This window comes from Ictidomys tridecemlineatus, chromosome 9 (genome assembly GCF_052094955.1).
Source record: "Ictidomys tridecemlineatus isolate mIctTri1 chromosome 9, mIctTri1.hap1, whole genome shotgun sequence".
In the NCBI taxonomy this organism is placed as follows: domain Eukaryota; kingdom Metazoa; phylum Chordata; class Mammalia; order Rodentia; family Sciuridae; genus Ictidomys; species Ictidomys tridecemlineatus.
The window spans coordinates 86348999-86470894 of record NC_135485.1 but is presented as its reverse complement, the minus strand read 5'-3'; the positions used below and the strand labels follow the sequence as shown (position 1 = coordinate 86470894).

The window sequence follows — 121896 nt, the reverse complement described above, 5'->3', positions numbered from 1 at the left end:
TCTGTGAGTAGTCAATGAGCACACCCCACATTCAATTTTTCTATTGACTGTGTCTTCAATTATATCCCAAACATTTCTGACCAACTCTACTCCTGCCATGCCATTATAAGATGCCATCATCTTTATCCTGGATATCCTCCCTGCTTGTATACTTATCTACACAATCTATTGTCAACTCATGACCCAGAGTAACCTTTTACAAACTAAGTTGGAACACTGTCAAAAATTCTGCAGTAGCTCTCCTTTGAATTCAGAGCACAAATCCTTAAGTGGCCTGTGAGGACTTACCTGATCTGGCATCTGTTGCTTTTTTGATTGCAGCTCCTCTTTCCCTCTCTTATTCTGCAACAACCATGCTGGCTTCCTTGTTGAGAACTATACAGAGTCTTTGTGCTGATGTACTTTCAAATGGCCATGTGCTAACTCCAAACTCTATTTGTTCAAATATTTTCTTCTCAATAAGGCCTACACTGACAGTCTTATATAAAATTTCACCCTTTTCTCCCTATTCTGAAACTCCTGATTCCTGTTATCTTGGTGTAATCTTTTTTGTTTGTTTGTTTTTTTTAACCATAGCACCTATAATCTTATACTTAAGTAAATATTTTACTATTTTATTACATCTGTTGTCTTCTCTTACTCAAATATGCTTCGTGAAGGCAGATATATTTGTCTGTTTTATTTCCATCAGTGTATCCCTACACATCTATATCTAATCTCTGACCCAACAATAGTTGTTGATAAACATGTATTGAGTAAACTAATAAAGCTAGTAATTAAATAGCTGAAGAAGGAAGATGAAACTACAAGAAGGATTATAATTTCAACACAGCATATCTTTTCTACATTTTAATGTTAGAAAAATATAAGCTTTTATTGAGTAACATATTTGATTAATAAAGAAATGCATCTCCTCAATCATATAAAGATTACCACTCCTTCATTTTTCTAAATAACAAGAAAAACATTTAAATTTTAATAAAAAATAATTAAAATTATCAAAACATTTTAATGTAAAGTTAAAACTCTGTAACCTTCAAGTAATGCTTTATTTATCAAACATTTCTTATGAATTATCCTAACTACACTACCAAAAAGAAGATATTGCCTATTTCCTTCTACGAATGAGTAAACAGGTTTAGAATGGATAGATAACTTTTCCAAGTTCACACAAATAGCCAACTTAAGGATTTGAGCTCTGATTTACATTATATCTAATATGCTTTTTCTTCCTTTATACACGATACCAAGGAAGTGTGGGTTCTGATCCAGTAAGCCTACGTTGAGATCCCAGTTATGTCCTTAGGTTAATTACATTATTCTCAGCACCTCAACCTGTTTGCCTGTAAGATAATAATGAGTGATAATGATCATACATCCCTCTCATTACTGTTGTGAGGAATCACATGAGTTTGATGGAAACATAAGGGCTCAATTAACACTAGCTATAATCATTGTTATTGTTTCCCTGAGGTACAATAGATAGTTGGTATTTTCAAGATTCCTTTATGCGTATGCTGATTTTATGTAATTTTCCTTTTTTTAATCCTTCTCAGTCTGTCCAGTAACCTTTAAAAAAAACAATGAATATTCAAAACTTTTTTTTTGCTTTTGAAAAATTTAAGTCCTTCAAGTCCAGGGAATTCTTTCAGAATGCTTGATATTTCTAAGACATACTGTCCATTTTACATAAATTATTATACAGATAATAGCATTTTAAAGTATATAAGTACTAAAGTCGTTTTTTTGGTTCTAATTTGACTTGGTTTTCTGTAAATTTACATAGAATTAAGGAATAATTACTAAAACTTCTTATATATTAAGTTGGATTATTCTGATGTACCATCTGAAGTCTTTTATTTTACCTAAAAAATAAATATTAAGATTTTTCTAGTTTCAACTCAAGCTATTTTTTTTTCAGAGAGCATTATGTATGTCCTGCCAATTCTTTGAAGCATTAAACAGAAATCAATCAATGTATTACTTAGTGTCTCATAAAAAATCTTAATCATTAATACTGAAACTCAAGACAGTGATAATCTATTCCAATTGTAAATAGTGGATAGTAGAGAATCTGTTCCAAATTTAATCATAAAATTTTCTCTTTGAGATGATTTCTCTTATCATTTTAAAAATACATAAAGTGTGAGAGGGGATACTCAATTTAAAACTTTTGGCAAAGATAATACTTAAGGTCAAAAATTGACATGTATTAATTTTGTTTTAAAACACTGTTATAGTTGTGATAGGAGGCATCCCCTCAAAAGCTCATGTGGGAGACAATTCAAGAAAGTTTAGCGGCAAAATGATTGGGTTATGCAAACATTAACCTAATCAATGTGTTAATCCTCTGATAGGGAATAACTGAATGGTGACTGTAGGCAAGTAGGGGCATGCCTTTGCAGTTTATATTTTGTGAGCTGATCTTAGTCTCTCTACTTCCTGGTATGATATTTCCAGCAGCTTTTTTCTGCCAAATTTTTGCCAGCCATGATGTCCTGCCTTACCTCAAGCCCTGAGGAATGGAGTTGGCCATATATCAACTGAGACCTCTGAAACTGTGACCCCCCCAAATAAATTTTTCCTCCTCTAATTTGCTTTTGTATTGTCTTTTAGTCATAACAGCAAAAAAGCTGACTAAACATACTACAATTCACTTTTCCTTTAAATTATTATATATAATGTCCCATTTTTTATTTTTATTATTCCAGCTTTCATGAAATAAAAATTTAATTGAGCATGTATGAAATGAAAAGCATCACCATAGGTCAGATACATATGATATATCATTGATATATGATATATCATTATTCCCTAGTAGAATTGGTGGAAATATTTCACTTTTTGAACAGAATCATCATCTACTTTGATATACTCCATATTAATAATGTAGTTACTTAAATTTTATATGTTAGGAAATTAATTAAATCTCTACTTGATTAATGTTGTAAAATCTATACATAAAGTTTATATGTAGAAAATATATGGTATTTTTCAAATGTTTTCTTATAATGTGTATTTGGGCAAATATGTTCCTCTCTAGTAGAATCTAAAATATTAAAAATTCACCATAAATATTTAGTATATAAAATCAAAGTTTACAGAGTAGGTTAGTAGAGCTATTATGCATGCTGACATTCTTATGTAATTATTCAAATATACATCAATACTTTCATGCATGATAATGAATGAATATAGCTATTCCAAAACCTTCTAGGGATTTAAACACATTCCTTAATAATAGGATAATACCTCCATCTAGTGGCACATTTATGTAATTTTTTTCCAAATCTTATACAAATGTAAGCTTACATTTTATTATTAAAGATATTTATAATTCTAATCATGGTGGCTCAAACATATTTTGAGATTCGATACTAGAATAAATATCTCACATCATAAAATATACAATATATGAGGAGAAAAGTGTTGGGAAAAACTAGTGAGGTGAGCAAATGATCATTACATTTTCAAATTATTTTATCTGGGATGAAAGCATTAAATGTTTTACAAGTAATATTTTATAACTATTCCAAATCATGAGTAAAATTTTCCATTTTAATATGATATATTAAGTGCTAAATAAACAACAACCCTTTTTTGCATATGCAAACCATAAAAAGAAAGGCAAATAGATTAGACTAAGTAACCTGGGAAGGGCAGAGGAAAAAAAATCAAGCTTTTCAGATGCTAAGCATTCAATGAGATATAAATTCAGTATCCCATAGGACCTGGGAATTTCTACAAGAAAGTTAGGAATTCACTTTTAAAGTGATGAAGGTCGGTTTGAAATGACAACATATTATTTTGTTAAAATTCCCAATAAATATGTATATTATAAATGTTTCACGATGTCAAACATTTATTCAAGTATCTCATTTATTCAAGTATCTCAGTATTTACCTTTCATGCACCATAATCTGAAATTTAATTGATTTTATGTGGTACATTTTCAAGGTCCCCTACACTTATTTCTTTTTACCTTAAATTCCATGAAAAATCAATATATCCATTTCCTTGCATGTGTTCCCATTCTCCCCTCCTCTCTTTGCTTACTCTTCTGGCAATATTTAATTTCAAATTGTCCAGATCCATAGTTGCATTTATACATTTGAGCTTGATATGGAGTACACCCCATGCTAAATATCTGAATTTAAATTTACTACAAGAACTGAAGTGAACTCTTATTGTGACCCAGGGATCCCACTACATTTCTAAGACTATAGATGTATCTCCTAATTAAACCTTTTCCTCTTTCCTGAGATTTCTAATACTCTGTCCTTGGTCCTCACTCTTGGTGGTTTTGTTTTGAATTACCCTGAATAACAAAAACAAAGATCAATGTAGTAGTAGAATACATTCAAAAGTTTGCACTATCACATTAGCTCATCTACCACCCATATATAGTACCTCTGATTTATAGATGAACTTACTAAACTACTATCTTGGACTAAATTCTTTTGTCGAGTAGTTATCCATTTTCTCTTCCAAGCAACTTGTCAAATCTCTTCTGCATTATCAATTTTACCTTTCTTTTTTTAAGAGAGAGATAGAGAACTTTTTAATATTTATTTTTTAGTTTTCAGTGGACTCAATATCTTTATTTTAATTTTATGTGATGCTGAGGATCTAACCAAGCACCCCACACATGCCAGGTGAGCATGTTACCGCTTGAGCCACATCCCAGCCCATCAATTTTACCTTTCTACTGAAACTTCCCCATCAGAAAGCTTTAGTTTCTCTTATGCTTAAAAAAAGAATTCTCTGATGAACTCACATGCATTTCCACATATTGCCCCATTAATCTTCCACTTTACAGCATATCTTCCCAAAAGAGCTTTCCAAATCCATGGCTTCCAATTCTTCTATCATTTTTCCCTAAAAGGATTATTATCAGAGTCACAAATGATTTCTAAATTCCCAACATCTTACCTGTACCATAAACAGTTGATTACTTCTGCTATTCAACAAACTTTCTTGATTTTCAGAATTCCATATTCCACCAGCATTTATTCTTATCTTACATATCAATCTCTTTTTCAGGTCCCATCCATGTTTCCTAGTACATTAATGCTGACAGCCTCAGAGCTCAGTGATCTATCTTTTTTTTCTTCTATTTACACTTCCTCACTTGTTATTAGCATTTATCTAATAGTTTTATATCCAACTATATTTTGACAAATTCCATATTTGGCTTTTTTCTCAGACTTCTTGAACTTTACACTTACATATTCAACAATTTATATTCAACAATTTATCTCAATCCAGCAATTTTATGTGTATATCTAAAAGACATCTGAAACAAAACATGTACAAAACTTCCACTGAGTACCCTGTTACTCCTTCAGGCCCTATCTCAGCAAATCACCAAAACATTTTAGAGTAATTTTTTTCATCCCTTATGTTTCCTGTTCTTATATCCTATGTCTAATTTGTCAAAAAAATTAACTATACAAAAAATATATATCCAGAATTGAATTATTTCTTTCTATTACTGCTACCAGGCAATACCATCTCATCTCATCACTAATCTAACTAGTTTACCTGCTTCAAACCTTTCCCTATGAATATTCTAAAGTCTTTTTTAAGAAACAGAGCTTCAACAGAGAACAAGTTTTAAGTTAGATCATGTCACTCCTCTATTCACAACTCTCCAGTGGAAAAGAAGAAATCAAACTAATTCTATTTGCCCACGACATGATTCTATATTAAGAAGACCAATAAACTCCATCAGAAAACTTCTAAAACTCATAAATGAATTCAGCAAGTAGCAGGATATAAATTAGCACTCATAAATCGAATGCATTTCTATACTTCAGCAATGCATATGTCAAAATACATTTTGTAGTGATGTGTAACTACAAAGAACAAATAAAAAAATAAAGTAAAAAAAACATCTCTAATGGGTAACTAATTTACTCAAAAGATTAAAAATTGTACAATGATCGATAAGGTCATAGAAAACTTGCAATTACCTAACTTTGTATTCTACTTGCCTAACCTACATTATACAAACTGGTCTCAAATTTTTTCCTTGTGAATCCCATGTTATGAGATAAATTGATGCATAACAAATTTTGTAAAATATAATGCTTTAAAATAATATTTGTGTTTTTAAAAAGTTATAATTGTAGATGGATAGCATGCTTTTATGTTATTTATTTTTGTATGCAATGCTAAAGATCAAACCCAGTCGTCACACATGCTAGGCAAGAGTCCCAGCCCCAATATTTGTTTTTAAACACATTTTCATTTGGTTGTATTGTTTTCACTATTTATATTAATTGATACACAATAATTGTACATATTTATGAGATATAGTGTGATCTTTCAATATATGAATATATGTGATAATCAAATCGGGGTAAAATCCATTGCTTCAAAATTTTGTGTTGCAAAAATTCAAAATCCTCTTTTCTAATTTTCAATAGCAAATTATTATCAACTATGGTCACTGGAGTATGCTATAAAACAGGGGAACTAATTTGTCCTACTGAAGTTTTGTTCCCATTAACCAACTTCTCTCTGTCTTGTTCACCTTTCTACTGTTCCTGCTCTCTAGTAACCACAATTTTACACTTTATTTCTATTTGGTCAGTGCTTTTAGCTTCTAATTGACTGAAAATGTGTAGTATTTATATTTCTTCATTTGGCTTCTTTAATCTAACATAATGTCCCCGGGTTTATTCATGTTGCTGCAAATGACAGGATTTCATATTTTAATGGTATATATATATATATATATATATATATATATATATATATATATATAAACACACACACACACACACACACACACATGGACAGATATATATATATATATATATATGCATGTATATATACACATATACATATATATATGTTATTTTAATGGCTAACATGTTATATATTTTATATATATATATATATATATATATATATATATATATATATAACCTATTATTAATCCATTTCTCCACTGATGAACACTTTAATTGATTCCTTGGATATTTTAATATTTTAAATAGTGTCAAAGTAAACAAAGGAATGTAAACATCTCTGATGTACTGAATTTTGTTTTCCTTTTGGATATATACGTACTAATGGAATTCTTGAATTAAAGGGTATTTCTATTTCTAAGATTCTAAGGAAACTCCATGCTATTTTCTATTTTTGTAATAGTTCATATTTCCACAGCAGTGCATAAGTGCTCTCCTTTCTCCACATTATCACCAATATTTATTATTTTATAGCTTTTTATAGTATTAGACCTTCATTTTTATTATTATTTTTTGTTTTCATTAGTTACACATGACAGTAAGATGACTTTGACATAACATACATTTGAATCAGATGGGATATAATTTCTCATTTTTCTGAGTGTACAGGTTGCAGAATCATATTGGTCATGCAGTCATATATATATATACACACAGTAATAATAATGTCTGTTTCATTCTACTATCCTTCCTATCCCCTCAACCCCTCTCCTCCCCTCCCATCACTTCTCTCACCTAATCTAACACTATTCTTTTTTTTCCTTTTTTTCTCACATCTTCATACATGTGTTTTGTATAACAATGAGGGTCTCCTTCCAGCATCCATGCAATTCCCCTTCTCCCTCCCTTTCTTTCCTACCCCTCTTCCCTATGTAGAGGTAATCTTCTTCCCCTGCTCTTTCTCCCTACCGCACTGTGAGTCACTCCCATTATATCAGAAAAGATATTCAGCTTTTGTTTTTTGGGGGGATTGGCTAATGTCATTTAGCATAATCTGCTCTAATGCCATCCATTTCCCTGCAAATGCCATAATCTTATTATTTTTTAGTGCTGAGTAATATTCCATTGTGTATATATGCCACATTTTTTTTATCCATTCATCCATTGAAGGGCATCTAGGTTGGCTCCACAGTCTAGCTATTGTGAATTGTGCTACTATAAACATTAATGTGGCTGTGACCCTGTAGTATGCTGTTTTTAGGTCCTTTGGGTATAGTCCAAGAAGAGGAATAGCAGGTTCAAATGGTGGTTTCATTCCCAGCTTTCCAAGGCGTCTCCATACTGCTTTCCAAATTGGCTGCATCAATTTGCAGTCCCACTAGCAATGTATGTATGAGTGTACATTTTTTCCTGAATCCTTGCCAGCATTTGTTGTTTGTCTTCATCATGGCTGCCATTCTTACTGGAGTGAGATGGTATCTTAGAGTAGTTTTAATTTGAATTTCTCTAATTGCTAGAGATAATGAGCATTTTTTCATATATTTGTTGATTGATTGTATATCCTCTTCTGAGAAGTGTCTGTTCAGGTTCTTGGCCCATTTGTTGATTAGGTTTTTTTGTTTTGGCGTTTAGCTTTTTGAGTTCTTTGTATACCCTAGAGATTAGAGCTCTATCTGATGTGTGAGGGGTAAAAACTTGTTCCCAGGATGTAGGCTCCCTATTCACTTCACATGTTATTTCTCTTGCTGAGAAAAAAAAATTAGTTTGAATCCATCCCATTTGTTGATTCTTGGTTTTAATTCTTGTGTTATAGGCATCTTATTAAGGAAGTTGCAGCCTAGCCCCACTAGATGGAGATTAGGACCTACTTATTCTTCTATTAGATGCAGAGTCTCTGGTTTAATTTCTAGGTCCTTGATCCATTTTCATTGGACAGATTGCTCAATCCTTAGGTTTGGACCTCCATACCTTCCCATATTCCAACAACTCTTAAATTTTGTTTCGTTATGCTATCCCATATTTCTTATATATTCTGCTCGTGGTTTCTTGTTAGTCTGTCTGTGCTGTCTACACTCTTTTCGAGATGATATATTTTGTCTTCGTTGTCTGATGATCTATCTTCTAAGTGTTCTACTCTGCTGGTGATTTGAGTTTTTAATTTGGTTTATTATTTCCTTTATTTTCAGGATTACTGTTTTTTTTTGTTTGTTTGTTTTTGTATAACCTCTATCTCCTTGTAGAGTTGATCTTTTGCTTCTTGGATTTGTTCATGTAATTCATTTTGAAAGTGACTTTCATTGTCTGCATTTGCTGTATTATGTCTTCCTTAAGACTCTAGATCATCTGAACCATGTATATCCTGAAAACTTTATCTGACATTATTTCTGCTACAGATGTTACCTCTTCTAATGTTGACTTGTCCTGCATTGTTTGTGGTCCTTTCTTTCCTAGTCTTTTCATACTGCTCACGTTTCTTTCCAGCTCTGTGTGACTGTTGTGTTAATATTTTCCCTTATAAATCTATATTGCTCTTGTATAGTTCCAAAATCTTTTTTTGTGGATATAAACAATGTTAACAGTTCCCAATATCAATAATACATCATCTCTGAGCAAGTTTTCATTATTAATACATTTATACTTAGACTCTATGTCTACAGATTTTGGCTTCAATTATTATTTAGAATATAGTCATTATTTTCATAAAAGGCATACCATTTCTGGTGGTGTATAGAGAACTGAGGGTCAGGGGTAAGATGCTATGTTAAGGGAGAAAGGCGTGAGGGTATGGGATTAATCTAACTTAGCAACTTTGGAGGAGAATTCTAATGAATAGACAGGGGTCATTTATGGAAGAATGTATAATTCAAACTCCGTATCTGTATTTATAAAATTACTCTACCTATAAATAGTAAAAGTTAGAAGGTTGAAAGTGGGATAGAGGGAGGAAATAAAAAAGATGGAAAAAATAACAAGAAAAAAAAGGAGAGGGAGAAAGAAAATAAGAGAAAAAAAGGTGTGTGTGTGTGGGTGAGGAGGGGCCAATGCAATTTCTTCATATAATACTATTCTGGTGATTCAGTTCTTAAAGTTCAATTTAATGCAAAGTTCTTGGCTTCACATATGTTGAGGTTGTGAGGACCAGAGGGGGAAGAGTACAGGAGAATGTATGAGAAGAGCGAGAAAAGAAAAGTAAGAAAGAAAGGAAATAAAAAGTCTCTCAGAACTCTTGTTTTTTTTTTTTTCTTTCAGTAGGTAGAGTTGTCTATTCCTAGTTTGAGTCTCTGTGCTCAGGGTGGTGGAGGTAGCCAGTGTGAGAGGGCTTGAGCTTCTACCTGGAGCCTCTCTACTCTTAGTCTCTGAGTTGGAAACCAGGTGCCTGTACAGTTGTCATTTCACTTTGATAGCTACGCCCCCAAAAGCTTGTGAGATAAATTTTGAGTTTTCACACCTGGAAGTGGGGGAGTTGGAAACTGGGTACCTGATCAGCTGCAGAACCAGGCTGGTAGCCACACCCACTGATAGATGGTGAGTAAGGTTTTCCAAGATGGATTCCATCTGTTACCTGTGTAGGGTGTTTGATGAGGTGGGTAGTGCTGGGGTGATCTTGTGCTGTGTCCAGAGCTCGGTCTGGTGACCCGGAAGCAAAGCCTCTGTGTTCTGTGCTGCCTCTGTCTGCACTGAGTGTGCCCTAGCGGCCGAGCCTTCCATCTGCCCTATTAGACTTTCTAATAGGAGTGAAATATTTTCTTTTTTTCTTGATTTTATTTATTTATTTATTTATTTATTCATTTATTTATTTATTTATTTATGTGGTGCTGAAGATGGAACCCAGAGCCTCAACATGCTACATGAGCACTCTACCACTGAGCCAGAAACCAGCCCATTGTGGTTTTAATTTGTATTTCTCTCATGATTATTTTTTTTTAAAAGAGAGAGTGAGAGAGTGAGAGAGAGAGAGAATTTTAATATTTATTTTTTAGTTATCTGTGGACACAACATCTTTGTTTTGTATGTGGTGCTGAGGATTGAACCTGGGTTGCATGCATGCCAGGAGAGCGCGCTACCACTTGAGCCACATCCCCAGCCCTCATGATTGTTTTTGTTGGACAATTTTTTTCATATACTTGTTGTTTGATTTTCAAAGAGTTTGACTTATTTTACTTAACATGATGATCTCTAATTCCATTCATTTTTATGAAAGTTCCCCAGACCAATATTATTGTCCAGACCAATATCAAATCCTTATGTTTTCTTAGTTTTTTATTATTTAAGTTGTTGTACTTAAGTCTAATCCACTTTAAGTTTATTTTGTATATGGTGACAAGTAGGGCTCTATTCTATTCTTCAGTGTTCTTATATCTAGTTTTCCCAGCATCACTTGTTGAAAAAAATGTACATTTTCCTATTTATGTTCTTGGTATTTCTGTAAACAATCATTTGTCTGTATACATAGATTTATTTTTGAATTTTATATTCTACTTTATTGGTCTGATTTTGGTTTTTAATACCAGTACCAGAATGCTTCAATTACTATAGCTTTGTAGTATATTTTGAGATCTCTGTGTATGCATGTGTGCACATCTTTTTCTGTGTATATGTGTGTGCGTATCTATGAATGTGAACGTATGTGTGTGTGTGTGTGTGTGTGTGTTCATGCCTCTGTGCTTGCATGTGGGCTTGTCTCTTTCTCTGTGTATCTGTATGTACATATTGGTGAGTGTTTTTGAGTTAAAGATCATGTCTTTATGAATATATGTGTGAAAATTTCTATAGGGAGTGTCTATATGAGTGCAAGTCTGTATATGCTCATATTTTCATGTTTGTATGTATATAAATGCTTGCATATTAATATGTATGCCTATGTGTGTGCATGTCAGTGTCTTTGTGTCTCCATGTATACTATCTCTGAGCATCTCTGTAACTATTCATGTCTGTGAGTGTTTCTGTGTTGCTGTGAGTGCATGACTCTGTAAATACATGTCAGTGTGTATTCATGTATGCATATATGTGTTCCATGTATCATTGAATGTGTCTTTCTGTGCATATCTGTGACTTTGAGCACTTTCAAATCTATGTATGACTGTGTTTGCATGTCTATAGGTATGTATATGTCTGAATGTATGGCTGTGTTTCTGACTGTGGTTGTATGATTATATATATATATGTACATGTCTGTCTGTGGGTATGTGTTTGCATGTCTCTGTATGCCAATGAGAGTGTTCTGATCTCTGTTTTTCCATTTGCGTAGAATTATATATCTATCACTTGTTTGTACATGCATCTAACAAAATATCATTATGTGCAAGCATCTTTATGTGTTTTTTTTTTGTGTGTGTGTGGGCATGCATGTCTCAGTGTTTGCATGTATGCTTATCTGTCTGATATTCTCTGCATGTGCCTCTGTGTGTGTGAAACCTGTCGACATGTGTATGTGGATGCGTCTGAATATTTGTGTGGTGTACATGTATGTGGGAGTCTGTGTGCTTGAAGTAACAATCAAACAATTTTTTCTTACATGGACAGATTCAGTTTCTGTTTCAAGCATCTGTGCCATTGTTAAACAGAAGTTCACAGGAAGCAGACAAATGCAATTGAAGTGAGTATTGTGAAAAAGGGAGACCAACAAATTTTTTTAAAAAATGTGGAATGATTCACTTCGGTGAATCATTCCACATTACACACTCTACTCCCCCCAAAGTTTGGTGAGTCTAATCCCAAGGTTTTTCTTGCTACCACCATTTAAACAATGTGACTGCAATGTGATGTTGAAGGTTTGAACAAAAGGGACAAATGATTCAAGGCACAGAAGATAGCAGGAAACAGTTTTATTTGGCTGCAGCCAGGTAATCATTAATCCCCTTAACCATGAGTTCAGGTAGTTTCAGAATTTTATATTCAGTACGTAAAGGGACTCAGAAGTTCACAATCTTCAGAAGTTCACATAAAAGCAGCTTTTTCTCTCACTGTTTTGGGCAAGTTAACCCTTCAACAACACCTGAGAAGAGGAGAGCTTCTTCTCCCCTTTCTTTCCTCCACCTGCCAGCTGTCCATGGAGCCCAATTGGTAACTTCTCTTATCTTAAAAATGTGAAGATAAGAGAAGTTACCAATTCTCTTATCTTCTGTGAAGCCCATCTCAAGGACAGAGGCCTTGTTTGCACATTTCTACAAACTACTATACTGGATATGTTTGTGAAAAACTAGTAAGGGGGTATCCAGCACCTGGAGTGCTGGTATCTTCCTGGCCATTGGCCAAGTAAACAGGGCGACACAAAAATAGGGTTTATCTACAGTGAACTCTTTTGCAGAGACTCTTTTGCTGACAGTCCTAAAATTAGCCATGGTGAAGATTTCTGGAGAAGCCCAGTTAAAACTGTTATGTGAAAAAAGGGGGTGCCACTTCAGAACCATGCTTTGAATATGCTGGCTTAGAAGAGCTTCCCAGAGCAGAACAGAATCAGTGTTTTAGCAGATTTGACTTGCATTAATTCACTAAGTTCTAAAGTAGAACCCTCTGCTTTTTGTGTGTTTGAAATAGCATTCAATAGAAATCTTCCCAGCATGGGCAGATTGTTTCAGTTTAAAGCCTCTGTGGCATTGTTGAATATCAACTCATAGGAAGCAGGCAAATTCATTGGATAGGAAATTTGTGAGAAAGTTGTCGGAAAGAATTCCAATGAAACTTTAATCGATGCATCTCATTCTCATTTTTCCCATTTACTCTCAATGTTTAGTAATCCTACATACAAATTTTACATCATAGACCAATTTGAATATTTTGCCATCACTGTGATGGGGAAAGGCTGATGTCTTCTTTGAAAGTTCTGGCTCAGTACAGCTTGCAAAAACAGAACAGAGCAGTTTGTGCTAGAGTTCAACTTTTGAGAACTTGCTCTGTTTTAAAGGAGAACCATCTTCTTTGTTTGTGCTTGAAGTAGCATTCAACACACTTCTTCCCTGAATGAGCAGATTGGTTTCATTTTCAAATGTCTGTGCCATTGTTAAATGTAATTTTGTAGGGAGTGGGTGAATGCATTGAAAAGGAACATTGGGAGAAAGTTATAGGAAAGAATTCAAATGATATTTTATTTAATAAATCCAGTTTGCATTCTTCCCTCTATCTCTTCAATGTTTGGTTATCCTACAAATAACTTTTTCCTCCCAGACCAACTTGAATATTTTGCCATCACTGTGATGGGAAAAAGATGATGTCTGCTTTGAATGTGCTAGCTGAGTAGAGCTTGCAAGAATGGAACAGAGCAGTTTGTGCTGGCAACTTTAACTTGCTAGATTCACTCTGTTTTAATTGAGAACCCTCTGCTTTGTTTGTGCTTGAAGTAGCATTCAACAGAATTCTTCCCTGCATGGACAGATTCAGTTTCATTTTCAAGAGCCTGTGCTGTTGTTAAACATCAGTTTGTAGGAAGTGGGAAAATGAAATTAAAGTGAGAATTATGAAAAAACTGCACCAACATATTTCAAGAAAAGTTTGGTGATATATCCTTATAACATTCCCTCATTCCCCACAAAATTTGGTGAGCCTAGTCCAAAGATTTATCTTACTACCACCATTGGAACAATGTGCCTGCAATATGATGTTGAAGGACTGAAACCCGCTTTGAATATGCTGGCTCAGAAGATCTTCTCAGTACAGAAAAGAATCCCTTTTTTTGCAATGTCTACTTGCATGAATTCACTCTATTCTAAACAAGAACCATGTTCTTTGTATTAGAAGTAGCAGTCAACATAACTCTTCTATGCATTGGGAGATACAGTTTCAGTTTCAAGCATCTTTGCCATTGTTAAATGTCAGTTCAAAGAAAGCTGGCAAATGCATTTGAAAAAAAAATGTGAGAAAGTTCTAGAAAAGAATTTCAATGAACGTTTACCAGATTCATCTTTTCACATTCTTTCCTCTTTCCAATGTTAGGTGATTCTGCATACAATATTTTATTCCTAGACCAATTTGAATATTTTGCCATTCCTGTGATGGGGAAAAGCTGAACTCTGCTTTCAATGTGCTGGCTCAGTAAAGCTTGTAAGAACAGAACAGTAGCAGTTTGTGCTAGCAACTTTATTTTGCTAGAATTCACTCTCTTTTAAAGGAGAATCCTTTGCTTGGTGTGTGCTTAAAGTAGCATTTAAAACAGTTCTTTATTCATGGACATTTTCAGTTTCAGTTACATTGTTAAACATCACATTTTAGAAAGTGGGAAAATACAAATGAAGTGAGTATTGTGAAAAAGGTGGACCATCAAATTTTAAGGAAACTTTGGTGAATGTATCGTCATAATATTTCCTCTTTTCCCCAAATTTTGGTGAGCCTAGTCCCAAGGTTTTTCTTGCTAGTACCATTTAAATAATATGCTTGAAATGTGATGTTGAAGGGCTGAATTGCTCTTTGAATATGCTGTCTTAGAAGAGATTCTCAGTGCAGAAGAGAATCCATGTGTTTAACAGATTTTACTTGCATGAATTTGATCTGTTCTAAAGGAGAACTCTCTGCTTTGTTTGTGGTTGAAAAAGAATTCAAGAGAACTCTTCCCAGATCTGGTGTATTCAGTTTCAGTTTGAAGTTTCTGTGCTATTGGTGAATATCTGTTCAGAATTGGGGAAATGGATTGGAAAGGAATACTGTTAGAAAGTTTTAGGAAAGACTTTTACTGAAACATCACTAAATGCACTCTGCTCACATTCTTCCATCTTTCCCCTCAATGTTTGGTGATCCTACATACAACTTTTTCTTCTTAGACCAATTTAAGTATATTGCTAATGTTACCGCTATTTACTGGTGACAAGTCCTTGCTTCCAAATGCTGAAGTAACACCAGAGAAGCACGCCAAGGCAAGTGTAGAGTGAAAAGTAGAAGCTTTATTAAAGGACAGCAGAAAAAACTTCTCCTGGAGGAAGAAGGGGACACAAAAGGCAGAATCCATGGAAAGGGGAAATATTCCCTCTTTTATAGCTAATGTCTTCTTTTAGCTTTCCCACACTCCTGTCCTTTGTTTCCCTTTATCTTGCAGTGACAGAATGCAGGTGGGAAGGCCCAAAAGGTGGAGATAGGTGGGCTGAAGGAATAATCTGGGAATGAAGGGCCTGTGGTGGCTTTTGATTAGCACTTCCCTGTTTGCTGGGAGCTGTTTCATTAATAGTTCCTTAGGATGGGTTCTGGGCCTTGGGGACATTAACATTTCAATTTCCCCAAGTGCTGCTCTTCTTTCCTAGACTCCACTCTCTAAAATGGCCTCCATTTTATTCATCTTACTCAATATTAGACCCAATTTACCTAACTACACTTACTACCTCTCTGTAAATCTGGCTTCTTTCCCCCCTCTAATTTTAGGAACTCCTTAATGTTATAAGAAAAGGGGGGCAATGACCATTCTGGCTTCTTTGAACTGAAAGTGGGTGGTGTTGAGCAAGCAGTTATGGAGTCCCCTTTTTAAAAAATCGGGTCTATTGAGTGGTCCATAATAGAAGTTCAATTGAGAAGTAACAAGCTGAAGGCTCATTTGAGTGATGGGTGGTCTATAAGAGAAACAAGAAGTTATTAGTACTGGAATGAGATTAATGCAACAATAGATGCCAAAATTTAGTAATATGCCAATGAGTATGATGACAATGACAGAAACTAACAATGTTTTCCCCAGGAAGTACCAGAGGACCAAGACCTAAAATTGTTCCCATTGAAAAGGTTGGCGAGGACATGGCTTCTATCTGAGCATCTAAATCTTTAAGGATATTAGTCACATTGCCAGAATTGTCAGGGATGTAAACACAACATTCAATTTTAATAATGGCACAATTACCTCCTTGAGCGGCCTTGAGGACATCTAAAACCATCCGGTTTTGTAAGATGGCCTTCTTCATAAGTGTTACTTCAGTGTTAAGGAGAGAAATACTTTCCTCAACCTCATGGAGAGCAGTTTTAGTATAATTGTTTAAAGTCTCTACATGCCACATTACATCTTATAAACCAATTTGTGGGATAAACAGTGAAGCTAGATGATCATATCAATGAAACACAGATTGTCCCCATCTATGTTTGAGATTGGAGAGGTTTGCTGGCTGTTTTATATTTGAGGTCTATCTGCCCTGCATCCAAGGATACCCAACAGTACATCTCTCTATCCAGCCTGAGGGAAGCCAGGGTCATAAGTTAGTTCCACATATCCATTGAGTCCCATTGGGTGCTGGCCAAATAATTTTAGGTCTAGAGAGCCAATCTGTTCCAAACCAATCATTGGCTTGTAAAATTATAACTTGTTGGTATAGTGTCTCTGGAGTCCATCCTAACTCTCGAGTAGCATTAGGCCATTTGTCATAGGTATGGTTTCACCGTTCCCAATGGCTTGGGGCTTCTTAGTTTAAATTCCCAATAGTGGGAGTGAGCCATAAATCTCCATCCCAAATTTGATAGTAACCATCTTTATACCTGTGACATGTTGATGGTGTGGGTGGTGGAAGGAGAGAATTAGATATTAAATCGTGGAATTATTTCGTGTAATAATGCCTTGACTACCTCTCCTGTCTGTTCAGTTTGGGAGGGGTAGGCTTCAGTTCACCCATCAAAAGAATCTATCATGACTAATAAATATTGGAATCCATTACTCTTGGGCATGTCAGTAAAATCAAGTTGCCAGTCCTCCCTAGGGAACTGTCCCATCTTTTGTAATCCTGGGGACTTCTTGACATAATTGAACAGATTATTTCTTTGGAATGTTTCATAGGCTTTGACTGTTTGGTGGGTGGTCTTTGAAATATTTTTTCCTTCAAATATCTCTCGGGTTAATTTGAGAGTTTTTTATTCTCCTAGGTGGAAAGATTGGTGTAGGGTATGTAAAATTTTCCACTGGGAATTAGCAGGTAAATAAAATTAGTCATCTTCCATTTGAATCCATCCAGAGGGTAAAATACCTCCTGTGTGTTTCCTCCTGGGTATATTGAAGTCTTATCTCTGGGAGAGGGCCTGTCCATATCAAAGGGACTAAGGTTGTTATCTATAAATTTCCCTTAGCAGCCTCTGGCTTGTTGGTCTGCTAGCCTATTTCCTTCTATTTTATCTATCCCTTTTTGGTGTCCTTGACAATGAATTACTGCTACCTCTTTGGGTAAATGAACAGCTTCTAGCAGTTTTAAGATTTGCTCATAGTTCTTTATGGATGTTCCCCCAGTTGTTTGAAATTCTCTTTCCTTCCAAATTGCTGCACGTGCATGCAGGATTAGGTAGGCGAATTTAAAGTCAATGTAAATATTAATTCTCTGTTGTTTCTCTATTTCAAGTGCTTTTGTTAGGGCTATCAATTCAACTAGTTGTGAGCTTGTGCCTGGGGGCAAAGATTGTGCCTCTATGGTGTCATGTAAAGTCACCATAATATATCCAGCTTTGTGTTTTCCTGGTTTCATAAAGGAACTCCCATCTGTGAACATGGTGAGGTCTGAATTGGACAGGGGAAGGTTTTGAAGGTCCTCCCGGGCTGAGTAATTTATAGCTAGGACTTGTTGGCAGTCATGTTCAGGATTTCCCTCTAATTTCTCTGGGAGTAAGGTGGCTGAGTTTAAATTAGAGCAAGTCTTTATTTGAGTTACAGGTCCATCTAAAAGTAAGATTTGATATTTTAGAAGGTGATTGTCTGAGAGCCATAGTTATCATTTTTATTTAAAATCCCTGAGAGATCATGGGAAGTATAGACAATAAGGTCTCTTCCCAGGTGATTTTTATTGCCTCAGGGACTAGTAAACAGCGAGGCCATCCTGGAGACACTAGGTCAAGCTCCTTACTGAGATAAGCTACTGGCTGTTGAGCTTATCCCTTCTTTTATGTGACCACTCCCAGGCTGTTCCTCCTCTCTCAGTGACAAATAGGTTGAATTTTTGTTCAGTAGGTAAGCTGAGGGCAAGGGCTTGGAGTAAGGCTCCTCTCAATGCCTTAAAGGCTTTAATATGTTCTTGTTTCCATATCAAGGAAGTTGTTCCTTGGCATAGTGTTTCTTTGAGGAGACTATAAACAGGCTTAACTAATTTCCCATATCCAGGGACCCAAAGTCTCCAGTATCAAGTTATTCCTAGGAAGCCTCTAAGTTGCCTTATGGCTTGAGGTAGAGGATTGTCCTATAGGGGTTATTCTTTCTGGTCCTAGTTTGTGGGTTCCCTGAGACAGTTGTAATCCTAAATATTGAACTTGTTTTTGTCACAATTGAGCTTTTTTTCTATGAAACTTTATAGCTCTTTTCAACTAAGAATTTTAAAAGTTCTTTAGTGGCTTCCTGACATTCCTTTTGAGTGGTGGCACATAAAAGTATCTTATCTACATATTGTAGAACAGTCAGAGATGTTTTATCTTTGAATTCTGTTAAGTCCTTAGCTAGGGTTTGGCCAAAAAAAATGAGGGCTCTCTCCGAACCCTTGGGGCAATACTGTCCAATTTAATTGAGATCCACTATCTCTCCTCAAAGGCAAACAGTTATTGTGATTGGGAGTCTAAGGGTATACAGAAAAAGGAATCCTTTAAATATAACACAGTAAACCAAGGAGTGGCTGCTGGAATCTCAGATAACAGAATGGAGAGGAATAACTACTTCATTAATTATTCTCAGGTCCTGAACTAGTTGCCATTCCCCATTGGGTTTTTGTATTCCTAAAATGGGTGTGTCACATGGGCTGTTGCAGGGCACTAAAATTTTCTGTCTTTTGAGATTCTGAATGATCTTCGATAAGCCCTTTTTTTGCCTTTGGGTTTAGGGGATATTGACTCTGATGTGGAAAGACAGAAGGATCTTTTAAGACTATTTTGATTGGAACATCACTTTTTTCCAGTCCAATTTTGTCTTCAGTAGCCCAAACTTTAGGGTTTATATTACATTCTAATAAAGTCAAACATAATGGTCCTCGTGGTTCCAAATTCATTGTAATGGACTTCTGAAATATTGAAAGTAAGTCTCTTCCAAATAAAAGGGTAGGACATTCTGGGACAATCAGAAATGCATGAGAAAACGTCACCCCATCCCACTCAAAATTCAGTGGGGAAGTAAACTTTATGGTAATAGGCCTTCCAGACACTTCTTGTACCATTATAGTATTAGAGAAAAGAGGTCCAGGGTAAGAAGTGAGTACAGAATAACTGGCACCAGTATCTAAGAGGAAGTTGACCTCTTGGCTCCCTATGGAGAAGCATACCCAGGGCTCACGTGAGGTGATACAAGTTATGGGAGCCAGAATTGAGCCTGGGCCCTGTCAGGCCTGTGTGGAGGAGTCTGGCTTCAAGGACGTACATCCCTGAGGACAGTCACTCTTCCAGGGATTGCCTTGACATTTAGGGCAGGGCTTTCGTGGTGGTTGCTTGGCTATCGGGCAATCCTGTTTGAAATGTCCTTCCTCTCCACAATGGAAACAAGTCCTTTTTGTGGATTGAGAAGCATTTCATTTTCCTCCTTTTTCACCCTGGGAGGTTACTCCTCTAAGAGCTAATACCAGCGCTTCATTTCTTTTTCTGTTTCTGTGCTCTTTCTCCTTCTTTTCTTCTTGATCTCTATTATAAAGAAATGGAAATAGCAAGTAGGAGAATGTTTGATTGAACAGGGCCATATGCCAATTTTTGTAACTTCCTCCAAATATCTGGGGCTGACTGAGTAATAAATTTGTCCTTTAAAAGTATGTGGCCCTCTGTGGACTCAGGATCCATGGTGGTGTATTTTCTCATTGCCACCCTGAGTTTCTCCATGAAAATAGCAGGGCTTTCCTGGAGGCCCTGAATAATTTCTGAAACCTTATAATAGTTAATGGGCTTTTGATTGATTCTCCTGAGGGCCTCAAGGACCAACATTTGAAAATGTATAATTTTCCAAGCCTCCTTGGGTCCCAGTCAAGATCATTTCTGGGAACTGCCTGTGCTCCAGATGGATAATTGGGTTTGCTCCTAGTCTGTGCTGCTGGGGCATGAGCAAGGTTATCCCAAAACTGTTCATCTGCTTTTAGGGCTGCTTCCTTCTCATTGGAAGTCAAAGTCTGGTTGAGTAATAGCATAATATCTTTCCAGGTGAGGTCAAACACCTGGCATACGTTTTGAAATACTTCAATAAATTTATCTGGGTCCTCCAAAATCTCCCCAAGTCTGTTTTTATCTGTCTTATGTCTTGAAGGGAGAAGGGGGTATGTACTTTGAATGGTCAAAATTCTCCTCCTGGCATCTCCTCGAGAGGTAATATATTTGATCTGTCTATTGGGCAGATGCAGAAAGGCCAGGTATGGAGGACAGGAGGGCCGCTGCTGCACATCAACAAGAGATGGAGATTTTCTGGGTCCTCCTGATTCTTTCTCCCCAGTAGGTGATTCCTTAAGATTTTCTCTCTTCATGGCAGATATCATAGCTAAGTCTACTTTACATTGTTGGCATAATTTGGGGTTTTCCCTTAGGGCAAAGAAAACCTGGACATATGGCACCTCACACCATTTCTTTTCCCTTTTTCAAAATTTATCAAGCTGTAAAATTGTATTAAACTTGTTCCTTCCCTCTGATGGTCAGGATTCTCCAACAGGGAGTTTGATTGTGGCCAGGCCTGGTGGCAGAAGAAAATCAGGTGCATTTTTTCTTGAGCGTCGTGGGTCAAACTTATCCCAATTTTTCAATATGCAGGTAAATGGTGTACCAAGCCTCTTGGAGAGAGAAGCTACCATCTAAGTGAGAAGAGAGAGAGAAAAAAAAGTACTCAGGTTCCCACACCAGTGAAAATTGTTCTAATTAGGGACGTCTCCCTAAGCTTGAGCTTCCTTACAGTCCAGAAAACCTATCTCTCACCTTGCTTTGCCAAAGTTGTTCCTGGTCCCCTTTGGCAAAGTGCTGGGGTCCCAGTTTGCCCTGTGCCAGAGACCCTGGGATGATTTAGACTTAATGGCATTACTGCTTTCCTCCCTGCCACTACTATAAAACCCACAGCAAAAAAGAATCACCCACTCTTCTTGTTTGCCTTTTTCCCTGTAGACTAAATGAATCTCCTGAGGGTGAGGGATGTCTACCAGGTAAAGCATATAGCACTTTCTATCAGAGGGACTCCTGGAAATGTTGATTCTAAGAATGCCCCTCTAGCAGCTTAAAGAGAACACAGTACATTTTAAACATCAGAGCGGTAATGGGAAATTTTGAACCAGACTAGTGAAAATTACCTATGCACATGAAGGGAACCCAGGCACCATTTTATTAATTATCCCATGTCGTTCTCAGTCCTACAACCTGAATTGCTAGTGTTTCTGATGAGCGAAGGAAGGGAAGCATCCAGGAAAGAATGGATGCAGAGTTGGGAGTGTTGTGTAGTCTACATGGAGGCAAATGTAATTGAGGCTTTCTCTCACTGCCATTCATCTACCAATCACCCTAGATACCCCTTAGGGCTGTTAGGAGGGGGTTCAAGAGAAAGGAACCTTAGAAATACATCTGAGTGTAACCCAGACTGGAATTCCACAGTTGTCCCAAACTCCTTCCTCCATCTCCATGCATCCAAGGCAGATCAGGATTAGGGAAATTGTGTACTCATGACAATTGCTCTCTGGGCCCAGTCAGAAAAGTGGGAAGCAGCTTTGGAAGAATCCAACATGCCTGCTCTGTATTGAACAGGTGATTGAGAGCTGCCTAGGCCTGGAAACCTCTCACCTGAGTCTTGAAGAGTGGCCATTGCACTAGTTGTGTTTGAATAGTTGTTGGGTGCCCACATCACCCTCCAGAAAGAAAAAGAGAAAAAGATGCAACTCAGACAGATTTCAGGTGCATGAAGAGGTGCTTACCTTGGTGTAGGTCTTGGTGGGGACCTCCAATCTGTTACTGCTGTTTACTGGTGACAAGTCCTTGCTTCCCGGAATGCTGAAGTATAACACCAGACAAGCATGCCAAGGCAAGTGTAGAGTGGAAAGTAGAAGGATTTATTAAAGGATAGCAGAAAAGACTTCTCCCTGGAGGAAGAAGGGGACTCAAAAGGCAGAATCCGTGGAAGAGGGAGATCTTCCCTCTTTTATAGCTAATGTCTTCTTTTAGCTTTCCCACACTCCTGTCCTTTGTTTCCCTTTATCTTGCAGTGGTAGAATGCAGGTGGGAAGGCCCAAAAGGTGGGAGATAAGTGGGCTGAAGGAGTAATCTGGGCAGGAAGGGCCTGTGGTGGCTTTTGATTAGCACTTCCCTATTTTCTGGGAGATGTTTCATTAACAGTTCCTTAGGATGGGTTCTGGGCCTTGGGGACATTAACATTTCAATTTCCTCAAGTGCTGCTCTGCTTTCCTGAACTCCATTCTCTAAAATGGCCTCCATTTTATTTATCTTACTCAATATTAGACCCAATTTACCTAACTAACTACCTCCCTGTAAGTCTGGCTTCACTATATCCCTGATGGGAAAAGGATGAAGTCTACTTTGAATCTGCTGGTTGAGTAGAGCTTGCAATAACAGAACAGAAGTGGTTGTGATAGCAGACACAACTTGCTACAATTGACTCTATTTTAAGGAAGAATCCTCTGCATTGTATGTGCTTGAGGTAGCATTTAGAAAAATTGTTTCTTGCATGCATGGACTCAGTTTCCTGTTTCATTGTCAAATATCAGTTATTATGAAGCGAGGAAATGCAATTGAAGTGAGCATTGTGAAAAAGGTGGGCCAACAAATAAGAAAGGAACTTTGGTGAAACAATCCCCATAATATCCATCAGTCCCGTCCACATTTTGGTGAGTCTAGTTTCTAGGTATTTCTAGGTATTACCATTTAAATAAATGTGCTTGCAATGTGATTTTGAAGGGTTGTACAACACTTTGTAAATATGCTGGCTTAGAAGAGCTTCTGAACAGAAGACAATCCATGTGTTTTTGGAGCTTCTAATTGTTTTAATTCACTTGTTCAAAAGAAGAATCCTCTACTTTGTTTGTGGTTGAAGTATCATTCAACAGAACTCTTCCCAGCATGGGCAGATTCAGTTTCAGTTTCAAGCATCTTTGCCACTCTTAAACATCACTTTGTATAAGGGGGAAACTGCAATATAAGTGAGTATTGTTAAAAAAAAAAGGGGGGGGGCAAGGAATGTCAAGCAAATTTGGAAAGGAATACCCTTAATATTCCCTTGTACCCAACAACATTTGGTAAGCCTCATCTGAAGGTCTTTCCTGCTGCTAGAATTTAAATAATGTGCTTGCAATATTTTGTTGAATGGCTGAACCCCGTTTTGAATATGCTGGCTTAAAAGCTTCCCAGTGCAGAGATAATCTGTGTGATTTAACAGTTTGTACTTCATCTGTTCTAAAGGAGAAACCTCTGCTTTGTTTGTCCTTGAAATAGATTCAACAAAACACTTCCCAGCACCGGAAGATTAGGTTTCAGTTTCAAGAGTCTGTTCCGTTGTTAAACAACAGTTCTTGGGGAACGGGAAACTGCAATTGAAGTGAGTATTGTGGAAAATGTGAACCAACAGATTTCTAGGATACCTTGGTGAATGAATTCACATAACAATTTTATCCCTCAAAGTCTATTGAACCTACTACAAGGTATTTCTTACTACCACCATTTAGGTTAAGTGCCTGCAATGTGATATTGAATGGCAGAACTCTGCTTTGAATAGCAAATTCCTGTGCTATAGGAGAAGAGAATCTGCATGATTTAGAGTCTTCTACTGGCATTAATTCACACTGTTTTTAAAATTTTATTATTTTTTAAAATATACAATAACAGTGGAATGCATTACAATCCTTATTACATATACAGTGCACAATTTTTTATCTCTGTATATAAAGTATGTTCACGTTAATTTATGTCATTATATATGTACTTTTTAACATTATAATTCTTAATACACATATTTAACACAATTTTTCATATCTATGTTTGTATATAAGGAATGTTGACACCCAATTCAAGTCTTCATACATGTACTTTATATAATGATGACCATCACTTTCCACCATCTTGCCAATCCCCTTCACCCTCCCTTTCCCTCCAATCCCTCTTCCCTATCTAGAATTAATCTAATCCTCCCATGCTTTTCCTCCTTACCCCACTATGAGTCACCTCCCTTATATCAGAGAAAACATTTGGCATTTGGTTTTGGGGGGATTGGCTAACTTCAATTAGCATTATATTCTCCAACGCCATCCATTTACCAGCAAATGCCATGATTTTGTTCTTTATTAATGCTGAGTAATATTCCATCATGTATAAATGCCACATTTTTAATCCATCCATCCACTGGAGGACATCTAGGTTCACTCCACAGTTTAGTTATTGTGAATTGTGCTGCTATAAACACTGATGTGGCTGTGTCCCTGTAGTATGCTGTTTTTATGACCTTTGGGTATAGTCTGAGAAGAGTAATAGCTGGGTCAAATGGTGGTTCCATTCCAAGATTTCCAAGGAATCTTCATACTGCTTTCCAAATTGGCTTCACCAATTTGCAGTCCCACCAGCAATCATATGAGTGTACCTTTTCCCCCACATCCTCGCCAACACTTGTTGTTTGTCTTCATAATAGTTGCCATTGTGACTGAAGTTAGATGATATCTTAGAATAGTTTTGATTTGCATTTCTCTGATTGCTAGAGATGATGAGCATTTTTTTTGTAAATTTGTTGATTGATTTTACATCCTCTTCTGAGAAGTGTCTGTTCAGGTCCTTGGCCCATTTATTGATTGGGTTATTTGATTTTTTGGTGCTTAGCTTCTTGAGTTCTATATATACCCTAGAGATTAGTGCGCTATCTGATGTGTGAGGGGTAAAATTTTTCTCTCAATATGTAGGCTCTTTATTCACCTAACAGATTGTTTCTATTGCTGAGAAAAACTTTTTAGTTTGATTCTATATTATTTATTGATTCTTGTTTTAAATTATTGTGCTATAGGATTCTTATTAAGGAAATTGGGGCCTAATCCCACATGATGGACATTAGGGCCTAATTTTTCTTCTATTAGAGTCTCTGGTTTAATTCCTAGGTCCTTGATCCATTTTGAGTTATGTTTTGTGCATGGTGAGAGACAGGGGTATAATTCCATTTTGTTGCATATGGATTTTCAGTTTTCCCAGCACCATTTGTGAAAGATGCTATCTTTTCTCCAGTGCATGTTTTTGGCACCTTTGTCTCACTTAAGATAATTGTAATTTTGTGGGTTAGTATCTGTGTCCTCTATTCTGTACCACTGGCCTACCAGCCTGTTTTGGTGCCAGTACCATGCTATTTTTTGTTACTATTGCTTTGTAGTACAGTTTAAGGTCTGGCATAGTGATACCACCTGCTTTGCTCTTCCTGCTTAGAATGGCTTTAGCTATTCTGGATCTCATATTTTTCCAGATGAATTTCATTATTGCCTTTTCTATTTCTCTGAGGAATGCCATTGAGATTTTGATCAGAAATTCATTAAACCTGTATAGTGTTTTTGGTAGTATGGACATTTTGATAATATTAATTCTGCCTATCTATGAGCAAGGTAGATCTTTCCATCTTCTAAGGTCTTCTTTTATTTATCTCTTTAAGTTTCTGTAGATTTCATTGTATAGATGTTTCATCTCTTTTGTTAAGTTGATTCCCAAGTATCTTTTTTAGGTTATTGTGAATGGGGTAGTTTTCCTCATTTCCTTCTCAGAGGATTTGTCACTGATATATGGAAATGCCTTTGATTTATGGGTGTTGAGTTTATACCCTGCTACTCTGCTGAATTCATTTACTAGTTCTAGAAGTTTTCTGGTGGAGTTTTTTGGGTCTTCTAGGTATAAAATCATATTGTCAGCAAATAATGCTAGTTTAAGTTTTTTTTTTCCCTACACTTATTTTTTTAATTTCTTTCATCTGTCTAATTTCTCTGGTCAGTGTTCCAAGAACTATCTTGAATACAAGTGGTGAGAGAGGGCATCCCTTTCTTGTTCCAGATTTTTCAATTTTTCTCCATTTAGAATGATGTTGTCCTGAGGGTTAGGGTAAATAGCCTTTACAATGTTGAGATATGTTCCTATTATCCCTAGTTTTTCTTGTGGTTTGAACATAAAGGGGTGCTGTATTTTGTCAAATGCTGTTTCTGTGTCTATCGAGATGATCATATGATTCTTATCTTTAAGTCAATTGATGTGTTGAATTTCATTTATTGATTTCTGTATGTTGAACCAACCTTGCATCCCTGGGATAAATCCCACTTTATCATGGTGCATGATCTTTTTGATATGTTTTTATATTTGGTTTGCCATAATTTTATTGAGGATTTTTGCATCTATGTTCATTAGAGATATTGGTTTGAAGTTTTCTTTCTCTAAAGTGTTTTTTCTGGTTTTGAATTTAGGGTGATATTGGCCTCATTGAATGAGTTTGGAAGTGTTCCCCCTTTTTCTATTTCCTGAAATAAATTGAAGAGTATTGGTATTAGTTCTTCTTTAAAGATCTTGTAGAAGTCGTCTGTGTATCCATCCTGTCCTGGGTTTTTCTTGGTTGGTAGTCTTTTGATGGCTTCTTATATTTCCTCACTTGATATTGGTCTGTTTAAGTTATGTATATCTTCCTGACTCAATCTGGGCAGATCATATGACTTAAGGAATTTATCAATGCTTTCACTGTCTTCTATTTTATTACAGTATAAAGTTTCAAAATAATTTCTAATTATCTTCTGTATTTCTGTAGTGTCTGTTGTGATATTGCCTTTTTCAACACATATGCTAGTAATTTGGTTTCTCTCTCTCCTTCTCTTCATTAGCATGGCTAAGGGTCTGTCAATCTTATTTATTTTTTCAAAGAACTAACTTTTAGTTTTATTTTATCAATTGTTTCTTTTGTTTCAATTTCATTGATTTCAGCTCTCATTTTAATTATTTATTGCTTTCTACTGCTTTTTCTACTTTATTTTTCTTGTTCTATGACTTTGAGATATAGTGTGAGGTCATTTATTTGTTGACTTTTTCTTCTTTTAAGGAATGAATTCCATGCAATGAATTTTCCTCTTTGTACGCTTTCATAGTGTCCCAGAATTTTCCATATGTTGTGTCTGTGTTCTCATTTACCCCATGAGTTTTTAAATCTCCTCCTTGATGTCTTATGTAACCCATTGTTCATTCAGTAGCATATTGTTCAGTCTCCATGTGATGCAGAATTTTTTATTCTTTATCATATCATTGATTTCCAATTTTATTCCATTATGATCTTATAAAATGCATGGTAGTGTCTCTACTTCTTTTTATTTGCTAAGAGTTGCCCTGTAGCATATTATATGGTCTATTTTTGAGAAGGATCCAAGTGCTGCTGAAAAGAAAGTGTATCCAATTGATGTTGGTTGATATATTCTATATATATCACTTAAGTCTAAGTTATTAATAGTGTTATTGAGCTTTATAGTTTCTTTATTCAACTTTTGTTTGGAAGATCTGTCCATTGGTGAGAGAGGTTTGTTAAAGTCACCCAAGATTATTGTGTTGTGGTCAAATTGACTCTTGAACTTGAGAAGAGTTCGTTTGATGAACATAGCTGCACCATTGTTGGGGGCATAAATATTTATGATTGTTTTCTCTTGTTCATGTATGGTTCCCTTGACCAGTATGTAGTGTCCAACTTTATCCATTTTGATTAACTTTGGCTTGAAGTCTACTTTTTTGAATATGGAGACCCCTGCTTGCTTCCACAGTCCACGTGAGTGGTATGATTTTTCCCAATCTTTCACTTTCAGTCTGTGTATATCTTTTCCTATCAAATGAGTCTCATGTAGGCAGCATAATGTTGGCTCTTTTAAAAATCCAATCTGCTAGCCTATGTGTTTTGATTGGTGAGTTTATACCATTAACTTTTAGGGTTACTATTGAGACATGGGTTGTATTTCCAGCCATATTTGTTTATTTTTGTTACATAACTTGACTTGTTTTTTTTTCCTCTTTGATTAGTTTTTTTCTTTTAGTGTTCTACCTCACTCTGTTAGTTTTCATTGTTGTTTTTCATTTCCTTTTCCTGAAATATTTTGCCAAAGATGTTTTGTAGTGCCAGTTTTCTAGCTGTCCATTCTTAACTTTCCTTTATTGTGGAAGGTTTATATTTCATCTTCAAATCTGAAGCCTAGTTTTTCTAGATACAAGATTCTTGGTTGAAACCCATTATCTTTCAGTGTTTAAAATATGTTTTTCCAGGATCATGTAGCTTTCAGTGTTTGTGTTAAAAAATCTGTGGTTATCCTAATTGGTTTACTCCTATATGTAATATGATTCCTTTCTCTTGTGGCTTTTAAAATTCTCTTCTTATTCTGTATGCTGGGCATTTTCATTATAATGAGTCTTGGTGTGGATCTGTTGTGATTTTGCACATCCGGCATCCTGTAGGCTTTTTGGATTTGGATTTCTGTTTCATTCTTTGTGTCTGGAAAGTTTTCTGATATTATTTCATTAAACAGATTGCTCATTCCTTAGGTTTGTACCTCTTTGCCTTCCTCTATCCCAATTGCTCTTTATGCTACCCCATATTTCTCGGATGTTCTACTTTTGGTTTCCTATCATTTTCTCTGTGCTGTCTACGTTCTTTTCAAGATGATATACTTTGTCTTCGCTGTCTGATGTTCTACCTCCTAGGTTGTCTACTCTGCTGGTGATGCTCTCATTTGTGTTTTTAATTTAGTTTATTATTTCTTTCATTTCAATTATTTCTTTTTGTTTATGTTTTTTACAACTTCTGTCTCCCTGTAGAGGTGATCGTTTGCTTCTTGGATTTATTTATGTAGCTCACTGTAAAAGTGATCTTCCAATGTCTGTATTTGCTATCTAATGTCTTCTTTGAGATTCCAAAACATCTAAATCATGTAAATCCTGAAATCATTCTCTGTTATTTTTTCTGCTGTTTCTATTAATTCTTATAATAATGTGCTGTCTTGAATTTTTTGTGGTAATTTCTTCCTGTCTTTTCATGTTGCTCGCATATCTTTCTTGCTCTGTGGGACTGGTGTGTTGTTATTTTTATCCTAGAGACTTATAGTATAGTTCCAGGATCCCTCCTTTGAGGGGAAGGACAATGTTGACAGTTCTCAATATCAACAATACATCACCTGTACAGTCAAAGATCCATGCTGGTAGCCACACCCACCAAAGGATGACAAGAAAAGTTTTCAAAGATGTAGTCCATCTGTTTCCTGCATTGGGGTATCTGGTGAGGTGGGGGGAGCTGGGATGTCCTCGTGCTATGGCTAGAACACGGTCCAGTGAATTGGCTGAGAGCAGAGAATAGTTTGGCATTCTGCCACTTTTCAGAGATGCTGAATTGGTGTTTCTACTCCGCTGCTTGAGAGTTGCATGTGTGCTCAAACTGCTGGCTTTGGGACCAGAGTCTGGGGTCTTACCGAAACACAGAGGCTCTGAGTTCTGCTCAGTGTTTGCAGCTTTGGTGGATTCTGTGAAAATCTGCTGCATGGGGTCCTGTCACAGGCTCTGAGATGTTGTGTTCCATCAAGGCGAGCCTGTGGAGAAGCTGCATGATAGCTTTCATGGATTCATGCAAATAACAGCCAGAAACAGTGTCTCCTCTACTCTGCCATCTTGGATCCCATTAATTCACACTGTTCTAAAGGAGAACCCTCTGCTTTGTGGTTGAAGTAGCATTCAAAAGAACTCTTCCCAGAACAGGTAGATTCAGTCACAATTTCAAACTTCTGTGCCATTTGTAAAATCAGTTAGCAGGGTCGGGCAAATATATTGGAAAGAAACATTGTGAGAAAGTCATAGGAAAGAATTCCAACAAATTTTACTGAATGCATCCTTTTGAAATACTTACCTCTTGCCCCTCAATGTTCTGTGACCCTACATACAACTTTTTATTCCTAGACAAATTTGAATATTTTGTTATTATTCTGATGTGATATGGCTGAAGACTATATTGAATGTGCTGGTTGAGTAGAGCTTGAAAGAATAAGAAAAAAAGTGGTTTGTGATAGTGTATTTAACTTCATAAAATTCACTCTGTTTTAAAGAAGAACCCTCTGTGTTGTATGTGCTTGAAATAGGATTCAACATAATTCTTCCATTCATGTGTAGACTCTCTTTAACTTTCAAATATCTATTTCAGTGTTAAACAACAGTTATTATGAAGCCAGAGAATGCAATTAAAGAGATCATTGTGAAAAAGGTGGATAAAAAATATCAAGGGAACTTGGGTGAATCAATTCCCATAACATTCCTCCATTCCCTCCACAATTTGTTGAATCTAGTTTTTAGGTATTTCTTGGTACCAGCATTTTGTTAATGTGCCTGCGATGTCACATTGAAGGACTATACAGTCATTTGTAAATATGCTGGCTTAGAAGAGTTTCCCAACAGAAGAGTATCTTTGTGTTCTTGGAGATTCTAATTGCTTTAATTCACTCTGTTCAAAAGAAGAATCCTCTTCTTTGTTTGTGGTTGGAGTACCAATCAACAGGACTCCTAGCAGCATGGGAAATTCAGTTTCAGATTCAAGCCTCTATGTCATTGCTAAACATCAATACAAAGAAAGTGTCAAAATGCAAGGGAAGTGAGTATTGCAAAGAATGTGAACCCACAAAATTTAAGGAAACTTGGGTCAATGAATCCCTCTGACATTCCCTGTTATCACCAAGTTTTGGTGAGCCTAGTCCCAAAGTGTTTCTTGCAACCACCATTTAAATAATGTGCCTGGAATGAGAGGTTGAATGGTTGAACAGAGCTTTGATTATGCTGGCTTAGAAGACCTTCCCAAAGCAGAAGAGAATCCATGCTTTTGGTGGCTTCTAATTGTATAATTCTGTTTCTTCTAAAGGAGAACCCTCTTTCTCTGTGGTTGAAGTAGCATTCAACACAACTCTAGCCAGTATAAACAGATTCAGGTTCAGGTTCAAACTTCTGTGATACCTGAAAATAAGTGCCTATGAAGTGGGCAAATGTATTGGAAAGGGATATTGTGAGAACATTTAGGAAAAAAATTTAATGAAACTCTTCTCAGTGAATCCTATTCACATTACTCCCACTTTTCCCTGGATGTTTGGAGATCCTTCATACAACTTTTCTTCCTAGACCTCTTTGAATATTTTGCCATCACTGTTATTGAGAAAGGCAGAAGAGTGCTTTGAATGTGCAGGCTAAGTAGAGATTGTAAAAAAGCTCAATGTCTTGCAGCTTCAACTTGGTATAATTTACTCTGCTGTAAAAGAGAACACTTTGCTTGGTTTGTGCTTCAAGTAGCATTCAACAGGATTCTTTTGTGCATGGGCAGATTTAGTGTTTCAATCAACTGTGCATTTGTTAAACATCATTTCATAGGAAGCAGGAAACTACAATTGAAGTGAGTATTGTGAATAAAGTAAACCAATGAATTACAAACAAACATTGGTGAAGAATCTTCATCATATTCCCTCTTTCCCCACAACCTTTGGTGAGCATAATCCCAAGGTTTATCTAGCTACCACCTGTTAAGTATTGTGCTTTCAATGTCATGTTGAATGGATGAACCCTGCTTGGAATATGCAGGCTTAGAAGAACTTTGCAGTGCAAAGGAGAATCCGTGAGCTTTAGCATCTTCTAATTGCACTAATGCCATCTCTTTTGAAGGAGAACTGTCTTATTTCTTTGTAGTGGAGGTAGCATTCAACAAAACTCTCCCCAGCTCTGGCAAATTCAATTTCAGGTTTAAGATTCTGTGCAGTTGTTAAACATCAGTTTCTATGAAGTGGGCAAATGCATTGGAAAGAATTATTGCGAGAAAGGTTTAGAAAAGAATTTTAATGAAATTTTTCTCAATGCATCCTATTCACATTATTCCTAGTTTCCTCTCTATGTTTGGAGATCCTACATACAACTTTTCTTTCCTAGAACAATTTGAATATTCTTCCATTGCTGTGATGGTAAAAGGCTGATGTCTGCTAAGAATGTCCTGGCTAAGTAGAGCTTGCAAGAATGGAACAGAAGCAGTTTTTTTTTTTTTTTTTGCTAGGAGTTTCAAGTTCATTGTACTTAGTGCATTTTCAAGGAGAACCTCTGCTGGGTTTGTGCTTGAACTAGCATCCAACAGAATTCTTCATTGCATGTACAGTTTCACTTTCATTTTCAAGCATCTGTGCCATTGTTAAACATAATTTCATAGGAAGCAGGGTAGTACAATTAAAGTGAGTATAGTGAATAAGGTGAGCCAGTAAATGACAAAACAATTTAGTGAAGGAATCCCCATAATATTCCCTTTTTCCCACAAGAATTGAGGAGCCTAGTCCCAAGGCTTTTCTTGTCACCACCATTTAAATAATGCACTTGCAATGAGATGTTGAATGGTTGAACCCTTCTTTGAATATGCTGACTTATTGTGCTTCCTAGTGCAGAAGATAATTTGTGTATATTAAAAGCTTGTACTTGCCTGAGTGCATCTGTTCTAAAGGAGAACCCTCTTCTTTGTTTGTGGTTGAAGTAGCATTAAATAACAGACTTCCTTCCCAGCATCAGCAGATTCAGTTTCAGTTTGAAGCAACTGTGTCACTGTGGAACATCAGTTTGCAGAAAGCAGAAAATTGCTTTTGAAGTGAGCATTGTGAAAAAGTTGGGGAAATGAATTACAAGGAATTTTGGTGAAGGAATGCCTATAACATTCCCTCTTTCCCCACAAGTACTTGTAAACCTAGTCCCAAGGTTGTTCTTGCTACCACCTTTTAAATTATGTGCTTGTAGTATGAAGTTAACTGGCTGAACTCTGCTCTGTATATGCTGGGTTAGAAGACTATTCCAATGTAGAAGATAAGTTGTGAGTTTTAACAGCTCATATTTGCAGTTATTCATCTGTTCTAAAGGAGAACCCTCTGGACTGTTTGTTCTTGAAGTAGCATTCAACAGAACTCTTCCCATCAGCAGCAGATAGAGTTTCAGTTTCAAGTGACTGGGCAATTGTTGAACATCAGTATGTAGGAAACAGGAAAATGCAATTGAAATAAGTATTGTAAAAACAATGGAACAAGAAATTTCTACGACACTTTGGTGAATGAAGCCACATTAAAGTTTCTCTTTTTCCTCAAGTTTTGGTGAGCTTACCCCAAGGTATTTCTTGCTACCAACATTTAAGTTATGTGCCTGCAATGGGTTGTTGAAGGGCTGAACTGTGCTTTAGATATGCTGGCTTAGAAGAGCTTCTCAGTGCATAACAGAATCTGCATGTTTCAATAGCTTCCACTTGCATTAATTCACTCTGTTTTAAAGGAGAACCCTCTGCTTTGTTTGTGGTTGAACTAGTATTCAAGAGAACTCTTCCCAGAACAGGTAGATTCAGTCACATTTTTCAGCTTCTGTGGTATTGGTCAATATCAGTTCGCAAAAAGTGGGCCAATGTATTGGAAAGAAACATTGTGAGGAAGTTGTAGGGAAGAATTTCAATATACTTTACTGAATGCATCCTTTTAGATAGTTACTTCTTTCCCCTCAATGTTCTATGACCCTACATGCAACTTTTTCTTCCTAGACCAATTTGAATATTTGGCCATTGGCCTGAAGTGAAATGGCTGAAGACTATATATTGAACATACTGGTTGAGAACAGCTTGCCAGAATAGAACAGGGCAGAAGCAGTTTGTAATAGCAGATTCAACTTGCTAGAGTTGACTGTTTTAAAGAAGAACCCTATGTGTTGTATGTGCTTGAGGTAAGATTCAACAGAATTCTTCCTCACATGTGTAGAGTCACTTTCACTTTCAAATGTCTGTTTCAGAGTTAAACATCAGTTAGAATGAAGCAGGTATATGCAATTAAAGTGAGCATTTTCAAAAAAGTGGAACAAGAAATATCAAGGGAACTTTGGTGAATCAATCCCTATAACATTCATCCATTCCCTCCACATTTTGGTGAATCTATTTTCTTGGTACCCCTATTTAAGTAATGTGTCTGTAATGTGATGTTGAAGGGCTGTATAGCACTTTGTAAACATACTGCCTTAGAAGAGCTCTTTGTGTTTTTGGAGTTTCTAATTGTTTTAATTCACTCTGTTCAAAAGGAGAATCCTCTACTTTGTGGCTGGAGTGGCATTCAACAGAACTCTCAGAAGATGGGAAGATTCCTTTTCAGATTCAAGCTTCTATCTCATTGTTAAACATCAATTCGAAAGAAGCAGCAAAATTCAAGGGTAGTGAGTATTGTGATGAAGGTGGACCCACGAATTTCAAGGAAACATGGGTCAATGAATCCCCTTCACATTCCCTGTTTTCCTCCAATGTTCAATGAAACTAGTCCCAAGGTTTTTCTTGCAACCACCATTTAAGTAATGTGCCTAAAATGGGATGGTGAGTCACTGAACAGAGCTTTGATAATGCTGGCTTAGAAGACCTTCCCAGAGCAGAAGAGAATACATGCTTCTGGTGGCTTCTAATTGTATAATTCCATCTCTTCTAAAGGAGAACCCTCTTCTTTCTCTGTAGTTAAAGTAGCATTCAACACAACTCTAGCCAGCATAAACATATTCAGTTTCAGGTTCAAGCTTCTGTGACACCTGAAAATCAGTGCCTATGAAGTGGGCAAATGCATTGGAAAAGAATGTTGTGAGAATAGTTTAGGAATGAATTTTAATGAACCTCTTCTCAATACATCCTATTCACATTAATCCCACTTTCCCCTGGACATTTGGAGATCCTACATACAACTTTTTCTTTTTGACCAATTTGATTATTTTGCCATCACTGTGATTGAGAAAGGCAGAAGACTACTTTGAATGTACTGACTGAGCAGAGATTGCAAGAATATAGAATTTCTTTGTGCTTGCTGCTTCAACTTTGTGTAAATTACATGGCTCTAAAGAAGAACCCTCTGCTTGGTATGTGTGTCAAGTAGCACTCCACAGAATTCTTTCGTGCATGGGCAGATTTAGTATGTGTTTCAAGCATCTGTGCCATTGTTAAACATTATTTCACAGGAAGTGGGAAACTCCAATTGTAGTGAGTATTATGAATAAGGTAAACTGATGAACAACAAACAAACATTGGTGAAAGAATCTTCATCATATCCTCTCTTTCCCCACAACCTTTGGTGAGCATAATCCCAAGGTTTATCTAGCTACCACCTTTTAAGTATTGTGCTTGCAATATCATATTGAATGGCTGAAAAATGCTTTGAATATTTTGGATTAGAAGACTTTGAAGTGCAAAAGAGAATCTGTGAGCTTTGGCATCTTCTAATTGCACTAATGCCATCTCTTTTGAAGGAGAACTGTTTTATTTCTTTGTAGTGGAAGTAGCATTCAATGAAACTCTACCCAGTACTGGCAAATTCAGTTTCAGGTTTAAGATTCTGTGCAGTTGTTAAACATCAGTTTATAAGAAGTGGGCAATTGCATTGGAAAGGAATATTGTGAGAAAGGTTTAGAAAAGATGAATTGTAATGAAACTTTTCTCAATGCATCCTATTCACATTATTCCCACTTTCCTCTCTCTGTTTGGTGAACCTACATACAACTTTTCTTTCCTAGAACAATTTGAATATTCTTCCATTGCTGTGATGGTAAAAGGCTGATGTCTGCTAAGAATGTCCTGGCTAAGTAGAGCTTGCAAGAATGGAACAGAAGCAGTTTTTGCTAGGAGATTCAACTTCACTGTACTCAGTATTTTTTCAAGGATAACCTCCGCTGGGTTTGTGCTTGAACTAGCATCCAACAAAATTCTTCATTGCATGTACAGTTTCACTTTCATTTTCAAGCATCTGTGCCATTGTTAAACATCATTTCATAGGAAGTGGGACAGTACAATTGAAATGAATATTGTGAATAAGGTGGAGCAGTAATTACAAAACAATTTGGTGAAGGAATCCCCAAACTATTCCCTTTTCCCCCATAACAATTTGGGAGCCTAGTCCCAATGTTTTTCTTGCCACCACTATTTAAATAATGATCTTGCAATGTGATTTTGAATGGCTGAACCCTTCTTTGAATATGATGACTTGGATGAGCTTCTCAGTAAAGAAGATAATTTGTGTGTTTTAACAGCTTGTACTTGCCTGAGTGCATCTGCCTTAAAGGAGAACTCTCTGCTTGGTTTGTGCTTGAAGTAACATTAAAAGGAAGATTTTCCAGCACCAGCAGATTCAGTTTCAAGTGACTGTGTCACTGTGGAACATTAGTTTGTAAGAAATAGAAAATTGCAATTGAAGTGAGCATTTTGAATAAGGTGGAGAAATGAATTACTAGGAATTTTGGTGAAGGAATCCCAATAACATTCCCTCTTACCCCACAAGGACTGGTGAGCCTAGTCCAAGGTTCTTTTTGCTACTACCAATTAAATTGATGCTTGCAATATGATGTTGAATGGCTGAACACTTCTCTGTATATGCTGGGTTAGAAGACTTTTATAATGTAGAAGATAAGTCATGAGTTTTAACAGCTCCTAGTTGCATGTGTTCATCTGTTCTAAAGGAGAACCCTCTGGATTGTTTGTACATGAAGTCACATTCAACAGAACTCTTCCCACCAATAGTAGATATAGTTTCAGTTTCAAGTGACTTGACAATTGTTGAACATCAGTCTGTAAGAAGTGGAAAATGAAATTCAAGTAAGTTTTGTAAAAAAAATGAAGCAAGAAATTTCTAGGACACATTTGTGAATGAATCTACTTAAAAATTTCTCTTCTTTCTCAAGTTTTGGTGAGCCTACCCCAAGGTATTTCTTGCTACCAACATTTAAGTTATGTGCCTGCAATGACGTATTGAAGGGCTGAACTTTGCTTTGAACATGATGACTTAGAAGATCTCCTCAGTGCAGAAATGAATCTGTATGTTTTAATAGCTTCTACTTGCACTAATTAAATCTGTTCTAAGCAGAAACCTCTGCTTTCTTTGTGATTGAAGTAGCATTTAAGAGAACTCTTCCCAGCCCAGGCAGATTCAGTCACAGTTTCAAGCTTCTGTGCCATTGGTCAATATCAGTTCCCAGAAAGTGGGCCAATGTATTGGAAAGAAACATTATGAGAGAGCTGTAGGAAATAATTCCAATAAACTTTACTGAATATATCCTTTTGACATACTTAGATCTTTCCCCTCAATGTTCTGTGACCCTACATACAACTTTCTTTCTAGACCAATTTGACTATTTTGCTATTGCTCTGATGTGAAATTTTTGAAGACTATATTGAATGAGCTGATTGAATAGACCTTGCCAAAACAGAACAGGAGCAGTTTGTGATAGCAGATTCAACTTGCTAGAATTGACTCTGTTTTAAAGAAGAACCCTCAGTGTTGTACGTAATTGAGGTAGGATTCATCAGAATTCTTCCTTGCATGAGTGACTAACTTTCACTTTCAAATGTCTGTTTCAGTGTTAAACATCACATATTATGAAGCAGGAAAATGCAATTAAGGTGAGCATTGTGAAAAAGTTGGACCAAAAAATATCAAGGAAACATTGCTGAATCAATTCTCATAATATTCCTCCATTCTCTCCACATCTTGGTGAGTCTAGTTTTTACGAATTTCTTGGTACCACCATTTAAGTAATGTGCCTGCAATGTGATGTTGAAAGGCTATATAGCACTTTGTAAATATACTGTCTTGGAAGAGCTTCCCAACAGAAGAGAATCATTTTGTTTTTGAGCTTCTAATTTCTTTAATTCACTCTGTTTAAAAGGAGAATCTTTTACTTTGTTTATGGTTGGAGTAGCATTCAACAGAACTCTTAGAAGTATGGGCAGATTTTGTTTCAGATTCAAGCTTCTGTGTCATTGTTAAACATCAACTGGAGGAAGTGGCAAAATTCAAGGGAAGTGATTATTGCGAAGAAGGTGGACACATTCTCTGTTTTCCTCCAAGGTTTGGCAAACCCAGTCCCAAGGTTTTTCTTGCAACCACCATTAATGTAATGTGCCTTGAATGAGATGTTGAATCACTGAACACAGCTTTAATATTGCTGGCTTAGAAGACCTTTCCAGAGTAGAAGAGAATCCATGGGTTTTGGAGGTTTCTAATTGTATAATTCCATCTCTTCTAAAGGAGAACTCTTTCCTTTCTCTGTGGTTGAAGTAGCATTAAACAGAACTCTACCCAGCACTGGCACATTCACTGTCATATTCAAGCTTCTGTAACACCTGAAAATCAGTGCTTAGGAAGTAGGCAAATGCATTGGAAAAGAACATTGTGAGAATTATCTATGAAAGAATTTTAATGAACCACTTCTCAATGCATCCTATTCACATTATTCACACTTTTCCCTGGATGTTTGGACATCCTACATACAACTTTTCTTCCCAGTCCAATTTGAATCTTTTGCCATCACCGTGATTGAGAAAGGCAGAGAATGCTTTGAATTTGCTGGCTGAGTAGAGATTGCAGGAAGAGTAAAGAAGCTCTTTGTGTTTGCCACTTCAACTTGCTATAATTTACTCTTATCTAAAGGAGAACTCTCTGCTTTGTTTGTGGTTGAAGTAGCATTAAAAAGAAGACATCCCAGCACCTGCAGATTAAGTTTCAGTTTCAATTGACTGTGTCACTATGGAACATCAGTTTTTAGGAAGTGGGAAACTGCAATTGAAGTGAGCATTGTTAAAAGGGTGAACAAATGAATTACAAGTAAACTTGGTGAAGGAATCCCCATAACATTCCCTCTTTCCCCCACGGACTGGTGAGCATAGTCCCAATGTTGTTCTTGCTACCACCTTTAAAATTATGTGCTTGCAATATGATGTTGAATGGCTGAACACTGCTCTGTATATGCTGGGTTAGAATATTTTTCCAGTGTAGAAGGTAAGTCGTGAGTTTTAACAGCTCATACTTGCATGTTTTCATCTGTTCTAAAGGAGAACCCTGTGGATTGTTATTGCTTGAAATAGCTTTCAACAGAACTCTTCCTACTAGCAGAAGATAGAGTTTCAGTTTCAAGTGACTGGGCAATTTTTGAACATCAGTATGTAGGAAACAGGAAAATACAATTGAAGTAAGTATTGTAAAAAAGATGGAACAAGAAATTTCTACGACACTTTGGTGAATTAATCCACATAAAAGTTTCTCTTTTTCCTCAAATTTTGTTGAGCCTACCCCAAGATATTTCTTGCTACAAACAATTTAAGTTATGTGCCTGTAATGGGGTGTTGAAGGGCTGAACTGTGCTTTGAATATGCTGGTTTAGAAGAGCTTCTCAGTGCAGAACAGAATCTTTATGCTTCTACTTGCATTATTTCACTCTGTTCTAAAAGAAAAGCCTTTAGAACAGTGTGAAATAATGGCTGAAAAGAGCTTTGAATATGCTGGTTTAGAAGTAGAATTCAAGAGAACTTTTCCCAGGACAGGTAGATTAAGTCACAGTTTCAAGCTTCCGTGCCATTGGTCAATATCAGTTCATAAAACGTGGGCCAAGGTATTGGAAAGAAACATTGTGAGAAAGTTGTAGGAAAGAATTCCAATAAACTTTACTGAATGCATCTTTTTTGACATACTTACCTCTTTCCCCTCAGTGTTCTGTGATGCTACATACAACTTTTTCTTCCTAGACATTTTGCCATTGGTCTAATGTGAAATGGCTGAAGACTATATTGAATGTGCTGGTTGAGTAGAGTTTGGCAGAACAGAACAGAAGCAGTTTGTGATAGCAGATTCAACTTGCTAGAATTGACTCTGTGTTAAAGAAGAACTGTTTGTGTTTTATGTTCTTAAGGTATCATTCAACAGAATTCTTCCTTGCAGGTGTAGACTCACTTTCACTTTCAAATGTGTTTCAGTGTTAAACATCAGTTAAAATGAAGCAAGAAAATGCAATTAAGGTGAGCATTGTGAAAAAGGTGGATCAAAAAATATCAAGGGAACTTTGGTGAATCAATCACCATAATATTCCTCTGTTCCCTCCCTATTGTGGTGAATCTAGTTTTTAGGTATTTCTTGGTATGGCCATGTAAGCAATATGACTGCAATGTGATATTGAAGGGCTTTAGAGTGCACTGTAAATACACTAACTTAGAAGAGCTTCCCAGCACAAGAGACTCTGTGTTTTTGGAGCTTGTAATTGCTTTAATTCACTTTGTTCAAAAAGAGAATCCTCTAATTTCTTTGTAGTTGGAGTAGTATTCAACAGAAATCTCAGCAGTATGGGCAGATTCAGTTTCAGATTCCAGCTTCTGTGTCATTGTTAAAACATCAATTCAAAAGAATTAGCAAAATGCAAGGGAAGTGATCATTTTGAAGAAGGTGGACCCACAAACTTGGGCCAATCGATCCCTCTCACGTTCCCTGTTTCCCCTCAAGTTTGGTGAGTGTAGTCCCAAAGTGTTTCTTGCAACCACCATTTAAATAATGTGACTGGAATGGGATGTTGAATGGCTGAAAAGAGCTTTGAATATGCTGGCTTAGAAGACCTTCCCAGAGCAGAAAAGAACCTGTGGTTTTGGCAGCTTCTGATTGTATAATTCCATCTATTCTAAATGAGAACCCTCTCCTCTCTCTGTGGTTGAAGTAACATTCACAGAAGTCTACCCAGCAGATTCAGTTTCATATTCAAGCTTCTGTGACACCTGAAAATCAGTGTCTATGAAGTGGGCAAATGCATTGAAATGGAACGTTGTGAGAATCATTTAGAAAATAATTTTAATGAAACTTTTCTCAATGCATCTTATTCACATTATTCCCACTTTCCCCTTGATGTTTGCAGATCCTACATATGAAGTTTTGTTCCTAGACCAATTTGATCATGTTGCCATCACTGTGATTGAGAAAGGCAGAAGACTGCTTTGAATATGCTGGCTGCACAGAGATTGCAAGAAGAGTATAGAAGTTTTTTGTGTTTGCTGCTTCAACTTGCTATAATTTACTCTGCTCTAAAAAGAGAACTCTTTGCTTGGTTTGTGCTTCAAGTAGCATTCAACAGAATTATTTCATGCATGGGCAGATTTAGTTTGTGTTTCAAGCATCTGTGCCATTGGTAAACATCATTTAATAGAAAGCTGGAAACTACAAGTGAAGTGAGTATTGTGAATAAGGTGGACCAATGAATTACAAAGATACTTTGGTGAAGGAATCCACAGAACATTCCCTCTTTCTCAACAAGTTTTGGTGACCCTAGTCCCAAGGTTTTTCTTGCTACCACCATTTAAATAATGTGCTTGCAATATGAGTTTGCATGGCTGAACCCTGCTTTGAATATGGTGGCTTAGAAGAGCTTCCAAGTGCAGAAGATAATACATGTGTTTTAACAACTTGTACTTTCATGAGTTCATCTGTTCTAAAGGAGAATCCTGTGCTTGAAGTAACATTCAACAGAATTTTTTTCCAGCACCATCAGATTCAGTGACAGTTTCAAACAACTGTGACACTGTTGAACATCAGTTTGTAGGTAGCTGGAAAATTTAATTAAAGTGTGTGTTGTTAGAAAGGTGGACCATCAGACTTCTCAAAAACTTTAGTGAATAAATCCACATAAAAATTTTCCCCACAAGGTTTTTTGAGCCTACTCCAAGGTATTTCTTGGTACCACCATTTAAGTTATGTGCCTGCAATGTGATGTTGAAGGGCTAAACCATGCTTTGAATATTCTGGCTTAGAAGAGCTTCCAGGGCAGAAAAGAATCGTTGTGTTTTAGCAGCTTCTACTGCATGAATTCACTTCTTTGTAAATGAGAGGTATCTCCTTTGTTGCTGCTAAAATAGCATTTAATAGAATTCTACTGAGCCTGAACAGATTCAGATTTAGTTTCAAGAGTCTGTGCCATTGTAAAACACCAGTTTGAAGGAACAAAGCAAATGCAATGGAAAAGAACATTGTGAGAAAATTTTAGGACAGAATTCCATTGAAACTTTACTGAGTAAATCCTGTTTACATTTTTTCCACTTTCCACTCAATATTTGGTGCTACTATATTCAAATTTTATTTCCTAGACCAATTGGAATATTCTGCCATCCCTATAATGGTAAAAGGCTGATGTCTGCTTTGAATGTGCTGGCTCAGCAGAGCTTGCAAGAACAGAACACAAGTAGTTTGTGCTAGCAAATTCAACTTGCTAGATCTCACTGTGTTTTAAAGGAGAACCTCTGCTTGGTTTGTGCTTGAAGTAGGATTCAACAGAATTCTTCCCTGCATGTGCAGATTCAGTTTCACTATGAAGCATCGCTGTCATTGTTAAACATCAGTTTGTATGAAGCAGTTGCAATTGAAGTGAGTATTGTGAAAAAGTGGGTCCATGGATACTTTGGTGAGGAATCCCCATGTTCCCCACGAAGTTTGGTGAGCCTTGACTGAATGTTTATCTTGCAACCACTATTTAAATAATGTACCTGAAATGGGATGTTGAATGGTTAAACAGAGCTTTGAATGTGCTGGCTTAGAAGAACTTTCCAGTGAAGAAGAGAATCCATAGGTTTTGACAGATTCTAATTGCATTATTTGAATATCTTTTAAAGGAAAACCTCCTCTCTCTCTCTCTTTTTTTTTTTTTTTTGGTTAAAGTAGCCTTCAACAAAACTCTACCCAGCATGGGCAGATTCAGATCCAGGTTCAAGCTTCTCTGCCATTGTTAAACATCAGCTCTTTTGAAGTGAGCAAATACATTGGAAAGGAATGTTGTGAGAAAGGTTTTAAAAAGGATTTTAATGAAACTTTTCTCAATGAATCCTATACATATTATTTCCACTTTCTCTTGGATGTTTGGAGATCCTATATACAACTTTTTCTTCCTAGACCAATTTGAATATTTTTCCATCACTGTGATGGGGAAAGGCTGAAGTCTACTTTGAATGTGCTGGCTGAGTAGAGTTTGCAAGACCAGAAGAGAAGAACTGTGTGTTTGCAGCTTCCTCTTGTTATAATTTATTCTGTTCTAAAGGAGAACTCTCTGCTTTCTTTGTGCTTGAAATGGCATTTAACAGTATTCTTCTGTGCAAGGGCAAATTTAGTTTCTGTTTCAAGCATTGTGCCATTGTCAAACATTATTTCAGAGGAAGGAAATGAAAATTGAAGTATTTTGAATATGGTAGATCAATGAGTTAGAAGGAACCTTTGGTGAAGGAATTCCTATAACATTCCCTCTTCACCCATAAGATTTGGTAAGCCTAATCTCAAGGTTTTCTTGCTACCAATATTTAAATATTGTGCTTGCAATATGATTTTGAACCTTTTCAATATGAGGCTGAACCCTGCTTTAAATATTCTTAGTTAGAAGACCTTCCTAGTTCAGAAGATAACCCGTGTGTTTTAAGACTTCCTACTTGCATGAATTAGTTTTTTTCCTAAATGAGAACCCTCTGTTTTCTTTGTGATTGAAGTAGTATTCAACCAAACTCTACTCATCATAGGTGATTCAGTTTAAGGTTCACATTTTGTGCCATTGTTAAACATCAGTTCATAGGAAGCTGGCAAATACATTGCAAAGAAATACTGTTAGAAAGTTATAGGGAAGAATTATAATGAAACATTACTGAAAGCACCCTACTTATATTCTTCCATCTTCTCTCTCACTGTTTGGTGATCCTACATAGAAATTTTTCTTCCTAGGCCAATTTTAATATTTTGCCATTGCTGTGATCTGTAAAGGCTGAAGACTACTTTGGATGTACTGGTTTAGTAGAGGTTGCCAGAACAGAACAGAAGCAATTTTTGCTAGCAGCTGCAACTTGCTAAAATTCACTTCGTTTTATAGGAGACCCTGTGCTTTCTATGTGCTTAAAGTAGCATTCAACAGAATAATATGCATGTATCTATTCAGTTTCAGTTTCAAAATCCATGTCATTGTTAAATATCAGTTCGGAATAAGAAGTAAAATGCAAGTGAAGTGGGTATTGCATAGAAGGGGACAATCAAATTTCAAGGAAACTTTGGTGGATGAATCCCATAGCATTCCTTCTTTCCCCCAAAATTTGGTGTGCCTAGTCCCAAAGTTTTTCTTGCTACTTCCATTTAAATAGTGTGGCTGCCATGTGATATTGAAGGGCTGCACCATGATTTGAATAGGCTGGATTAGAACATTCTCTTAGAAGAGAATCTACATGTTTAGAAGCTTCTACTTGCAATAGTTCACTGTTCTAAAGGGCAACCCTCTGCTTAGTTTGTGGTTGAAGTAGCATTCAATAAAACTCTTCCCAGAACAGACAGATTCAGTTTCAGTTTGAGCACATGTGCCATTATTAAACATGAGTTCCTATGAATTGGGCAAATCCATTGAAACAAAACATTGTGAGAAAAGTGTAGGAAAAAAAATCATGAAACTTTTCTGAATACATTTTATTCACATTATTCTGTGTCTCCTTTCAATGTTTCATGATCCTACATACAACTTTTTCTTCCTAAATCAATTTGAATATTTTGCTATCATTGTGATGAGGAAAGGTTGAAGTCTACTTTGATTGTGCTGAGAAGAGATTGCAAGAAGACAATAGAAGAACTTTGTTCTTGCAGCTTCAAGTTGCTATAATTTACTCTGTTCTAAAAAAAGAACCTTTTGCTTTATTTGGGCTTGAAGTAGAATTCAACAGAATTCTTCCATGCATGAGCAGATTTAGTTTCTGTTTCAAGCATCTGTACCATTGTTAAACATCAATTCATAGGAATCCAGAAACTGCAATTAGATGGAGTATTGTGAAAAATGTAAACCAACAAATTTAAAGAAAATTTTGAAGGACTCCCCGTAACATTCCCTTTTCCCCATAGAGTTTTGTAAGCCTAGTTCCATGATTTTTCTTGCTACCATCATTTAAATAATGTGCTTGCAAAGTGAGTTTTCATGGCTGAACCCTGCTTTGAATATGCTGCCTTAGATGATTTTCCCAGTGCAGAAAATAATTCATGTGTTTTAACAGTTTGTACTTTCATGAGTTCATCTGTTCTAAAGGAGAACCCTCTGCTTTGTTTGTGCTTGAAGTAACATTCAACAGAACTCTTCCAAGCATCAGGAAATTCAGTTTCAGTTTCAAGTGAATGTGCTATTCTTGAACATCAGTTTGTAGGAAGTGGGCAAATGCAATTGAAGTGGGTATTGTTAAAAAGGTGAACCCCATCAAAATTCTAGGAATCTTTGGTGAATGAATCCACATAAAATTTTGTTTTTTCTTCAAGTTTTAGTGAGCCTACTCCAAGGTATTTCTTGCTACCAGCATGTAAATTCTGTGCCTTCAATGTGACGTACTCTGCTTTGAATATGCTGGTTTAGAAGATCTTCCCAGTTCAGAAAAGAAATCTGTGAATTTTAACAGTTTCTACTTACAAAAATTCACTTGTTTTTAAAGGAGATACCTCTCCTTTGTTTGTGCTTGAAGTAGCATCCAACAGAACTCTATCCAGCATGGAAAGATTCAGATTTAGTTTCAAGCATTTGTGCCATTGTGAAATACCAGTTTGAAGAAAACAGGAAAATGCATTGGAAAACAATGTTGTGAGAAAATTGTAGGAGAGAATTCCATTGAAACTTTACTGAATAAATCCTGTTTACATTTTTTTCCTCTTCCACTCAATGTTTGGTGATCCTATATACAACTTTTCATTTGTAGACCAATTGGAATATTCTGCCATCCCTATAATGGTAAAAAGCTGATGTCTGCTTTAAGTGTGCTGGCTCAGTAGAGCTTGCAGGAACAAAACAGAAGCAGTTTGTGCTATCAACTTCAACTTGCTAGAACTCACTGTGTTTTAAAGGACAACCTCTGCTTGGATTGTGCTTAAAGTGGCATTCAATAGAATTCTTCCCTGCACATGCAGATTCAGTTTCAGTTTGAAGCATCTGTGCCATTATTAAACATCAGTTCATAGGAAACAGGAAACTGCAATTAAGTGAGTATTGTGAAAAAGGTGGACCAACAAATGTCAAGAAAACATTGGAGAGGAATTCTCTTAACATTCCATTGTTCCCCATAAAGTTTAGTGAACCTTGTCCAAAGTTTTTTTTTTTCTACCACCATTTAAGTTATGTGCTTGCAATGTGATGTTGAATGGTGAATCCCCCTTTCAATATGCTGGCTTAGTAGAGCTTCCCAGTGCTGATATAATCTGTGTGTTTTCACAGCTCATACTTGCATAAGTTCATCTATTCAAAAGCAGAAACTACTACTTTGTGCTTGAAGTTGCATTAAATAGAACTCTTCCCAGCATGGACAGATTCAGTTTCAGTTTGAAAGGTCTGTGCCATTGTTAAACATCAGTTTGAAGGAAGCAGGCAAATGCATTGGAAAATAACATTGTGAGAAATTTGTAGGAGAGAATTCCAATGAAAATTTTCTGAATGCATCCTGTTTACATTCTTCTCTCTTTCCCCTCAATATTTGCTGATCCTACATACAACTTTTTTTTTTTCTAGACCAGTTTGAATATTTTGCCATCACTGTGATGAGAAAAGGCTGATGTCTGCTTTGAATGTGCTGGCTCATTATTGCCTTCAAGAACAAAAGAGAAGCAGTTTGTGCTTGCAGCTTCATCTGCTAGAACTCATTCTTTTCTAAATAAGAACCTCTGCTGTGTTTGCACTTGAAGTAAAATTCACAAGAATTCTCCCTGCAAGGGCTGATTCAGTTTCAGTTTCAAGAGTTTGTACCATTGTTAAACATCTGTTCAAAGGAGGCAGATTAATACACTGGAATGGAACATTGTGAGAAAGGTGTAGAAAAGAATTTCAATGAAATTTTATTGAATGCATCTTATTCACATCCTTCCCTCTTTTCTCTCAATTTTCAGTGAGCCTATATACACTGTTTTCTTCCTAGACTAATTTGGATATTTTACCATTACAGCAATGAAGCAAAAATGAAGTCTGCATTGAATGTGCTGGCTGCGTAGAGCTTGCAAATCCCAAACAGAATTAGTTTGTATTGCAGCTTCTACTTGCTAGAATTCACTCTGTTCTTAAGGAGAACCTTCTGCTTTGCTTATGGTTTAAGAAACATTCAACAGAATTCTTCCCAGTATAAACAGATTTAGTTTGAGATTCAAACATTTGTGCCATTATTAAGCTACAGTTTTTAGGGAGCAAAAAAAATGCAATTGAAATGAACTGGTGGACCAATGAAGTTCAATGAAAATTTGGTGAATGAATTGCCTTAACATTCTCTCTATTTCTTCAAGGTTTGGTGAGCCTTGTCCCATGGTATTTCTTGCTACCACCATTTAAATAATGTGCCTGCTATGTGATGTTTAAGGGCTAAACCACACTTTGAATATGCTGTCTTAGAAGAGCTTCCCAGTGCAGAGAATTCACGTGTTTTAACAGCTTCTTTTTGCACAATTCACTCTGTTAAAGAACTCTCTGTGATGTTTGTGCTTGAAGTAGAATTCGTCAGAACTCTTCCCATCCCTGACAGATTTAGTTTCAATTTCAAGCTTCTATGCCATTATTAAACATCAGTTCATAGGAAGTGGGCAAATGCATTGGAAAGGTACATTGTGAGAAAGATGTAGGAAAGAATTCCAATGAAACTTTACTGAATGCATACTGCCTTCTTTCCCCTCAATATTTGGTGTGCCAACAAACAACTTTTTCTTCTTAGACCAATTTGAGTATTTTGCCATCTCTATGATGGGGAAAAGCCAAACTATGCTTTGAATTTGCTGTCGGAGTAAGCCTTGGAAGAACAGAACAGAAGCATTTGTGCTAGCAGCTTCAACTTGCTAGAATTTACTCTCTTCTAAAGGAGAACCCTCTGATTTGTGCTTGAAGTAGCATTTAACATAATTCTTCCCTGAATGGGCAGATTCAGTATCAGTTTCAAGCTTCTGTTTCATTTTAACATCAGTTCATATGAAGCAGGAAAATGCAATTGAAATGAGTATTGTGGAAATGGTGGACCAACAATTTTCAAGGAACGTTTGGCCTTAACATTCCCTGTTTTCTCCCAAGTTTTGGTGAGCCCAGTCTCAAGGTTTTTCTTGCACCATTTAAATAATGTGCACACAATGTGATGGTGAAGAACTGAAGAGGATTTGCAATATGCTTAAGTTTTCCAATTTCAGAATATAATACATAGATTTTATCAGCTTCTAATTGCATTAATTCCATCTCTTCTAAAGAAGAACCCTCTGCTTTTTATTGTGGTTGAAGTAGTTTTCAACAAAATTCTTTCCAGCATGGATAGATTCAGTTTCAGTTTGAAGTGTCTCTGCCATTGTTAAACATCAATTCCTATGAAGTGGGCAAATGCATTGGAAAAGAACATTGTGAGAAAGGTGTGGGAAAGAATTTTAATGAAACTTTTCTGAATCCATCCTATTCACATTCTTCCCTCTTTCCCCTCAATGTTTGGTGACCCTACATACAACTTTTTCTTACTAGACCAATTTGGATATTTTCCCATAAAAGTGATTGGAAAAGTCTGCTTTGAATGTGCTGGCTGAGTAGTGCTTACAAAAACAGAATAGAAGCAGTTTGTGCTCACAATTTCAACTTGTTACAATTTACTCTGTCTTAAAAGAGAACCCTCTGCTTTGTTTGTGTTTAAAGTTGCACTCAACATAATTCTTCCCAGCACCAGCACATTCAGTTTAATTTTCAAGTATCTGTGCCATTGTTGAACATCAGTTTGTAGGAAGCAGTAAAATGCAATTGAATGAGTACTTGATAAAATTGGACCAACAAATTTCAAAAACTTTTGTGAATCAATACACATAGCAATTTTTGTTTTTCCTCAAGATTTGGTAAACCTACTCCAAGGTATTTCTTGCTACTACCATATAAATTATGTGCCTGTAATGTGATATTGAAGAGCTGCACTGTGCTTTGTATATGCGGGCTTAGAATAGCTTCCAAGTACAGAAAACAATCTCTGTCTTGTAACAGCTTCTACTTGCATTGATTAAGTTGTTTTTAAAGGAGAACCCTCTGCCTTGTTTGTGCTTCAAGTAGCATTCAACAGAACTCTACCCAGCATGGGCAGATTCAGATTGAGTTTAAAGCCTTTGTGCCATTGTAAAACATCAGTTCAAAGGAAGAAGGAAAATGCATTGGAAACGATCTTCCAGAAAGTAGTAGAAAACAATTGCAATAAACTTTATTGAATGCATTCTTGCCGAAGTCTGGCTGGGCACAAATCACGAGTCACTGAAGCAGGAACAAACTTTATTTCTGAACTCCACCAGCACACTCCACACACGCTCCCTGGGAACTCTCCCGAACGCCACGCGGCTCCTCCAGGAACCACCAACCGGAAATCCCTCCTCTGGAAATTCCTCCTCCCACACTTCCCCAACCAATGGGAACTCTCTGGGAATCCCCACAAGAACTCCAAAGTAGCAGGCCGAGGCGGACAGTAAAGGTCTAATATACAACCGAATCAATCCAGCATCATCTTAATGGCTTTCCTCTCAACCAATACTATTGGCAAAATTCCAGGGGCCATTCCGCCTTGGCTGTGGCTCTCAGCACTTTCTGTGTACATTCTTCCCTCCTTCCTCTAAATGTTTGGTGAGCCTTGTTGGGAGTCTCCCTGAGAACTCCCTGGGCCTTTCAAACATGGTGGTGGGCAAATTGCCAGTGGGCAGCTAGAACTCCATGGGCCCTTCAGATAAGGAGCCCCTAAAGCAACATGGCGGCAGGCAAGTTGCCAGTGGGCGAATAACAAGTTGTTTTGAAAATTTTCTAATTGGTCCTCCCGTCTTCCGTGATCATGGACAGCTCGTGCCCCCCATGAATCTTATGCAGGGCGGACATGCATGCACCATAGGTGATGACCTGACCTTTACTATGATTGGTCCCTGGAGCTTCCTGGTTTAAGATAACTGACTCTCACTTTCTATATAAGCTAACACCAGCTTACAATAGGTGCTTCATCTTTGTCACTGCTATCTGTGTGTGTGCGTTTTAATCTCCGACAACGATCCTTGGCCTTTTAAGCCTACATACAACGTTTTCTTCCTAGACCAATTTGAATATTTTGCCATCACTGTGATTGGGAAAGGCTGAAGTCTGCTTTGAATGTGTTGGCTCAGTAGAACTTGCAAGAAAAGAATAGAAGTAGTTTGTGCTAGCAGCTGCATCTTGATAGAACTCACTCTGTTTTAAAGGAGAACCTGTGTTTTGTTTGTGCTTGAAATAGCAGTCAACAGAATTCTTCCCTGCACTGACAGATTCAGTTTAATTTCAATCACCTATGCCATTTTTAAACACCAGTTCATAGCAACCGAGAAACTGCAATTAAAGTGAGTATTGTTAAAAAGGAAGACCAATAGATTTCGAAGAAACTTTGGGGAAAGAATCCCCATAAAATTTCCTTATTATCCTCAAATTTTGGTGAGTCTATCCCCAAGGTTTTTTCTTGTTACCTCCATTTAAATAATATGCTTTCAATAGGTTGTTGAATCACTGAACTGAGTTTTGAATATGCTGGATTAGAACAGCTTTCCAGTGCAGAAATAATCCATGTGTTTTATCAGCTTGTACTGGCATGAGTTCATCTGTTCTAAAATAGAACCTTCTGCTTTGTTTGTGCTTGAAGGAACATTCAACAGAACTCCTGCAAGCACCAGCAGATTCAGTATCAGTTGTAAGAGTTTATGCCAGTGTAAACATTAGTTCCTAGGAAGTGGGAAAATGCAATCGAAGTGAGTATTGTGAAAAAGGTTGACCAAGGAATTTCAAGAAAACATTGGTAAATGAAACCACATAACAATTTTAGTTTTCCTCAAGCTTTTCTGTGCTTACTCCAAGGTATTTCTTGCAACCAACATTTAAATTATGTGCCTGCAATGTCATGTTGAAGGGCTGAACTGTGTATATGTGTATATGTAACTATGTACATGCTGTCTTAGAAGAGCTTCCAAGTACAGAAGAGAATCTGTGTGTTTAGCAACCCCTATTTGCATTCATTCACTCTGTTCTAAAGAGAACCCTCTGTTTTGTTTGTGCTTGAAGTAGCATTCAACAGAACTCCACACAGCACAGGCAGTTTCAAGTTTAGTTTCAAGTGTCTGTGCCATTGTAAAACATCAGTTTGAAGACAGTAGGCAAATGCATTGGAATCATTGTGAGACATTTGTATGAAAGAATTTCAATAAACATTACTGAATGCATCCTGTGTACATTCTTCCTTCTTTCCCCCTCAATGTTTGGTGATCCTTCATACAACTTTTTCTTCCTAGGCCAATTTGAATATTTTTGTCATTGCTGTGATTGGGAAAGGCTAAAGTCTGCTTTGAATGTGCTGTCTGAGTAGAGCTTGCAAGAACAGAATGGAAGCAGTTTTTGCTTGCAACTCGAACTTGCTACAATTTACTCTGTTTTTTAAGGGGAATCCTCCGCTTTGTTGATGCTTGAAGAAGCATTCAACAACATTCTTATCTGCATAGGTAGTATCAATTTCAGTTTCGAGCATCTTCCTTCTAAGCAGGAAAATGAAATTAAAGCGATTATTGTGAAAAAGATGAACCAACAAATTTCAACCAAACTTTGGTGGAGGAATCCCCATAGCATTCCCTTCTTCCCTACAAAGTTTAGTGAGCCTAGTCTCAAGGTTTTTCTTGCCACCACCACTTAAAAAATGTGCTTGCAATGTGATGTTGAATGGATAAACCAGGCTTCAAATATGCTGACATAGAAGAATTTCCCAGTGCACAAAATAATATGTATTAACAGCTTGTACTTGCATGAGTTCATCAGTTGTAATGAAGAACCCTGTGCTTTATTTGTGCTTGAAGTAGCATTCAACCGAACTTTTCTCAGAACTAGCAGATTCAGTTTGAGTTTCCAGTGTTTGTGCCATTGTTAAACATCAAACATCGGTTTGTAGGAAGTAGGAAAATCCAATTGAAGTGAGAATTGTGAAAATGGTGAAGCAACAAATTTCAAGGAAACTTTGGTGAATGAATCCACATAACAATTTTTGTTTTTCCTAAAAGTTTGTTGAGCCTACCCCAAAATATTTCTTGCTACTATCATTTAAATGATGTGCCTGCAATGTGATGTTGAAGACTGAACTGTGTTTTGTATGTACTAGCTCATGCTTTGTATATGCTGGCTTAGAAGAGCTTTCAGTGAAGAAAAGAATCTGTTTTAGTAGCTTCTATTTGTATTAATTCACTCTTTGAAAAGGATTACCCTCTGCTTTTTTTTGTGTGTGTGTGATTGAAGTAGCATTCAACATAATTCTTCCATGCATGGGCAGATTCAGTTTCAGTTACAAGATTCTGTGTCATTGTTAAACATCAGATTTTAGGAAGCAGGAAAATGCAAATGAAGCAAGTATTGTGAAAAAGTTTAAGAGAGAATTTTAAGGAAACTTTGGTGAATGAATCCCCATTACATTTCTTCTTTCCTTCCAGAGTTTGGTAAGCCTAATCCCAAGGTTTTTCTTGATTCCACCATTTAAGTAATGTTCTTGCAATGTGATGTTGAATGGCTGAAGAGAGCTTTGAATATACTGGCTCAGAAGAGCTTCCCAGTGCAGAAGAAATCTGTATATTTTAGCAGCATCTACTTCCATGAATTCAATTTGTTCTAAAGGAGACTCCTCTGCTTTGTTTGTGCTTAAAGTAGCATTCAATAGAATTCTTCCCAGCATGGACAGATTCAGTTAACTTTCAAGTGTCTGTGCTATTGTTAAACATCAGTTTGAAGGAAGCTGCCAAATGCATTACAAAGAGACATTGTGAGAAAGTTGTAGTAAAGAATTTCAGTGAAACTTTACTGAATGCATCCTGTTTACATTTTTGCATATTTCCCCTCAATGTTTGGTGATCCTAAATACAACTTTTTCTTTCTAGACCAATTTGAATATTTTGCTATCTCTGTAGTGGTTTTCTGCTTTGAATGTGCTGGCAGAGTAGGGCATGCAAGAACAGAACAGAAGCAGTTTGTGCTAGCAGCTTCAACTTGCTAGAATTCACTCTGTTTTACAGGAGAAACCTATGCTTTGTTTGTGCTTGAAGTAGCATTCAAAATAATTCTTCCCTGCATGGGCAGATTCAGTTTCACTCTGAAGAGACATTATTAAACATCAGTTGGTAGGAAGCAAGAAAATGCAATTGAAGTTAGTATTGTGAAAAAGGTATACCAACAAATTTCAAGGAACCTTGGTTGAATGAATCCCCATATAACATTTCCCGTTTCCCTCCAAGTTTGGTGAGCCTAGTCCAGTTATTTCTTGCTACCATCATTTGAGTGATGTTCCTACAATGTGATGTTGAAGGGCTGAAACTTTCTTTGAATATGTTGACTTAGAATGCTTCCCAGTACAGAAGAGGATTGTATGTTTTAGCAGCTTCTACTTGCATGAATCCATTCTGTTCTAAAAGAGAACCCACTGCTTTATTTGTGCCTGAGCTAGCCTTCAACAGAACTCTTCCCAGCACTAGCAGATTCAGTTTTAGTTTCAAGCCTCTGTGCCATTGTTAAAAATGAGTTTGTAGAAAGTAGACAAATGAATTGAAAAAGAATATTATGAGAAAAATGTAGGACTGAAACTTTACTGAATGCATATTATTCACATTCTTTCCTCTTTCCCCTCGATGTTTGGTAATCCTACATGCAAATTTTTCTTCCTGAACCAATTTGAATATTTTTTCATCACCATGATGGGGAAAGCTTGAAATCTGCTTTGAATATGCTGGCTCAGTAGAGCTTGCAAGAACAGAAAAGAAGTAGCTTGTGCTAGCAAATTTAACTTGCTAGAATTCACTTTGTTAAAAAAAAAAAAGAAAGAGATCCCTCTACTTTGTTTATGGTTAAAGTAGCATTCAACAGATGTCTTCCCAGCATGGGTAGATTCGGTTTCAATTTCAAGTGTCTGTGTCATTATTAAACAATTTCCTAAGAAGCAGGCAAATGCATCGGAAAGTAACATTGTGAGAAAGTTGTAGGAAAGAATTCCAATTAAACTTTACTGATAGTATCCTGTTTATATTCCTCCCTCTTTCCACTCAATGTTGGGTGATGCTACATACAATCTTCTCTTCCTAGACCAATTTGAATATTTTGCATTGGCTGTGATTAGAAGTCTGAAGTCTGCTTTACATGTGCTGGCAGAATAGAGCTTACAAGAACTCAACAGTAGCAGTTTGTGCTAGCAGCTTGTACTTGCTAGAATTCACTGTTTTAAAAGAAAACCCACTGCTTTCTTTGTGCTTGAAGTTACATTTAACACAATTCTTCCCGGAATGGGCAGATTCAGTTCCAGTTTCAAACCTCTGTGCCATTGTTAAACATCAGTTCTTGGAAGCAGGAAAATGCAACTGTAGTGAGTATTGTGAAAAAGATGGACCAATGAATATCAAGAGAACTTTGGTGAAAGAATCCTCATAACATTCCCTCTTTCACCCAAAGTTTGTGAGCCTAGTCCCAAGGTTTTTCTTGCTAACACCACTTAAATTATGTGCCTGTGGTGCAATGTTGGAGACTGAACTGCTCTTTAAATCTGCTGCCTTACAAGAGCTTCTTAGAGCAGAAGAGAATCCATGTGTTTTTGAAGCTTCTACTTGCATGAATTCACTCTTTTCTAAAAAAGTACCCTCTACTTTGTTTGTACTTGAAGTAGCATTCAACAGAACTCTTCCCAGCCTGGTCAGATTCAATATCACTTTCAAGCATTTGTGCCACTGCTAAACATAACTTCCTCAGAAGCAGACAAATGCAATGGAAAGGAACATTGTGAAAAAGCTTTAGTAAAGAATTCCAATGAAACTTTACTGAATGTCTCCCATTTACATTCTTCCCTCTTTCCCCACAATGTTTGGTGATCCAATATACAAGTCTTTCTTCCTAGGCCATTTTGAATATTTTGCCATGGCAGTGATTGGAAAAGTCTAAAGTCGACTTGGAATGTGCTGGCTGAGTAGAGCTTACATAAACAGAACAGTAAAAGTTTGTGCTAGCAGCTTCTACTTTCTAGAAATCCCTCTGTTTAAAAGGAAAACTTTCTGCTCTTTTTTGTGCTTGAATAGCATTCAACAGAACTCTTCCCAGCATGGGAAGATTCAGTTTCAGTTTCAAGCTTCTGTGTCATTGTTAAACATCATTTCATAGGAATCAGGAAAATGCAATTGAAGTGAGTATTGTGAAAAAGATGTACCAACAAATTTTAAGTAACCTTTGGTTAATGAATCCTCATAACATTCCTTCATGCTTCACAAAGTTTTGTGTGCCTTATCTCAAGGTTTATCTTGCTACCACCATTTCAATAATGTGCCTGCAATGTGATGTTAAAAGGCTGAACCCTATTTTGAATATGATGGCTTAGAAGAGCTTCCCAGTGCAACAGAGAATCCATGTATTTTTGTAGCTTATTGTTGCATGAACTAAGTCTGTTCTAAAGGAGAATCCTTTGCTTTGCTTGTATTTATAGTAGCATCCAACAGAATTCTTCCCAGCGTCAGCAGATTCAGTTTTAGTTTTAAGCTTCTGTGCCATTTTTAAACATCAATTCATAGGATCTGGAAAAATGCAATTGAAGTGATTATTGTGAAAAAGGTGTACCAACAAATTTCAAGGAATCTTTGATGAATGAATCCCCATAACATTTCCTGTTTTGCCCCCAAGTTTTGGTGAATCTAGTCCAAGGTATTTCTTGCTATCAATATTGGAATAACATGCCTGTATTGTGATGTTGAAGAACTGAACCTTGCTTTGAATATGCTGGCTTAGAATAGTTTCCCAGTGCAGAAGAGAATTCATGTCTTAGCAGCTTGTAATTGCATGAATTTACTCTGTTCTAAAGGAGAACTCTCTGCTTTTTTTATGGTTGAACTAACATTCAACAGAACTCTTCACAGCAGAGGAAGATTCAATTTGAGTTTCAAGTATCTGTGTCATTGTTAAACATCAGTTCAGATAAAGTAGACAAATGCACTGGAAAATAACATTGTGAAAAATGTGTAGGACTGAATTCCAATGAAACTTTACTGAATGCATGTTATTCACATTCTTTTCTTTTTCCCCTCAATGTTTGGTGATCCTACATACAATTTTCTTCCTAGACCAATCTGAATATTTTTCCATCACTGCTTTGAATGTTCTGGCTGAGTAGAGCTTGCAAGAACAGAAAAGAAGCAATTTGTGCTAGAAGCTTCAACTTGCTAGAATTCACTCTGTTTTAAATGAGAACTCTGTGCTTTGTTTGTGCTTGAGATAGTATCCAACATAATTCTCTGCATGGACAGACTCAGATTCAGTTTCAAACCTCTGTGCCATTGTTAAACATCCGTTCGCAGTAAGCAGGAAAGTGCAATAAAATTGAGTATTGTGAAAAAGGTGGGACAACCAATTTCAAGAAACCTTTGGTGAATTAATCCCCATAACATTCCCTTCTCCCACCGAAGGTTGGTGAGCCTAGTCCCAAGGTTTTTCTTTCTACCATTTATTAAATAATGTGTCTGCCATGTGATGTTGAAGGGCTAAACCTCAGTTTGAGTATGCTGGCTTATAAGAGCTTCCCAGTGCAGAAGAGAAGCTGTAGTGTTTTTTTTTTCAGCTTTAACTTGCAATAAATCACTCTATTCTAAAGGAGAATACTGTGCTTTGTTTGAGCTTGAAGTAGCATTCAAAAGAATTCTTCCCTATATGGGCAGAATCAGTTTCAGTTTCAAACCTCTGTGCCATTGTTAAACATCTGTTTGTAGGAATCATGAAATGCTATTCAGTGAGTATTGTGAAAGATGTGTACCAACAAATATCAAGAAACCTTTGGTGAATGAGTCCCCATAACATTCCTTCATTCCCCACAAAGTTTGGTGAGCCCCTAAGGTTTTGAAGAGCTGAAGTCTGCTTTGAAAATGCTGCCTTAGACGAGCTTCCCAGTGCAGAAGAGAATCCGTGTCCTTTTGCAGCTTCTACTTACATGGATTCACTCTGTTCTAAAGGAGAACCCTCTGATTTGTTTCAGCTTGAAGCTGTATTCAACAGAACTTTTCCCAGCATGGCGAGATCCAATTTCAGATTCAAGTGTCTGTGTCATTGTTAAACGTCAGTTCATAGGAAGTAGGCATTGGAAAGGATCATTGTGAGAAAGTTGTAGTAAAGAATTCTGATGAAACTTTACTGAATTCATCCTGTTAACATTCTTCCCTCTTTCTTCTCAATGTTTGGTGACCCTACATACAACATTTTCTTTCTAGACCAATTTACATATTGTGCAACGGGTGTGATTGGAAAAGTCTGAATATGCTGGCTGAGTAGAGATTGCAAGAACAGAACAGAAGCATTTTGTGCTAGCAGCTTCAAATTGCTAGAATTCACTCTGTTTTAAAGGAGAACCCTCCATTTCTGTTTGCGCTTGAAGTAGCATTAAACATAATTCTTAACTGCGTGTGCAGATTCTGTTTCAATTTCAAGTTTCAAGAGTCTGTGCCATTGTTACACATCAGTTCTTAGGAAGCTGATGAAACTTTCCAAATGCATTGGAAAGGAACATTGAGAGAAATTTGCATGATAGAATTCCAATAAAACTTTACTGAATACATCTAGTTTACATTCTTCCATCTTTCCCCTCAATGTTTAGTGATCCTACATTCAACTTTTTTTCCTAGACCAATTTGAATATTTTGCCATTGCTGCAGTTGTTAAACACTGAAGTCTGCTTTGAATGTGCTATCTGAGTACAGCTTGCAAGAACAGAAGTGGTTTATGCTAGCAGTTTGAACTTGCTAGAATTCAGTGTTTTAAAAGAGAACCCTCTGCTTTGTTTGTGCTTGAAGTAGCATTCAATAGAATTACTTGTTCACCTTGAGTGTATAAACCTGAAAATTATTCTAGGTTTTGTACATGATGATACCTAGTGTTTCTCCAAGTGGTGTTCTTAAGTATTTTTTAGGTAGCATTACTCCTCAGTGGTGTGAATATGTACAGGTTCAGAAGAGCACATCTGTGATTGCAGACACTTTAGAGGCTGAGACAGCCCCCTGTCAGAGCAGGAATCCACTCCTCTGCAGCCTTAGAGCCACCCAGGCTGGTAAGCAAAGCCAGAGTGGTGGGATCTCCGAATTCTGTCAGCATGTGACTGATAAATGTACTACTGTTGCATAAATTTGGATTCCCTTCTCCAGCCCAACAGTAGCTATTTATTTGGCATTGTAATTTTAAATTTCAACTTTACCTATAATATAAAAATGTTTCTAGTTTACAAAGTGTAAATTCTTACTCAAGCCAATGGAATCCTTGATTTCCTACCTCATTGTACACTCAGCTGTCCCTCAGTTTTTGCAAATGTTCAATAATATTTTGCTTTGATTGCTACTATATATATTTGCTTTGAAAAGTTACTGTTTGATGATAAAACCTAGTTGTCTTCACGTTTAAATATAAGTTTGAAATTTCTCTCTACCTCTGAAATTTACATTAAGGATTTATCTTAGTGGCATCTGATAATTCGCCAAGTGTAATATTTCTTAAATATACCATAACTTTTAATACCAGCATGTAATACAAATGATTACACTACCTCATATCTACATGATTTTCAAGTTGTATTACAGATGGACAGAAAAAGATTTTAACTTTGTGTTTTGGCCACAAGGTGAGGAAGTTTTCTGTCTATTGCATAGCATTACACATTTATGCCTATTCTGATTTTAACTTCTAATGAATTTTTTTTCTAAAAAAATTGTTTCAAGGCAATTTTTTGAGGGTGCTGAAGACAAATGATAGAATTATGTGTATAAAGTGTATGCCTTTTCCTTCATGCAAAATTTTGTGAATGTAATTTTCAGTTTGTATATTGAATATTTACATGATTATTCTTCCTTATTTTATGCACTGGCCTACTCAGTGCTTGATGATTTTTTAAAAGCTCAGTAAAATCATATTACCTGATAATTTTCCTTATTTGAATGGCTGTAACAAATGATTTGTTAAATTGCTGTACTCAAAACAATTGTGGATATAACCTTGGTTCTCCTTCTGTAAGCTTTATAACAGTTTGCCTTAATGCTTAATCAATTGTAAATGAGGTAGACAATATAGCTTTTATGTGGACATTCAGCCACATCAATAACTTGGAAAAATTAGTTGCAAGGTTATAAAGAATTCTTAAGTGACTATCTGATACATATATGAAAATGCTGACAGAAGTATAACAAGGAAAAATATTCATAACATTTTCTGCAATATTATCCTTCATTAAAAAGAACTTTAAAAAAAGAATTCTCAGGTGAATTTTTTAAAATTATGAAACATCTATGTTCAACTTATAAATATTGTAAATGTTTTATTAAGGCATGTATAAACTATTCTTTGAAACCTGCTGGGTAGAATAAAAATTTAGAGCCATATGGTAAAAGATGACATACTAATTGTAAAAGGAAAAAAAATAATAACATTCTGGATTTTTTTTGTATCTTTCATATTTAATTTTCTAACAATGCAATAAACCCACTATTATTTATATGTCCATATGCTATTAAAGCCATGATTCATTAAGAGTACACTTTCATAGTATTTAATTTACATTTTATTCTTAACATGCTTGTCTTTTAGTAATAAAACTATAAATAATGTTAATGAAAAATCAACAGTAAAATAAAATGCTTTAAAATCACTTTAAAAATGGATAGAAAGTGAAAAATGAAATAATGAGGGAAACTCCATAAAACAACACAAACACAAAAAATATCAAGGACAACAGCAGCAAAAGCTTGAGAGTCCAAAGAAAATATTTCTTTCTAGAATTTTAAGTTTAAATACATATAACTTCTGGGATTTTGAGGGAAAAAAATATAATCCAATTCTTTATTTGCTCTAGCCCCCAAAAGCCTAAACTGTTATCAGCATGAATAAGCTGAGTTCCTCTGCTCCTTTGTCCCCCACTCTACCCATAAAATCCTGAGAGTACTTTGCAATCTCAAGAAACAGCCTCAGTACCTGTTTATGTACTCAGAGCTATGGATCTATCAAATATGAGAACTTCCTGACAAACACTCTGGTCCATGGAGCCTGGGGACTAGTCTGTAACGAAGACCCACTGAGAGATTCCTATAGTCAGTGACCTTAAGGTGGGCAAGATTCCATGTCTCTGAGGAGTTTCCTTACAACCTATTGAAACATGGCAGTCATGGCCTGCTTTTAGAATCTATGATTTCTTCTGGGACCTTTAGAGAAATATCATTCACCTGACAATGCCCCAGCATTCCTGAATTCTTCTATCACTTGAATTCTCACAAAGCACTTCTCCCTCACTATCATCATTCTTAACCACCCGTTTGAAGAGGCAGTACTCAGTGGAACTCTACTAACTATACAACAGGCACAACTCACATATTACTGATGAGAGTTTTCAACCCATTCCTGATTATAACTATTCTGAGACCACATGATCAGGATGAACTCCCACCATTCTGTGAGGAAAGTTGGCAGAGCATCAAGAAATGCAACGGTTTCTGATCTTGCCCAAAGAGTTGCTACAATGGGACCCTTCTCAAAAGTGTTTGCACTAAAGATTACATTGTATTCCCTAGGAGGGTGTCTACATGAACCGCAGTGGTAGCAATGTGGACAAGATGTCCAAATGCCTCTCAGATGAGTGGGTTGAACATTCCTGGTATATCTGCCCCTATGTGTTCTGCATGCAGCCAGTTTTCTACTGGACTTATCTCTGGCATCTTCTCTCACAGAGTTGGAAACATCACAGGGAGTCTCTCTTACATTGACATAAGTGCCGTAATCTTTTAATCATTAAGTAGACCAGAGGGACAATGCTCTAGACCCCAAGAGTGCTCACCACATCTTTATCTCATATTCTCTTCTATACCCACCCTGATTCTTGTTGTGAGTGCCTTCAAAGGCACATTTTAAACAACTTTATAGTCTTGAAAACATTACAAAAGGATAGATTTTTTTTTCTAAAACTCCAGGAAAAAAAGTCAAAATAAGGTAACTTGAATGATGAGGCCCAATTTATTAGTGAATCTGATTCTCCCAGGAAGATTTGGCCAAACATAGAATTTTCCTTGGTATCTTTGGGAAAATCCAAGTCTAACTTGATAAATGTGTTGTATTCTAATCGACAGGAATCTAAATATATTTCCTATATTTTTCTAGAAAAAAAAACATTCCCTAATAAATTGGGGAAGATTTAAATGTTAAAACTTTAATATTTTAGAAAGTGTTGGGAAATTATTTCTATACACTATCTGTAGATTCATTTTGACCTCATGGTGCATCAAAAAAAATTCAGTGCCAAGTGTCTCCACATTTTTGTTTCTTTGTTTGTTTTGTTTTTTTGATCCGTCCATCTGTTGACAGGTATGTATAGAAGTACCATCATTTTCTAATTCTGAATTGCTGCAATACAGACATTGAAGTTCTTATGTCATGTGTGTATACTGATTTCTGTACATTGGGTCTAAAATTGAGGAGTGAGAAAGCTGGGTCTTATGGTAGTCACATTCTTAGTGTTCTGAGAAGTCTCCATACTGCTTTCCAGAGTGGAACCTAATTTTCAGTTTCACAGTGTATGAGTGTACTTTGTGTCCCACATCCTCACCAACACTTATTATTTGAATATTTAAAAAATGTCATTCTGTCTGGAAGGACCTGAAATGTCAATAGAGTTTTAAATGGTAGTTTCCTACATGCTAATGATGTTGAAATTTTTTCATCTGTTTGCAGGCAATTTGTTTTGAGAGTTATCTATCTCTGGATTTTCTCTATTTCCTAATTATATTGTTGAGATTCTCCTCAGGCCACCATAGGGAAGATAACTTTTTTCTAGAAATCTATATTACCCCTGGCACTGCTGGAACCTATTTCTTTCATGAATGCCTTTCTTCTTTTAAATGCCACTCTTTCTGAGCTTCATCAGATCACAGGTTCTTTGTAGTGGTTTGTCAGCGTTTTCCCATAGCCTGTCTTTTTCATCATGCAGCCATAAACCACCTGTCCATCTAACTCTCATTTCTGAAAATGATCAATCCTTAAGCACTGCATGATGTTACACTGCCACCTTTCTCCCTTGGAATTCCTTTTAGTTCTTTCTTCAGTGAAAACTGTTACATATACTACCCAAATTTCCTGTGTTCTTGTATCCAAGTAAAATACAGACATAATTTGTTTTATGAATTCTGTTTTGTTTAAGTGATAATTTGACTCAGTAAATATTTTGCTGAAAGATATTAGATTCTGAAAGTCTGTGATAACTCTAAAGAAGCAAGTGCAACAGTGTTTCTTTCCTACACAAGATGACAGAACTGAAATTCTCTTATCCCATCAAATATCCTAATTTAGCACTAATAATTTGGCCATGTATTGTTTAAACTGTCAAGTGCTGTACAACATCACAAACACTTTCAAAGGTGTCTTAGATGAGTTTTCTACTGAGTTAGTAGATTTCCTGGGGAATAAAAAGTTGACTAGTTAAGCTCTGATATTTTATATTTTGGATACATGCATGTCAGTGAGTTTTTGTCAGGGAACGCATTTCTTGTATCATCCATTCTGGTTTTATCTCACCAGTAACTACACTAAAAGAAGAGTTCAGTTTCATCTGGAGTGCAAATATAGTCTCTTATGTAGAAATATTGCTCAAAATGTAATGGTCTAATTTCCAATTCCCATGATTTCACAACTAGAAATATGATGTTTAAAGAGCGAGGATGAAATCTATTTGCAACTTATTATTGCCATTATTCTTACCAGCGTGAGTCTGAGCAACATCCAGAGTAATGCAATTTGTTTCCAACTGTGACTAAGTCAGAAACATTGGGAAAGTTTTACTCTCCCTCATAGATTGCAAAACATTTTAGAGAATATATTGCCTTAAAACCTGAGCACTAGTATACTGGAATTGTTCAAAGAATGTATCTATTAAATAGCTAGTGAGTAAAAAAGTATATTAAGAAGTCATATATGTTATTAGATTTCAATCACATGTTAAATTAGGGATATTGCTGAAGGAACTGAAGTGGAAGTTGCATTTTGACACATGCCCCAAGCACAGGAAAATGGAGATAAGAAAAAGGAGAGAAGAGGGAATTAAAACTGAAAAAGGCAGTGAGTACAGGGAGTCAAAGAAGAAAAAATAATTAGTTGTATTCAGGGAATGGTGGGAAATTCAATTCACATATGATAAGGAAGAAGGAAAGGATTTGTGAAATGGGGGAAAAATTTGTGAGTTTCCAATTCTGAATGAAGGTGACAGTAAAACTTTCCCAATGTTTCTGACTTAGTCACAGTTGAAAACAAATTGATCCTGCAGAGCTAAGTTTATTTTTATTCTTTTACCACAAATGGCTAGGTATATATAAAATTTAATAATATGAAAAATTATACTGCTATTTAGGACAAAATTATAGGCAGAAATATTGAGGAAGTAGAAAGAAGTATAGATGGTTATGGATTGATCCCCCAATCCACACATATGAAAAATTCATTTTTTTGAAATATTACCAGTCCTTATAAACTTTTATTTTGGGGAACAGGCTAGGGAGGAACCTAGAGCTTCATTCAAGTTAACAGAGGAATTTGAAGGTGACAAAGTTCATACTGGATCTCTGAATGTGTAATGAAAAACCACTTGGGGACCATATTCAAAGCTAATTCTGACTTAGCTGGAGTTTGATCTGCAGAACATAGCACACACATGTTTTAGGTACTATTTATACTTGTATAGTGTATGAATAATGCATGTGAGAATATACAGGCATTCATATATAAAAATTACTCACATATTATTTCTATTTTGTTTCCTTACTGTTTAAAATTCTGTTATCCAATTAAAACATTTGAATTCAGGTTCTGCATTTAATGTAATAAAAAGTCACTGCTCATAATGTTCACTACACATTAAAAGAAATTTGTGAAACTGGAAAATGAGCTTTGTGAACTTAAAAAGAAATAGTCTGAAGTAAAAAGAGTGAAATCAGAGATTACAAAGAAAATAAAGTATGGAAACAAGAACTTCCAAAATTTGAGGTCTGCTATGCTGATTAAAAGAAGGGGTGAAACTCTTTCCTTTATACTACTGGTTCATGGGGGGATGTTTGTAACTGCTGAATTATTTTTGGCATGTTGCAAGAGAGAAAACATTTTACTCATCTGGAACATAAAAATTTAGTGACTAAGATAACACACTATTAATCATCAATACTTAGGAATATTAAATGTATATTCTTCCCAATCACAGTTTATGGCTGTACAGAACCCTACCTTATAGGAATTATTTTTTTTATTTAGGTACCAGATATTAAACCTAGGGGCACTTAACCACTGAGACATATACTCAGCAAGGCTATTTATTTATTTATTTTTGAGACACTACGTTTCTTTCTTAGATTTTTGTTAGGTTGCTGAGGCTGGCTTTGATCTTTAGATACTCCTGTATCATCTTCCCTAGTTGCTGGGATTAGAGGCATGTACCACCACATCTGAATATTAATCTGTATATATAAAAAATAGAAATTTGTGTGGTTTTGTATTTATTTTTTGCTTTTTGTAATACAATCAATGTTTCAAGGAATAAAATCCAGAAAACCATTTTTCTCTATTTGTTTACTCTTAATATATTTTCACTGTAGAATTATTTGACTAGAGAAACTTTTTAAAAAGTTGATATAGATTTTTAAATTATTCTCAAGAAAGTTTATGTTATTTACATTTCTCCCAAACATAATGAAATGGGCATTTTTTTTGCTGCTCAGAAACATGTTTTTAAACATTTGTAGTTTTTCTTCTTTTGTATAGAAGGAAATCTACGAGTTAGTTCATCTAAGAAGATATGCTAGTACTGAGCTACACCCTCAGCTACAGTTTTAATATTAATATTCATTTAAAAATAAAATGGAAATCGATTATTGATTATTTTATTCAAATTTACTCTGGTTTATAAATAAAATTTCTTCCTATTTCTTTGTTGAAAATACCCATACTCATAATTATTAGATTAATTATTTGGTTCAGTCTTGTTCCAAATGGGATTTTGAGTTGTTTATAAAATACATAATGCACAACAAGGCAAGTTGAAACTGCTACCATAAGAGAAACATAAAAAGTAGAATAAAGTTAATTTTTTCTCAGGAATAATCAATTTAAAGATAAACATATTTTATTGCAAATATACCTTAAAAAAGAAGAATAGAAGAAATGATTCTCTATTTTTTGAATAAAATAATGACCAGTTAAAACCAAAAGAAAATGAAGATAATAAAGAAGTGAAAAAGAAACTTGAAATTTATCTCAGAAAATTTGATATGGAATTAAATATTACAAGAAATAAATTTAATCAGGTACATAAGCTTTCAGTAAATTTCCAATTTTTAAATCTTATTTCAAAAAACGTATTTATAATATCCCTTCAATGCATTATATGTAGCCATATTTCAGTTCATGGTGGGGCTATGATCTGAGAAATGTGCCATTTGGCAATTTCACCAACATACAATCATCACAAATGTGTACTTCCACAAACTTCAGACATCTCTGACAATACCAGGATAAATAATCTTTCAGGATCTCCATTGTATATGCAGTATATTTTCTCCCCAAACATGGTTATGTGTGGTGGGACACTACTATTTAGGTTTAAAACAAAATATTATCTCACCCTAAAATTAAGTGATGACATTTTTGGAAACATTAATTATTGATAATATACCAGCAAAAAATCTCTGCAAACAAAAAGTGATAGATATGGCCAAAATGAAATGAATTCTTTTCAAATGTGTGTGTGTGTGTGTGTGTGTGTGTGTGTGTTTAAATATAAACTATTTTCATCATGAAAAATATGGAGGATTTAAAATCCATATATGTACAACAATAAGGTGCATATTTAGGGAGTGAAGGTGACATTTTTGTCCCACTGGATTAAGTAATGTTCTTGATTCAACTTAATTTAGCTGTAGCAGCAGAGTGGTTTTTCACAGTGGCCTCATTCAGAGAAAAGGCTTCTAATATTTCTCATAGAAATTGATGATTTCTCTGTGGTCTCAAAACCCTTGATTCTAACAATAGGTCTTCTATTTGGAGGAAATGATTTAACTTCCTTGGTGTGTTAATGTGAAGATATGCTTATTATTCCCACTGTTAAATAAGGAGGAAAAGTGTGGCCAGCGGAGACCCTGCTTCTGGATAACTTTTCCTCACTTTTGAGAAGACAAACACTTTGCAGCAAGTAATCTCCTGTTTTATAGAGGACAGTCTGGGAAATAATGATGCACCATGATATGTACTCAGTAATAACTTACTAGTATTTGTTCCTAATAAATTGGACCAGTTTATTTTCTCTATTTCACACTTACTTATGTTTCAAACTTCATCAAAAAGAAACAAATAATACTGAAAAGCAACTTAGAAATTGTTTTACAATTAGTATTTTGCACTTCTTTTCAATGGTTACTTATTTTGAATATATGAGCCTTCTCTGGTTTTTATATATTCACAGGAAAGAAATAACTGCTTGGTGGATAAGCACTAGAAGCAGAGGTGGAAGGCTTAGATAAAATTTCACAACTTGTCTATATTTTTGGCTTCACCATGCCTTCTAGAATTGTTTTATTGATAAACATAGATATGCTAAGTGTTAGCCCTAGTTCTATCATTTATTAAGGTGTGCAATTCTCATAACTGATATCAAAATTTTAAAACAATAGAATATGCATAGAATATTTTCAGGAAAAAAAAATTAAGAAAATTCTGTGTGCCGGAGTACATGTAACGCAAAGGCTTTTACCATGGGCTGGTCATATAAATGAGGTGACAGAGGGCAAACTTCTTTTTTTTTAAACCATCATACTTAGTAATCACTTATTCTATTCCTTGGATCTAACATAATTCATAAATTTTTCAATTTTGAGATTCCTTAAATTGGAAATTCCTTTTATTCTCATGTATACATTTTGCTGAAATTACTATTTTTTTAAAGTCTTGGGAATTAATGCTTTTATATGATCTGAAGTTTACATCTTATATTTCTTCAGTGGGATACCTATATATTGCAATGCTTTCGTTATACAAATATACAGATTATTGTTTAATTTCAGAGGATATATTGAAATGTCACTTTGTTGTATGCTAGCTAAATGTATCCTTGATTTTACCTAGGTTTCTAATAGTGAAACAAGGGAGAATGAGCTATGACATAAATGTCAGAGGATAAAGGATAAAATCTCCATGAAGTGACTAGAAATAGAGAAAAATTAAGTGTCAGAACCAGAAAAAGAAACACAGTGACATTACTGAAACTTTAAGAGAAAGGAGTGATGACCTTCAAAGGACACACAACCTGAATGAGGAAACACAAAACCAACAAGCCCCCATAATGAACAGTTGGATATTCCAAAAGTGGCGTATACAATGCAAAAGTTTACACAGCAGAATGAGAAAAAAAGCACAGAAAGACTGAAATCAGAAGTCAAATCCTACTCTTCCAGATTGGCTGCTGTTCCACATCCTTGCAATGAAAGGCAAACACCAAAAAGAGATCTAGAATTTGCTTTCCAAAGAGCCAGGGAAGAGGACTTTAGTTCAATATAAAAGAAGAATTTTGATGTATCTAACCTAAAAGACAGTAGTGAAATTCCTTTCCTACAGGGTTCACAGTCAGAAATGAAGATCAGTGACCTAGAAAATGAGATTGGTCAGAAAAGAGATACCCTCAGAGTAATGATTTTAGTTTCAGAACAAGGAAAAGACACCTAAAACAAACAAAAATGCCAAATGAAGGGGATGGAACATAGATATCAAAATGAACAAAGGAAAATGAAAGAATGCCTCAGAAAGCAGAAATCTATTAGAGACTAGAGATTATTTAGACTCCAAAGTGAAATTATGTGGTTTCAACTGGAATGTTATAACCTTCAAAACAAAGTTGAGAAGCAAAACAGTGAATTCATTAACAGCCAAGACAAATTTTATGATATTATAAAACAATTTCACGCTCAGAATGAAAGACAACATCTTATCCTGGAAAACAGAAATATTAAATTAATCCATGAAAATTATCATTTTAAAAAGGATAGCAATATGAATAGAGAAAGCAGAAAAAAAGAAGTATCAAGCAAGTAAACTATTTGAATTATCTTTAAAGGAATACCCCAAGTGATATTTGTGTGTAGTTAAATGTTGCTCTGATTCCTACATGTTGAGTACATATTTTAAAGAAACACTATCTCATATATGTGTACAGTTATATGCCAATTGAACACAGGAAACAGATTTTAAAATTTAAGAAAGGAAACATATCAAAAACCTTGGACCTAATAGATGTTTCATTTTGAGTAAAGAATTGTAAAATTTTAAGAGGTTGATATACAGATATTTAGTAGCTATATATGCTGATGTTAGTAATATATTCTCAATAATGATGAAACAATATTTATTATTGGTCCTGGCTACTAAAGTCAAAGCTTTGTATATAGTAAACACATGCTCTAACTCTGTAATACACATCATCTCCATGTCTTCCTGTTGCCATACTTTAAGACCACAAGGAAAGAGACACATGGAAATGCCTATACTTAGTTGCAATTAACATTTAATTATAGATTGTCCAGCTGAACTGAAATGCAAATGTTGTATTTCATAATACATTTCCTTCACTAAACTTTTATATATTTCTAGTTGGAAAATTTAATTGTATTAATGTCAATTTTATTTAAATCAGAAAATTGATTAAAAACATCTACTTGTCAGTATCATACATTGAGGCAGATGTGATGAATTGCAGCAAAACCATGGTTGATTCAATCTGTAAATTATTAATTATGTTCATGATAACTTGATCATAGTTTTCTTCAAACCTCAATTGCTATCATGAAAAGAATATAGACTTTTCCAGTACAAAGATAGTTGTATTTATCTATCATTTATTAATTTGACACTGAATTTCCATTTCTAGACTAGTAAGGGTAGAAGGATTCATGTACAATAGAAATGGTGTGAAGACAAGTGAGAGTATTTTAAAAAAATGCATGTCACCTAGAGAAAAAAATTGAAATATTAACTAATTACCTTGTGTAATCCTCAAAAAATCAAAAAGAGCCTATAGGAGGGTAATACTAGCAGACTCCTGATGGAGAAACAGAGCCAAACTGCATATGGTCCTCTAGGTACAAGTTCTGTCCCAATGTATCATTGAGTTACATATAATTGGGTACCCACCAAAATTTTTATTCAAAGAGAAAATGTAGTGAACTAACTGGCTAAGATTAGTTACATTATGTTACTATTTTTGGTTTCAGACTTCATTTCTGATAGTCTTGTTTTGACTTAGTGAAATACTGAGTTGTTTAGTTGAGCTATGTATGTTAAGTAAAGGTCATGATAATCTATATTAAGAAAACAAAAATACAATTTAAAAAAAAATCACTGGATACCTCATTTTCAAGAGATACTTACTTGTTAACTGTATTCAAAAAATAAAAATGAACTGATAATTTGAACTTTCCTTAAGTGCTTCATTTAAATTACTTTTTAAAATAAATATCACTGTCTATAACTGAAGGAAGATATTGAAGTATGTAACATACCTTATGTGTAGTTTTAGTTTCTCTGTGCTTTTAACACTTTCATTTATCCTGCAATCACCCCAAGGTTTCCACCTGTAGTCATAAATGCATGATTGATACTCAAAAATGTTATCAATATGAATGTTTATAATGTAAAAAAATATTAAATAATTTTGTAAGTTCATAAACTTGTAACACTAAAATTGTTTAATTTTTGCTTTTGCTAAATTGTTTGACATGTTCTTCAGTGAAAATATATCCTTGATTGTTTTTATTTACATGATCTTCATCATAATTTTTGTAAAACCTGTTTATTGCTGTACTGTTACTGCTATTATAATATACTTAAAATGGTTGAATTAAACATTTATTTGAATTTATAAAACAAGGAGCCATTACATATGATCCGTATCTAAAGTGGCAGTGGTATTAAGAATATTTAAATAGAAATAGAATCGATTATATTCTTTCTATCTTCCGTCTTGTGTACAGTGAGCACTGACTCCATCTTCCTGGAGATGTAACAGAAACCTTGCAGTTTAATCACATAATTTCCTTCATACTAAGAGTTTTTTGGGAGATTTAAATCTTATTCCAAAAATGAAGAGCTCTATCTACTTAAGAGTTGATAATAAAAGCAATGTTCAAACTATGTTGGATATTTTAAATATTTTAAGATATTTCTATAAATATTTTAAGATATTTCTATAATGTTTGACCATTTTTTATTGGGGGACTATTGCAACCATGAAATATCTGTTTGAAAATTGTATAAATAAAAGATAGCATCTTGTTTTCATTATGTGTCACTGTTGTTAAAATATAAATTTTATTGCACCTTGTTTTATAGCACGGTGTTCAATCCTTAGCACCACATAAAAATAAATAAAGGTAAAATAGTTCTCTGTTAGTTTATTTAAACTTTTCCTGTATATAAACTAGTTTGAAATGATAAGTACTTAGGCTATCCATTAATTGTCATGCTGTAGATATGATGTGCATTTAAAATTATGTAAGAACAATTAAGCCAAAGCATGAAAGAGCCTGGCTAACCACGAAGGCTTCTTAGTTCTTAAAAACAGTAAAAGGTCATAAGGAACACAGGAGTTTCCTTTCCATATTGTCATTTGGTACCATGAGATGTGCAAATAGGCTGTTCCTGCTGTAGGCTCTTTATTGATTTTCGGTTTTCATTTTCAATTCTTAATGTATTTGGCCATATTTAGGCAGAAAACATGACTGTCAGCCTAATTGTTTCACAATTAATTTTCTTCTCCCATGAAGGGAACAGGAAAACATATCTCAATTCTATAAATTTGCTTTAAGTTTGTGAGAAAAGAAAGGGCATAGACAGAAAAAAAGGAGAGGAAGAGTTGTTACAGCCCATATACTTGCCCATCAGTGACTTGATTTCAGTAAATACTATGGTGTTACCCAAAGGTCAGACTTTATCCCTGAAGAAAAGTCATACCTAAGGACAAATTTTGGAGAAAAAGGAAAAAATAATTAGCAAAGAAGAAACACAGGGGACTACTATCTCATAAGCTGTGATACTCTTAAGTTGAACAGAAAACTTTTAAAGTGGTTATTTAAAGGCTACATACCAGCTGTGCCGTGTAAGTGGTCATAATTCACTTGTAAACTTGGATGATAGCTGCTTTTTAGGTCTTCTAGCACCAATCTTAGTTATCTTTTCAAAGAACAAATTCTTCATTACATTGACCCCATGTTTGTTTTCTTATTCTCAATTTCAACGATGTCTGCCCTGATCTAATTAATTCTTGTTTTTATAGATTTGGCAATTTGTTTTTCTTGTTCTATGGCCTTGAGGTATAACATAAACTCATTCATCTGGAACCCATGTTCAGTGTAGTCACTCAATGCTATAACTTTTCTGCTTAGAACCACTTTCATAATATTGAAAATATTTTGATATATTTTATCTCATTGTTTATTTCTAAGAATTTCTGAATCTCTATTCTCATTTCTTTTTTAATTTAAGAGCACTATTCAATAAGAGCTCAGTTAAGATTATTATTCAATCTCCATGTGTTTGTGTTGTTTATATTACTTTCCTTCCCATTGCTTTCTAGTATCTTCTAATTATAATCTGATAGGATACATGGGATTACATCAACAGTTTTTGTATTTATTAAAATTTGTCTTTACAATATTCAAGAATATGAAGAAAAATAAATGTTGTCAACAATGTGGGGGCAAATTTATACTCATACATTGCTGGTGGGACTGCAAATTGTTGCAGTCACTCTGGAAAGCACAATGGAGATGCCTTAGAAAACTCTGACTAAAACCACCATTTGCTCTTGTTATCCAACTCCTCATTTTGTACCCAAAGGACCTAAAATATCATACTACAGTGATGCAGTCACATCAATGTTTATAGAAGCTCAATTCAAAATAGCTAAACCATGGAACCAACCAGGTTCCCTTCAACAGATGAATGGATATAGAAAATTGGTAAATATGCAAAATAGAATACTACTCAGCCATAAAGAAGAATGAAATTATGGCACTTGCCAGTAAATGGATGAAACTGGAGTATATCAAGTTAAATTAAATAATCTGATTCCAAAATCCAAAGGCTGATTGTTTTCTCTCTGATATGTGGATGTTAATCCACAATAAGGCAGGGAGGTGGTTAGGCAAGAATAAAAGTTCTTTGGATTAGACAAAGGGGAATAAAGAGAAGGCAGGGGAATGATCCTGCTGATACTATTCAAGTTTCTCAAGGGGTAAGGTCATTCATTTAATGAATACTCATTCAATGACAAAAACGCACTGAGCCACAGAAAGTATGAACATAGCTGCTAGAGCCAAGGTGTTAAAGGCTTGGTCTCCAGCCCAAGATGCTATTGGGTAGAGGTGGAATCTTTAAGAGGTGAGGCCTAGTAAAAGGAAGTTAGGTCAACGGGTGAGCTCTTGTAGGGAATTTGGGACCTTGGCCCCTTCTTGTCTCTCTCTTCACTATCCAGCTGTCATGATGTGAGCAACTTACTCTGACATACATTCCTGGCCATGAAGTACTGTTCTGCCATAGCCTCAAAGTGACAGGGTCAAGTAGCCATGGTCAGAGCCTAATTAAATATTTTCTTCTTATAGCTGTCAGTTATTAAATGCTTTCTATGGGCCAAGTACTGCTCTTAGAGCTTCATGTTAGTCTTTTATTTAATCTTCACCACAACTTAAGAAGATAATATCATCGTCCCCATTCCACAAAAGAAAAAAAAAAGTACAGAAAGGATAACAAGTCTATTAAAGTCACACAGTGGATCAGTGATAAAAGTGGAATTCCAACCCTAGTAGTTGTAGCTTGATTCTTAGTCAATCTATATATCTGCCTCCCAATGCCTACCTCATAGGGTTAGAAAATATATAAGTGAGACAACCTATTAAGAAGCTGAATTTCTTTGAAGAAGCCACATCTATATTTTCAACTAATTTTTATTGATGCATTATAATTATACATAATAATGGAATCCATTGTGACATAATTATACATGCATATAACATAAATCAGTCAATTTTATTCCCCAGTGCCACATCTTTATTAAAGATCATGCAGACTGACCTCAGCTGAGAACATCCTGTTTCTGGAGAGATGACAAATTGTAGGTTGAGAGACAAAATTAGCTTGGGGTACATTGGGGCCTTTTAAAAAAAGTCATTAACTTTTGTATCTGACCTAACATTCTCCTATTAGGTAAACCTCTTAGAATGTATTAATAGCTTAATAGACCTCTAGCCTGCACCAACTCTAAATCTAAGAAGGCTGTAACAGTCAATACCTATAGTAAAAACTTTCCCTCTTTGCTACAGCTCACCTACCTACTTTCCCCACCAATTTATTTCTTAAACATATTGCTCGAAGACTTTTGTTTTTTGGCTATAAAACAGTTCATGTAACCTCTTCCACATCAAAACAAATCATTCAGGCAACTTGAATCCATGTTCCTGTGCCACTCATACTTGGTTCAAGCTATTTTATTTTCTTTAAAGCCAAGTGTTGATTTATATCATCATTTACAATGGAGATAGATGATGGTTCCTTAACAATGTGAATGTATATACTTAAAATACCACTGAATTATATACTCAAAAATGGCTAAAATCATACAGTATGTACATTTTAGAATAAAAATTTAAAAAGATCAAATACATATACATATGCATTTAAATAAAAGAACATAGAGAAGTATTCTTATGGATATACACCAAAGAGTTGTCAATGGTTATCTCTAGATGTTGAAGGAAGTGATTTTACTTTCTTTTTTATAAATGTTTTGATATTGTAAAATAAACATTTGGTTTTCATCCCATTTCCCGACACACATCTCCTAAAATCCATAGAATCTTCGAAGTGATAAATGGATAGTGATTTTTTATATGCTAAAGACTGACAAAGGAAATACATAAGTGAGGCATATATTTCTATGTGGCCTGATGGTAAATTTGGCTAATGATTTAATATATCATGCCTGTATTAGCAGAGTCTCCATAAAAACTTGAAAAGAAAGGATTTGGACAGTCTGAGAGCTGAAAGCACGGAGGTTCTTAGAGGGTGGCACACCTATACCTCATTCTATGTACCTCTTTATCTGGATCCTTTCTGATAACTTATTTTTTTATTGTTTTGGTGAAAACTTTTATAATAAGCTGGTAAATGTTTCCCTTAATTCTGTAAATGCTCTACCAAATTAATAAAGGAGGGAATTGCTGGGTAAACCAAATTAATAGCTGGTTGGTCATAACTGGCCTAAACTGGTACCTGAATAGGGGAAAGTCTTAGGGGGCTAAGTGTTCAACCTATGAGACCTGTTGCTATTCCCAAGGAAACAGTGTCAAAAATAAATTGGATTAAAGGACACCCAGCCAGTGTCTCTTTCTGCAGCTTACTTGATGGGTGAGGAATCTCCCTTCCCTGCCACTCCTAGTATCATAAAAATGTTGTAAGAGTATAATGGAAATAAACTGGCTTTTACTATTCATATGTTTTTATTATTCTCTGAAATCTCTACCAAGAGTATTCAATATATGACAAGAAAAATAATTTATTGACATATGGAAGAAATACAAGAAATGATCTTTGTCCTCAAAAAATTTACAATGCAAATAACGCACAAGGAAAATGCATTAAATAATTTGAACAATGAAAGACAGCTATGTAGGGGTTGTGGGTATAGCTCAACAGTAGAATTTGTGCTGATGTGCAAGAGCCCTGGGGTTTGATCTCTAGCACTGCAACAAAACAAAACTGCAGCACAGGCAGGATCATATGCCATCTTCTAGTTCAATCTTTATTTCAGAGAAAAGGAAAATGAGATCAAGTGTAACCAAGACCTGAGATTACATGCTTTACCAGTGGCAGTAGCAAGACCATAATTTAAGTATTCCAGTTGCGAATCCAGCACTCTCTCTGGTCCTAAATATCCTGAGGATATGGAGGTACAGTAGTGTTTGACCTACACACAGGAATGAAGAAAGGTTCTGAGCAGGAGAGCAACTTGGCCCCATTGGAACAGAATGGAAAAGGCTTAAAGAAAACAGACAATGGTGGATCCTGGCTATAGTCTCAGAAGATCAAACTCCACCATGTTTTTGAGTCCATAAATATTGCAATATTGCTAAAATGCTTCAGATCAGGTAGCTGGGTCTGTCTGTACTTGAATGAACTTGGGTACTTGACTAATTTAAGCCTCAGTTCCTCATATGTCTATAAAATGGGTTCAGGGCCACATCTTAAACACATGGACCTTTGAGGACCATATTATATAGGAGATAATTGATCCAAATTTATAGGGGATAACTGCCATGTTGCTGTGAGAATGAGAAATAACAAATGCAAAACCCTCAGAACATTCCCTAGCATATTGGATACTCAAGAAATACCAACTGCTAGAGTTAGATGAATGCAAGTAGAGAAAGTACCAGTATTTTCTAGGTCCTAGAAACATTATATAATTAAAAAAATATGATGCTGGGGATAAAACCTAGGATCTTATTAAAAAGCTAGGCAAGCAATGTACACCATGTCCTTACCAATTTCTATCCATGAAATTAATACTATTATTAATATAGTATCATTCAACTGCTGTAATAACCACACTCAGAGCAATTGGTTTGTGCCCACCCCTTATATAAACACTTTTCATGTACTAACTCAAGTAATCTTCTCATCTATTCTAGGAGGTAGGCATAGCTGTTATTTTGATTTCTTAAGTGAGGAAACTGAGGCACTGAGAGGTGGAGTTATTTGCCCAAAGCCCACAAACATAACAAAGGAATTGAGTTAAAATTTGACTGTCTTGAGGACCCCATTTACAACTATAGCATGTGGTGCTTTTCTACCACCAATATCTCATAAGATCCTCATGGATCCCTCCTAGAGCTTCCTGAGGAGCATCCTCTTTGTCTTCAGAGAAAAAGACCTCTCCAACTGTATGCCCTGTAACATGGCTATTTTTTGTTCACAGGTTATGTCACCTGGATGGGGTGCCTCCTTCAGTTGCCCAGCACAGAAATAAAAATGGTAGGTCAAGATCAGTTTTTGTATGCAAAGCACTTGCTCAGAATGGAAATTTTTTTAAAAAATAGCATTTTGCCAAGGGAAGGGAGGAAGAGAAGAATGAATGAAGGAGAGAGGGCCAGAAAGGAAATTCAGCAGGTGTGCATGTTTGTTCAGTCCCTAGTGTTACATACTTGTGGCAAGTATTCCTATCAAACTAGTAATCACACAATAGATTGAGATTAATGAACAAAAACACGTTTAACAAGAAAAAAGTGAGCACTAGACGCAGGAGTATGGGCAGTATTCCTTACAGAATCCACCACCACCTGTGAGGGTGGAGCAGCTCCCCCAAGATCAAAGGACTTGTGCTCTGAATTCTGGTGAAGGTTGTATTGTAAATGGGAGAGGGAAAATCCATCCACTAAAAATAGCGATGGCAATGAGCAAGCTCACCTGGGACTTTGCTTCTCTTTGCTCAATAGTCATGTCCTTTTTCTGGGCACTTGCCCCAGAGTAGGTGCAGTCTCCTGGAGGTGGATCTAAGAGAAGAAAAAGAAACCACAAGAAAGCCCCCTTTGCTTTCCATCCCTCAAAATCAGGAGCTCTAAAATTTTTTCACCACAAGTGACCACAGAGGGAAGTCAGAAAGATCTGGGAGTGCACAAAACTGGAGAAAATAACTGGGGTCGTCCTGGACAAGGGCCCCACTCTTTGTGGCTATGTAGCTTTCCAGAAGCAAAACTCAGGAGGACATGCGACTCCATCAGCAGCAGGGACTCACTGAGCCTCACCAAGTGGCAGGCACCAACAGCCTTACACTGTTCAATCCCACAGAGTCAGCTGGCATTGCTCCATTCCATTTTGTAGAAATGGAAAACTGAGGACAGAATGCACCAGTTCACAAAGCCAGTGACAATGGCACCAGGATTCCTGTCCCTGAGCATCTGCTCTAATCTCACTGTGCACCTTGCAATTTTTCTCCAAAATTGCCACCCAAATTCCTCTGCCTCCTGTCAAGGAATCGATTCCCAGATTTTAGAGAAAGCTGTTCCATAAAAGAAAAACAGTAGCTTTCCAATGGAGGGAAGGGGATCAGGCACAGAAACCAAAGACCTGGGTACTAATCCTGATTGTGCCATCAGAGAGCCAGCACCTCTCTCCTCAGTGAGACAGGTCACTATGCCCGCCACTGCAAGTGCTGAAGCCATAGGGAAGAAACTCATTTTCTCACACATTCTACTGAGTCCCGCAGCAAAACAAACACCAACAGGACACAGCAAGGTAGGGTAGGGCAGGGCAGGTACTGTGGACAGACCTGGGAAATCAGGAGACGGGCCTGCTGCAAACCCGGGATAACTGCACAACCCGACACATCTGAGGCGATATCGCGGGATGGCTAGCGGGGACTGGTGACAGGTCCTAGGGTGTCGCCCTGATCAAAAAAGCTTCTCCACACACCTTAGGGGCCATTTCCCCACTCCGGACGCAGCATTCTCCCGAGGCCCCGATCCGCCTCCCACCGTCCTCTGCTGCTCACCTCCTCTGGCCTGGGGCACCCGGGGCGACACCTCGCTGGGCAGGGCTCCGCAAGCTGGAGGTTCCGAAACCGCCCCGTCCGCCAGCAGCCTGGCGTGGGAATCTAGTCAGCGACCGATCTCAGACCCTTGAATAAGCGCACGCAGCAGCGAACACTCAGTGGCCCCAAAGGTCTACAAGGCCAGAGCAGGGTGGAACAGGATTGGCCGCTAGTTCGTCTGGGAAATGTAGTCCACTGGAGACTCCAGGATTCTGGGAAGTGTAGTTCTCCGCATTTGAGAGGCAATGCCCTGGCTGAACCTATCTGGTGCCCAGACCCCAGTTGAGGGCTCCCTTTAGTAGAGCTGGGCTTTGCTGACGCCCTCCATGAGCAACGTGGAATCTTGGATTCCAGGAAATGACAAGTTCATCTGAGTCAGTATCTAGTACTCTTCTTTTGTGTGAATGCTGGAACATAATTATTCAGCATTTTAGAGGAAAATCCAAAGAAGAAAATGGTTGGAGGTATCTGGGACATTTTGGTAGATTGAATAGGATAGATGGGGCAGGTGGGAATGGAGCAAAGATTCTGAGGTAGTGAGGGAAGTAGGAAATAAAAGGCTTCGACTCAGGTACTGAGAAGCCATCAGATGATTTTATTTTCAAGTAAATTGTTGTTTCCAATTACAAAACCCCGCTCAATGGCACATGGCTTTGTTCCTAGCTACTCCGGAGAGTGAGGCAGGAGAATCGCCAGTTCCAGGCCAGCAGGAGCAACATAGTAAACTACATCAGGCTTTTTTTAAAAAGCTACTTGCAGACCCTCATAAATTAATCCATGCATAATTCCCTCCTTGTGGAAATTGCAGCTCTATTATGGCAGTATATAGTAGTAATAATAGGGATACCAAATTATAGCTAATTCATAATTATCTTAGTATCATCTAGAACTGATATTTTTCTGAATGTTATCTGAGAATGTGCAGGATCAAATTCAGCAGAGGTTGAATTACCTGTTTCTATACTATTAGGGTAATACAGAAACAGTTCCCCAAAGGAGAACTGTCCCCTTTTGGTTGGTGAAATGATGTTGAGGAGGAGAGGTCCACACATGTACAGTTAAAGAAGAAGAGACAAAACCTGTAGATGTTCAGAGAGGCTGTGGCTCACACCAATTAAGTTAGGGTAGTTGTCATTCTCTACACTTGATAATTAAGTCCTCCTGAGCTCCTTTACTTGCAGGAGCAGATATCAAATAGGAAGAGTCAAAGATTTGTGTACAATGTGTATTTATTGCTCTCAACAACACACAATTATTTTATAATTGGTTTTCTAGGTAAAAAAGCTATTTCTTACATATCAAATATGTGAATACATGGTTACATGAAGTATGTATGATTTAGAAATAGTAAACTACATCAGGCTTTTTTTAAAAGCTATTTGCAAATATCTATTATCTTCCAAAAAAATCCATCTGCTTATGTGAATCTAAACAAGGCATTCTTAGAACTACACAGTAGAATGGCAATTTCAGTGCTTGGGCAAGGGGGAAATGGAGAGATGTTGCTCAAAATGTACAAAATTTCAGATATGAAGAATAAATAATCTCTGATAACATATCACACATTATGGTGACTATAATAACAACACTGTACTATATACTTGCTATGTACTAAGACAGTAATCTTAACTGTCTGACCAAAGAAAAGAAAGAAAGAGAGAAAGAAAAGAAAGGAAGAAAGAATTACACAGGGCATAATGGGATGGCTACACTAATTCGCTTAACAAGGGCAAACGTTTCACCATGTATACATATTTCAAAACAGCTAGTTGTATACTTTAAATATATATAATTTTATTTGTCAATTACACCTCAATAAATCCAGAGAATAAAATAAAATATTTTAGAAATATTCAAAACAAAGCCAAGAGGACATTTTCATGGATTCAGAAAGTGAATAGAGGGCTGGGAATGAAGCTCAGCTGTAGAGCATTTGCCTAGCAGGTATGAGGCCACAGATACCATGTCCACCATAATAGGATAAAAGAGTGAACAGTCTCTTAAATATTTGACATTTATTGATGTGGAAAAAACATTTATCTTTTTTGTGTTAAACTAATAAGCAAAGACTTATTGGTAATTATATCACAAGGAAAGAACATTTCCAGGAAATAAGACACAACTTTTAACTACCACCTTTTACTTGTTTTATAACAGTTTAAAAAATACTTCTTGGCATTCACATTACAATCACAATGCACATTTAAATAAGCATGCCAACTAAGTAAATGCTTGACTTTCTTAATTTTGATTTTGCACACAGTAAAAACCCATAGGAATTTAACAATTACAGAAGAGCATAACATACAGGTCATGTTACAGTACACAAGAGCTGGTCCTAGAGGGCCACTTCCATCCGAGTCAATGTAGTAGAGCATAAAAAAATTTCTGCTATTCTTATAGGCTTCACATGATCACTCCTACAGAGCTGCAAAGAAGACACAGTGTCACAGAGGGGCTGAAGGTATGTGACACTCTGTGTTGCTCATGAAGTGGGACTTTTCTCCCATGAGGCTCATACTGCATTGTTCTTTGTCACATCTTTTCTAGGGCAGTGACCTTCCATCTCAATTATTCATCAGGAATATTCAGAGGCACAGAGTGAAAGATTTGGGGATATCACTCTGAATCAGAATACTACACATCCTTATTTTCAAAATCAAGCAAACTAGACTTATTCTAGTCTAGTTGACGGATCTCAAGTGCATTGGCTTAACCTGCCTAAATGCTGCCATTAACTAATTATGACTGATTTTTTAAAACTTTACTGTTTACACCTTTTGCTCACTTAAAATAATTTATATGTAAGACATATTTTTTCAATGAGTTGAATTGTACACATCAACATCTCTTCATGCCATTTTTAAGTTCATTTTTAAAAGACATGTCTTAAATGCTTTGCAAATGATTATCAAGAAAACTGAAATTTAAAAAATATTGATGTCTCTTTTTAATTTTAATTCATCCTAATTCAGAACTGACTTTTAAAATTGTACAACAAATTTTTTGATATGTACAAGGGAAGTTATTAAATATTCAGATGCTGAACTTAACTGATATTTAGCATAATTTTATATAAATAGTGAACCTATGACATTTCTTGTGTGGGTCACACATTCCCTTGATGGGAAAACACTTTGAAAGCCTCAAATGCAAGCCATAGCTGCCAGGAAAGAAATGCAAAAGTATCATTTGAGGTGTCCACACAGACAGACTTGAGTAGTTTTTATGCAAGGGAGACTAAGACAAGTGATCATAGTAGGACCAAGTATACAAATTTAGGCCATTCCACAGTGACTGCACTCTCTCTGTATGTATATGTGAGTATGTATACACACACACACACACAAATATATATATCCACAAACACAGACATACATACATAGTGTGTATTTACATAATGCTGTGTACATTTATATGTGTTCATATATGTATGTGTGTATATTATATATTACATATATGTATATATCCCTATTCATTTCAAATAGTTAAGAATGACCCAAGGATGTGTATGGAAATTATTTTTCTCTCATTTCACAGAATAAGAATAAAGAAATGTCTGCTTAGTTCAAGGATATTAAAAATAAATTGTTTATAAACATGGTCAAACGTCCAATGTGTCAAATCAGAGGCCTCCAAATCAAGAGTGCAATTAGTACCATCTCAAACTAATGAAAGTATAGACAACATGAATTATTTTCCCATCATGCTTGGATTTTGGACACTTACATTTGAATTTCTATAAATAAACAAACATGCTAATAATGAGGAAAATATCCCATATTTGGGCTGGGGCTCAAATTAACTTAGAAGAATAAAGAAAGAGGAATAATGATTAGAACAAATAATATAAATGAGAGTGTGCATATAATTAACTTTATACTTTGAACCCCAATCCTGTCCTTTATCCCCTCAAAGAATAATGGTGCTGGGCTGGAGTTGTGACTCAGTGGTAGAGCACTTGCCTAGCATGTGTGAGGCACTGGGTTCAATTCTAAGCACCACATATAACTAAAAAAAATAAAGTCAATTGACGAGTAAAAAAAAATAATAATAATGGTGCCATGTTCACTTGGTTTTTATTTGGAAATATCCAACTTTTTTTTGGTATGCCCTTAGAAGAATTACAATGAAATTAATTCAGTAAATAAACCAAATAATGGGCCACAGGGAGAAGACCCTTTATATTTATCAATCAAGTTGTTTTTTCCTCAGTGTTACTTAAAATTATGTTTAGATCACAGCTATGCTGGGTTTCTGTTCTCACGACTAAAAGGCTCAGGGGTCACTCTAGTTAAATTGGGCTAACTGGGCTGCACGAAATAACCATACAAGAAACACAAATACCTTTTTCTTTGGGGTCGCTGTGACGGCTCCTCTGACCTTAAGGGTCTGCAGAAAGAGAGAGAGAGAGAGCACGTGCTGACCCCTTTTATTGAGGAGAAGCTTTCAAATGAGGCAAGGGGTCAGGTTTCAGGGGGCTGAGTCTATCTTCATGATGTCCACTGTCAGTAGGTTGACTGACACCTGGGTAGGCCACACCCAAGGGCACAGTAAGAGGAGGGGACACACACAATGCACTTCCATGGAAGATTCTATCCTAAACAGGGCAAGGGATTATATTACAAAGGAACAGGTGAGCATAGCTTAACCCATGGGGCTGTAGCAAGACACACCCAATTTCTGTGACTGAGCACCTCAGCACCCAGCTGGGGAGTGTAACTCAGTCACCCCTAAGGTTGGCCTCCCACACAGCTACTGATAACAAACATATTTAGTAACTATTTGCTTTGTCTAAGGCACTTTCTAGTGTGATAGGAGAGGATGTAAGTAAAAGAATCTCAGTCCTAACTTTGCAACTGTGGCCAATCCTTTGGCTCAAGGTTTCCAAGATCAAATTCCAGTCCCTTTTAAATGAGGAGTTCTTTAGCAAATTCTTACCTAGCAATGTAAAATTAAATGGAGATACAAATGGAACTGATCACTAGATATGTAGGGGTGTGAGTCATCTTCTTTAGCTTCTCTGTGGAACTTACACATCTGGAAACCCAGGGGTCTCATTACAAACCCACACTAGCTCCCTAGGATTAAGTTCCTGTAAAGTTAGATTTATGAGAATCCATTCTCTGCATTATATCTCACAGTTTATATGGAAATAAAATTAATTCACATGGAATAATTTCCCCTCTCCAGTCCTGGGTATTAAACACAGGGCCTTCCACATGCTAGGAAAGTGTTCCACCACTAAGCTATATCCCCAGTCCTTTATAGTTTTTATTTTGAGACAGGGTCTCACTAAATTGCTAAAGCTGTTGATTGGTTGCCAAGACTGGCCTTGAATTTGTAGTCATCTTGGCTCATTCTCCCACAGGTGCGCACTAATGCACCAGGGCCATAAAAGCATTTTTAATAGTAAAATGCTGATATTTCTTCAGCAGGAGGGACTGGAGGAGGCAGATGTGAAATGCCATGATCTTCTAAAGACAAAGGGACAGGAGAAGTGCTAAGGAGATAGGACTCTAGGAATGACCTCAAACTTAAAAAAAATCCTAAAATCAATAGAAACAAAAATAGTAATCAGGAAAACATTAATACTTCAGGGGCTCTGTCAAATGCTTCTAGAAGCTAATAATTAGTGGCCAGTAAATGTAAATATATATATATATATATATATATATATATATATATATATATATATATACACACACAGATATTAAAAAGTAGAAATATATATGCCAATCGAAATTCATCATGAAATATATATCATCCACAGATCCAAAAATATTTATTTTACTGAACATGGTTTATGTATCATGTTGTTCAAGTAGGAAGCTCACCAGTAGGTTGAATTTTCAGTTCCAACAGCGTTTAGGAGGAGTGATCCCTTGTCACAATTTGTATCTGCCAAGTCAGCAACCTCACAAGAATGTACATGGGATGCCAGGTAGGATTCTATATGTGCATGTAAAAATACATGTGCTGAATATGCTACAGAGAAAGGGAGACAAGAATTCACATATTTGGTAATTTTAAAAACACATGGAGAACTATTTCTATTAAATTGGACTAGATTTATAACACCTACACTTTATAATGCAAAAGGCAAGTCCAACTATACACTATGCCTCCTCTGAACTGCTTGTATTTCTATTCTGTTTGGCTTATTTTTCTTCATCATATTAGGATCCGTAGTCCGAGTCTAGTAGGATATGGGTTAGTGTCAGGGATTCAGTATTTCGAATGGAAAATAGGAAAATGAATCCAATGTGTATGCAAATATGTGCTACACAAAAATCTTCCCACTCTCATCCAGAACAATGCCTTGACATTTCTTTGGCCCCAAGTAAGACACAATTCGAAGAGAAGAGTTCTAAAAGCTGTGAATACATATGTGGAATGGAAAATCCTCAAGAGTTCACAACCTTGGAGGTGGTAGACGAGTGTCCATGAGTAAGGGACATGGTAAACACTCCACAAACATGGAGCTCTGCTGCCCTGAAGACTTCTTGAGAAACTGCCTCTGAGGTTGGGCACTTGAAATATATGTTGTTGTCAGGAGATTTAGCTTCCTTTGTAGTGAGACCATCAAAGCTGGGTCTGCATCTAAGTGACCCGGAGGACATGGTTTCTGATTTTCCAATGAACATGAGGCAGAAGTGCTGAATTCTCTCTTTGTAGGTAAACTGTGGCCACTGGTGGCTAAGTGTCTCCCTGTGTGGACTGTGAAGCCATTTGGTCATCCTCCACTTTTCGTGGTGTCTCTTGCTGCTACACTGGGAGTTTGGTATTTGGTTCATGAAATACAAGGAGTTCAACTGGGACACAGTGCTGGAGGGAGTTCTGTCACCTGTGGTGGGTCAGGGTCCTAGGAAAATGCACCAACCAGGCTTCTATCCCACAGAGCTTGTCCCGTTGACCATAGCAACCTGATTCTGAACTTTGCCCTGAAACCTCTCCATATAACAAGATGCCTTTACATATAAGGGTCTGCTGGCTGCATCATGTCAGTCACAAGCCATTTGGAAGCCAATGGCAGATCCACATGGCCCCACCACACATGTTTTATCACACACCTGCACACCACTGCTCTAGGCCCACTACTCAGCAGGCCCCAACTTACTGGCATCTCTGTTCTACACCATATTCATGAAACCCAGTCAATCAAGGCACTGTCTGGTACACTCATGATCAGCAACAGGACATCCAAAGGTTCTCCAGTGCCACCTGGTCATGAGAACTTCAAAAATACATTGGTATTTATCTAGCCATTTTTCAAGGATGAAGTTGGAGGCACTCTGGGTTTCCATTCATTCAGGAACCATTAAATGGTGAGGAAGCTCATTTCAATGAAAACTCTGGAGAACTCTCACAAACAAGGCTTCCCAAAGAGTGGCCAAAAAATCACATGAAGCCAGGCCCATTGAGGTCTACAATGTGAGGTCCATGTGTGTTTTGACTCTCAACTATGGCTGCCAGGTCTTTAAGAATAAAATCCTGTGATATCCTGGCTGAGATTCCCAGTGCTCTGTGGAAAGCCACCCTGGGCATAGATCTCAGTTTCCAAGGGCAACTCTCATGCTTGGCCTCCTAAAATCCCAACACAATTCATGGCAATACTTCTCTGAGGTCAGTTCCAGAACTCAGCCTTGAAGGGGAATCACACCAGAGTTCAAGCCCAGGTGGACACAGTCATCTCTTCCAACCGCCACACAAATGACCACAATTAAAACCAAAACACTGCCACATGGCCCTCATCTTCTTCCATATAGACACTTCTCATAAACTCTGGCTGGAGGTTTCCATGAGGGGCACAGCCCAAGACAGTGTCCACAATAAGCTCCCTTGCCCCTCATTTGCCTAATGTCAGGGTGGTCTGGACACCCTTCCTGTGAACCAGGAGTGATAAAATAGGCCTGTCATTAATACTGCTCTGCTTCTCCATTTTGAGGCCTACTGACTGTTGGGTATAGATTCTTTGTGTGAATTGGAGTCATGAGAAAACCCAAGCACCTATGGGCCAGCCTCTGCAGGGCTTTGAAGAACTCACTTGACCCAAAGGATCCCTATTATCACTTGATGGAGGTCAGGAACCTTACAGAGGAAAGCGAGAGACTTCATCCACAATGACTGCTTTTTTGCCATTTTGGCTTTGGATGCACACATGGGATCTTTCTTTAGATCCATCAGGTGCTGACACTGACAATCTAAGCCACAGCTTCACACAGGGCCAAGAGGTTGATTCAGACACATCCCTTTGCAAAGCAATTAAGCAAAGAGCCACAGGTGATGCCCATTCATTTCCATTTGAAACTGTTTTCTTCAGGCTCCACAAAAGTGTGCCCTGAGGCAAAGACCTTCCTGACATTCAGGGCAACAGAACAGTAGGTAATCAAAAGGCCCAAAGCAGGGTTTCTCCACTGAGACTTTACTGGTCACACTGATATCTGAGTTTTCTGAGATGCCCACCATTCCTTTCAGCTATGCAGTACATAGCCAGTCACTGAGCTTGGAGGTGGTACATATCTTGGACACAAAACCATGAGTCTATTCTGGAGAGTGGCCAGAATTCAGCAAGAAAACAGGAACTTAGGAAGTTAGTAGGTGCTGCCCATCCATAAGGCAAGCCCCAGTCCATTCATAAATTGGGCAGGATGAATGCTGGGAAGCTTTCTACTAGACAGGACACATCCTTTGATGCATTCTCTTTTCTAATGTCTACAACCACAGTGGGATACACAGACATAGAAACACTCACCTTGTCAAAAGACTTACTAGAAACAATCTCTTCCAAACCAAACAAACCGCCTTTTCTACCTATTCTCAGAACATGAGACAAAACCACAAACTCACACCCACACCCACAAAGCCACCTCCTTCCCCCAAGTAGGTCTGTGACTATCCGGAGTGCCTCTGACTGGTGGGCCATGCTATATTCCCCCACAATGTTCTGTCCTGTCTCAGATCTGGCCTCTTTGGCCAACTCTGTGAAGTTGTCAGGAGCCAGCATTGAGCCACTACCTGCTTTCTCAGGAAAGGCCCCTCTTCAGAGCTTTCCTGGCATTTGTCCTTCCTCACATCAGTAGGTAACAATAGAGACTGACTCTATCCTTGGTAAATCCAAACAAGTGAGCCCACTGGGACTGGGACTGGGTCTGCTTCTGGTTGCCTGGCTTCCTGAATCCCAAGGTCAGAGAGTTCCATCACCAAGGAAGTGAGGTGAGGTCACTTCCTTCAGGAACTAAATGATGTCACTGCCTTGGCAACCACTTTGTCCTAACAGTTGCTTCCAAGGGTTCCATGAGATGGAGGCTACCCCTGCTTCCTGTGACACTTTCACAAGTGAGAATGGAATATCAACCATCGGTACCAAGGAACAGCTCTCCACACAGGCCTGGTTTGGTTCATCTTGTCTACATTAAGAAGAGAGAGGCTCATTCCGACACATCCCTTCATCCTGACCAGGTTATTTGCCATGGAAGATGACTTTTGCTCTCTCAGGTCCTTCATAGCTGCCTACATCTTCTCCAGGGATTATTTCTGCATGGACCTTTGAGGTTCTCAGCAGGTGGAAGATCCCCTACATTCCTGTATAGTAAGACCAACTTTGGCCCTGCTCTTCTGTAAATTTAGATTGAGGGAACAATGTATGGTTAGGGTTAAGAACATGTTCGATTTTGGTTAGAAATCATTCTGCTGGATGAAGAATGGTATTGGGAACCTGTGATATTTCCCATAATATATAGGTGAAATATATATATGAAAACAGAAATCTAAGTAAGATTTGAAGGCCAGAAGGTCATTGGGCCCTTGATTGGGATACTTAGCTTTGAATTACATTCTGCACAGATGTCTCAGATAAATCGATATACCATGGCATAGGACCTTGTACCTTAGATGATTGAATGTAAAAGAGAACATCCAGTCTAAAAGGGATAGTAGGTAGGATTAGGAAGATAGTCGGTAGGTTTAGGAAGAAGAGTGAGTATCAAATTTGAACCAAAAGTTCTTTTGCAATAGGGTGTCCCTTAGAGATTGAATGTAAGCATCAGCACATGTGAAGAGTCAGTCACAATGATGAACTGGGGAAAATATGTAGGAAAGCAGATATTAATAGAGACATTAGGAAATCAGGCAAAGTGTAAAGTGAGTGATAGGATTAGACATTTTCAACACGGTTGAGGTTGAATATATAATCTTAGGAAGAAACAAATGTGTAGTCACCAATAGGATTGACATTTGAGAGCATTAGGAAACCTGGACAAGGATGATTTTAGTAATCCATGCTCACTTTCCAATTAGGCTTTGGTACAATCATAAGTGTGACCTTTGCATTTTGTGTCCAGAATATCACTGTGATAATGTGTATATGTAGATCAGGTGACATGAGTATTTCTTCCACCATTTCTGGGAGCAATATGTTGAAGACGTATAAATTAGCATTTGGGGGTACAAATAGGTGTACCCTGGGTCTATGAATATAGAGATAATGCATGAATAGACCATACTGTGAATAAATAGTATAACTAGTTCCAATTTAAAGAATGCATTGAATTGATATCTGAAAATATATAGGAAATCTTATATTAATACACAATCATTCATTCCAACCAGTTATACATCTAATGGTAATATTAGAATTATGGTTTACCATGAAGGGTGTGTGAGTTTTGCTTCAAAAGTGATTATGGAAATCGAAAATAATGTGTTTGGAAAGAAGTCTCATGAAAAAAAAACAGTCAACAAACATGGAGGAATACATGTGTTCTGAAGCAGGAAGTGATTGAAAGTGAACCAAATGTCTTGAAATTTGTGAACTTGAGGATGAAATATATATCCTATGATGTGCATCAATTGAAGAAATAGTAATGTATTTACCTGTGTTGAATAAAAATGAATTTCAAAATACACATCATGTCCCATAGGAATCTACTACCCTTGATGTTAAACTGGGTCAGTTACGGTACAAATATTAGGATTTCTATGTATCATTCACTGAAGTTAGTTTTCAGTACTAGGAAACAAATATGTATTTCAGTGGATGAATATTTCTGAGAATAATCTTGTGAAAAGTTGATTGTAAATCCACATACACGAACATGCATGAATTTAGAAAGTGTATAATAAGACACATATATTTCATATTCTGAAAAATCTCTCCAGATTTTTCAGAATATGAAATATATATATACAAATAGATATATTTAAATATATAAATATAAATATATATATATACACACACACAGATATTAAAAAGTAGAAATATATATGCCAATCGAAATTCATCATGAAATATATATCATCCACAGATCCAAAAATATTTATTTTACTGAACATGGTTTATGTATCATGTTGTTCAAGTAGGAAGCTCACCAGTAGGTTGAATTTTCAGTTCCAACAGATTTAGGAGGAGTGATCTCTTCTTCAAATTTGTATCTGCCAAGTCAGCCACCTCACAATAATGTACATGGGATACCAGGTAGGATTCTATATGTGCATGTAAAAATACATGTGCTGAATAGGCTACAGAGAAAGGGAGACAGGAATTCACATATTTGTTAACTTTAAAAACACCTGGAGAACTATTTCTATTAAATTTGACTAGATTTATAACACCTACCTTTTATAATGCAAAAGGCAAGTCCAATTATACACCATGCCTCCTCTGAACTGCTTGTATTTTTATTATGTTTGGGTTATATTTCTCCATCATATTAGGGTTCGTAGCCAGAGTCTATTAGGATATGGGTTAGTGTCAGGGATTCAGTATTTCGAATGGAAAATAGGAAAATGAATCCAATGTGTATGCAAATATGTGCTACACAAAAATCTTCCCACTCTCATCCAGAACAATGCCTTGACATTACCTTGGCCCCAAGTAAGACACAATTCAAGGACAAGAGCTAGAAAAGCTGTGAATACATATGTGGAATGGAAAATGCTCAGGAGTTCACAACCTTGGAGGTGGTAGAGGAGTTTCCATAAGTAAGGGACATGGTAAACACTCCACAAACATGGAGCTCTGCTGCCCTAAAGACTTCTTGAGAAACTGCCTCTGAGGTTGGGCACTTGAAATATATATTGTTGTCATGAGCTTTAGCTTCCTTTGTAGTGAGACCATCAAAGCTGGGTCTGCATCTAAGTGACCCGGAGGACATGGTTTCTGATTTTCCAATGAACATGAGGCAGAAGTGCTGAATTCTCTCTTTGTAGGTAAACTGTGGCCATTGGTGGCTAAGTGTCTCCCTGTGTGGACTGTGAAGCCATTTGGTCATCCTCCACTTTTCGTGGTGTCTCTTGCTGCTACACTGGGAGTTTGGTATTTGGTTCATGAAATACAAGGAGTTCAACTGGGACACAGTGCTGGAGGGAGTTCTGTCACCTGTGGTGGGTCAGGGTGCTAGAAGAATGCACCAACCAGTCTTCTATTTCAGAGAGCTTGCCCCCTTGATCATAGCAACCCGATTCTGAACATTGCCCTGAAACCTCTCCATATAACAAGATGCCTTTGCATATAATGGTCTGCTGGCTACACCATGTCAGTCACAAGCCATTTGGAAGCCAATGGCAGATCCACATGGCCCCACCACACATGTTTTATCACACACCTGCACACCACTGCTCTAGGCCTACTACTCAGCAGGACCCAACTTACTGGCATTTCTGTTCTACACCATATTCATGAAACCCAGTCAATCGAGGCACTGCCTGGTACACTCATGATCAGCAACAGGACATCCAAAGGTTGTCCAGTGCCACCTGGTCATGGGAATTTCAAAAATTTCCTGGTATTTATCAAGCCATTTTTCAAGGATGAAGTTGGAGGCACTCTGGGTTTCTACTCATTCGGGAACCATTAAATGGTCAGGAAGCTCATTTCAATGAAAACTCTGGAGAACTCTCACAAACAAGGCTTCCCAAAGAGTGGCCAAAAAATCACATGAAGCCAGGCCCATTGAGGTCTACAATGTGAGGTCCATGTGTGTTTTGACTCTCAACTATGGCTGCCAGGTCTTTAAGAATAAAATCCTGTGATATCCTGGCTGAGATTCCCAGTGCTCTGTGGAAAGCCACCCTGGGCATAGATCTCAGTTTCCAAGGGCGACTCTCATGCTTGGCCTCCTAAAATCCCAACACAATTCATGGCAATACTTCTCTGAGGTCAGTTCCAGAATTCAGTCTCCAAGAGGAATCATACCAGAGTTCAAGCCCAGGTGGACACAGTCATCTATTCCAACTGCCACACAAATGACCACAATTCAAACCAAAACACTGCCACCTGGCCCTCATCTTCTTCCATATAGACACTTCTCATAAACTCTGGCTGGAGGTTTCCATGAGGGGCACAGCCCAAGACAGTGTCCACAATAAGCTCCCTTGCCCCTCATTTGCCTAATGTCAGGGTGGACTGGACACCCTTCCTGTGAACCAGGAATGATCAAATAGGCCTGTCATTAATACTGCTCTGCTTCTCCATTTTGAGGACTACTGACTGTGAGGTATAGATTCTTTGTGTGAATTGGAGTCATGAGAAAACCCAAGCATCTTTTGGCTAGCTTCTGCAGGGCTTTGAAGAACTCACTTGACCCAAAGGATCCCTATTCTCACTTGATGGAGGTCAGGAACCTTACAGAGGAAGGCTAGAGACTTCATCCACAATGACTGCTCTTTTTGCCATTTTGGCTTTGGATGCACACATGGGATCTTTCTTTAATGCATCAGGTGCTGAGAATCTAAGCCACAGCCTCACACAGGGCCAAGAGGCTGATTCAGACACATCCCTTTGCAAAGCAATTAAGCAAAGAGTCACAGGTGATGCCCATTCGTTTCCATTTGAAAACTGTTTTCTTCAGGCTTCACAAAGGGGTGCCCTGAGGCAAAGGCCTTCCTGACATTCAGGGCAACAGAACAATAGGTAAGCAAGAGGCCCAAAGCAGGGTTTCTCCACTGAGACTTTACTGGTCACACTGATATCTGAGTTTTCTGAGATGCTCACCATTTGTTTCAGCTATGCAGTACATAGCCAGTCACTGAGCTTGGAGGTGGTACATATCTTGGGCACAAAACCATGAGCCCATTCTGGAGAGTGGCCAGAATTTAGGAAGGAAACAGGAACTTAGGAAGATAGTAGGTGTTGCCCATCGATAAGGCAAGCTACAGTTCATTCATAAATTGGGCAGGATGAATGCTGGGAAGCTTTCTACTAGACAGGACACATCCATTGATGCATTCTCTTTACTAATGTCTACAACCACAGACACAGTGGGATACACAGACATAGAAACACTTGCCTTGTCAAACGACTTACTAGAAACAGTCCACTCCAAATCAAACAAACCGCCTTTCCTACCTATTCTCAGAACATGAGATAAAACCACAAACTCACACCCTGTCATCTCTTCCAACTGCCATACAAATGACCATAATGAAAACCAAAACACTCCGACAATGTTGTGAAAAGTTGATTATAAATCCTCATGCATGAATATGAATGAATTTAGGGAATGTATAATTAAACACATATATTTCATATTTTGAAATATCTGGACAGTGTGTGCATGTATTTCTATCAAAATTCATCATGAAATATATATTATCCACAGATCTATAATTATATAATTTACTGAACATGGATTTATGTATAGTTTTGTTCATCTAGGAAGCTCACCCATAAGTTGAATTTTCAGTTCCAACTGTGTTCAAGAGGAGTGATCTCTTCTCACAATTTGTATCTCCCGAGATGAAATAGAAGACACCATTAGAAGACTATCAAGGAAGAAACGACCAGGACAGGATGCATACACAGCCGAGTTCTACAAGACCTTTAAAAAAGAACTAACACCAATACTCTTCAATTTGTTTCAGAAAATAGAAAAAGTGGCAGCACTTGCAAACTCATTCTGAGGCCAATATCACTCTGATTCTAGAATCAGGCAATGGTACACCAAAGAAAGAAAACTTCAGACCAATATCTCTATTGAACATAGATGCAAAAATTCTCAATAAAATTCTTGCAAATCGAACACAAAACATTTCAAAAAGATCATGCATCACAAATAAGTGGGATTCATCCTAGGGATGCAAGGTTGGTTCAACAGACTGAAATTAATAAATGTAATTCAACAGATCAATAGACTCTAAGATAAGAATCATATGATCATCTCAATAGATGCAGAAAAAGCATTTGACAAAATACAGCACCCTTTCATGTTCAAAACACTAGAAAAACTAGGGATAACAAGAACATATCTCAATATTGTAAAGGCTATCTACGCTAAGCCTCAGGCCAACAACATTCTAAATGGAAAAAAAAATTAAAGGCATTCCCTCCAGAAACAGGAACAAGACAAGTATGCTGTCTTTCACCACTTCTATTCAACATAGTTCTTGAAACAGGCTAAAGCGATTAGAGAGATGAAAGAAATTAAAGGGTTATGTACAGGAAAAGAAAAACTTAAATTAGCAGTATTTGCTGATGACATTATTCTATACCTAGAAGACCCATAAAGCTCGACCAAAAAACTTCTAGAAGGAGTAAATGGATTCAGGGAAGTAGCAGAATATAAAATGAACACCCATAAATCAAAGACATTTCTTTATATCAGTGACAAATCCTCACAAAGGGAAGTGAGGGAAACTGCCCCATTTACAATAGCCTCAAAAAATAAATAAATAAATGAAATACTTGTGTAGCAACTTAATGAAGAGGTGAAAGGTCTATACAATGAAAACTACAGAACCCTAAACAAAGAAATCAAAGAAGACCTAAAAATATGGAAAGGTCTATTTTGCTCTTGTATAGGCAGAATTAATATTATCAAAATGACCATACTACCAAAAGCATTATAGAGATTTAATGCAATTCTGATCAAAATCCTAATGACACTCCTCATAGAAATAGAAAAAGCAATCATTAATTTTTTTTCTGAAAAAAATGAGACCCAAAATAGGTAAAGCAATCCTTAGCAGGAAGAGTGAAGCAGGTGGCACTGCAATACCAGATCTTAAACTATACTAAAGATTAATAGTAACAAAAACAGCATGGTAATGGCACAAAAATAGACTGGTAGAACAAAGGGACAGAATAGAGGACACAGAGACTATCCCACAAAATTAAAATTATATTAGATAAAGGTGCCAAAATCAAGCATTGGAAAAAAGATACCATCTTCAGCAAATGGTGCTAGGAAAACTGGAAATCCATATGTAACAAAATGAAATTAAACCCCTATCACTCACCATGCATAAAACTCAACTCAAAGTGGATCAAGAACCTAGTAATTAAATAAGAGATTTTGTGTCTAACAGAAGAAAATGTTGGCCCTAATATTTATCATGTTGGATTAGGCCTCAATTTCCTTAGTAAGATTACTATGGCACAAGAATTAAAACCAATCAATAAATGGGATGGAATCAAACTAAAAAAGTTTCTTCTCAGAAAGGAAAAAAAACAATTTGTGAGATGAACAGAGAGCCTTCAACCTGGGAGCAAATTTTTACCCCTCACAGCAGAGAGAGCACTAATCTCTAGGGTATATAAAGAACTCAAAATGCTAAGCACACACAAACACACACACACACACATAATAATAATAATAATAATAATAATAATAATAATAATAAATTAAAAAAACCCAATCAATAAGTACCTAAACAGACATTTCCCAGAAGAGGATATACAATCAACCAACAAATATATGAAAACATGTTCATCATCTCTAGCACTTAGAGTAATGCAAAAGGTAGTATCATAAGAGACACTGCAGAAATACAAAGGATAATTGGAAATTATTTTGAAAACTTATACTACTCTAAGATATCATATCACTCCAGTCAGAATGGCAGCTATTATGAAGATAAACAACAACAAGTGTTGCTGAAAATGTGGGGGAAAAGGCACACTCATAGATTGCTGGTAGATCTGCAAATTGGTTCAGCCAATATGGAAAGCAGTATGGAGATTCCTTGGAAATCTGGGAATGGAACCACCATTTGCACCAGCCAACCTCTCCTCAGTCTATACTTAAAAGACTTAAAAACAGCATTCTACAGGGACACAGCCACATCAATGTTTATAGCAGCAAAATTCACAATATCTTAATTGTGGAGCCAACCTAGATGCCCTTCAGTGGATGAATGGATTAAAAAATGTGGCAAACATATACAAAAGAATTTTACTCAGCAATAAAAGAGAATAAAATCATGGCATTTGCAGGTAAATGGATGGATTTGGAGAAGATAATGTTAATTGAAGTTAGTGAATCTCCCCCCGGCAAAAAAAATGCCCAATGTTTTTTTCTGAAATAAGGAGGTTTACTCACAGTGAAGTAGGGAGGGGGAGCATGGGAGGAGTAGATAAATTGTAGATAGGGCACAGGGGTGAGAGGGAAAGGGAGGGGGCAGCAGATTACCAAGGACAGTGGAATGTGATAGACATCATTATCCAAAGTCCATGTATGAAGACATGAATTGGTGTCAACATACTTTATATACAAACAGAGATATAAACAATTGTGCTGTATAGGTGTAATAATAATTGTAATGCATTCCATTGTCATTTATTTTTTTAAAAAATCAAGAAAAAAAAAGAATGGCAACCAAGAAAACAAATAATGTCAGCTGGGGTTGTGTCTCAGCAGTAGTGCTTGCCTAGCTCGTGCAAGGCACTGGTTCAATCCTGAGCACCCATAAAAATACATAAATAAAATACAGGTATTGGGTGCAACTACAAAAAAAAGAAGAAAAAGACAAATAATGTTGCCAAGCATGGTGGCAAATGCCTGTTATCCCAGTGGCTCAGGAGGCTGATGCAGGAGGATCACAAGTAAAAAGCCAGCTTGAGCAAAAGCAAGGCACTCAACAATGCAGTGAGAACCTATCTCTGAAAAATACAAAATAGGGACGGGGATGTAGTCAAGTTCAATCCCCATTAGACACCCCCACCCTAACTGCAAATAAAATAATGCCTTAATAGGAACCTATGTGGGTGAAGAAACAAGAATACTCCTCTAGCCCTTTGTTATGCAAAAACAACAAATAGATTTTCCTGAGGCATTACAATGACAGGCAATAGATGCAGTACATGATTCCTTCCACTGGGGAGATGCTACAATGGGAGTGGTCAGTCAGATGTTTATGGACTTTGGGACATCAAATGCCACCCACCAGCTCTCCTGCAACCACTCTCTCTACACCTCCAATAATTCCAGAAGAGTGCTACCACCACCCATCTTACAACCTGATCAACATTGGAGATCATACCCAGGGAGAGACTGGACACAAGATTTTACCCATATGCCCTAGTACACAGGATATAATATCATAATAATCCCCATATATACATGTACAGGAAAGCTACAGACTTTTCTTTTAGGGAGAAAAGGAATAGGAGGTGGCAAAGGTATTCCTAAAGGAAATCATCCCCAGTTTGGCTTCCAAAGATCTCTACAAGGTGACAATGGTCAAGATTTCAGGGCACAATTTACCCAGCTACTAGCAAAAGCACTGGAGATATAGTATTCTCTATATTCCAATAAGCACCATTTTCTTCCAGCAATATAAAAAGGGCCAATAATTCCCTTAAGAGGACTTCAGATAAGTTGTAGGCAACATCCACAACTGAATAAATTTGTAACCCATTGGCCTTAAGAGAGTTAGAAATACTCTAAAAGTTAATCTGATGTTACATCTGTATGAGCTATCAGCAAATATAATCATAAACCCAAAAGTGAATCAGATTCTGCACTACCTGATTGATCTGGGATGAGTTCAGGCCACAGTCCAAGAATGAGGAAATGCCTGTTGGTCATGCTCAGTAAATCCCATAGAGATCCACAAGAAAGGAAAGCCAGGAGACCAAGTTCTTATTGAGACCTGGAAAGATATGAAGCCATCAAAACAGCTACAACCTAGATTGAAGGTACCTTACACCATCATTTTAGCTCCCTCTATGGCCATAAAGGTACTCAGCATAACAAGTTGATCAATCTCTCTTGGGAAAATACCCTCCCTCAGGATCCTAAAGATATTCAAAGCTCACCCACAGCTTCACAGAATTCATCCTATGCCCTGTGAACTTCCTGAAGACCTCTACTCACTGTTCTGGCATTATAACTCCTCAAAATTATGTTTGCTTGCTCTCTTTGCTACTTCACTTCTGCCTTATTACAACTTCTACAAGTATGAGCAGTGACTAAAGCCTTTAATCTCTCCTCTTCTTGGCTGTGCCCTTCTGAAACCAGACCAAAAGTAGTTTTTACTGAGTCTCTGAAAACAATGAGTTGAGAAACAATTCTTCAACTTCCTCTTAAGTTATTAAAGTTCCCAAATGAAGCTACAGAAAAAAAAAATTCTCTCAACATCCCTTGCTCTTATGGAGCAATATTCCATATCCCATCACTAACTTTAGCATCCCAGATATGGTGTGTGTGTGTGTGTGTGTGTGTGTGTGTGTGTGTGTGTGTGTGTGTGTGTGTTTTCTCTCAGCCATCTTCCCAGTCCCTTCCTTGCACCCAGCCCTTCCATTCTTATGGATGAGCCCACTGGCCCTTTCTAAGGCAGTGTACTCTCACTTCAGTAACTCCCCCCTGCTGTCTACTGGGTGCCTCCTCCAATTCTCTGTTCCTAACAAGAACCTGTAACTACAAACAATCTGGCAAGAACACAATTTCATGACTAGAAGTCCAAAACAACTATATAAATAGAAGGAAGAAAAATAGCTGGCTGTGCTGGAGCATACCTGTAATATCAATCTATTCAACAACTGAGGCAGAAAAATTACAAGTTATAGGCCACACTGGATCCCTTAACCAGACCCTGTCTCAAAATAAAATTTACAAAAGACCCCAGATATAGTTCTGTGGTTGGTATAATTATGTCTAGCATGTGTAAGGCCATGGGAACAACCCTTAATACTGAAAAAGAAAAAGAAAAAAGAGCACAAAAGAATAAAATAAAGACAACAAATTGGAAAACACACAGCTACTATATTTAATAATCAGAGATTAAAATCTTTTCCCCCAAAAATGAAAAACAGACAAGATACATATTTTTGCTAGCTCTTTTTAACATACTGAAAGTTCTAACCAGATCAATCAGAAATAAGTAGTGATAAAGGGCATACTAAGAGGAAAAGAAGAAGTGTAATTACCTTTGACTATAAGCTGATATAAATTCATATCTCAAGAACCTTAAGATCCCAAGAAAATTATTAGCAGAATGAATAAATGCAATAAAGTTGCTGATACATAACTCACCCACACATAAGCTATGTTTGTATGTACTAAATTAATAATATGGGGAAAATCAAGAAAACAATTCAATCTATCATATCAAATAAAATATAATACTAGACACTACGTATCCAAGGAGACCAAGGATTTATAAGCTGAAAACTGCATAACAATGAAGGAGACATAGAATGACACCAGAAAGTGAAAGACATCAAATACCATGGGCAAGAACACTTAAATGTGTTAACACAAATTTTTCTTTGTAGTGTCAACACTACCAAAGCAATCTATAGTTTCATTGCTATCCCTAAGAAAATCCTAACTTCTTTTTTTATTAATACCATATTCATATTATATTTTATATTTTATTTTTAGCTCCACATGACAGGAAAGTATATTTTCACATAGTTATACAACTACAGACTACATCTTATTTTAATTAGAATCCCAGTTTTGTAGTTGTACATGAAGTGGAGATTCTTGGTTGCAAAAATTTTAAAATCCATCCTGAAATTAATGTGAAATATAAAAGCTACCAACTACCAAAACAATTTTGAACAAGAACAACATTGAAGATCTGACACTTCATAATTTCAATATTCCCTGCTGAAAAGCTACAGTCATAACAAATGGTGTAAAAATGAAAGACAGAAATGTAGGTTTATAAAAAAGAGTAGAAAATCCAAAAACAAACAAAACAACCCTCAGGTCTAGGGCTGTAGCTCTGTGGCAAAGCACTTGCCTAGGATATGTGAAGTACTGGGCACCACATAAAAATAAACAAATAAAATAAAGGCATGTTGTCCATCTACAACTATAAAAAAATGTTGTTTAAAAAAAAAACAACGTAAGATCTCAAGTGATTTCTCACAACTCCATTCCATAGAAATGGACAGTCTTCTCAACAAATGCTTTTAAGAAAACTGGATAGATCGCCACACACTAAACAAGGAAGTTGGACCCTTATCTGACACCATAGAAAAAAATTAACTCAACATGGATAGAAGACCTAAATGTAAGACCTTCAATTATAAAACTTATAACACACAACAACGACAATGGATTTCACAGTGAGTTTTTGGACAGAACACCAAAAGCACAGGCACCAAAAGAAAGAACAAACTACATCAAGCCTGAAAACATGATTCATCAAGGGACACAAACATCAGTGAAAAGGCAATACCCTGAATGGAAGAAAACACTTGAAAATCACATTTCTGATAAGTTAAGATCTGTGATATAAAAAGCCCTTATAGCTCAACAATAAGGAACAACAACCCAGTATTAAAACAGGCAAAGTTCTTCCACATATGTTTCTCCAAAGGAGATATGCAAATAGCTCAAGACACATGGGAAAATGTTCAACATCAATAATCTGTGGAGAAATCAAAATCACAATGAGATCCAGCTTCACACACATCATGAAGACTACCATCAAAGAAACAGAAAACACCAGTGCTCCTGAGAATGTGAAGGAACCAGAACTCACATGCACTTTGGGTTAGAATGCAAGTGGTGCAGACACTATGGAAAACTGATTGGTGGTTCCTCAAATTATCAAAAGTAGATTTCCATGATCCTTCAATTCTGCTTCTCAGCAAACACCTGTAAAACATTACAAGAATGAGTTTGGAGAGATATTTATCGCACACAATCATTCCAGTTTGTTTATTATACTCAAGGGTCCATTGAGGAAGAATTTTTAAAATTTTTTAGCTGTGCATTATAGTTATACATTGCATGGAATATAGTTTGTTCCAATTCATTCTCTAGAACTTGCCCATTCCCTCCCCTGATACCTAGCTCTGTTTCCTTTCTTCTTGTATCCTGATCTTCCTTCCATGCACGTATAGTTTTCTTAACTAGTGCTTTACAGACATACATAAAGATGTTATTCACTATGGTCTCTTCATATAAGTGCATTGGATAGTTTTTTCAAATTCATTCCACTACTTCAGCCTTTTCTTAACCCAAGGAAGAATATTTTACATGTAGCATATGATGAAATATTATTTGGTCTGAAAAACGAAGGAAATTCTGGCCTATGCTAGAACAGGGATGAAACTTGAGAATGCTAACTAAAGGAATATATACTGTTTGATACTACTTATATGAGGTACAGCACACAGAGAGAGATTGAAATAAAACAGAGAGGAAAACAGTGGTTTCGTAGGGTATGAGGAAAATCGACAATTATAGTCTAATAAATAAGCTTCAGTTTGGCAGGATGAAAAAATTTCTATGGCTGCATGCTGGTATCAGAAGAATGGCAAAATACATGAAATGACACTACTGATGTGCCTTCCCAAGTAGTTAACTTAGTAAAATTTTGCTGTATTTGATCACATAAAAAAATTAAATTCCTTTTATTTATTTCAACATAAATAAAAATCAAAGAAGTTCTCCACTAGTAGAACTGATCAGTAAGAAATGTGAAAGGATTGTTCAGGTTGAAAGGATGAATCACTCACTCAGTCCTGCCAAGAAATGATCAATAACAATGATGGGAGCTCCTCAGGAAAATTTAAAGCCAGTATCATTGTACATTTAGTTTTTTTTTTCTTTTATTCTTTTATTTGTTTTAATTAGTTACAAATGACAGTATAATGATCTTGACATATCATACATTTGAATCGAATGGGATATAATTTCTCATTTTTCTGAGTGTACATTTTGCAGAATTGCATTGTTCATGCAGTCATGTATATACCCACAGCAATAATAATGTCTGTTTTATTCTGCTGTTCTTCCATTCCCCCTTCCCCTCCCTTCCCCTCCCATTACTTCTCTCTACCCAATCTAATGTGACCCACTTCTTTTTTATCCCTCACATCGTCATACCTGTATTCTATATAACAAAGGGGGTCTCCTTCCCTCTTCCATGCAATTCCCCTTCTCCCTCTCTTTCCCTCCGACCTCTCTTCCCTATTAGAGGCAATTATTTTTTCTCAAGCTCTTCATCCTTCCCCCATTTTGAGTCACCTCCCTTATATCAGAGAAGACATTCAGCATTTATTTATTTATTTATTTGTGTGTGTGGGGGGAATTGGCTAACTTCACTTAGCATAATCTGCTCTAATGCCATCCATTTCCCTGCAAATGACATGATCTTGTTATTTTTAGTGCTGAGTAATATTCTATTATGTATAAATGCCACTTTTTTATCCATTCATCCATTGAAGGGCATCTAGGTTGGCTTCACAGGCTAGCTATTGTGAATTGTGCTGCTATAAACATTGATGTGGCTATGTCCCTGTAGTATGCCATGTTTAGGTCTTTTGAGTCTGAGAAGAAGAATAGCTGGGTCAAATGGGGGTTCCATTCCCAGTTTTCCAAGGAACCTCCATACTGCTTTTCAAATTAGCTGCACCAATTTGCAGTCCCACCAGCAATGTATGAGAGTACCTTCCGCCCCCCATCCTCACCAGCACTTGTGGACTTCATAATGGCTGCCCTTCTTACTGGAGTTAGATGGTATCTTAAGAGTAGTTTTAATATGCATTTCTCTGATTGCTAGTGATAGTGAGCATTTGTTCGTGTATTTGTTGAATGATTTTATATTCTTCTGATAAGTGTCTGTTCAGGTCCTTGGCCCATTTGTTGATTGGGTTATTTGTTTTTTGTTAACTTTTTGAGTTCTTTGAATACCAAAGAGATTAGAGTTCTATCTGATGTGTGAGGGGTAAAAATTTGTTCCCAGGATGTAGGATCCCTATTCACTTCACATATTATTTCTCTTGCTGAGAAAAAACGTTTTAGTTTGAATTCATCCCATTTGTTGATTCTTGGTTTTAATTCTTGTGCTATAGGTGTCTTATTAAGGAACCTGGGCCTAATCTCACGTGATGGAGATTATGGCCTACTTTTTCTTCTATTAAATACAGAGTCTCTGGTTTGATTCCTAGATCCTTGATTCATTTTGAGTTAACTTTTGTGCATGGTGAGAGATAGGGATTCAATTTCATTTTGTTGCATATGGATTTCCAGTTCTCCCAGCACCATTTGTTGAAGATGCTATTATTTCTCCATTGCATGCTTTTAGCACCTTTGTCTAGTATAAGGTAGTTGTAATTTTGTGGGCCAGTTTCTGTGTCCTCTATTCTGTACCATTGGTCTGTCTGCCTGTTTTGGTGCCAGTACTATGCTGTTTTTGTTACTATTGTTCTGTAGTATAGTTTAAGATCTGGTTTAGTGATACTACCTGTTTCACTCTTCCTGCTTAGAATTGCTTTAGCTATTCTGGGTCTCTTATTCTTCCAGATTAATTTCATAACTGCTTTTTCTACTTCTGTGAGGAATGCCATTAGTATTTTGATCAGAATCACGTTGAATCTGTAGAGTACATTTAGTTTTTAACTCCTTTCCTAATGTGACTGAGGTGCAACTGTGTAATACTTATAGAGCTCATGGGTTTGCCAGTGAATGTACACCAAGAGCTCAGGCATGTGCACACATGGGCCTCCAACAGACCCAGGCTGGGAGGGGCCTGTGGGGACTTATACTTAGGGTCTTGGCCTTTGTCTTGGCAGAAGGAAAAACCCAAGGGAGGAAAAAACAGGTGGATACACATAAACAACTCTCTCAGCAATAGTCTCTGGATTTATAAATTTCCCAGTGACTTTCTTCCTGAGTCAGTACCTTTGAACCATCCATAAGAGGAATGGCCATACCACACATCTTAGAGGAAAAGCTACCCCAACCACTCCAGAGGGATCACCCCTCACTGGCTTCATCCACCAGCCCAGGATCCTGGAAGCTAGCACCACTCAAGCACAAGAGGCACATCCACCCATCAACAACTAATGTAGCCAGATATCAGATAAGGACGAGAAAACATAAATCACTTTTGGAGCTCCAGATCAACAGGAACAAGGGTCAGTGCACATGGAAAAGGTTTGCCATCATCATTAATGTGCTCCTGCCACCCCTTATAGCCACAGACACACACATGCCACCTAACCACAGAGATCACCCAGGTACTGATGGACATGCAGCTACAATCTATATTTTTCCAAATGTAGGCTTATACATTCCCATATACTCTACACTCCCTAAAATATGTGCACATGATATCACCAAACACTGAGTTTACACACACACACACACACACACACACACACACACACACACACACAAACCTACCTGTTAACAAAAGTTACATAAAGTATTAAATTTTCTGGAAAAATCACACAGACTTGATTCTCAAGAGAAATAAACACTCAATTAACATAAGTAATATTGCTTCATCCCCAACATACACAAAAATCCCTTAACACCTTCCCAAGATTGAATACAACCAGGTACAACTTAATTATAAAAATGTAACATCCATAACCCTAAAGGACATAGGCTCAACTACCAACATACACACATAAACATGACTCTACATCCCCAAAATCATTTGATCTGCAAACACCTACTCCCAAACACACATAAATTGTCCTAGGCCTTCTCCAAATGTATACATCAATGATGTCAACTACATTCTAGCTATCAGCATTTCCCAAATACAAACGTAACACATGTGTGGCCTGAATACATATATTTTACCACTGCACTCTCTAATCTCACATCTTCCCAATCAAACAAACAAATAAAATATATATATTCACAAAACACTCCATTCAAACACTCCTCTTAATAACTAACCACAAGTCCCACCATGCAATAATTACTATATATACTGTCAGTACCCAAGCCTCCTCACTCATATTTTCATATAAACATAACTCCTATATTCCCACTGTGGAAACAACACCAGCTACCTCCAGCTCAAGAATGAATACATAGCCACCACATATCCTAAGTGCATTCACAGCCCTAGATTACACGAGCTTGAGAACACAGATGTCTGTCTGAATCTACATATCCACAGTACTCTCACAGACCCAAAAGCACATACAGCCACTCCGTCACTATGAACAGGTGTGTACAGGACTGCTCATATCTCCTAATGTACACAGTCACAAGCACACAACACTGCGGAACTCTGAAAATCCTCAATTGCATAAACTTCCTATCCACCAGAATGCTTGACTGTACACCCAGAGTAACTCATGCCCAAATCTAAAACAAACACACACCAAAACCCAATTAAATCACAATCAATGGTCTTTCTTACAAAGTCTCATATTCCAGTCACCTCCAAGAAACACTTAAACTAGAGATGAAGTAGGACAGAAGAGGGTGAATACCAGAGGAATTTTCAGGAAGCAGGTTTATTGGCTGCTGTTGACTGAACCGGAATATGGTTCATGCCTAAAACATCTAGAAATATACTTTGGAAATATTTTGAACTTTATATCCCATGGCAGGTTGGGGCTTGAAGGTTCACTTGACAAGTGCTTTTTATTCCATTATTTAGTCCAGACACAGGTTTCACAAGTTTTTACTAAGAAAACAGAGATAATATCTTTTGTACAACAAGTTTACAGATTTTAACTTTACCACATCTTTTGTGCGTAAACCTGGTATTTACAATAGTATACTACCAACCACAGGTAGACATGCTGATCTGACAAGAGGAGAAACTTAATTAGGCAAGCATCTTTTGGATGAGGGTGTTTGGTGTGCTTCAGATACACATATCCTCATACCCCAGAAAAACACACACTAGTCACTATCACCCAAAATGCAATCACAAAAACTCTATCTCAATAACTGCATAGACTCAGACAAAACAAATATAATTATTAATATATGAAACCAATTTCTATTCTCAAATGAAAACATATATAGTCACCCGTAGATTGAAAACATGTGCATACACAGAATGCCTCAGAATTTGAAGTTCAGCAACAAATCTCAGATATACACAGACACTGCTAACTCCTACATACTCACAAAGAATACCCCTCCATTCCCAAGAACAGCAAGATCACCTCAAAGCCCTAAATAAGAACATAAACAGCAGTCCCTCTTAAGACATTATCAACAGAATCTGTACAGAATCCATGGGCCACATACACACAAATCCTAACAACCCAATAGACCCCTTTATCCCATTCTCTCCAAATCTCTGTACACCAAAGACTCTGTCCCTAAATTCTCACCTAGGCAATGTGAACATACATATACACGCTAAGATCTGAAAATGCACAAATCCAACACTGAGTGGTAAGACAACATCCTAGCTCTTCTCAAATGCAGACTTATATGTTCACAATATGCCACAATGCCAATTACACCTACAGAACCAGAAATAACACCCCAAACACATCCTACAGAAAGGCATTGACCCAAGAATTCATGCAGACATAATCTTTACACACAACAATCAAACACACATAAGATAATTCAGGATGTCCTGTTTCATGTTCTTTCATACCTCTACACATGAAACACACAAGAACACAAAGTCCTAGTGATAGAAGCCCAAGTTCACAAACACACACACAAAGACACAAACACACAGGATGGGATACCCCATACACAGTCTGAACACAGACACAACATTTAGCAATTTGTTCAATGCTATTGATCTTCTAACATTGCAGATAAAAGTGGAGGGATGAAAATTCATATTCCAGGCACACACCTTGGTGTTGAAAATATAAGAGAATAGAAAAGTGCAAAGTAGAGAGCACATTCCCTCCTATAAAACAAAATGTTCTTAACATTCACTCAATGAGTGCTCAATATGAAGAAAACATTTCAAGTAGAAAGAGAGCCTTCTCAGGTAAATATTCTTCAGAGGAAGCTACTCTGGGACACTGAAGGGGTACCTAAAGGAGAGGATCATCCCAAATAGACCTTTTTGAGTACACACTGTCAGCCCAAACAGATGTCTCCTAGCTGGGAGGCCACACCATTGTGCGATGTGTGTTCCCATGCCAGGCCCAGGCTTGTTCACTTGGGGTCCCTTCAGCCACATCTACTCCTATTTCTGAATGGGGTCTACAGTGCTCTCACACAAGAGGTCGTGGGCATCCATATATGACTTAATTATAAACTGGGTACATTACTATCATGTTTGTTCCTCAAAAGTTGAGTGAAGGAAGTATCAGCTATTTCCTGGTACTTAGAAATATTGGAGATGGGTTTGATTAGAGGATGTGGACAGAAGCTGTCCTAATCACTTTCGTACACTGTGACAATTTACCTGAGATCAATATCTTCAAAGAACCAGAGATTTATTTTGGCTCATGATTTCAGAGGTTAAATTCTATATTTGCTTGGGCCTCTAGCCTCTGGACGTGTGGCAAGGCAGAACATCTGGAAGAGACTATGTTCTGCTCACCTCATGAGAGCTGGGAAGCAAAGAGAAACAGAATAGAAAACAGAATAGAGACAAATGCACAGAGATCCCAGTACCCCTTTAGGCGCACATCCCCAATGAATTAATTTTATCAACTGAGTCCCACTTTCTAAAAGCTTCCCACACCTCCCAATAGTGCCATCAGGTGGGAAACACAGGTATAATGGTGAATCTTTGGGGGAAACTACAGACCAATACCAGAATATCTACCCCTTGTCCCCAAAAGCTCATATCTGTCTCACAAGAAAAAAAAAAGCATTCAGTCCATCTAAAAGAGCCCACCAGTCTCAACGGTGCCTGCCTTTCTCAATAGTCCTCATACCAAGTCTCCTCTGAGACTCAAGGGAACACAGTGATGATGAACCCTAAATTAAAAGTTATTTTTTCCTCTACTCTCTTCTTTTGGATTTACAAACATAGCATTCTTTCTCCCCACACTCTCACTGTATCATATTGACTAACCATAGAGTTAGTTAAAAGTACTAACCCTTGTACTGGGAACTTCTCCTTGATAGGTCATAGCAAATGTCCAAATGAAAAGACATGGGCAGAAGTGTAGAGCAGATTCTGACTAGAAGGGAAAACAGATGCTCACATCTTCAGAATGCAAGCATCTAAACAATCACATTATCTTAGATTCACAGATACAGATGGCTCAATTTCCACTGGACCCAGATAAGACCCACACAACCCCAGATCCTCTAAAGGACATTCTGTCAACTCTAGGGAACTGCCCTTGGACCCACCTTCCCAAGACTGAGAGAACAATACTGAGAGAACAAATGTATGATACACTGGATACATTTCACTCAACAGCACTAAGCAAGATGAAACCAGGAGCTAGGCATTAATTTCTGACAAAAAGGATTCTTGAAAAATGAAGCCTTTCTTCTCTTACCTCTCTGCCTCTTCATTACTGGCTGTCTCAGGCAGAGCAAAGTAGCACAAACATTTTATAGTTGTTGTGATGTGTCCTGATGCCCCTCTCACAATGCATGCACAATCTGTAAGATATGAACACATGGTTGCCTGAATATATTTACTTCACACAGATGCCTGTTCATAAAAAAATGGTCTACACACACACACACACACACACACACAATAGAAGTACTCTAGTAAATAATCTAGAGGTAGGTAAGAAAGCCTTAACTTTTAGTGTACAAAGTGTATCTATCTCAAGACTAACTTCTTGAGACAGATATACTTTTTACACTAACTAATCCGATGCTTCTGAACAACAACCTGAAAGGGATGAGCAGCATCAGCTACCATAGCTGGTTATTGGCATCTCCAGCACACAAAGAATATGTGCACAAAATTTACCTGCCCCAGGGTACTAACTTGAATTCCAATCCCAAATACACAAACAAAACTTCATTAACACCTCTAGACAAAAATACACCTCATGGCTTCTGACCAGAAGTATACAAAAATATACAAACCAGTCATCTCTTGAACTACACAACAGACCCACATGAAATCCCACAGTTCTAAAATACACACATTCCATAACATCCAAATATATTTTCAAGCACACAATGAACCTCTCACATCTGCCAGAGTACACATCACAAGAGCCCAATGAATTCAAAAACACATTCAGCCACCAACAATTTATACTTCTCAAATGCATGAGACTAAACATAATTATATATCAGAACCACACATTCTACGAACATCACCAAAATCATCAAGAATTACATGCCACAATAAACACAAAACACAATTCCTGAGAATCCTGTATACAAAGATTCTAAATACACACATCCACAAATCCATGAACTTACACCTAATCACTTGGGTGCCTACATACACACAAAACACAAAAATGCTAGTCTTGCATGCAATCACACAGAGAGTTCAATACCACAACACATAAAAAAACATGTATACATTAATCTCTATCTATGGATCAATATATAGATAATTTCTGAACAGGAAAGGAAAGAGAGGCACATAAATATATCCAAATCATGAATATAGAGTGTCTTTAAAACATTACACAGTATTCCACATCTCCAGAATGCAACCTGCCAACCTGACCAGCCAAACATTCCTATCCACACCTAGAAATGGTACAGCAGTCTCCAAAGAAATACACTTTGAATACTCCTAGCAACGTCATTCCCAATGAAGAAATTTATAGAATTCAACCATCCATCTACAAATCCACAGACCAATTTGCATGCCTGAGACAAAAAATATCTCAAGAATATCATCTAAAATACACATAAGCTCACTTACAAAATCCAAATTATCACAGGCGAGTAAAACACATTTTGTTTTTACTCAAATGCTAATAGCTGTATCATGTATCCCTAAAACATATATACAAAATTCTCATAATCCCCATATATATGCACAATGTAAGCTCTTCATCACATACCAGTTACAAATAACTTTCTACTTGAGGAATTTACAAATAAATTCCTCACTTTCCAGTTACAAATAACTTTCTAATTCATACATATATGGCCCCAGAAAGCAGACATCAACTGCCATGTCCCTTAAGCACACATACTAATTGACACCTAAATATTCTCCTTCTCACAACTATTACTGATACATGCAACACAAATACAACCACACACACCTGAGCTGTGTTAGTTAATACAAACTGAAGACACAAATAACTCTCCATAGGCATCTAATTTCTACACAGTTACCCATTACATAAAAATATGCAAATATATCAAATTATACACAAAATATTATACTATCTTCATATACAAGTTCACACACTCCCAAATATGAATAATTCCTTGTCTATAAAAATACAGAACCCTACAAACTCCACACCACACTTAAATATATTCATCCTACTGCTGTACAAAATTAGTAACTGACCAGCCTTCACGCACACAACTACATATACATGAATAAAGAAAAGAAATTTTTTTATAAAACCCCACATAACCAAGTATATCCCATATCTCAAGTACACAAATACCACTCCTCCATTTCCCAACAATATCAATCACATGACAATTCCATAGATATATACCCAAACACATTCATTAACATAGCCCATATGCAAACACACATATTACACCCAAACATCCCAAGGTGCATTCATGAGCCTAAACAAATAAACAACAGCCCTCTAAATACTCCAAACCCTGCACAGTCTCACAAGACACCATGACTTTACCTTGTTCTCAAACAGCCACGTAGACACCATCACACACACCAGTGAATATATATCAGATTCTTATAGGTAATTTGAAAACAAAACAAACCCTAAACTTTGAATGCATAGCAACATTTTAGGGAAACCAGCAACCCACAAATAAAAGAGTAAAAAACATTGAAGCCCTCTGAATTCTTACCATCCTTCCAGGAAAAGCACAGCATCTCATTTTCTCATACAAATAACCACCCCATGATTTTCATGCCCATCAAAATGAAAGGAAATCTTCCTAGCATCCAGAAATACATACAAGGGCTGCCCAACAGCCCACCAATACCACATAAGAGCATATCGCCAATTTCACTGCACAATACATGAGAACCACAAAAATTGATAAGAAATTTTTATTGCAAAATGCCTTTTGGTCAAATGGCTCTCTTATAATAATTATAATCAAAGAAACATCTTGAAAGAACATATAAGCCCTTCACCCAATGAAAATCCAATTCTCTTAGCTTATACCTGCCCTGTCTGTCACAGATTATCTGCACACTATAAACTCAGCTATAAATGCACAAGACCCTCCCTTCTTGGAAACTCCTAGTCCAAAGTTATGGGAGAAGGTCAGACCTGAATAAATGCTTGCCAGAAATGTTGACCATGACAGGTATGGTGGTGCACATCTGTAATCCCAGCACCTTCGGAGGGAGGCTGAGGCAGGAGGATCAAGAGTTCAAAGCCAGCCTCAGCAACAGTGAGGAACTAAGAAACTCAGTATGACTCTGTCTCTAAATAAAAGACAAACTAGAGCTGGGGATGTGGCTCAGTGGCCAAGTGCCCCTGAGTTCAATCCCCAGTAACCATAACCTCCCCCCAATAACAGAAAAAGAAATGTTGACCACAACAAAACCCACAAACTACTCTAATCAAGAATTTTAACACAGAAACTCTGATCAATTAAGTCTTGTTTAGACCTACTGGACTGGAACTCTTGGTGACATACATGAATAAGATAAGACAAACACAGCCCACACTCCATAAGAGGCTACTTTTCTGAAACACTAGACAACTGATGCACCCACCTAGGACCATTATATGTTTCTTTGAGCCTACCATCTTCCATTCCATCAGGCCAGCTTGTTGCTAATAAAGCTCATTCAAACTACTTCTCAAGTCATTGACTCTATTGGGGTATAGTGAAAAAACACACACACATGACGTAAAATGCTCAACAAAAACTAGCAAATTTTTCCCTGAAATTCTTTTGTATCAAAAATGTATATGCTAGGGGCTGGGCCTAGGGCTGAGGTTCAGTGGTAGAGCACTTGCCTAGCTTATGTAAGGCACTGGGTTCTATTCTTAGCATCACACAAAAATAAATAAATAAAGGAATTGTGTGTATCTACAACTGAAAATTATATATATATATATATATAATATATATACATGCTATCTTTTAACCCTTTCATACACAGTTCTTACAGCCCCTAAATTCATACATATAAGCCTAAAGCACTCTGAACATACATAAATAACTCCCACAATCCTGAACACAAACACATTTGTTTTTTCCTTCCTCAGAATGGAAATCAAAGTAATGAATTTGAGCTGAACAGAAGTAGATTATGTTGGATACTGACATCTGCAACCTGGATCTATTCTCAATGAAGGGACTCTTTTACCAATTTCTGGGAATGCTGCTGGAAACAGCTTTGGCTGTCAGCTCCCTTGACATCTGCATCAGCTATAGAGAGCACCCACAAGAGCTCTTACAACTTTCTAGGGTGGTTTCATGGATAAATGGGTAATAAAAAGCTGAGCACACCCCTAATGACAATATTAATCCTCCACTGACACATAAGGCTAGCTGAGACTGTTTGGGGGTCTGGGTCATATTTCAACTTCTCCTCAGCCTGATTATGCTCTCTTTGAATATTACTTTAAACAAAAAAAAATGAACAAACAAACAAAAAACCTGCTTACAAAAGTGTCTCAGGGACTGAACTGTAAGGAACTCAACATAAGACAGCATTCTTTGATTCCTTCAATGATTACTTATTAAGCATCAAGAGAAACTGAAAGACCATCCCTCTTATGGATATTTCACCCCACAGAAGAAAATAGACAATAAACAAATATATGTATTATGGATTCACACATGGAATTTCTGGAGAGAATCAGTAAGCAATTAAAGAACAGGGTCTCTACAGAAAGAAGGGAAGAGCTACAAATATAGGCTTGAGGAAAAGTGCAAATGGAAGAATACATTGCCTGGTACAAAATGATTTCAATTTCTGTGGTTTTCTCTTCACTTGATACCTGAAATCTGAGTTTATGGTGTGTATTGATTTTGGGGAATCCTAGTTACCTAGTGAACCAATATTGTAGACTAACAAACACTGGAAAATTCAGCAATTCAAAGTGATAGGCATTTATCCTCTCAGGCACGGCATCTGAGGGTCAGTATTAGGGATGGCTCTGCCAGACAGCACTCCTTCTTCAGTCTGGCCTCACTCAAGTAATAGGGACATGCAGCTCTCCCAAGGCCATATCTTCCAGCAATCAGCCTCATGATGTCCTCTCGTCAATGATAGGGGAAAAAAAAAAAAGAGGACTCCAAGCAAGGTAGGTCACACAGAAAGCCCAGAGCCAGTATTCTACCTAACTACAAAGTGACTACAATCTTGAGAAAGCTCAGGTTGGTTCCTCATGCAGATGCTTCAGAGAAATTCCTAACCCTAATTTTCACTTTTTTATTTATTGAGGCTGTTTAACACATGTACTTATACACCCATCGGCTGCATAAATAGATGCTAATGAAACTGAGTAGGGTTCCACAAAAGACCTCCAAAATCAAGAGAATCCCCTTCATATTCAACCCCTGCTTATAAATATTACTTCCCCTGAACATTATAAGCCACCAACCATCTGACTGGGAGGCTACTCGGTCTCTTAAGTATGCCCACACTCAGCCTTTCAAGTGTGTACTTTTGCTTTGCAAACAAGCTCTTTCACTTTCCCTAAAATCTTGGCCTTAAATTCTTCTCTGCCAAGAAACCTGAAGGTTTGAGTAGATGATCCTACATTTTTGAAGACATTCTCAAACCCTTCACTGGTGACACATGCACCATCAACACATAGACAAATTACCCGTTTCTACCTAAAATAGAAAACCCTAGTACCCTGAATGTTCACATCATTCCTATAACTATACACACACATACACGTGCACTAGATACAAACATATAATAGACACATTGTCCATATGCACACTGTGAAAATACTATGGGCACAGACTCCAGAAAACCACCTAGCATACACAAGTTGTCTCACACACCACCCCCAGCCAAGACAAAAGCTCTAAAATTCCTACAATCTGCTATTCCAAATGCACAACCAGTCTACATGGCTTCTCTATTTCTAAACACACACAAGGAACCTCCGACCACCCCAGAATACTCACCAAAAATCCATGAGTTAAAATACTCACATGACCACCAATAGCCTATAGGTTTCAAATACATAAGACCAAACACAAACATCAGGACCACTCTTTCAAGCAACATCACCAATCTCTCTAAACATTACATTCCAGAATAAACAGAAACGGGACCCTTTAGCTCAAACATACCCAAACACTCTTATGCCTACATACAAAAACACTAATTACACAAGTGTGAGGCCCTGGGCTCAAATCACAGTACCAAAACAATATAGTCAGAAGAGCAAATGCATATACAAAGGTACAATGACTAATACACACATAACTCCCCCACACTAACACATATACACAAACATTCCCAATACCTGAAATATAGAGACCTCTCTCAAACACTGCCACATTCCACATCTTCAGAACACAACAGAAACCTTATCCCCAAATATTTCCACACACATGTAGACACCCCAGCATTCTCCAAACAAATACACTTTGATATAACAACCACATTTCTGAAAATAAACTTACGTGATTCATCCACCCCATAGATCAATATACATAAAGTAGTACACATGCCAAAGACCCAAAATATTCTCTAGCATGCCACTTAAAAATATACATCAATCCACTTATAAATTTTTAAAAAATTTAATTTTTAAAAATGGAAACCAGCTCCTACATCCCCCAAATACTAAGAAATACTTGTAGCATATTACATTCCTGTAATATGTACAAACATAATTCCCACTTTTTGGCATAAATGCACAAGCCCAGCATTCCATCAGATACAGACAGCCTTACTTCTCAGTTACATACTAGTAAGTCCTCACTTAAAATGCATTCCACCAGAAGATATTCATCAAAACTGCCAGACCCCTGGAATACTTGTACCCACGTCCCCTGAACAATCTTACTTCACACAACTCTGTTCCTAAAACACCCTACGGACACCCAAGGAATGCTAGTAACTACAAATTCAATACACATGTAAATCTCCACAAGCATCACATACCTACATATAAATATGCAAATATCCTATTATCTCACACTACCTGCATATACAAAGTCACACCTTTCCAGATATTCACAAAGATATAAATTATCCATCTCCCAAAATGGAGAATAACATACACTTCACAATCACACATATTCAATTGCCACTCAAGATTAGTCATAGACCTGACCTCACACAAGGAAATACAAAAATCCATAAAACAACAACAAGCAAACCCACAACTATTCATATAAAGAGGCAAACATTCCCACTTCATTTCCCAAAATATACTATATACCCACCAAAAATACACCCAATGATGTTACTTAACATTGCCCATATGCACATGCACATACACGTATCTTTTCCAAATAACCCATGATACAAACAAAAATTGCAGCATTGGGGGGAGGGGGGACTGCAGAGAACCACAGGTGAAATACTCCAAAGCCAAAATACAAACACCTACACCAAACTCCCTGAGTTTATATGTATTATTTCCCACACCCTCCAAACGTAACCAGTCCTACTCTCTCATTAGAGATACAACTTTCTTTCAATAATCCATCCAGACACATACAAATCTCATATTCTCACCAGCCAACTTGAAACATAACTAACCCAAAACTATGAATGCAAATAACACATTAGGAATACCATCTTCAAAATGGACATGCAACCAAAAATTCATGGCCTCTAAATTTCCACAATCCCCAAGAAGGAAAAAAGTCTGCAACATAGTCAGATGCAACCATGCACCCCACAATTCTTACACAGTAGGCAAAGGCAAAAGCAAAACGTATTAGCATCCCCCAAACCAAACTCTGACACCCCAGTGCCAATGAACATTTACAAAAAAGAACACATAACTTTACTCATGTAAAAGATGAGTACCATAAAATGTAATAATAATAAAACATGACTCTATTTATTGCACACTACTTGTGGTCACACGGTTCTCCCATCATCATTCAGGTGCTCTGTCCAGAGGCTCGCACCAACAGCTAACCTACGACAGCACGTCAGTCATGGTGTGACCACATGCCACTCAGCAAACTTGGCTCAGTATATTCCCTTGTGCAAAGTCGGTAAGATCACAGGAAAAGAGCATCCTTCAGCTAACAACCCGGATGCCAGCTGACAGTGTCCCCAACATTCCCAGATTTCACAGGGAACAAGAAGATGATCATCACCACTTTGTCTGACATCGACAGGAGCCAAGTCGAGGACCTGCTGACTGGGACCCTGCTTCTCAAGCACCGCACAGGTGCCCTGGAGCCCAGGGGCCGCACAGGCTGCAAAGGACATGGATGGAAGACGCCTCGACGTCGCACTGGACAACACACCCCTCACTTCTGGGTCTGGTGCTGATGGTCCGCGTCCTAGGGGAGGCAAGGCAGGCTCCTGGGCTGCCCTGGGAGCACAGGACCAGGCAGGGACACACTGGGGACAGGAGAGGTTCGCGGGGCCAGTACCTCGGGGCCTATGGAACTGAGTCTGGACGCTGCCATGGGAGCCTGGCCGGCTGTTGGGAACCTGCCGTCTGCGCTCGCGCCTGCGCCTTGCCCTGCTGGAGCCCTAAAGGACGCCAGGGCCCCAACTGACACTGGAGCCCTTGGGTGGCGGCCTGCGAGCGCCAAAGCGCCTCCAGCCAAGGACGTGCGCATGCGCGAAGGGTGCAGGGCGCACTGGAAGCCTGGAGCTGCCTGCAAGAAGAAGACCCAGGGAGTCTGAAGGCTTCTGGGTATCTCAGGAAAGGCGGATCCTCATCCCAGAGCCTCTGGGCTGGCCCTCCATTCAGCAAATGCATCTACAAACCTGCCATCCCTGCATTAGAGACCACCTGCTGCAGTACTCGGATTCTCTCTACCCTGAAACACAGGCTCATCTTGGGCCTGGTGATTTTACCCCTTTTGCACTCAGTCCTTTTGATTCACATTCACTCATCCAAACATTAGTGTGTGCTTTCCTCCCAGTCCATCTGTAGCTTCCAGTAAGAAACAGTTCTGCAGAGAATTATAGGTCTGGGCAACCTCTGAAAACCCCATTCCTTGAATTTGCCTACAGTAAATTTCTTGATTTACTGTCCTTCGCATATTACTGCATAAGGAGAGCTCTCCCAATAGATAGGGATGCTCAAATGTTCTCTCTCAAAGTTTTTCTTCTTCTACATTTAATGAAGACTTGGCAATTTTGACCAATTTCAGCAGACAGCAAATTAATCCTCTTCTTTTTCTTCTACATAGCATACTTTTAGCTGAAATTTTTTTGAATATGTACCATGATTCACATGACCTTGGAACATATTGAAAAAGAAAATCCACTCCCTTGATGCTCTCTCTGGGGATTTGGGTAATTAGTATCACTCTAAATATAATGGCAAAGACATGTCACAGGTGACACTGCCAAAAGCACAGAACTAAGAGCTCTACATTAGCCATTGGGCCAATGATCCTAATTAAGTAGACATCCCTGTTAAGAAATCTTTTTCTTTCATGGTAGGGCATAAGGATAATTCATGGCTTCATCTCATGGCCTCCTTGCACAAATTGGATTTGAGCTAGTTGGATTATATGCATCTGGGGTCTAGCATTTTGAAACAGTTCAAAACTGATTGCATGGGGTATGGGGTGAAGCTCAGTAGTAAAGCACTGATTAGAGAGTTTGTAAGGGCCATGAAATTTATCTCAGTCTACCAAATCAACCTTGCTTCAAAAATATACTCTCGATCATTAGTTACAGTATATCCAGATACCACCATATTGGGTGTTAGGACTTCAACCAGGTGGATTTGGGAGGATTAAAAGATATTCAGCACATAAAACACCACACCACTGAAGAATACAAGTAAAATCACAAGGCTAATGCAGACCTTGGTGTTAATGTTTGGCATAAGGTACCGGTACAACTCCTGGAGTCCAAATGTGAATGTTTTGAGATGAACATGATGGGGCAGATGTAATAAAGGTAGGAGGGCATGTTGGAAAGAAGAGAATGGAGGGTGACCTTGTGGACTCTGATTGATCCCAGTGAATTCCAGCCCAGTGCTTTGGTCTCTGTTCAAACTGAAGCACACCATAACCATGGAGGAAGCCCTGTGAAAGGGTTTTCAGGATGGCAGCGTACAAGCAACTTTGACCAGATGGACTTCTATGAGACTGCAGAAAAGTAAGTCAGGTTTCAGGGCCCAGACCTGAGTGCTAAAGGATCATGGTTTGCCCAGCAGGGTCTTGTAGGGCCTTTCACCTACCTATATGTTGGTTCTGAGGCATCTAGATCTCCAGATAGCGGCTCCTCTAGCTGGAGGCCTGGACATTCTCTCTACAGCAATCCCAGAAACTATAGCCTCTATACTCCTGATCCCAACTCTGCCTTGAGGATCAGGGTCAGAATGGGGAGGAGTAACCAGTTCAGGAAGAGGGTCTCCTTCTGCTTTGTTGGCTCTGCAGAGGCAAAAAGTTGCACTAGCCTTACATAGGCCACCTGCCTGGGAACTCGAACCTCTTTACAGAGTGTGATCGACTATAACTCATGAAAGTGGCCACTACTTCAATCTGATGTTCCAGAATAGGGTGGAAGTGGGGATCAAAATATCATGGGCATCCAGCACCTCAGATGTCCCAAGAACATATCTCTGGACTTTACTGCCCTTTCTCTATATAATCCCTGCCATTCTGACAAGGGAAGAGAAAGAAAAGAACAAGCCCTCATTGGAAGCAACCCAATGTTCTGTTTAGTTTCCATTTTCACATGACCTCTCCGGTCCTTTGGTCTCTCAGGTGATCTTTCCAGGGTTCATGATCCCAGGCTCAGTATGCCTGAATTGGATAAGGACCCCTCGTGTTCCCTGACATAAATCGCATCCCTACCAGCTTCTGGCATTTACCTGGTCTGTGTGATTCCTGGCAGAAATAGGAGAGAGCCAGAACAAAGGTCACCTAGGAGCCCTACCTGGGTCCCTCAGTCTTGTCCCATCATCACATGGAAGTGGTGTACCTGAGACCAGGCCTGAGCCAGCCCCAAGGTCACTTGATGCAGTGTCCTAAATGCCCATTGTCCCCCCAGCACCTCTGCTTTCTCTTCCCACCTGCACTTATGGCCTCAGGGGGTTCCCACAATCAGTGACAGAGGAAGAGACTCAGGCCTGGTTTGCAGAAGGCTCTGCACAATGTTTGGGTCCCGTGGAGAGCAGTAGATCTGTAGCCCGCTGAACATCTCTGGAGGAGTGGGAAGGGAACCCTCCTGGGCGGGGCACATAAGCAATCCCAAGCCAAGCTTCTGCTTAGCCACCTACATTATGTTCTTTAGGCTGGAGGCCTCTGTCCCAGAGGCAGGGCATCCCGAGGAGTCACAGCCATGGCTCCTCGAAGGGTGGTAGGACTCACCGTGTCATTCTGGGCTCCTCATGCCCTGAGTCAACAGGCTAAGAAGAGCCATCATGAGGTCCAGCTGACTGTTGCAGATCACCAGGAAGAATGTCCTCCCTCTCAGGTGGAAGCGAAGACATGTGCCTGGCAGATGAGGTACCTCAGGTCGTCTCTGATGTCCTTTGCCCATGGGAGAAGTGGAGGAAAAATGCCAACAGTGCTCCCTGCTCTCCTGGGCCATGTTCCCTCTAGTCCTGCTCCCCCGGGCCCAGCTCCCACCTGGGCTCAGCTCCCCTTGGGCCCTGCTCCCCCTGGTCCTGCTTCCCTGGGTCCCGCTCCCTCTGGTCCTGCTCCCCCTGGCCCTATTCCTCCTGGCCCTGCTCCCCTGGGCCCTGCTCCTCCCTGGGCTCAGCTCTCCCTGGACCCTGATCCCCATTGGCCCTGTCCCCCTGGTCCTGCTTCCCCGGGCCCTGCTCACTGTGGCCCTACTCCCTCTGACCCTGCTCCCCCTGGCTGTATTTTCTCTGGCCCTGCTCCCCTGGGCCCGGTCCCCATGGGCCCTGCTCCCTCTGGTCCTGCTTTCCTGGCACTGCTCCCCCCTTGCTCTGCTCCCCTGGGACCTGCTCCCCTGGGACCTTCTTTCCCTGGCCCTGCTCCCCTGGGCCCTTTTTCCCCTGTGTCTTGCTTCCCTGGCCCTGCTCCCCTAGGCCATGCTCCCTCTGGTCCTGCTTTCCTGGGCACTGCTCCCCCTGGCCCTAATCCCCTGGTCCTGCTCTCCTTGGGCCCTACTACACCTGGTCCTGCTCCCCATGGCCCTGCTCCCCATGGTCCTCCTTTCCTGCGCACTACTCCCCCGGCCCTGCTCCCCTGGGCCATGCTCCTCCTGGCCTTGCTCCCCTGAGCCCTGCTCCTCCCTGGGCTAAGCTCTCCCTGGGCCCTGCTCCCCCTTGGCTCTGCTCCCCCTGGTTTTGCTTCCCCGGTCCGCGCTCCCTCTGGCCCTGCTCCCACTGGCCATGTTCTCCCCAGGGCTATGCTCCCTCTGGTCCTGCTTTCCTGGGCACTGCTCCCCATGGCATTGCTTCCCATAGGCTCTGTTCCCCTGGCCCTAATCCCCTGGTTTTGCTATCCTTGGGCCCTGCTCCACCTTTCCCTGCTACCCATGGCCCTGCTACCCATGGGCCCAGCTTCCCTGGGCCCTGCTCCATCTGGTCCTGCTTTCCTGGCCACTGCTCCCCATAACTCTGCTCCTCTGGGACCTGCTCCCCCTGGCCCTGCTCCCCTGGGCCCTGCTCCCCTCTGGCCCTGCTCCCCTGGGCCCTGCTCCTCCTTGTGCTCCACTCCCCCTGGGCCCTGCACACCCTGGGTCCTGCTCCCCCTGGTTCTGTTTCATAGCACCCTGCTCCCTCTGGCCCTGTTCCCCTGGCCCTGTTCCCCCTGGCCCTGCTCCCCTGGGCACTGTTTCTCCCTGGGGCATGCTCCCTCTGGTCCTGCTTCCCTGCGCGCTGCTCCCCCTGGAATTGCTCCCATGGGACCTGCTCTCCCTGGCCCCTGCTCCTTCTGGTTCTGCTTTCCTAGGCACTGCTCCCCCTAGCTCTGCTCCCCTGGGCCCTGCTCCCCTGGGACCTTCTCTCCCTGGCCTTTCTCCCTGGGGCCTGCTACTCCTGTGTCTGGCTCCCCCTGGCCCTGCTCCCCTGGACCCTGCTCCCCTGGGCCATGCTGTACCTTGGCTCAGCTCTCCTAGGCCATGCTCCCTCTGGTCCTGCTCCCCCTAGGCCCTGATACTCCTGGCTCTGCTCCCCTTGGCCCTGCTTCCCCCTAGGCTCTGCCCCATCTGTGCCCTGCTCTCCTTTGACCCTGCTCCTTCTGGTCCTGCTTCACTGGATCCTGCTCCATTTGGCCCTGCTCCCTCTGGCTGTGTTCCCCCTAGCCCTGCTCCCCTGGGCCCTGCTCACCTAGGCCCTGCTCCCTCTGCTCCTGTTTTCCTGGGCCTTGCTCCCTCAGGCCCGTCTCCCTTGGGCCCTGCTCTCCTGGGCCTGCTTCTCCTGGACCTGCTCTGCTGGGCCCTGCTCCTGCTGAGCCCTGCTCTTCTGAGCCCTGCTCCCCCTGGTCCCTTCTCTCCCTGGGCCCTGCTCCCCCAGGCCCTTAACCCCTTACTCTGCTTCTCCAGGGCCCTGTTCCCCCTGGCCCTGCTTCCCTTGGTACTGCTCTCCCTGGGCCCTTCTCCTCTGACCTTGCTGCCCCTGGCCCTTGTATCCCTGGCTCTACTCCCTCTGGTTCTGTTCCCCTGGACCCTGCTCCTCTGCGACCTGCTCACCCTGTCCCTGCTACCCTGGGCCCTGCTACCCCTGAGTATTTCTCCCCCTGGCCCTGCACCCCTGTGCCCAGCAACCCCTGTGTTCTGCTTTCCCTGGCCCTGCTCCCCATGGGCCCTGCTCTTCCTGGCCCTAATCCCCTGGCCCTGCTCGCCCTGGCCCTGCTCTCCTAGGCCCTGCTTCCCCTGTTCCTGCTCCCCTGGGCCATGCTCCTCCTGGGCCCTGCTTCCCTGTGCCCTACTCCACATCGACCCTTCTTCCCTTGGGCCCTGCTCCCCTGGTCTTGCTCCTCATGGGCCCTGCTCACCGGGCCCTGTTCCCCCTGGCCCTGGTCCCCCTGGCCCTGGTCCCTGGGCCTTAATCCCCTGTGCCGTGCTTCCCACCGCCCCGCCCCCCGGCCCTACACCCCTGTGCCATGTTCCCTCTTATCCTGCTGCCCCCTGGGCCCTGCTCCTCTGGGCCCTGCTCCCGTCTGTGCTCCACTCCCTCTCGGTGCTACTCCCCCTTGATCCTGTTCCCCCTGGCTCTGCTCCCCTGGGCCATGATTCCTCTGGTCTTTCTTTCCTAGGCCCTGCTCCCCCTGGCCCTGCTCCCTGTGGGCCCTGCTCTTCCTGGCCCTAATCCTCTGGCCATTCTCCCCTGGGCCTTGCTCCCCTGGGCCCTTGTCTACTGATCCCTGCTTCCCCTGGGCCTGTTCTGCTGGGCCCTGCTCCCCATCGGTTCTGCTCTTCTGCGCCCTGATCCCCCTAGGCCCTTATCCCCCTGGGCCCTGTTCCCTCTGGTCTTGCTCCCCATGGGCCCTGCTCCCGTGGGCCCTTCTCCCCATATTCCCTGTTTTTCCTTTCCCTGATACTCCTGTCCCTGCTCCCCCTTTCCCTGAATCTATGGGCCTGCTCCTTGGGACCTGCTCCCCCTGGTAGTGCTCTCACTGGGCCCTTGTCCCCTGGTCTGCTTCCCCTGGCCCTTTCCTCCATGACTCTGCTCTCCCTGGCTTTGATTCCCTGGACACTGCTCCTCTGTGACCTGCTTTCCCTGGCCTTACTCCCTGTGGGCCCTGCTCCCCCTAGCCCACCTATCCTGGGCCCTGCTCCCCCTGGTTTTCCTTTCCCTGGGCCCTGCCCCACCTGGTCTTTCTCCTCCTCAGCCCTGCT

General features: G+C 38.0%; 1 long non-coding RNA gene across 4 annotated transcripts; it reads right to left on the bottom strand.

Moving 5' to 3' along the window:
- Nucleotides 1-15548: 15548 nt before the first annotated feature.
- On the bottom strand, nt 15549-78218 carry LOC110597244 (uncharacterized). Of its 4 annotated transcripts, none has more exons than XR_013426004.1 (6): nt 77977-78218; nt 76893-76978; nt 71309-71384; nt 69935-70006; nt 22472-48683; nt 15549-21370 (listed from the first exon to the last, which is right to left on the bottom strand). It is a non-coding gene; the product is annotated as an uncharacterized LOC110597244 (long non-coding RNA). The 4 variants fall into 4 exon arrangements; XR_013426003.1 differs by having other exon boundaries at nt 15549-16225; nt 16507-21370; nt 69935-71384; nt 77977-78217; XR_013426002.1 differs by having other exon boundaries at nt 69935-71384.
- Nucleotides 78219-121896: the final 43678 nt, after the last annotated feature.